This window comes from Chiroxiphia lanceolata, chromosome 1 (assembly GCF_009829145.1).
Source record: "Chiroxiphia lanceolata isolate bChiLan1 chromosome 1, bChiLan1.pri, whole genome shotgun sequence".
In the NCBI taxonomy this organism is placed as follows: Eukaryota; Metazoa; Chordata; class Aves; order Passeriformes; family Pipridae; genus Chiroxiphia; species Chiroxiphia lanceolata.
In genome coordinates this window covers 137,435,645-137,579,823 of record NC_045637.1, presented here as the reverse complement: position 1 = coordinate 137,579,823, position 144,179 = coordinate 137,435,645, and the positions used below count along the sequence as shown (strand labels likewise).

The 144,179-nt window shown below is 38.4% G+C and overlaps 1 protein-coding gene across 4 annotated transcripts; it reads left to right on the top strand.

Moving 5' to 3' along the window:
- Positions 1–32,463: 32,463 nt before the first annotated feature.
- PIP4K2A (phosphatidylinositol-5-phosphate 4-kinase type 2 alpha) lies at positions 32,464–137,666 on the top strand. Of its 4 annotated transcripts, XM_032696845.1 has the most exons (11): positions 32,667–32,775; positions 52,382–52,488; positions 85,625–85,722; positions 86,794–86,890; positions 103,551–103,703; positions 116,132–116,278; positions 118,909–118,947; positions 128,743–128,856; positions 132,301–132,544; positions 133,444–133,547; positions 135,324–137,654. In XM_032696845.1, the coding sequence occupies exons 2-11, from the start codon at positions 52,486–52,488 to the stop codon at positions 135,402–135,404; spliced, it is 1,080 nt and encodes a 359-aa protein (XP_032552736.1). In that variant the 5' UTR covers positions 32,667–32,775; positions 52,382–52,485; the 3' UTR covers positions 135,405–137,654. The 4 variants fall into 4 exon arrangements, with proteins under 4 accessions (XP_032552719.1, XP_032552728.1, XP_032552736.1 ...); XM_032696828.1 differs by lacking the exon at positions 52,382–52,488 and having other exon boundaries at positions 32,464–32,775; positions 135,324–137,666; XM_032696854.1 differs by lacking the exons at positions 32,667–32,775; positions 52,382–52,488 and adding an exon at positions 74,279–74,342 and having other exon boundaries at positions 135,324–137,666.
- The last annotated feature ends 6,513 nt before the right edge of the window (positions 137,667–144,179 follow it).

Genomic DNA, 144,179 nt, shown 5'->3' with positions numbered 1-144,179 from the left:
ACCAACAGACATACCGACATTTTGTAGAACAAGTATTACTTTATGTTTGGCAGACCTATAGATAGCTAGAACTTTTTTTTTTCATTTTCAGGAATACTGTGTCTGTTGTCTTACTTCACCATCATGAACAGTAAATCTGTGCGCAGTAAGTCATAATGAATCATGCTTATTAGCAATTAGTATCTGATAAAATTTCAAGATTACTGGAAAATTGAAACCACTGGTAAGGATTTATATATTCATATAAATTACATTTAATGTTATTCATAATATTCAGTTCTATCTTAGAATAATATGGAAACCCTATCACAATGATTAACTATATGTATTTCTGTTATTATTCTGACAGATTTATCAGAACAGCACATTTCAGATTTCTGTAAATTATAATAAGATATGACAGGCAGGCTAGATAAGAAAGGATAAACATCCTCATGAGGAAAAATTGGAATAGTTTTATATTGTACTTGTAAAATGGATCTCATTGTAAAGAAAGATGAGGAAAAAATTGTAACAATTTCAAGGCCATAGACAATTTTAACTACAGATTCTACTTATTTTCCAATTGGCAACCATTATATTAGCTATAGCATAGGGAGATCAAATGGAAATAGCAAACAGAAAGCTCTCTCACGTTGCAGACAACTGTAAGGGGTATTGCAAACAAAACCTAGTCATTTTTATTTGTCCCTTTCCTTGTGCTAACGAGACTCTCTTGCTTATAAAGGGTTTCACTTGGCTATTGAGCTTTCTGCCAGTTTAGAAATTGGCTAGTACTATATAGTTGTATTGTATGTTTTAGCACCTGTTGTTATGGTCATTACTCAGGGATAGTGACAATTGCCCTTTGGTCTTTTGTACATGTTGTTCTTTCCAGCCTTTCTATGGCTTATTGTTTTTCATGCTCTGAACCTGTCATCTTCCCAGCCTGAATAATTTTCTCGCTGTAGGACAGTTAGTGTCTCATCGGTCAAATGCTTCACTCTGGAAGTGATTTATTCAAAGCCGTGGGGTTTTACAAAACTATCCAGATCACTTTCCTGAATGACACAAATGATACCATTACTAAATATAATACAGAGGGATTTATTGCACTGTCTGCTTCATAATAAACTGCAAGTTCTGTGCATTGTATGGTATCAGATATCGGTGCTTTCAGGTCTCATTTATTTCAGTACCTGTGAGAATGCCGTGTGAGGCCAGGGGACAGAGGGAGCACTGAGTGATGGGCTGACATGCAGCTGGGAAACTGGGCTGCATCCAGGGAGCATATCTCCCTGGCGCAACCTCTGTGAGCAGAAGGCTCCATTAAGATGGGATGGGCTTGCGACAGCTTCATTCCTCCTCCATGATCTCATGTACCAAATCAAAGGATCTGTGTAAATGCTGAATATGTGTGTGTGTTGGATCCCCAGCTGCAAGAGAATGCCAGGCATGAGCCAACTGCGTGAGCCCTGCGAGCAGCGTGAGATACTTGGCAGGTCTGAAGTCTAAATTCAGTTATGCAGTGGATATGATTGCCACAGACTAACATCTTGTACATTCACTCACATCTTTTGGATAAAAAAGTTAGAAGGCTGTAACCACATTGTGCTTATTATGCCAGAAGCAACATCCACCAAGAAAGTGAACACCACCAGATATTTTCAAATTCTCTGCTAAGGAAGGAAAAAATATGGTAATAACATTCAAAAAAAAGAAAAGATAGACTGTTGTAACAAGTGATCTAAATCCAGATAATAATCCTTTACTATAAAAACAATGAGGGCTTAAATTTCATGTCAGAATGCTTTTATGAAGCTGGTCATAGCTGTCAAGTTCAATCTGTAATTAATATATTGTGCTGAATAATGATTATGTGGATGCATTTGGGGGTATTTTGGTTAGTTCAAGATGCAAATATTTTGACCAATGTAGACAGTATTATTTAAGATTTTGCCAGTGTTTATACTCAGAGAGCTATGCAGTTATTTATGGTGTAGCACCTTGTAGTCATTTGGTGGACAAGGCTTTCTATAATTTTGATGAACAGCATATCTTTTTCTTTTTTTTTTTTGAAACACTAAGTTTGTATTCCTCGTCCTTTACCTTATTTTGAACTTTGCAGTGAAGACTTTCTGGCAAAAAATGGTCAAAAATATAGGAAGTTAGCACTGCTCTATTCCTTTGAAAAGATAATCAAATCCACCTCTCAGTTCCAGTCATTGGTTTTGAGTTCTCTTGACTGTGTAGTTTGATACAAACTACAAGCATTTCTAACTTCCCATTACCAGAAACTCCAGTAAAAAGTGAATTTTTTAGTTGCGTTACTAATCTTCCTTTACTGAAGCTGTTTTTTGTCAGTCCACTTTGAAAATGAGGATTTTATTTTTCTGTGTTGATGTATCAGTCCTGAATTTATTTCTTCTCCTTTTCTATGGAATAACATAAACCAAATTTCAGGTTTTAGATGGCTGATTGTTAGTCCAAAATGAGCAGAGGCAGTACAAAAGAAGAAGTCATTATTTGTAGTTTTTATCCTAAAGACATGAAAAATATGGAGTTTTTGTCTGGTAAGTGCTTCCATTTTCTCTAACAACATTGTAGCCAGATAGTTGGAGATAACTTGCAGCTTGATTTCCAGCTTGATTGATATAATTCTTTAAAATCATAGCCTAAACACCCTCCAAAAGAATGGAAAGACTGTGAGGAACAATCAAAATTTATATCTTTCCAGGGAAATATAACCTATATGTGTATCACATATATCTATGGGTTATAACTGATTACGATGTTTGGCTGTTAGTTGAAAGAGCAGTAGGTGATAAGTGCTCAAGAACAAAACTTGTGAGTTTGGAGAGGATTATAAATTGTTTTGCCAATGATGGCAGGGACTGGACTCAGCAAAGCTGGAAGCTCTTTCCACTCCAGTGTGCCAAGTACTGATACACCCAACATTTGAAACTGAATACCTGATTATGATTTTTTTGTTGTTGTTCCTCTGGTTTTCTTACAATATTCTTTTAATAATTTCAGTGTATTTTGTAGAATTATTTCCTTTGTTATTGTACTATTTTACAACTTAAATACAAACTAGGGACTAGGGGCTCCATTTTAGTTCCCTGTGTGTAAAGGTACTCTATATCTTTTCAGACATCCCAGAGGATCTCAGACACCCTCTAGTAGCTACCAAATGTAGTGTATGGTTAGTTCTCTTTCTGTAGTGCCTAGACAGAAGCCATGGGGGGTATTAAAGAAGCTAGGACATCTCAAATAGCATCACTAGGTATCTATGTACAAGTCTGTGAATCAAACCTTTGTGACAGATTTTATTTTGCAAACTTACATATCTATAATAGCACAACATCCTACAGTCCTCTCCAATCATCAAAACACCTAAAGAACACTGGACTTAAATTAACTTAGATTAATTAAGATCCTTTGCAGTATTGTTATTGTTGTTTTCTAGACTCTTCACCAAGCATGTCCCATAGCATCTGTGGGAACTCATAGACTTTGAAAAACTGCTGCAATTATTTAATTGAAGGTAAGTAATTTCTGACATACCAGATTAGAAGATTAGGGAATATGCAGAATATATAGTCATTTTAAAGAAAGAGACTGACAAACACCATGACCCTTCTGGTTACGCATCATCTGGCAGCTTCTTCAAAAAATCACAATAATTGAACTCTGTGCGGAAGAACGTGGAAGGCTGGAAGGCATTTCTGCACCAGTTCAGAAGGACTGGTCACGGCGCATGATTTGCCATGCAGATCTGCCAGCACAAGCAGATCCCAGTGGCAGAATCTGACAAATGGGCAAGCAAATCCGCTGTGCTGTGGGGGGAGATAAGCAGTGCTGTGATGAGACATAGAAATGCAGTAACGTCAGAATTGTGGTCAGGCAATATCAGAACCACTGTATCTTGTGTATACTGAATTGGGGGGGGGCGGGGGGAGGGAGAATATGTATAACAGATGGTCTGAAAGCAGCAGTTTTGAATTAATCAGGATGCAAGATTATGAGGATCTAGATGACAAATTTAGTGTATAGATGCAGAAAAGCTAGATATGAGAAGTATTACTGTGGTGGGAGTAGCAACCCATGCACAGAGGCTTAGAATCCAGTTGAAAAGGACTATTGGAGGTCACCAAATACAACCCCTTGCTCAAAGCAGGATTGGCTTTCAAGTTGCACTTTGTAGTCCTGCTGAACTCTGAGTATCTTCAAGGATGGATTCTGGCCCTTTCTGGACAACCTGTTCCTGTCCTTAAGTACTCTCCAAAAGGAATTTCTTTCTCAATCCACTCAGAAATTCTTTCATTGCAACCTGTCTTTTCCTTGTGCAGCTCAGAGAAGAGTCTGGCTTCATCTTTTCTGTAAGCCTAGTCAAAGCAGAAACTGGATTCCCACTCAGTTATCTCTCCTCCAGACTGAACAAACTCAGACACCTCAGCTTCTATTATGTTGTGTTTCTGGTCCCTTAAACATCCTGGTGTCTGCCTGCAGGAGTTGGTCCAGTATGCCTGTGTCATTCTTGTACTTGAGTTGCCAAAATTGGACGTGGGTGTCGAATAGAAGCGACCACTCCCTTCTGTCAGCCAGGCTGTGCTGCTGCTAGTGCAGCCTGTGGTGGCATTAGCCCTGCTGCTGCACCGACACTCAGAGCCAGAAAACAGGGAATCTGCAGAGAGCTAGTCTTTGTAACTCTAGTTTCTGAGAACCATTAAAAAAACGCAGATCCCATTAGAGCCCTTTTATATCTACCATAATGCTGGATAACTCATTTAAACAGACAACTGAGAGTTCTCCTAGCATGGGTAAGTAGCCTAAATTGTATAAAGGAAACTGTAACTGCAGTGCTCACAGATAATATATGGCTATTCATCAATTATTTTTTTTGCTAACAAAATCCAAAATTGGTGAATTCACTGAGGCATATAATGCAAGGACATTGTTAAACCTGAATAATAAGAGAAAAGTTATACAAGTCCAATAGGAAAAGTGAATTTCATATACAGTGCATAAATACAAAGCTGTATGTATTATAAATTCAGTTTATCTGAAATCTAGTATATGAAAATTCAGTAAGTCCATCCATGACTAAAAAGAAACAAAAATAAATACTTCGTTTTTATAAAGTTCTCCATAAAATTGTATAACAGAAATTTATCAGTAAATATTATGACTGAAGTTTATTCTTGGTAACTTACAGGACACGCATGTAAAGTATGTGAGTAGCAGACTACAAGTAATGGTGTTTATTTTTACAGGATGCAGGCAAGAATCATATATTAGGTTTGTTTTCCATTTACAGTGCTCTCATGAAATTGTTGAACGTCTCTTGAAAGATGCTGAGGACCCTCAGTTTCCACTGTTGGACTTTGTCTTTAATTTCAATACATATTTTAAAGGAGTATGAGAGCTCTTAAGTTTCTTAGTATATTGTAATAAACGTGCCATAAAATATTATTCTTTTTCAATACAAAACAGATGGTACAGATCCATGATGTATACAGAGAACTTAATCTAAAGCAGCCTTGGTCTGTGTCTGTAGTCCTGTCATAATTTATTTTCTTTTGTAGGGTGATTCTATTGCAGATTGAAATCACAAGGCAGAAGTCAGAGGTATGTGGAAACCTTCATTTCCACTTTTTAAATTCTGACCAATAATACTTGCTCAAGTCTTTCTTGTTCCCTTTTAGCAAGGACCATAGAGGATGGCCCTTGGGCTTTGTATCAGACTAATTTTAGGCTCCATCATGATTTTCTCTTTAGTTTAGTATTTGCAATCTGCAATATCAGAGGTTGCTGTGCTGCTAGAGGATGACCTTCTGATACTATGAGGTGCACTAGTACTAAGTCTGGAAGTATATGGCTCTGATTTTTTTTCAGTTGTTTCAGTTCTGATTAATGCTAGCATGAAATCAGAATCAGATCAGCAGAATTATGGTGGATTTGAGTTCACTTATGTATTTATTTATATTTCAGTTACTCTACTTTTAATGCTAGATGATATACAGAGATAAAGAAAAACCCCACAAAATTTAATCTGATACATTAATAAAATAAAACTGCATTTGCAGGATTTAAATAAACCATCAGTAAAAGCTGTGTGATGGAATTTTAATCTTAACTAAACAGAGCTATAAAAACCAACAGTCCTTCTCAGCCCATTCCATGGTGGCAGGTGTCCCACTTCTCCCTACTTGCGTCCTTACTGTCAGTAATGCCACAGAGTTAAAGCAACAGAGACATAAATGTAAGTATTCAGGTGTAAAAACTGTGATAAAACTGCATATATTTTTTCATAGGTCTAAAATATGTCCTCTGGTTGGCATGACTCCTGTCTAATGGCAAAGAGCACTCTGCTATGTCCACATTATCAAGTAATTTGGTGCAGTAAAAGTAACAGTTAATGAAATGAACATCATGAGGCCTGTACATCTACATTATGTGCAGTTCGGGGGTGTTACTTTGGAGCAATTTTAAGTTGGTCCCCTGAAATACCACAATCATCGTCACCACACATGCAGTCTGAGACAATCTGAGACTGTGTTTAAGCTAGCACGTAATGTGCTGCAAGAAAAGCAGGCCTGCAGAGGGAAGTAGCTGGTGCTGAGGACCACATTCTCCATGTTTCAGAGGGGTGTTTCAAATTAGATCTCATCTGGTCTTATGCACTGAATCTCCATTAGTAGCTGCAGTGCCCTAGGAGAAAATCCCGAGGTACATTTGCTAGTTTAGTTTCACCTACAAGGAATCCAGTGTAGACTCTCTGAGACCCCTCTGCAGTGCGAATCAAGGAGTAAGTGGGACAGCCAGGAGATCTGCTCCAAACACACTCCTGTGTCAGAACTGACAAGATGCAATGTCGATGGACTCTGAAGCAGCAAGCACTGTTATGGGCTCACATGTCCCCTGTAGGGGCTGAAGTGCAATTGCTGGCCATATGGAGCACCACCATCAGGTTAGATGTCCCTGAAAGGAAGCCCAGTTAGTGTAAACACTGTTCTGTAGACTGCACCAACGTGCAGTAAATGAGGACAGTTGGGATTTGCATTGCCTCAAAACACAACACTAATATAGATGCAGTTGTAGCCTGGATTTTGTGGCAGAACATTCAGTTCTTCTTGGCATCTAGAATGGAGCTGAAACAGACCAAGCCTCTGCACTGGGACCTGGGAGATGAAGATGAGAAGGATTTCTGGACATGGGTTTGAAAATTAATCTGTGTGTAGATGTGACAATCCAGTGCCTTTACACAGCCCTAGGCATTTAATGAGATCGTACACCATCCAAATTTTCACTCTGTAGAGTAACACTGGTGGAGGAACTTCCTGGGCTTCTGAGCCAGTGGTCCCCCATCTCTGTTCTATCCCGGAATAACAAGGGCAGTGACCCCTGGAAGGGGGCCAGTGCTTCACTGCAGAGTTTTGGGATTGGATATGGAATTTTTTGGGTTATTTGGTTGGTTGCTTTTGTTGTTGTTGTTGTTTTTTGCTTTGGGGTTGTTTTTCTTTTACTAAACAGTTACCATTAGGTAAAGATTCCATTTCAAAGATCTTCAGCTGCTCGTAGGAGAAGGTCACAGGTGTTTAATGGCCTACAGCTGGCCTACAGTCTAAACATGTGGCTTTGAGTTTAAGAAGGGCTATTATAGTTGTTATTAGGAAGACAAAACTCTTTAATTACCAATTCTCTTTCTTAGATACCCTGAAAAAGTCTTATTATAAACAAAACTCCCTTTGGCTGTTTTTCAAGTATTCATCTATCATTCTTTACACATTATAGTTTGTTCCAACAAAATGTAACTGGCCCCAAAAACAATTATAAGCAAATAAGAGGAGTATTTGCCTTACAAACAAAATAAAAACTGTTTTATGTATCTAGACCAACTATTAAAATTTAATGCATTATACTTTTTAGCTGAGGAATGCCATATGTAAATTGCAATATGTTCATGTTCTTGGCCTTGTAAGAGACATCAGAACTATCCAGTAGAAAACTATGTATAATTACAGAAAGCAATAGAAAGAGACAACCATTGTAATGTCAGTAATGATTGGTAAGTTGTTCTTATTTTATGTAATTGAATTTTTTTGATTTCCAGATTATTTTTTTAAGATTTAATCTTCAAGTACTAGTAAAATCCTTCCTTGGATCATATTCCCAGTGATTCCACTGAAACCAATCAGACACACATATTCTTATTTAACTTTGAAAAATTCTGAAGGCTAGTTCGACACTGAATTAGCAGTCATTAAGAAGGATTTTAAAAATACATTGATTTTTGATCCATGCTGCTGTTTAGAAACTCTGTATTTTACAAACTTACACAGCAAAACTTAAAAATGTTTTTTAACAATATTGTAGTTTAAATAAGATTTTTTGAATGTTAATGCTACCTCTTGAAGCCTTTGGGTTTGTTTTATATGAGTCTACACACTTGCCCTAATGTTTACTATGTAATAATTCTGTTTTCTTCTGTAGCATGGATCTGCCCCATTAAACTAAAGTCATGAGACCTCATTCACTCTGTTAGAAATGCAGCAAATAATTTGTGTACAAGTATTAAGTGGAGACAGGAGAACACAGGGAAGTGCTAAAGCCAGAAACTAAAGTTGCTTCAAAATTGTAATCTTATAGCGACCTGATTTGCTCACATACAGTGCTTTATAAAATGTTTTTCACAGAGATCCTGGTGATTTTCCTGTGGAAATTAATGGCAACATATGTGTTGATTTACAGAATTTCAGTATTAGATCTAAGTACTAAGGTAATTATAACAAAGACATGTAGGCCTAAATTAAAACAAAGGAAATTCTAATCTGTTGATTGATACACTGTGGCAAGTGTTTAACCAGCTCTCTTATTAACGGCTGTCAGCTAATAAACACCACTTTAATTAGTTTAATCAAGTACCTTATTCAGAGTGGTGATAGCTGAAATTGTAAAGTGCTGTGCAAGGTGAGTATGCCAGAGCTCTCCTAGACACCCAGAGCAAGTGAGGTCTGGCCGAGAAAATCTCAGAAGTATAAGGTATATTGTTATTTATCTATTTCTTGCACCTCCCTCCCCACTCTCTCCGAGTTAAACATTACGCAACTTACTTTTGAACTTGTCCATTAACTTATTACTAGAAAAAGTATCCTACATCTATATATAGACTGGTCTTTTTGAAGAGGCAGCCATGTGCTTCATGTACTGCGAGTGCTAAGGAATGATCAGCTTTTGTACTGGCTACAATGGAAGCACAAAGCAGTGTGCAGTATGTAGGTAGGGCAGATGTTTGCAGGAGGGCTACAGGAGAGATGTGAGTGCATGTGCTGCACATGCTGGCCTAATGGTGCAGGAAGCAAGGAAGGAGGGTTAATCTGCACTTAAAACAATGTGACAGAGACAAAAGAGAACAATGGTTGGTATCACCAGCATAGGATGAATTTCAGAAGCTTTTATCTTTGATGAAATGTTGCTTTAATTGTTTCTCTTTGCAATGTGTCTCATTTCTGCTGGCCATTTGTGTGGAGAAGTAGCAATGTTCACTGCTTAATGCATTGGATGGAGATCTGGGATTTATCTGTCTCTGATTCCCTGTGTGACCTCCAGCTAATAGTTTCCTCTCCCTGTCTCAGTTTCCTTATCTGTAAAGTGGAGTTAATAATCCTTTCTATCTCCCAGTGTGTAGTGAAGTTAGACAATTCAATTAATAGTTGTAAAACTAATTTAGCTTCTGGGGCAGAAAGTGATAAAAAACTGTAAGAAATTATTCATAAATGTAGTAAGACATCACTGTCCAAATATGAGGAACAAATGTTCGGCTTCATATTTTTCTCAGCTTCTGCTAACTTACTTGCAAAACCATTTCTCTTTCTCTTTACTCAACATATTTTTCTTAATGTAAGTGAAATCTTTTCATATGGAATATTATATTAGCTAACTGCTAATATCAAACAAAATTAAAGGTGTAGGCCATATTCTCCCTCAGTAAAACACCACCAATTGTAAGTTTGAAATGGAGACCCACTGAGCTATTGGGTGGATTTGACTTAGTCTTTGTGGGTTTTGGGGTTTTTTTAACCAAATAAAATATTATCAGACCATGGACTGCAAACAGTGTTTCACACTGGTAGTAATTTAATATATTTTTATTTCCCATTGTAATAAACATACATCCTGAAGACTATCAGAGATATTAATGTAGTTGAAATATTTCAGTTTACTAGCTAGCAGTACAGGCTTCTGTAGAAGTAGACAAACATCCATTGTGTCTTTAAATTGTTGCTTCTTGACATGCAATTTTGTGTATGGGAGGAAGGCTAAAAGAGTGTACAGTATTCTGTTAGCTACATGGCTTTGGTATGCAGGTTCCAATAAAGAGTAATATGGGGTATACTTGTGGAAACAGACCTTGTTGAAATTATAAGGCTTTACAAAAAGATTTATTGAGATATTGCAGGGCTATGAGACATGGAAACATAGAATCATGGAATATGCTGAGTTAGAAAGGACCCATCAGGATCATCAAGTCCAACTCCTGGCCCTCCACAGGACACCCCAAAAATCACACAATGTGCCTGAGAGCATTGTCCAAACACTTCTTGAACTCAGACAGGCTTGGTGCTGTGACCACTTCCCTGAGGAGCCTGTTCCAGTGTCCAACCACCCTCTGCATGAAAAACTTTTTCCTGATACCCAACCTAAACCTCCCCTGACTCAGCTTCATGTCATTTCCTCGAGCCTGTCACTGGTCACAAGAGTGAAGAAATCAGTACCTGCTCCTCCTCTTCCCCTCTTGACGAAGTTGTAGACTGCAATGAGGTCTGCCCTCAGTCTCCTCTTCTCCAGGCTGAATAAACCAAGTGACCTCAGCCACTCCTCATGAGGCTTCCCCTCCAGACCCTTCACCATCCTCATGGCCCTCCTTTGGACACTCTCTAATAGCTTAATGTCATTTTTATATCGTGGAGCCTCAAACTGCAACATGCTAGAAAAAACCCTTCAAAAAGCTGGGAGAATAGAGTTGCAAAATTTGTGATCAAAACCATTATTGAAACTCACACACACACACACACACGCCCTGAAAATGTATCAGTTATTAGCTGTGATATTTTTTCCAGATTAATATATCATGCTGCTTCATGACATCAGCATAAACACCAGCTTTCCCTTTCTGTGTCTACGTTTCTCATAAATGGCCTATGCTGGCGGTACACGAGTAGTCTCCTGATGCAGATGAGGTTTGCTGGATCTGCTGAAGTTCCTTGATTTCAAGACTAATTTCTTATTAGCCCCCGCCTCAGCAAATGGTACTTTGTAGGAATACAGAGTTAGGTGTAGCCTCTCATCCGTGAAATACCAACTGAAGTGGCCAGGATGCAAAACTGCTGTGACCAGATCTAAGACTCAAGTGTGCCTCTCACTTCACAAGCCGAAGGATGGGCTTGGGGCAAGAGCCTTAAGTCCCCACCGAGGGACTTACATCACTCCTGAGCTTTGAGTGACTAGGGCAAAAGAGGAGAGATCACAGGGAGCGGCAGGAGAAAGTCAATCTTACTGTGTTAAGAGAAGGAAGCAGGGTAATATGCCCTCCTAGTATGGTGGTACAATGTTGATTTTGTCCATAGCAAACGGGTAAAGAGCATTTCAAATACCTAATTCATTGTGTTGTGCCCTATAGGTTGGCAGATGACTGTGAGGCAGGGCAGAGAGCAGCACATTTGTCAGGGTCAGCTGATACTTTCCATTATAGATTTTTGTCCCTCAGTTACTTGTAGCTTTGCACATCCCCAGCAGTTTGAGCTAAAAATGTCCATCTCACATAGAAAAAAATATTCAGGCAACCAATTTTTCCTTCTTGTAGAATTTGTAAATTCTTGTAAAATCATAGATCACTCATGCTCAGTAGAGAAATTTGCATTTTGAAACTAAAAAATGTGCAAATTCCACTTTTCCCAGGCTACTCGCATGTTTGACAGCTCCCAAAATTGCCAAAACTTCACAAGAGCATCTTTGCAACCTGGTGACACAGGGACAAAGCCCAACTTTCTTTATGATGAGCTACATTTTCAAAGAGGTGAGGCTGAACTTGAAGTTGATCCTATCCTTGTGAAATCCATTAACACCATGGAATTCTGGGCAAAGAAGTACTGAGAGCTGAGAGTGTTTTACTAGGGAACTTGTAGGATGACAGCAAGCTTGTCCTGTGATCACATGGTTTCCCAGGCATGTATCCCATCAGTCGACAAAGATAATGAGCCAAAAAAGCACAGTGGAATAGGAAAGTGTGAACCAAAAAAAACCAACAAAACAACTAAAAAGCAAGTGGGAGACTAGCAGTCTAAACCATAACAAATATGGTACAAATGTGCATGCAAATGTTTTTTCCTTTATTAAATTAATATTTCATGGCAAATCAGTATATTCAGAAAATCCCCACTCAACCCTATAAACAATATTCCAAGTCATGAGGACTTCTGAGTCTCTTCTCAGGTTATATCTGCTTAGTTGAGGCAACTACTGCATTTGTGAGAAAGACTTAGGTACAAGAAGAATGAGGGTGGCTACATAAAAGCAGCTGCATTCCAGTATAATCATGCAAATTGGGTTGGAGGTGATGCTCTAAAAGCTCTGTCTCTTTATAGACTATTCCACAGAATGACAATATGAACCCAAATACCAATTAAACTTTGAGTTTTCCAAAATACTGTGAGGTTTGGGGTTTTTTCCCCCCTCAAAAAAATACTCTAGATAACATTCTATTTGCCAGTCCAGACAGACACATGATCATCCACTGGAGCATAAAAATAAAGTGCATATTTTCAAAGTCATAAAATGGAAGCATTTGAAACAGAAGTAATTAAAAAAACAGCCAGTACACTTCCTTGAGGAAATTAATTTCTCTTGGTTGTAGCATCGACCCGTCCTTACTGTTCCCTGTAATAGGAAACAAATGCCAGATGCCCAATAGCGTTACTCTTTTTAGGTTGCCTTATCAGAAACAAATCTTTCCTCATGCGTTGGTTTGGTTTGGTTTTGTTAAGCAGGCTGATCTTTCTTCATAGCCAGAGCTGCCAGTTTCCAGTGGCTCTTTTGTAGCTGACATACAGGTAGGGCTTTGAGAGAGCTTCATCTCTAGCTTTACATGGCAACAGCAAAAGGTTTCTGTCAGACCAAGTCATCCTAACCTCCTTTCATATTCCACTGAGAGGAAACAGAAACTTTCCAGACGTGATCCACCTGTCCTGCTATAGGATGTGATCACTGGATCTTCAGTGCTTAGAAAGGAGTCCAGATGACTAGTTCAGATGAAGAAGCCTTCTGAGTAAAAAAAAAAAAAAAGTGCTTCTAGGCACAAAAGCAAAGCTTTTAGAGAAGGAAGGGAAGGGAAAAGAAGCTTGAGGGACCAAATGAAGAAATAACAGGTTTCTTTGACTTATTAAAAACAACTGCATTTCTTTCAAAGATTATAGTAGTGAGGGATATATTTAGATTCCAACACTTCCAAAGGAAAAAAGAAAATAGATATATCTGAATAAAAGTATTTAAGAGAATAGCTGTAATGTCTCGCAATGTTGATGTTAGCCATGCTATTAACAAGAGGAAGAATGAGTGACAGCAACTCATTGCAATGACATGCTTTAATTTTGCAGATCCCAATGTCCTTAAAATAATACTTGCAGAGTAAGTACTAGATGAACTCAGAACATTAACGGAAAATACAAATGAAATTATGTATTTCAGTAAGTGAAATATAAAGTATTATATGCTTTCCTGAGCATTTACTTTCTATATCTAATGAAAGGTACTAATGCAGAATAATTGACATAATTTTCTGAATATAGTAGGAAACTCTGAAATTACTTCAAAAATGCATGAAAGGAGAGCTTAAACAATTGGTTTGACAAGTCAAAGGAAAAAGGTAAACTTACTTTTTTGGTCTATTTCTTTAGTACAATTTCACAATAGTTACCTTTTGCATTTCAACCAATCTCTTGAAAATCACAATTCACAGCAATAATCTAATCTCAAGAAAGCACAATTTAATCTGAGCACAGAAAAACTATTGGGCTTTATTATAAACTATTAAAAAATGTCTGTGATGTGAAGAATAAGATACCCCATTCTGTAAGAAGTAAATGGCAAGCCCAGGTACACAAAGTCTACAATGATTTGATAAGAGTTTTCCTTTCTATTTTTTACTTTTGTGATATTCATTATTCAACAAAGATTTAAACAGACCACAAAAATATTTAGAATTATCAAAATTTCATAGCAATTCATGACATATATGTAAGTTGAAGATGTAGTTCAGATGCTTGGGTTTGATCTTAGCTGTCATCACTTGATTATTCAGGGTCATTAGTTAGTCAAATTACAGAAATGTCATTGAAGTCACCTTGTAAATGTCAAGCTGAATGTCAGCTGACAGCTGAAACAGTGACATTACTAAAATGCCTCATATGAGGGTACTTTTTGTCACAATAAAAATGTTTTCTGTCGACCGAGACAGCTGTGACTCAATGGTACCTAATTTTACATGTATAGAGGAACAGAAAGGATGATTTCTGCTTTCAAAGACTGCAGGGGAAACAGTTGCATGAATTTCAGTATGAAAATGTAATGTAGAGCCTCTTCAACATTTCAAGTTGTACACTCAAAAATAATTACTTCATATGTTACTTAATATTATGTTGGTGACTTCTGATGAAATGAGATCAATAGGTTTATATTCCAACTTCAATGTTTCTTTTTATTTATTAGTACAACCCCTCATTTGGGGATGAGGGGGTTAATTCCACTTTATTTATCTAATTGTCTACCCATGCTGAAACAAGCAGAGCAGCAGCACTTCACTTGAGTGTTAAGTGGTGGAGTTTTTGATTCTGCTGGCACACTGGAAGGCGTTTGGGCCATTGTGCAAATTACAGTATAATGCAATACCCTAGAAGAAATAATTATACCCAGCCGCTGTAAGCCAGGAATTGCACACAAAAAACTTGTGCCTTTTAATTTGGTCACGTATAATGTATGAAATGAAGTTCTTCCAAAGCTAATGGAACCAGAGGGAGCATTATGATTATGACTCTCTTAATATATTTTTCCATTTAAAAACTGGGGTCAAACCTGAACAGAACAAAAGGACGAAGTATGATTTGAGTGCTGGAGACCGGTGTGCAGGATAATATGAAGGGAAAAACACAGCATATGAATAACTCCTTGGTGCCATTGCATGTCTGAGTATCTGCTCTGTGAGCTGCCCTTTCAATAGTAATATACACATTATGGGTATGACAGGTAATACTGAATCATTCCCTGGTGAGTTTTTTTGCAAATCCTCAGAAAAGGTAAAGCATAATATTATTGTGTGTGTGATGGGGGTCTTTGTGGTTCTTTTTACCATTTCTTTAAAATAATATGAGAAAAAACTACTTTGCTTTGTTGTGGCTAAGGCAGATTCTGATTAGTTATGTACCAGTATGGTTCTCAGGTTTTTTGAGCATCTTTTCTTTTGACATGTTTGTATGCAGTGCTGCATCAGGCTCCTATATTGCAAAAAGTGGAGGATATGTTCTCATTAATTTAGTAATCTTGGATTGTACCTTGTTTAGCCATTAGCACTTTTTTAATTTAATAGCCATATTTAGAGAATGAGGTGTCCAAGTTTGGCCCTTTGCAAGGGAGGGATGCATGAAAGCCTCTGAAAGTGCAAAAAAGGAGCAATGTTTCAAAGATTACAAATGGGACACTGGAGGCAGTGTGCCATGCTGGCCTCTGAAACTAAAACTGCAGTATCATCGTGGCATGTGTGATATGTGTAAGATGCTGGTTGTCTCAAAAGGCTGAAATTTCCACACAGTAAGAACATTATAATGACATGTGATTCTCAAAATCAGTGAAATTACAATGAAATATTTCTATTCCTAAGACAAAAGAGGGGAAGGAACTGAACTCTGTCCTTCACAGGAGGGGCCATCTCAAGCAAATTTCAGGTTGTTCCATTTAATTCCCACAAATGCTGAGTAATTAATCCACACCTTTAATCACAGTAGAATCAAAGAGATCCAGAAATAGAGAAATACAGTGTTCCCAGAGAGACAGAGAATTTTCAGAAATTTGACTCTCTCTGCATATCCAGTGACAATCAGAAAACCTCCAAGTTGAATATATGTTTATTGAAAGGGAACTTACTCCTAAAGATGACATTTTAGAGGCACAGAGCTGATGAGATGACTCCTGGTTATGGTGGCCAAAAGACACCTCAGAGCATGCCTAAGGCTGTAATTTCCTCATAAATTAACCTGCCTCCTCGCCTCTCTCTTATGCTGGTGCTCATCTGATCCACAACGTACCAGTTCAAAGACTTAAACAAGCAGAAAAAATGTTGGCTTTGTGAACTGGATCTCCCCAGGTTGAGCTGTGCAGCAGTAGTAGCACAGGGGAGGGAAAGGGGGTGGGAGGGATAAAGAGCAAAGAGTTGCAAAATTGTGATGAAACTGCAGCCTAAGTGAAAGTTAAGACAAAAGATTGGTAGTGTCATATTTTATACTTACAATTACAGAATCAGAGAATGGCTGAGATTGGAAGGGACCACTGGAGGTCATTTGGTCCAAGTCCTCTGCTCAAGCAGGGCCACCTACAGCCAGTTGCCCAGGAACATGTCCAGAAGGCTTCTGTATATTTCCAAGGAGGCTTTTCTTCTGTAATTGTGTCAAGAATAATTTTTTTTATTTCCATATTAAGCTTTCTAGGAGTAAAATGAACGCATGTGAAGCTGACAGAAAAATGATATGTTGGCCCCCTGAAAGGAATGAATATGGCCATTACAAGAAATGCTTTGAATGTCTGCAGAAATTTTCAGATTTGGGACTCACAGAAGTTGGGGTTCCCCTCACATGGAAAAGTACTGACAATTGGGTAGACCAGTTTCAGTTAAGCAAAATTGTTCCCAAGGATCTAGATTTTAATCCAGACAATGATGCTCTGGAACTGCAAATCAGTCCTTCTCTAACACCAGCAACTATCCTTGTAGGTACAATTAGACCTGCTGGTTGGGCAGAAATCAAGCCCAAGGGGCTGATCTTGCAAAATTACATCCCTCCTAGTAGGCAGGGTTGGCATTGGCATCTGCAGATAGCAATGAAGTGAGCCTCCTCTACAGAGAAGGGGGAATGCATCAGAGAGGCTTTTTTTAAACTGTCTTTAAAGGTTGTGTGTTATCCAGAGAGACAGGCAAAATGGATTGTCTGATTCCAGACTGAAAAAAAAAAGTTGGCAGATTTTAACAAAGTGATGGCAGGCCAAGCCATAGATTATAGACTGTTTAAGACGATTGTATTGAACAGTTGTCCGTCATACCTGAAATACCTTGGCTGAAATTCAGAGATCTCAAATAATTAAGAATTTGAATCATGTAAATCATCTCATAAACTTGATGACTTTTTAGAAAATTACTAAAAGGGTTAATGATTAAAATGCATTAGTAAACCTAATTGCTGTGGATCAGGTCTGAAAGGCTTTTGACAATGATGTGAAAAAAGAAGCTTAAGTATTGAAAAGTCAACAGTGAAGGCTTTTTTGTACATGAAAAATAAAGTCCTTCACTAAGTAAAGAGGACAGGGGTAGAGCAGTGACTATGGCCAGACCATCCCATATGCCAGGATGAGGGACCTCCCAGTGAGCATAAAGCAGCACCTTTGGCAGGAGGCAAACATGGAGAGAGTGAGCACACAATACCCCATTAACCCATATTGTCACAGTGGTACAACTGGCAGAGACTTATGCCCTGTTTGCCAGAAGATACTGATTCATGTTCCTGACTGCCATTAACTTGTGTGGCCAATTTATTCTAACCTCTCAATGTCTGTTTTCCCCATCTGCTGTGAAACAATTAAGAAGTCAACTGTAATTTGTTCCATGTTTTAAAAAGCTAATATGATATCTAGATATCAAATAATACTAGTAACTTCCTTTGGAATACTTCATAAAACTTTTCCTAAGATAACAACAGGTTCTGTGTGTCTTGTCAGCTAAAATGTCAGGTTTGTCTCAGCAGAACAAGGCCCAGCAGGTAAAATGTGCATTCTGTAAAGGGCCCCAATGTTGGCAATTTCTCCCTATCAGGAAGCTAAGAATGTCCAAACCGGTTGGTTTTAGCCTTAGAAGTAAGAGGTGCGTGGTTTCATTTCATTTCAGACATTAAGACTGCCAGTGGCTTGCTCCCTCTTTTCCCTTGCAGCAGCTTCCCATGCTGTGGTCATCTGCTGGGCACTGAGGTCTAGCTGTGTCTGACTCCATTCAGTGCTGTCTTCCTTTTGCACTATGGCCTTTCCTTTAAACCATTCATTTTCGTTTCTAAGGCAAAAATGTTTTTTGTCAAGGTCAGTGTAAGTAAGTAAATCCCAAGGCATCCAGTGGATCTCATGCTTCTTTGGACAAAATTCTCCTCAAAGTAATTTTCCTGTGTGAAAATCAAAAGAACCAGTCCTCAGATGCTATTATTCACATTTTCTTCTCTCTTGGTACCAGTTTGAACTATTTTTCAGGAAGTTTTTTTTATCTGAATGTTTTTCAAGTGCACTCTGGTGATAAAAAAATAATCAGTGCCACTCTCCTACTACTCAGATCCCTCTTTTGTGTATATTTGGTGTGGTGACTCTTTACAGAAGTGCTTAAAATATTGTTACAGCACTTCACTAGCACCTATGGCACAGAGCTCACCTTTCTGAAAGGACTTCTGGTATGTGACTAGAACTCTTTATTGAGGTCCAACCCAGTTAGTTCACCAGGCAAAGTCAATGCATCATTTATGCTGCTGAACTTTTAGTGTCAGAGATAAGTGGGGGGAAAAAAAAGAAAAGGAATCTTCAAATTGGAGACTGAGTTCTGAGATTGATCATTACTTTTAAACTTGAGAAATTTCACCTGGAAATCATGGAAAATATGTCTGCATATTTATGGACAGTTTTCAGGATGAGATTTTTAAAACTAAAAATTTCCTATTCATGTGGAAATCTGTTATGAAACTCTCCAGGACAGTGGTGAAGCTTTTAGAAACTGGAGCTTTTAACTGGTTCAGCCATCAACCTTAGTCCCTTATGCTCATGTTATTTACATGGCTGCAAATTTTCACATGTATCCTATGTTCTCATCTTATATTTAATGTATCTATCCACTTTGTTATACTATCGCCTAAAATTGTTAAAGCATTGTTCTTGAAACAGTTGGAAATAATCTCAGGGCTGCAGTATAGAGAAATTACTTTCTCCTATAAATTTTATAGGAAGACCTTTTTGTCTTTTCAGTGTTTAATATTGCTATATTCATAGTTAGTACTTAGGTATTACTGCTATTATTACCTAACAAGTGGTGTGGTATTTGGAAGAATGTTAAGAATTTAGTATATAATTTCCTTGTGCACCAGATGGGATACCCTAACACTAGACAGCAAGTACTGTCAGGGAATGGTGCCTCAGGAATGGTGTCTGTGATACTCCTAAAACATAATGAAAGTGTAGCTTTCCAGGCATGGGATAGGGGGATGCATTTCCCTCTCCAGCTTATTAGGGCTACCCACAGCACAGACCACTCCTTTACCATACACTGTGCTCTCTGACATGTAAATATTATTTTCTTCATAGAAACTAAACTAAGATGTAAAAGACTACATATATTTTTAAGTAGTTCCTCATGCTAAAGATACTCTGACTTGGCTTTTTTCCTACTTTTCCTTACAGACTGTTGGAAGCAAGAATAATTCAGACTTCTTGAAATGCCTAGAGAAGTACATCTTTCTGCTTGAGAGATTTGCTTCAAGCTAATACTACTTTCTTCCAGTAAACATAATGAAGGACAGAGCCAAGAGGAACCTGGTAACTGATAGAAAACATCCCAGTAACAGATGAGAAACCAAATTAATAAAATACTGACATGATAAGTAATTCAAATTGTTTATTTTCTCTGAGCAAAAGGGGAAGAATGACTTGCTATCTGACAGAGTAGGTCACTTTGATGGCATACTTCATGACACCTGCTGTCCCAGCAGAAGCTATTTGATTTCATTTATAAGGGAGTGCTTGTTTCAAAAGAACAGTCTCATTCATGGTTTTTCTGCTACTCTTTTTTTTTTAATATCTAATGCCTAAAACTCCAAAGTAATTAAGAGTGTGCAGAAAAGAAAACACCCACTGCTTCCTCCCCCCCTCTTCTTTATATTACATACTTGTCTCTCCTCCATTTCCCTTTTTGTGAGATATTTCCTGCAACAGTCCTTCTTTCTGACTTGTGTACTTGTGTGTGTTTGTCTGCCTAGTTGTGCAAGCAGTAAATGACAAGGAATAATATTTTCTTGTAATTTTTTAATGGTGCCTTAGCGCTATTCTTTGGTAGTCCAATAATGATCCTGAAATATAGATTCTGCCTGACAATTAGTGCAAATAGCTGACCTGTTTGCCATGTGTAAGAGTGGCTGAAGTCTCTCCATTGCAATATTCAGCAAAAAAAAATAATAGAGAAAAGAACACAAAATATCAGGTTACATAGTTATATTTACTGGAGTTTTCTCTGCTTTGGAAGTAGAAGAAACCCCACAATCTGCCACAGATTTTCTTTCCTCCCCTTCTTTCCCAGCAGGATTTGAACAGAAACCATGTGGTCTGCAAACCATGAGCAGGAGGGAAATAATTTCTTGCCCCATCACAAATATGTACACATGTCTGATTTTTTTTTTTTTTATTTTCTGTGTGTAAATATTGGTTCTAAACTGACAAGTAGGATCTGCAACAGTGAGTGTAGTGTTGGTCCGGTGTCACTAATAGCCTGGCTCCTTACTGAGCACAGCCCTTAGGCCCTGGAGCCTTTCCCTTCCATGAGGGGGTAGTTTAAGATATTTCTTAAACTTGAGCTCAAAACAAACTATAGTTATTCAAGGAACTGAAAAACACACTGGAACACATGAATATTTCATTTGTAGACAGTCTCTGTTTATCTTTGCTTCAAAGCAAAACAAAACCTCTTGGCTTCCTTTTTGTCTTCTTCAACATTGGATGGGAACTCTGCCTTAATTTCTGAAGGACTGTGCAGTACCTAACATCAAAGAGCTGATATTTATATCAGTATTAAAACTCATGCAGTGCTGCACTTATTCTGCAGTTTGAAAGCTTCTTAGCTACCTTTTCTGCCTGCCTTGCAGAGGAAATGTGGCTGCAACTTCATCTGCAAGGGTAGAAACAGTGACAGCGTAAGAAAGCTGAGGGCCAAATTAGCTGTGGTTTGTGGTATGTCTTCTGCTTCCATGGGCTGCCACTCGAATCCTACCCATCTCACACACGTAAACTCATATGCTTTAGAGAGAGCTTTGGCCATGTATCAGTTGTCCACCTGTGATTTCAGTTCTTCCACCCACCCCCACAATGAATCTATCACCAAGTCTAGCTAAATCACAGATAAGATGCTATTCTGGTGCTAACCACTGTAGCTTCTTTGACGTTAAAGGACCTATACCTTTTTTTTTTTTTTTTGGTGAGAAAAGGAACTAGCTGGTGTTAAGATGTGTTCTGTGTTTAGAAAAGACATTCTTTTTTGCTTATAGTAATTCTATAGCCTGACTTCCTCTGTGTTATGTCAATTGTCAATCCACTCTGCTGGATTGCTGGATTTTGCTCTCATGCAAAATAAATACAAACTGGCTTCTTGAACATTAAAAAAAAAAAAGGTAAGAAAAATAGTTAAAACCAACAGAGAGTATACTAATGTCCAATTTTAAGCTATTATAAATCACATGAGTAGATTGTGTCATTTTAAAATAAAACATGACATATTAGTTGACCATGTTTTTACCGCCACCAAAAAATGGGGCAAATCTACTTTCATTTACTTCTCAAAACAATATTTGCAATGTAAATTGTGCTGGTCCTAGCCCTGGCCACATCTGCCTTCCCAAGTCCTTTACTACATATTGAATAATTTTTGTTAGTGATTTAACACAATGAATTTGGAGCAAACAAACTGCTCCAGCCTAGAATGGCTCTTTTTTCACCATAGGACCACTGGCTTTCTCCAAAGCTAAATTCCTGGAAATTATCATGCTTCCCCAGTGAAAGTGAGAGAACCTAAAACTTGTTAGCTCTGATAACAAACCTTGGACATGTGCTGCTGCAGACTGCTATGAAGTTTCAATGACACTGTATAATGATCAAAGCTTTGTCTGCACACAGGTCACATTGTTTGAACAACACTGATAATCCCTACTAATTAATCTCATAGCAAGACTCTGGTTACTGACACCAAGCCACACACATGCAGACTGAACAGTATCTTATCATCCCCATGATCGCCAGAAAGTGCCACCTCCACTGCTAAAGCTTACCAAGGAAGAAACCTTGGGCAAAGAGGCTACTCCTCAGCTCTAGAATAGCTGCAATTATTTTGTTTAGCCTACTTTTTAAAACCAGAATAGGCAAAGCACTACGAGGGTAGAAGACATCATATATGTAAAAAGATGCTCTTATGGTGCAGCAGCTTCTCCTAAGAACCTTTTCTAGTAAAATTGTTTAGTGCAAACAGCTGCAGACACCTCTGCACCTGGATAACTATTCAAATTAAAAAGTTACACTACTCATCTAATGACAAAACATTAGCAAAAAAAGAAATGTGTAGCTCAGGCCTCATGCACAGGTATGTTCAGATGTTCAAGAGGGGAGAGTTTTAGTGAACTGAACAAAACTGTTACCACAGCCTCACATAAAGCACTGGTGGCCTTGTGGGTTGCAGCTACTTAATCCTATCAAAGATGAGCTCAAGCACAGGTTTGCAGCACATGACAATACACTCAAAAACCTTCCTCTTTATTCAGGTCTAAGGCATTTTATGCAGTTCCTTGGAGATGTCACTAGAATCTTTTGGTCACGTGCTTAAGCAGCTCTTACACCAATCTTCCCTCTGCTCTCCTGAGAAATCACTTTCATTTTCTCTGAAATCCTTTGAGTTTTATGTAGTAATTACAAAGTAGTTAGATGGACAAGTTTTTCTTCATATCATTTGCTTTCTCTGCTTTCTTATTCTGGTGTTTACCAAGCTGACTGTTTGCATTTATTATATATAAAATAATATTTTAATTATCTACTGGCATCAGGAAAGCTTTTTAGTAGTTAAAAGCAATTTAAAGAATTTACTACATCTAATTTTCATTTTCTTACAGCATATTTCTTGGAAAAGATGTATGTGTCATGCAAATCAAAAGAATTTTAGACAAGATTGTTAGCTAGGTTAACAATTTCTCTAGCAGAACCACATCACAATTTACTGAAACCTAAATATTGCAAGTTTTTTACATTAGAATATAAAATTTCCATAAAAGAGAGACCTGATAGATTCTAACCCTCTGATAGTACGTCAGGGTCCCATTGTAATTTTTTAAATTGATTTAAATAATAATATATTACAAAGAAGCCATAAACAAAAAAGAATGGAAACTCACATCCATCTTTGAGAAGGACAATAAGGAGAATTTGAGGCAGTACAGGCCACTCAGCTGAACTGCACTCCCTGGGAATGTTACGGACTGAATCTCCTACAAGCATTTTGAAGTGCAGGAAAGATAAGAAGGTGATTGGGAACAGCCAGCACAAGAATTATCAAGTGTAAATTATACCTGAACAACCTGATTGCCTTCTGTGATGAGATGACTTGCTCTGGGATGAAGGGAGGAGCACTGGATGTTGTGTACTTTGATTTTAGCAAGGCCTTTGATATGGTCTCCCATTATCTCCTCACAGCTAAATTAGTGGGGGTATGGACTCTGTAAGTGGGTGATAACACGGGTAGAAAATCAGCTGGATCGCTGTGCTGGAAGAGTTGTAATCAACAATATGAAGCAGAACTGGTGACTGGCTGTACAAGTGGCATGCCTCAAGGATTCATAGTGGGGATAACACTGTTTAATACCTTTATTCATGACCTGGGTGGTGGGAGGAGTGCGCTCTCAGCAAGTTTGTGGTCAGTATGACATTGGAGGGAGTACTTGCAGTTCAAAGAATCTTTACAGACTGGAGAATGATCTGACAGAAACTCATGAAGTTCAAATGCAAATGGGATCAGAATAAATTATATTAACCACAGTGTAGCCACTGCATTTATTCCCTTTTCTCTATTCGGCACTTACGAGGCTGTATCTGGAGTGATGTGTCAAGTTTGGGGGTACCCACAACAAGAAAAGCATTGACATACTGGAGCAAGTGCAGTGGACAGCCACCAGGATGGTTAAGGGGCTGCATGACGTGCTGTGCAGGAATGGACGAGACATCTGGGTGTGTTTAGCAGTGAGAAATGAAGGCAAAAGAAAGGTCTTACTGCTGCTTCCAAATAGCTAATGGGAGAGGAGCACAGAGAAGGTAGAATCAGGTTCTTTTCAGAGGAGCCCAGTGACAGGACAAGCAGCAGACACAAGTTGGACCATTTGGAATTTCAATTAGATTTATTGAAAAATGTTTCCTCTGTGCAGGTGGCCAGATACTGGAAAGGTTGCAGGATTTCCTTCTTTGGAGATTTCAGAACTGGAATGGATGAAGTCTGGATCAAACTGACCTGTGATGAAATGGTGACTATGTGATTTCTTTAAATGTAGGTAGGGCTTTTGTTTAGATACTGCTGGATACATGTAAGACCTGATTTTCACAAGGTTTGCTAGAGCTTTAATATTCAGTTATTGTCAGTGCTCAGGGTCTTGGTATCTGATGTTTTCTGTCCAAAATGAAGGCATTGAAAATAAAAGGATGTTTTTGTTAACCAAGCTTTGAAAACTTTGTATCTTACTTTTTCCTGACTTTCAAGAGATTTCCCAGGGCTAACCTAGTTGGCATCAGTGTAGCTTTTTAATGTCTCCAGCAGAATAATACTAGAAAGCCCTAAAGCAACACCAAAAAAGTGCACAAGCATAACCTGCTCTCAAAACAAAATCTGCAGTTACAGGGGCACCTGTCTAAATTAGAACACATGGGAATGACTGTAGTTCTCTAACAGCTCTTCAGCTATTGCAGTTCCTGTGATTAACCACAGTAAGCACAAAATGCTAAAATGTCATATGCAGAGGAAGCTGTATTTCTGGGCTACAAATTGAAAAGTCTTCTGAAATTTTGCAAATGATAAAAATAACAGCTAGAGGAAAATGGAACCTACAGTGAGGTTTTTTTTTTACAAAATAATATAAACTCTGCACCAAGTATTTTTTATTAAAAGATGTGCAATTAAAGAATTAAATATTACGTCTTATTTCTTAATCTGTTATTACGTTGCATGTCCTTTTATGTTTTAAAGGTTATTGAAAGCAGATAAAGGAAGCTTAAAATCTTTTCAATAAGATAAAGAGCATATTGGGGGGAAAAAAAAGCTTTTATACAGGCATGAGTGCAATCAATAGATTGAACACTTTTCAAGTTGAAGAGTAAAAAAGTCACATATACAGAATGTCCTTATTAAGCTTACATTTGATGCCATTTGTAAAATATCATTATTTTAACAGTAAAATCTATTAGCTTTGAGGTATTTTCTGGGAAGAAAAAATATTTATATATTATTTTATATACTGCTCTCTAACCCCCCAGCTGGAGTACCAGCATACAGGAACAGTTCTGCAACTTCCTAGCTGACTACACCTGATAAAACAGGAGTTGGATCAACAGAGAGACACTAGAAAATCCCAGTTACAGTAGAAAGCTGCACACAAACAACTCAGAAGGTTGAGCTGTAGGCCCTGTGAACCCATAAAGGGTTAAAAGCCTTCTCTACAGAAAAAGGAAGAGGTTAGCCCTTAAAGACTATATAAACTGCAAAACCTGGCAGTTGTGGCTTGTTAAACTGCTGGGAGGTGGAACTGGCAGCTGTGCTGCTGAAGCGGGGAAGTCATAAAAGGGAAGCAGAGGGCCCCAGAGGGATAGGGACAGTTGAGCTTTTGCGTTTCTTTGCCTGTGGAGAACTGTCTTTGTTTGAACTAAAATGGACACCGCTCCTGCTGGATGCTGATCGGAGGGAGACTTTTAGTTGGCTTGTTTATGGAGAGCTGAGCAAGGTGAAAATAAGATATCCTGGCTTCCACTGTTTTTAGGATTGTGATTACAGGAGCTGCACCTGCCTGCACTAATTTCCCAAGCCTAGACTGAAATGGGATGCCTATTTTTTCACCTTTAAAAAAACCAACCAAACAAAAAAAGAAAGCATCACTTATATTAGATGCCTGATCTCAAATTGGGGCTGATAGTCTCTTTGAGGGCTTTGGTTTTGTATTGTGTTTCCTGTTGAGGAACAAAAATAAACTGGTAGTGCTTAAAATGAAATGTCAGAATCCTTTCTGCTTAGGAAATTATTACATTTATCTTCCTAAATTAATTTTAACTTTTTTGAATTTGTATTTTAAATTGTTCCATAGACTGTTTGGAATCTTCTGTAATAATGTGAAATTCTATGAATCCTGTAGCTCTTGATGGCACATCTGAAAAGGGCAGGCGATGCTTTCTGCCTGTAAACATATGTAGCCAGTAATCATTCCTACATACAGATTGTATTTGTTCTTCTGAATACAGAGCAATTAAGGAGTCTGCATTTTAAATAGTTAGTAGATATTGGTTTTCTATTTCTCCTTTTCTGTTTTGCAAATGAAGGAAAGTATTTGTCTTCGAAATATTTAATCTGGTCTTTAGGTATTTCAAAAAAAATGGTAATGGTTAATAATTTGACATCCTTGTAGGTGTTGTGCTTTTGTAGAATATTAACTCACTTCAGACATTATTTATTTTCATCATGTCTTTAAGCCACGTTCTTTAAAAAAAGAGGCAGCATTTTAGAACTACAGGGTAGATTTAAAGTAACCCAGCTTGGCTTGAAGTGACATGTGCCCAGACCAATTTATGGAGTAATGGAACAATTTATGAGTCTGCCTTAGCTGAAATTAGTTTCTATGGCAGTTGGCCCAGGGAAACTCTGTGAGCCTTCTGTTCTTTGCAGCTGCAAAATATAATTGTAAAGGGAAATATCACCTTCCAGTAGCTAGGCAAAGCTTCACTTACAAACTTTGTCATATCCCTTTCCTTCAAATTGGAGACCCTAAATCACCAGAAGAATTGCTCTGGGCGACTAATGAGAGAAAAAGCAAGTTATTCACATATTTTTCATAGTGGAATAAAGTAACAAATTAGTGTTATGTATAAACAACAATGCTAAACAAAACTTTGTGGCAAGCATCCAAAAGAGTAAATAGATTTTAGAAGCGAGCTTGCTAAGTCATGGTTAATCCCAGGCTTTTCTTAAAAGTCAAGGTGAGAGCTCACATTCTTTTTAAAATTATTCTAACTGTTGATGACATCAGTCAGGGACAGCCATTTATTAGCACAGTCTTGCTAGATCATTTTTGATTCTTTTCTGTCCCTTGTTCACCAGATTCCAGCTGAGAGCATCCTGCATCAGAAGTGGGACAAAGCAGAAATTTTATTACCAATGGCAGAAAAAAATGGAGCAGACTAGGCAACACAAAATAAATAGTTTTCCCCAAGCCTACCTTGGTCTCGTGAATTCTAGTCTAAGGCTCAACCTTTGGTTGGGTTTATTGATACAGCTGTGTGGTAGGTTGACTTTGCCTGGATGCCAGGTGCCCATCAAGTTACGCTATCACTCCCATCCTCAACTGGACGGGGAGAAAAATATGGTGAAAGGCTTGTGGGTCAAGATAAGGACAGGGAGAGATCATTCCCCAGTTACTGTCATGGGCAAAACAGACTTAACTTGGAGAAATTAATTTAATTTATTGCCAATCAAATCAGAGTAGGATAATGGGATACAAGAACAAGTCTAAAAACACCTTCCCCTCACCTCTGCCTTCTTCCCAGGCTCAACTTCTCTCGCAATTTTATCTACCTCCTTCCCTCCAGTGGTGCAGGGAGATGGGGAATGGAGGTTTGTGGTCAGTTCATCACACGCTGTCTCTGCTGCTCCTTTCTCCTTCTTCAGGTGGATGTCTCCTCACACTCCTCACCTGCTCCACTGTGGGGTCCCTCCTATGGGAGACAGTTCTCCACAAACTTCTCTATTGTAAGTCCTTTCCATAGGCTGCAGTTCTTCACAAACTGCTTCAGCATGGGACACTTCCACAGGGTGCAAGTCTTTCAGGAACAGACTGCTCCAGTGTGGGTCGCCCACACGGTCACAAGTCCTACCAGAAAACATGCTCCAGCGTGGGCTTCTCTTTTCACAGGTTCTGCCAGAAACCTGCTCTAGTGTGGGCTTCCCATGGGGTCACAATTTCCTTTGGGCATCCAGCTGCTCTGATGTGGGGTCCTCCACAGGCTGCAGGTGGATCTCCACTCCACCATGGACCTCCACAGGCTGCAGCAGGACAGCTGCCTCACCATGCTGCACCATGGGCTGCGGGGGAATCTCTCCTCCAGTGCCTGGAGCATCTCCTCCCCCTCCTCCACTGACCTGGGTGTCAGCAGAGTTGTTCCTCTCACATATTCTCACTCCTCTCTTTCAGCTGCTGTTTTTGCAGAATTTTTTTTCCTTCTCGAACACGTTATCCCAGAGGTGCTACCACCATCACTGACGGGCTCAGCCTTGGCCAGCAGTAGGTTCATCTTGGAGCTGCCAGACATTTGCTCTATTGGACATGGGGGAAGCTTTTGTCATCTTCTCACAGAAGCCACCACTGTAGCCCCCAACCACTCTCGACCCCCCACCCCCAAGTCCCAAAATCTTGCCATCCAAATCCAATAGAGACTAGGGTTATGGTCAGGGTTAAAAAAAAGAGCCTAGAGCTGCAGTGAGAGTGGGGTTAGAAGGGAGGTGGGCTGCAAGGAGAACTTGGCTGGGAGAATGTTTTGGTTTGAGTGGCTGTAGCATACACCTATGTTTACATCAGAATTAGAGTTAGGGCTGGGAGAAAGAGAGAGCCTAGCATTCCAGAAGGAAGTGAGTTAGAGAGGGGTTTTGAAGGGGAAGTCTAGCTTCAAGGAGAGCTTGGCCAGGCTGCCTGGTCTGAGGCTCAGCCTACTGCTATGGCTGGACTTACAGCTGGGGTTATTTTTCACAACACAAGAGAGTCTAGTGCTGCTGTTAGAACAGGCCTAGGACACATGGGGTGCAGGAAAAACTTTGTTGCAAGAACTTTTTGTTGTGAACGATGCTCAGCAGTCCTTGTTTGAGGCTCACCATACAGCTAGTGTGAGGGTTAGAGCTGGTGCTGGGAGTCAACGAGAGCCTAGAGCTCGAGGTGGAGGGAGGCTTGAGAGCAGCTGCTAGCGAAAAGTCTGGGCCACAGGGATAGTTTGGCTGCAAAAAGTTGTAGGTGGAGGCACTGGCTGAGGGGCCTGGTCCAAGACTCAACATGACTTCCAGGTGTAGGGTGAGGTTTGAAGTTATGTTTGACAGAAGGAAAGAGAGAACAGCTGCAGCTGGCTTGGGGCTAGAAACTGACTGTCTCAGGGAAGTGTAGGCTGCCAGAACTTGGCAGCAAGAACTTCCTGGTGTGGGTACTGGCTGGAAGCCACGTCCGAAGCCCGGCATATGGTTTGTTTGAGGCTTAAGGTTAGAGTTGAGTGACACAGAGGACCTGGAGGTGCAGCTGGAATGGAGCTAGAATGGAACTTTGAAAACACAGGGTGTGAGGCAGAGAAAATGTGGCAGGGACAATATTTTATTTAGGGCACTGGCTGGGGGTCCTGGTCTAAGGATCTGTTTTAGTGTTAAGGTGGGCATTCAGACAGAGAGAGCCTAGAGCTGCAGATGGAGTGAGGTATAAAAGGGAACATGCCAAAGGAAAGGATAGACTGTGAGAGAACGTGGCTGTGAGAACGTTTTAATGTGGGCAATGACTGGAAACCCTGTGTTATGACAGCAAAAGATTAGGTTTGCTCTCATGGTCAGGGAGACAGAGGCCTGGAGCTCCAGTGGAGGGGGGTTAAACGGGGTTCGAAAGGGAATTCTAGTCTGCAAGAACTGGACTGGGAAAATTTTACTGTGGGCACTGGTTGGAGGGCCTGGTCCCGGTCTCAGCCTCTGTTTTGTTTTATTTTAAGGGGTAGGGTTACAATTGAGAGAAAGAGACTTCCCAAGAGAAATGTAGGCTGCAAGGGTAATCAAGTTTTGTCTCTTCAAGTGACCCCTGTGTCCAGCTGCATCTATATCATGGGTTCAGTAGAAAACCTGCATCCACAGTGGTTCCTAGAGGAAAGACAGGTACAGGCAACTGTCCTGTTCTTTGTTCTTAAAATTGGAGAGGACAAATCTTTGCCTTGGGCTTTGTCATGAAGATAGCGCAGACCCTTGTTGTTTTTTTAATTGTGCTGTAAATGTAATGGTCAACATCTGTTCCTCTGATAAAACAACCTTCCTTAGTGAGAACTCATATCTGAGGGGAAGAGCTCTTTAGAATCTAGGCTGTGATGACAAGAAAGTCTTCTAGAAAAAAGAAGCTTTCCTCAGCCTTCCCTATAACAAACCTATGAAAATGTGCGTTATTTATTACTCATTTATAAACCAAAATGCTTCACTATATGCATTTACTCTGGAAAGAAGATGAAAGACATGTATGTGACAGATGTTAGCCATGTTGTGTTGATGTGTGCAGCATTGTACAATGCTCAGATGTCATGTTCTAAGCGCAGTGTAAGGAATAAAGGGGCACTGAACTCCTCTGAAAGTCTGACTTCAAATCTATATTTAGGCATCTAAGTGACCTGCTTTTATTCAAAAGTGCTGACTGCAGCTGCTTCCATTGACTGCAGCAGAAATATAAGGGATGTTTTTGTTGTTGAATATATTTTCAAGAACAAAAATTACAGTTTAGTCTCTCTGTAACTCCTATGGAACTCTACTCAAAAAAAAAAAAAAAAAGGACAGAAACTGAAATATAACATCTCTGTTTTCTGTCTTCTCCTACTATCCATAAGACGCAGGAAAGGGACCATATAATAAATCCCGGTAACTATTTCTATGCAGGAGGGAGATTAAACACTGCTGTTTTGGATTCCAGCATGATAGATGCTTTTGGTGTTGATCACAATAGCAAAAGAGAAGCGAAGAGGTCAACAAGTTTTTAAATTTATGAGCAGCTGTGTTAAGTCTGTGTTGGGACCCCAGACTCATGTACTGACCTTGGTTGCCCTGAACAACCACACCTGGGAACACCTTTTGCCCAGGATCTCCATTTCAGCTCATGTAGGGCACAATTTAGGTCTTTGAGCTATGTTGTAGGTATATCCACCTCATGCACTATATCCTGGACATACCTTGGGCCTATCTTGTAAGTAGCTTGCCTGCACCTCTGTTTCTGGCCCGGGATAGACCCTGCGCCTACATCGTGCCTTCCTGGATGAACCCAAATCATCACCTCAGCTTCTCGGGGACTGCTGGTGTGTGCTGTTGCCAGCACCCTGACACTGAGTGCAGGCCCTGTGGGGTTGTGCCTTGTCACTGAGGGCACTGCCTGCACTGGGATGACCTTCAGCGGTGTGTTTGAGACTTACCTTAACTCCTTGAGGATTACCTTCACTCCATGAGGGTTTGTCCACCCTCACAGAGCAGCCCTGCTCTTGCATCTTCCTAAGGATCTCGTCACCTTGCTAAGTGTCAGCTGATGCACAAAGCAAGATGTACAGCAGGCAGGTCAGTTTGTATTATTCAGGAGCTGATGGCTGACCTACTGTGAATGCACGGGGGGTGTGTGCTCTGCGTTGCCTGTGTGTACTGACCCCAAACAGTGAGGGCAGATGTCATAGGGGTTCCTCATTATACAGTGGAGAAAGTGTACGTTGTGTTCGATGTTTCTCAGCTGGGCAGAAGTGCCTTTGCAGGATGTCACTGACCACATCCTCTGTGAGGCAGTCAAGAAACATAGTCTGCTGGGGGTATAACAGGACAGCGAGACCACAGGGGTGCAATGCCCCCGCAGCAGACCCAGCCCCCCGTGTGTGCTGCTCATCGGCTGAGGGAACCGCCGTGCCCGGGGAGCGGAGCTGGGGCAGCTGGCAAAGCCCTGCCGCAGAGATCCCTCTCACTCCCACAGATCCCTTCACAGAGGGGGCAACTGAAAACCACAGTAACTATGACACAAACTGCACAAAGTTACGGTGTGTGCGGTTAGCTGGTAAAGACCAGGGCGATGGTCGGCTTTGCTTCCTAGAAGGCTGGAGATGAGTAAGAGGGCGGGGAACGGCGGACGAGAACCACCTCCTTCCGCGGGCTGCGCTGGGACTCGTCCCCAGCGCCCCCAAACCCGCATTCAGCGCCGCCGCTCCCTCCCTCCTCTCTCCCCTCCCGCCGCCCCCGGACGCAGGCGCAGGCGCGGCCCGCGGGCACATGCGCAGTGGTGCGGCGGGGCCGGCGCTCCGCGGCTCCCGCGGGGGCGGGGCGGGGCGCGCGCGCGGTGCGTGGCGGGCGGGCGGGCGGCGGCCGCTCCCCGCGGGGGGGGCGGGGCGGGGCCGCCGCGCCGAGCGGGGCCATTTCAGCCGCCCAGGCCGGGATGCGCCCGGCGTCCCGCGGCTGCCCGCCCGCTGCCCCACTGCCCGCGGGACTGCGGCGCTGACTGTCCCTGTCTCCCGCTCCTGCCCGCCCGCTCCTGCTCGCCCGCCGCTCTGCCCCCACCACCCTCCGCGTCTGCCGCCGGCAGCGCCATGGCGGCCCCCAGCAGCATCGTGCCCGTCATGGCGAGTAAAACCAAGACCAAGAAAAAGCACTTCGTGGCGCAAAAAGTGAAGTTGTTCCGGGCTAGCGACCCGCTGCTCAGCGTCCTCATGTGGGGGGTCAACCACTCGGTAAGCGCCCGCGGCTCGACCAGCGCCGACTGCCCGCCCCGCCAGGGCATCGTTCCCCGGGGGCTGCGGGGGCTCGGGCGGCACCGGGGGAGATACGTGCCGCCTGGAGCCCCCCGCCGCTGCCGCCGCCCGCCCCGGCGGGGTCAGGACCGAGCTGCCGGGAGCGGCTGCGGTGCCCTGCCCTGCCCGGGCGGGGTGATGCGCGCCCGGCTGCCCGAGAGCGCGGGGCCGTGCCCGGTGCCCCCGGTACCCGGGGTCCGCTCCTTCGACCCGCGGGGCCACTCGGAGGCAGCGGGCGAGTGGTGCCCGTGAGGGGACGAGGCTGCGAGCGGAGCCCGAGCCGCCCCGCTCCTGGCGCCGACCGCGCGCGGGCGTCGCATGGATGTGCTGCGGTCGGGAAAAATCCTGGTTATCAGCGGGAACTGGCCGAGTTCGTCCCGTGTCCGTGCAGTTCGCCTCGGCGGGTGTCCGCTACCGGTGTGCGCGGGGGAGGGGAGGAGGAAGGGTTTGGTGTGGTAAGGCGGCAGAACTGCACCATTCGCGAAGTGCTCCATCACCCTGCGGGGACGGGCGGCCCGGGCTCCGAGAGAGCCCCCGGCCGGGCGCTGGTCTGCGTTAAAATTAGGAGCCCTGGTAAAGATGTCACATGGTTTGGGCATTATGAGGCTAAAGTCGCAGCTTTACATCTTTAAATAGCCACCGTGGCAAGTTAAAAGTGTAGAACCTAAAGATCGCCAAAAATCGGGTGTCAGGGCAGTCGAGCCAAAAGCGTTATTCCCCTCTCTTGGCGGAGCGAAGCGTGTGCGCCCCAGTGTCCGCTTTGCATGGATTACTGGTGCTGCTGTGTAACGAGCCTGTAAGAATGTCAATGTGCAATTTGAGATTAGACTACAAATTTTGTTACAGCCACATGAAACCGGCAGAGCAGCCAGTAGTATTAATTCTCTATTCCTTTTGTTTCGTACACGTCCATATCCAATGAAGTTTTTATACTTTGTGTACATTTCAGTAGTTTTTGCCCAAAGCCTGGAGTCTCTGCATCAAGACTGAGCGCTATTAGAGCTGCGTTTAAATAACCCAGTGCCTGAAGTGATGATCTAGGGCAAATGCTTTGGCTCTGTGTACCTCTGCTGAGGTTCAGTAGCCTGCTTAAGGTAGCCCTGTGGGTCGGTAGGAAATGATGACAAAGGATTTCCAGTTTTCTGTAGATCAGTTGTAAGCAGTGACATCCTATATCATGGACTGATAAGAAAGTAGTTATTTGTCTACAAAGCAGAAATATCTCTAATTATAGAAGTGCACGATATGGTATTTGCCAGAATTGGGCTTGAATACACAGATTTCTTTTGCTCCTTCTTTAGTGGCTAGCATTATTCGTAGAAGAATTCCCAAAGAGACCTCTTTAATAAAAGAAAGCAACCTGGTAATTACAGGGTGAGAGACTTGTACTGAATGGCAGCATGTGCAGGCTGTCGGCTGTCTCTCCCTGAGGAGAGAGGGAGAAGATCGCTGATGAAGACGGAGATCTTCCTGTTGCAACAGCTCATTGCTGTGTGTGTTCATACTGGAAATACCACTACTTTTAGAGGAAAGACCTCTTCAGTATGAATAATACCAAAGTAAACAGTGACAAACACAACACCATAGTGATAATCACCATCCTGTGATCAATGTGCTGTGGCGTACATAGCTCTTCCCAGTAGAAAATGTAATAAAGTGTATTGATTCATGCATGTGAAAATTCAAAATTACGAACAAAAAATCCTTTCCTTGGAGGACTCAAAGAGCAACCTCAGCAACAGAGCAGGCTTAGAGAAATGTGGCTTCGTGTTCACATAAAGGTGATGATTTTAGGTGTGAATATCTGTTGTGATAACTAATAACAGCAAAGACTAGTTCTGCAGATAGTATTCCATTTCTTTACCCTGCTGCAAGGTATAGGCATGAATAATGCTTTGGGGCCCTGCAGAAGCAAAATCTCTCTGAATGAGAGAGCATGGGGAAAAAAACAAGTTAGTTTGATGTGTCCAAATTTAAACATCTCCCCTTGGCCAAGAGTGCAGCATTGAAGTGTTGCAGGCTCCTCTGTTAGATGCTTTTCCTGTCATTTCGTAATGCTTGATGTGGCACTGTCCAGCAAATGAAAATATGTGTGCAGCATGGTTGAACTCTTTTATCACAAAGAATTTCTTGAGGGATAAACTACATGTGTGAATTAATTAAGAACAGGAATTAAGGTTTCTTAGCAGAATAAACAAATCCATAAGCAAAAGCTAGACTAGTAGCTGAGCAGAGATCATAGTTCATAGTAATTAAACTGAGAACATAGTAATCATCTGAAAAATTATATTTAAGACTACTTGCAGTGCATACCAATTAATGAGACAGTAGAAGTCTCTGAGTCTTACTAACTGTCTTGGGGAATAAGTATATATTGAAATGGTAAAGCTGAGATTAAGTTCCCATGTTTCTGACATTGCTGTGTATATTGGAAGGAAGCACTTGAAACAGATAAAAAGGAAAAAGCAGATTTTTCTGCAGGTTTGTTAAGTTTTTAATCTTAGGGCTGTACTTTGAGTTTTTGAGATAGTGGAGTATCTTCAGAGTTTGTAATTGTGCGAGGAAGCTAAGGAAGAAGTTATAAAAACTGTACTCTTAACTCCTGTCCTAGGAGGAAACGTGACTCTCTAAAGGGAAAAGTTGAGTATTGGTGTCACAAAGCTAAGGGCTTACAGAAGGGATGTGAATTCTTAATGAGGAAAAAAAATCTGCAGAGGTGTGTCTGTTACCCAGGGTTCTTATAAATTACCCTCCCCATTCAAGAAACTGTAAGCAACTTGCTTTGGTGATCTCAGTTGTTTACGTGGAAGTAGAGAGAAACCTAATGCAAAGTCCTGCTTGGTAATGCAGTAAAATTCAGTAATAACTTCGAATGGCATATGAGAGGAAAACATGTGAACATTACCCAAATGTCTTATGAAGTAAGAAAAAATGTGTTCACATTCAGAGCTGTAAATTCATTTCTCGGTATTCTGACATATGCTGTGGAATGAAACTTGCTGCTAAGTGAAAGGGAAAGCGACTGTGTCCCATTTTGTAGATCTGATTATAATACTGATGACTTGTAGCAGCAAAGACTAATTGTCAGTGCTTGGATCTTGCAGGCATCTGCATCATTAACGGTTGATTTTATCTTGGTCTTTTACCCTGGGTCAGAGATAATCTGGCTGTGCTACTGAAATAAATACTTACTAAAACTGTGGTTAGTATGACTTAAAGCTATATATTTAACTAGTTAGCATAATTGCAATATTTTATTTAAACTGATGTTCTTGTTTTTACTTCTATATTCTCACTGTTGCCAGATTTCCAGTAACTGTGAGAAGAAGGAGAGGGAAGGTAGGTAACATGTAACTTGTTGCCTAGTGCTTTTGGAAGTAATTCTTCCATCTTTGCTTCCTGTGAAAAAATGAAACCTGCAGATTCTGTGTTTTCTGCATCCTATGATGATCGTCCCAGGCACAACGATGGTGAACCTGCTCTTGCTGGAGTTCGTTACCTGTTTTTGTTAGGAGCTTGTTAGGAAAGCTGAGAATCTGTAGGCTTAGGTTCTTCACAACATCACCCTCAAAGATGGAAGAAAACTAATACAGGTGGATTTTTTTGGTATCTAATTTTGAGGCAAAGAACAGACTGCTGGAGACCTTGCCTACTGTGTCAACCATTAAATTAAACATATTTAGGAGAAGAGGATGAATGCCTAATGAAGTTATTGAGCATACTGTACAAGTTAAGAAAAACCCACAACCAAAAACAAACAGCCCCCCCCAGCCCCTGGAATCTGTAATCGCCATCTGTTTCTTGGATGATTACAAGCTTATCTAAAAATTTAACAGTGCCTGACTTCTCAATGGCACTGACTGCCTAATAAGCAAGTGGAACAAGAATACATGGATAAACCTCCACCCCCAACATTCTGTAGAGTACATCAGAGCGTAGATTCTGTGGGTGAAGAATTCAACACTTAATAAACTCTATGACCTTCTTCAACTGCTCACTGTGAGCCTGATGCTACTGTTGCACTCTGGGTTGTAATCTCGCTTGATCTTTTTTACAGAAATGGAACAACATTGTGACAGAGTAATAAAAGGAGAGCTGCGGGACTCCTGTCTACCAGAGTACCTCCTGGATTCCTTCACCTTTAGAGTTAGAAGTTGGGAGGGGAAAACAAAAAGGCATGACAAGTAAATGCATCTTTCCCCCTCAGATGCACTAGGATATGTTTGATTAAGAAAGCTTCTGTATCTCCACAAAAAGCTATAAAATGTTTGTGTTACGGTCAGTTTTTGGTTTGGGTATTTTCTTAGCTAGCATCCTTGTCTTTCCTGTAACAAACTTTTATCCAGACAAATGAGATTAGCTCAGTTGGTCAGAGCCTGCTGCTAATAACACCAAGGTTGTGGGTTTGATCCCTGTATGAGCCAGGCTATTCACTTGAGAGTTGGACTTGATGATCCTTGTGGGTCCTTTCCAACTCAGAATATTCTGTGAAATACACAAATAGCTCACTTATTCATGCCTGTCCTGATGTTTTAATGTGTTGCTGGAGAGTGGAACCTCTTACTTGTGGCATAAATCACATTTCTTAGTCCTGACTTACCTAGCCTCTCCTGTAAGAACTTCCTGTCCTGAAACACCGTATGTGTAGGAAGATGACACTGAGAAGTTATTGACTAGTTCCTTAGAAAGATGCAGCCTAAATAATTAAAAACTGTGCTATGCCCTCTGGAATAAAAACTACATATTTACTTGGTTTCCTGGAAAGAAGGGGTTGGGTCAATTGACAAAAACAAACACACAACACTTACTGTTAGCAGTATGTCTTCATAAGTTACAGGAGTTGATAACTTCTGGGTCTGTATTTTTAATATACTTTTAAGTGATGATGAGACAGGTGACACCCAGAGGATATGGAACCATAATGTTGACTTGTGGCACTGGCTGTCATCACAACTGGTTGATAGGAAACTATCTTGAGATGGGGTGGGCTTGTGTTGTCAGCTACTATTTGTATTTAATGTAGAACATCACTGCTGCAACTGTGCTCTAAGTGGCTTTTCAAAACTGAGGCAAAGTAAAACTGAAGTTACTGATCTTAGAGTTTACTCAAGATTTTAAACAGTGAGCTTGGAGAAAAAACTTTATGAATTGTTTAATGGAGGTGATGTTAAGACTGGATGGGAAAAGGCTCTTTCTAAGAAGCAGGAAGAAACAATGTATTAAGCATTGATTACATCAGAGCAGATAATAAAGCAATTAAAACTATTTTAAAATAAAGTCATCTGGGCACTGAGCCCAGATGTTTGTATATAGAAGGAAGTAGAACAGGAAGAGCTATTTATTGAAAACTTAGTTCTTTTTTGGGTGTCAAGTGCTGTCTACTGCAGAAATTAATTTGATACTGCTTTTGCAGTTGTGTTGATGGACTAGTAAAAATACAAATTGTAAATATTTATTATGGTTAGGTTAAGGCTAGTAAACATACCTGCATGAAATACAAATGGAAGTGATATTTCACGTCCTTCTCTGAACTATTGAAAGGGACATATACAATAGGTTCTGTTAGGTATGAAAGGGGAAGAGCTATGAAAGAGCTTTTACAGCAGTTTCAAAACTGCTTTCTGTCACTTCTTCCACTCTGAAAGGTGCTGCAAAGGCTAGGGTGGGTTTTTTGCCTATAGGTTTTTGAAACTGTATTTCATTAACCACAGCAGAGAGGGCTGGACCATGTTCAGTGAAACAAATAAGCACCACAAATTTGTTTTGCTGGCTCAACTTAGTTGTCTTATTTGAGTATCCTGCACCAGATGCCTTAAGGAGTCTCTAGGGGATTATTTTTGAATTTTTTGCTCATTAAAGCAGACACTTGCATTATGCTCATTGGCCCAGTAGGTGTTTATTTTCCTCCTGTAGTTTCAGGGTGGCAAACTTTGTTTAGTATAACTGACTCACCCCATTATGTAGTTCCTGCTGTATAGTCCCGTTCTCTGCTCTTCCTTGAAAACACCTTGTGTTGTAGGGATTGGTAGGTTACCTGTATGTTGGGTGACCTCCTGACAACTTCAGAGCAAGGTGAAACCACCCATTATTTACAGTTCTTCAGTGTGATCTCGCTAGAGCTAAGCACTCAGAGTTGTAGTGATGTTGGCTTATGGATATACTGACTTGTTAAGAGCTTAGTCATCTTGGCTGTTGACTCTCATGTTTTAAAGGCTTGAAAGAAGTTCACATTTATTCTCATACTCCAGTATGAATTCACTGTTTTATGTTTACTTCCAAGGTATATTTGTGTGTTTTTCCACTTCTCATATGTATACTTACTATATAAATGTCTAACAAAAAGTCCTGATTTCTCTTCTCATTTTCGCTATTGGTAGAGCATGTGTTTGCATTTAGCAAAATAGTTGAAGCAGTGTGAGTAGTTGCTGCCTCGGCTATGGGATGGAAATGACAAACCTTGATAGTTTTCATGGTCTGCATCCTAGTACATGGTGAAATGAGTTAGCTTTTAATTGTTGAGATGGTGACTTCTTGCATGTGGTTTGCTATGTGATCATCTGTCTTATGATCTTCCTGTAGAGCCTGGGCTGTTCTATAATAAGTTAATTAGTTTTGTGTTGAGAGATAGCTTAATAAGGGTGTTGTGAAAATTGTTTGAAGTAGCTGAATGCTGTAGTGATGGATCTCAAACTGAAAAGAAAACATTAGCTTTATCTTCAAAGAGTGGAGCTGAATAGTTTGCAGTAGAAATACTTAATGGCCGTACACCTTTTAGAGTACTTATTTTTCATCAAGCTTGGTGAACAGCTACCTTGTGTACTGAGACAAGGTAATTAGTCTAATCCAGCTCTTTTGTGTGCATTGTAAGTTCCCAAGGCAACCATTAATATTCTTAACACAGTATGTGCATGATTCTTCTAGATTGTAAGACAAAACTGAAAAAATCACATTCCCTTATGTGCCTTATTAGCCTGTGGAGCTCCTTGGTGAGGGCGCAACTTATAGAACCACATTGCAGCTGCTTGAGTTAACTGGTTTAGTCTTTCATTTTTCCTCATCTCCTTCCTGATGTCTTAGTCATATGCTGTCTCACAACTCTGCTATACCTGTGTTTGCATTTTATCAATCAACACTCTGCCATTCCAGTCTTCCCGGTTAACAAGTTCAGCCATATCAGTAATTTTCTTATCAGTAGTTACCCAGCTCCACAGTAATAATCCAGCAAAAATAAGACATTTTGAGGAGTTTTTTAGATGGACCATAACTCACTGAAGTTCATGGTCCAGCTATGCAGAGCTGGGCCAGCAGAAGGAATGTGGAGTTGATGTGAAAACAGAAGAGATGGGGGAAGTAACTTCTTTTTAAGGAAGCACCAGTTTAAGCTAGCATAGGGTTAGACAAACCACAGCCTCCATAGTACTGAGCCCTGCTAAAGCTAGTGCTGCTGGACTTGTTTCCATTCTCTCTAGTACTGATGTGATCCTGTGGCAAGTTCATTTGGGGAGATATGCTAAAGGAAAAACTAATGCAGAAAAGTGAATAGAGTAGGGGGTTTATACCACAAAAGGCCTTATTCACAGATGTCAGTCCCAGCTTAAGAGGAGCTGCAACACTGCAGGGAGCGTGGAGGGAAGAGTTGGATATATGTGTACTTTAAGGTGAGGTTTTATAGTACTGTAGGATAGTTGGAGGGACACATATAGCTCTAGTGTGCTCTTTGACTGGCCAGTGATCTCCTATCTACAGCCCAATTTCATGTGTGGTAACCTTGAGTTAAACTGTTGTCCATAGTAAAAAAGCCCGCTTGAGTAGAGAGCTCTCATTGTGGATTCTGCACTTTGAACAGGGAAGCCTTTCTCAATTATTTTAACCTCTTCAATTTGTTGTGTATTTTGAAAGAGACAGAACTGTCTGTACTGTACCCATTGGTTTCTGGTCATCTCTTCAGTCTTGGTTTTTAGAACATGCTGAATCATCTAACTCCGTAATTTGTGTATCCAGAGACTCAGTGTCTTCAAAAAAGTTGTAGTGGCTTCTAGGGGCTGAAGTTTTTGAGGTTGCTTTTAGAGGTAAATACCAACTTTTGGAAGACCTTCTAAACAATAACAATTCTTGAGAATCCTACCTTAAATATTCTCTTGCAGGCTATCCAGAATGTCGCTGTAGCAGTTACTGACTTTTGTTTGTTTTTTTGCTGGAGGAAGAAAGGAAAATACCAAACTTGGTTAGCCTAAGGCCAGTTAAAGAAAGCAGCTTATTAATAGTTTTACTATACTGATTTGAAATCGAGCAATATCTGATTAGCTTGTGGTGACAACCCTCAGTGATTCTGTTATTAAGCTACCAGTTGTGTTATAATGTCCTTCATCTATGGCATGCCCTGTTGCAAAGTATACTTAAGGCTGTTTTGCAGAGTTGAGTTATGCATTGATCATGTTGCCCATGTTTTGTCGGCCTTTGTTAAGATCATGTGAGTACCAAAAGCTTTTTTAGTACAGCAGGTTCTGATGTTACCATGTTGCTGTCTGTGTTTTTTCTTTGTTCAGTGTACTTGTTTTCTCTCTCAGCCATGTCTGTAGTTAGTGTTTATTGGTGTTATGGTGTGGTGTGACCCTCATCGTGGGTTGGACTCTGGGTGATCAGAGCAAAACTTTGCAGAGGAGCTCAGAGAGAAATACTCTTCTAAGTATGTGATTGTTTGGCCCTTTACAGCATGCAAATCTCATGCATTATGATTTCCTAGAGTTGAGGAAAGGTCAGAAGATTGACATAAAAAAAGCAAGGTTCCTAATCTCTGGGCTTCCCACTTCTGTCTTTCTGACTTGTATTTTGAGCTGAATCTAGAGCTCGTTTTAGGAGACCAAATCGCAAAATACCAAAAGTTGAGAAAGCAGTTGAGTTGAGGAATGGTATATCTATTTTTGCTTCTGGAAGAGGAAGGACTTATCAACACATGCTGTTTCAGCTGGCTATTCAAAAGAGCTGGTTGTCTCTCTGGGAAAGATAGCAGTCTCAGATGAGCTAACTTTACTGGAAAGCCCATACCCAACCTCCTCCTCAGTCACTGCAAGCTTGCAGTTAGAGGACTCGGAAATGATTCACTCAGACTGAAATGCAGTGTCAGATGCTCGGTGAGGTGCTGCAGCCCAGCACCACCCTCCTGTGCAGTGGCTTGGGGTTGATGCAAACAAGGAGTCTCCCTGCTGTCCTCAGTGTTTCCCCCCCCTCTGTTAGCAGAGGAGAACTGAAAAGAAATTTTCTGGTAATTATTCTTTTAGGTTTTAAGCAGAGCTGTCAGATTAGTGAGTTTCCAGTCTGACTCATGATTCACTTTGCAGTCTGTGTATGTTAACCAGCATTCTCCTATGCTTACACAGTGGACAGGACCAAAAAAAAAAAGCTTTCTGGATATTCCCTAGGGTCACAGAAGACAGGTGGTAAAAGTAATTTAGAGAAAAAAACCCTTGGTGCTTGACAACAAATCCACGTACCTGCTTGCAGGCAAAAAGCACTGCAACCACTGATTTTTGGAACCTCTTGCCCATTCTGTTCCTGATATAGCAGTTTCTCCAGATGTTATTTTGGGCTTCAGCTGATTCAACAATGCTGCTTTCTCTTTCCTACCTACAGCTGCAGGCAGTTGTGGCTGGTTATTTCATTTGAGTGAGCAATGTCCTTTGGGCTGTGTTGGCTCAGGGATGTTAATAGGGTTCAGATGTCTGGGCTCACAAAATCCTGCACTCCTTGTCCCTCCTCCATTTGGTCTGTTGCAGTACATCAAAGCAAAACAGTATTGAAATATTGAGCATCTTGAATCTTGGTAGTGCACTATGCCTTTTTCTTGGTGGGAGTGGGATGGATTTCTTTTCCTTCTCCACAACATCTTCCACCTTTGTTTTTTTTTTTTTTTTCCCATTGTACAGCAATTTTCTGTGATTGGTATTGGTGTTTTAGTTCACCTTTCAAGCTAATCACTCTTCAGACATTATTTTTGTCTGAATCTTTCAGAGAAGGCTTATTGCAAGTTTCTCCTTGGAAGGTGTTATTTGATAGGATATTTTTAATATTCCTGTCTTGTTGAGGAAATCTCCCAGACTTTCATATTTAGGTCAAGTTTTTCATTTTCCTGTGAGTGACTTCCTAAGGTTCCTGGCTGAACATGACTTGCTTCACAATTAAAGGCTGAATACCTAAGAAGTTGCTGGAAGAGCCTGAAAGTAGTGGTTCTTCCTGCATGATGTATTGGTCACCTGAAAGATGACGATTCATTGGGGTATAAAGGATGATGACTCTTACAACAGGCTTGTTCTTGCTAATTAATCTGAGGTCTTGTTCATGCCATTATAAATGCCCTCTAAAACGTAGAGACTCCTTGAAAAGCCATGTTTCTAACTGTTTTACAGTAATATGTATGTGATGACTGGTAGTTTGGAGGCTGTCTTTGTATTGCTGAAGTTGCTAAGCTATGCTTGTGTTATTTGGTGTGTAAAAATGCTTGTTTGTCCATGTGTCTTAAGAATTATTAGAGTCGTGAAAATATTCCTCTTGTTTGACTTTGTCACAAGATACCATACTGTTCTTCTGGTAGCACAATGCTGAAAAGTTCAGAAATTAAAAACAGGCAGATGAGGGATATAGAAATACGTCTGGCTGGCAGACTGTAATTTAGTCACTGAAGTAGCTGTTGCTCTGTGCATGTGATTATCTCAATAGCAAGGCTAAAATTCACTTCAAAACTGCATTCACAGCTTAAGGGATCCTTTGTTTCTTGTTTACAAGAAATTGATTTAAACCATCACATTTTAACATGTGTTACTTTGTGTAGTTGAGTTGGCTGAGGTGTCAGCTGAAACCTGGACACAAGGACATAGACATCTTTGTACTCAGGTGATGGAAAGTAACACCTGAAGTAACTACTTGCTTTTATTTGTAGTGCCATGGGACCCCTTTTGAACTGAAGACATCATCCAGGAGATCTGTGTCATATATAAACACATAACTGAGATTTTAGGATTGCTTGTTCTTCATTCACACTTGGACTCTGACCAATAGTGGCCTTTTGATAAGCAAAACTGAAAGGAACCCAGCTAATCTATGTCTCCTGATAGACTCTTGAAATACATATAGTTTGTTCCTCAAAAAAAAAAAAAAAAAAGAGTTTGAAATGCTCTGTGAACATTGGACTTGCTGGTCAAAGGTTTTGAAAAGTGTTAACTTGGGACACAGTCATCTCTTACATGGGAAGCACTGTATTTAAAAAAAAATAAAAACCCTAGGCCATTCATTAAAGGAAGGACATAGATTTGGTTGTGTGGAGTTCTCAAGATGACCTTATATAGCTGCTCATGAAGACAAGTATTTTTACTGCAAAGGTTTACCCCGTTTTCTTCATCTGCTACTGAAAATGGACTCAAGTAGTGGTGCAAGCTGTTATGGATCATTTGGATGATGAAGTTTAATAATATGGCTTCAAGTAGGTGGAAGAAGCAACAGAACCGAGATAGTAAAGCATGATCCTTGAGCTGCATTTTCTGTACTACTTACTATTGCTCCCCTAGCTGACAAGTTTGAGCTCAGAATTGGTTTGTCAGGTTCATACTAGCTATGTTTTGTGCCATTTTCCCCTTTTTTGATGGACTAAAGAATTGAACCCTGTAAGTTTTTGCCAGAAGTTTCTCTGTAACCTCCTCTGCCAGGCAGCTCTGCTGAGGGATGCAGATACTCAGCTTTCTGGGTGGAGTATATCTGCAGCTTTGCTCCATGTTTCTCATGCACCCTGCTTTTCCATATCAGATTGCAATATGGGCTAGTAGTAGTTGTCTAGGTAGTCACGTTTTTCCCTTTCTTCATGTGCCTGATATGTCAAATACTTTAAGTGTAATTCTGCAGGCTGTAGCCATATAGGGTGCTTAGTTTATGGAAGTGATCTCTCAGTTGTTGAAATTTCTTTAGTCCGGGAATGCTAAACCTTGTTACAGCATAGTTGTTGATGTAGATATGCCATACAGCAATCTCTCTACAATTTGTGCTAGACTTCTTAACCACTCTTTGAAAAACATGCATGTGTCTGACAAAACTAATTGGAGTTAGTTTTATTTAAGTTTTCAGATGTGTCTAATGTCTTAGAACTTCAGGTAGAGTGAACAAAAGGGGTCAGACAAACCAGGAGTGAAAATGCTCAGCTTTTAGACTCCTTGAAAATAAAGTAAACAGTGTGCCGTGAGTCACAGCACTGCCACTGCATAACTGAGGGGACCTTGCAGTTTTTTAATTTTATTATTTTTTTTTTTTTTTTTTAGAAATTAACTACTCAGAAGATTGGCATTGTTGAATTTTACTGTATATTTCAGGACAGAACAGCTGATTTCCTGCCTAATTAACCTATTACTTTATGAAGTGTTTCCTAAAGCCTTGAGATCCTGTGCATTTACATATATTTGCATAAGTAATGCACAGAGGAAAGTGCTCTGGAGAATCTGACTGGGGCTTCTGGTGGAGTTGGCAGTATTGACTGCTGCACTAGGAACCTGTTTCACAGCTCCCCCAGTGAGCAGACAGCTTTGCAGCTACCTTGGAGGGGCGTGTTAAATGGAACAGTGATCGAAGCGCAGTCAAACAAATCCAGCCTGCAGCTCTGCTCCAAGGCTGGTCCTGCTGGCACAGGACACTGAAATACTCTCTTAAAAGCATACAAGGTGACTGATCAGAGAGGTGCTTATGCTGTGGATGTCTAAAGTTTTTGAAAGATAATTGCCACCAAAAATTGGAATGAAACAAAAAATAATGCAAGATTACTTAAAAGCTGAGGTAAGCTAACCACCATGGAAACTCCACAACATTGTTAATCATCGTCAACTATCCAGACCATGACTGCAAAATTGTTGCATGACTACTGGAAATATAAAATATTTCCTGTGTGAATATAAGTATCTTTTATACAAGTGACACTTTCCTTGTCACTTAGCTCCAACAGTATGAAACCTAGGACATATGATCCTGTTAATTTTTCCATGGTGATTTACTAATGAACTATTTAAATTATTTATTACCTCTTTTTTTTCTTTTTTTTTTTTTTTTTCCCTTCCAAGGTGTACTTAAGGTCAGGAAGCATGAAATAACTATCCCAACACCAGTAATGCTGCAGTGTAACAGCTTCACTCCTTAAGATTTCCAGAGATGTAAAGGTGACATTGCACCTTCATCACTCCATCTGGAAGGGGAAGAGTGTTTCACAGGACAGAGGGGAATTTTGTTTGGGGGTTTACGTATTTTTAGACAGCTGTATTTTTCTGATTTCTGGCCAAGTTGTTGTTAAATAAAGGCATAGCTTCATCACGAGTGTGGGCCTGCCTAAAACCTGTCCTTCCCATGGCTGAGCCTGGCTGCCAGCAATGTGTGTGTATATCTGGTCAGCCAGGTCAGCTGCTCATCCTGCTGAAAACTAGCTCTGTCTGGAAGCAGGCAGGGAGGGGCAGAAAGGACAGTAGTGGGATGTGAGTTGCTCTTTAAAATAATAAGCAAAATGACTTCTTGTGGCCTTTTTGAGCACTGCTGTGAACAGCAGGCAAGAGAGCACACTGGTACTTGGGCTGTGTGATGCCGTGCTGCAGAGGTAAGGCTGTCTTGGTCTGTGCCAGCTGTGAGCCAGATCCTTTTCTGGACTGTGTTGGTTTCCCTGCATGGAGGGTAGTGATTTTGAAACTTGGAAAGTGTTAATGGTCATCCTTGAGGGGAGGAGCAGTAGAAGAAAAAGTGAAATCTCTTCATTGGCTGCTGCTTTGAGTTTCTGCTCCTTTAGGTTTTACCAGCAGCCTTATCCTAATGAGCCACTTTATTCTTGAGCTTGTCCTCTAGGAACAGGCACCACGTCTCTTAACACTTAATCAATATTATGCTTTCTATGTCGTGAAAAGAACCAGTAAAATCTGATGACTCTGATATTGCCAGTTTAAATATCAGGCTCTTAGGGGAAATGTTTTTAGATGTATTTGCAGCAAACGCTAGGGAACTAAAATGTAAAGGAAATGAAAGTGTGATCTCTGTGGGATTTTTGTAAAAATCACTATGGAATACAGATAGTCCATATCCATGGTGACTTTTGGGGATCTTGAAAGTGCTATTGTTTGTCCCAATGGGAGATACTGGCACCAATTTTAGTCTATTGCTGAACCTAAAAATTAATGTGTTGGACTTAATCCATCTTAGTATTCAGTCTTTAATGTTGTGGGTTTTGCCGTAAGTGATAAGGAAACCTGAGCAAACTATTCCCCTGCGTCTTTGTCAAGAAATGGGAAAATTTTTCTACTTCTTTCATTTAGTTCTCTGATGAGGCTCCTTCCTGGCATTATGTGAGACTATGAAAAGTCTTCTTTACAGAAAAGAAATTATATCCTTTTTTCCATGCCTAGAGTCTCTTCACTTCTATTTTTGAATGCGTATCAAACCTCTGTGGCTGTGTCCCTTTCCAGTCTAGGGTTGTGTCTTAGTAAATCTTTCCCCTGAGGGACAATTTATGCTTACTCTGAATAACAATTTGCTGGATAGGTAATGCTATATTAGCTTGCTTGCATCTACATATCATTAGGGAATCTGACTCTATGCTTCTAGTAGGAGTCTTGGAAGGGATAACTTGTGGTTCATTTTTAGATGTTACTTCACTTTCAGCAGCAGTTGTTGTTGGTCTTGGTCCTGTTCTTTCCCCTTTTTTTTGTTTGTTTTTGGGGGTTTTTTCCACTCTTTGCAGTATTGTACCTTTGACCAGGCTGTTTAACTTCCCATTCAGCAGGAAAAGTATCTTTCCAGGGAGGAAGAGATTTTTAGGAAATTAAGTACTTAGTTTCTGGTGGGATCTGACAAGTACCCGAACCAGTGTGAAAGGGACAGGCAGAGCTGCCTGGCAGGGTGCAGGGGTAGCTGGTCTGTGAGTCTGTCCCCTTGTGATGAGAGCAAGCTGTTGCCTTCAGTGTCAGGCTTGCATCTCTTCAGTCTCATTCCCTTCACTCATGTTGGGTACACTGCTCACTCTCACAACAGTGCTACTCTATAGCTGACTTGAGCAAGCAGGTATAATATTTTCATGGGCAACAAATACAAAAACTCTATTTCAAATTACATACATTTGTGTAGCCATGGAGCACTGCAGTGTGTTTTGTATGGTACATCTGGTAGTTAACTGACTTCTTAAAAAAGACCTTCAGCCTCTACTGCCGGTCCAACACATGGTTTTAATTTGTCTTTGTTCAGAGACTGATATCTCTTCTCTCTGCCACATCAATAAGAAACATGCTTCAAATTCAAGTGGTTTCTCTCCTGAGTGACCTGTTTATATTTTCTTTGCAGTCTTTCTATTAGACTGTGTCCCATCAGTATGAATTGCAGCAGATCAGCAGTGCTACCTGTAGCTTAAGATACAGGGATAAATAACTGATCAAGCCCTTCTCAGCTGTGTCTGTGGCTTTAGTGAAAGGAGGCCAAATTCCTACTGCTTATTTTATGCTGGCTCTAGTGTTTGTCTGATCATCCAGTAAATCAATTCAGCTTGCTAAAAGACCAGAGACTAATCTGGCAAAAAGTCTATGTTTTGGGCTTTTGTTTTGTTCTCATTTTTGCTGGGTTCATAGTCTGAATTGACTCACTTTCTGATTGAAGGGGTTGGTAGAAAGGGGAAAAAGAGGCAAGACTATTCCCACTTGCCAAGTGGCAAATCATGTCATTCACCTTGTCTGGGAAGCAAAAGGTGACCAGCCTGAGCTGGTCTTGCTCCTGGCTACTGGCTGGGTAGGTCACCAGCTGAGCTCAACAAAAGGCATGTTGAATACCAGAGGGGTCAGAGGCTGGATCTGGCTGACAAGCTGGCTCACTCTACCATGGAGCTGCAGTCGGAGAAGGCGATGAGCAAAGTTAACGCTGTAGTGCTGCACTGTATTGTACAGTAGCCTCCCGAGTTTGAAGGAGTTATTCTGACAATGAGTATTTTCACTTTCTTATGGTGTTAGGCTTCCATACATCAAACCTGATACTTGGCAGTACTTAGGTGCTGATGTGCTTTCAAGGGAAGCTTCTAGTCTGAGTTGTGATATGCCCACTTTGTGCAAATATTCCAGTTCTTCCTTTTCTTTAATGATGGCAGATCTTGGTGTGGGCTTGGGGAAGTCAGAGCTGAGTTGACTCCACATAGGACATGAGCATCAAATACTTCCAGAGTATTCTGGATCTGCTACCAAACGAGTATTGTGCTTTGTGGGGTGTTTTCTGCTTCCCTTTCTATCATTGTTTCTTCAAGAGTTTTTAGTCATTAGTATCTATCTTGGTTTTTGTTTCTTTCTTTTCATAACCTGGATGGTCTCTGATACCTTACATAAATAAAATACTATCACATGAAGGTCTCCGGAGAGGATTGTGGCTGCATGCATCTGCAGATGTTCTTGGGAGATGTTACACTCCCCACGTTTCTCTGTATGTGGCCAAACTAACTTATCTCACGTTCATGTTGTATCGTAAAGACTTTTAGTTATTGTGATTAGTTGTAATGCTTCCTCCTTTCAGCATTTTCTGCCCAGTGCTATTGTAAGAGCAATGTATTAGTACATGCCATGACTAACGAACAGTGGTCTTGAACAGAACTTTTGGACAATAATTTTGGTGCTTGGCTCTAACATACTTGTGGATAGCGCCAGTAAATTCTTGACAACTTTCATTTTTATCTCAGTAAATGTAATGCAAATTTTAGATGCTAGTTATAGTGTGTTCATATTAGATGTCACTAGTGACTTTCCTATTGCTCATTTGCAAAAAGCATGTTTGCAGTTTAGGTGGCATTAAGCATGGCTGACTGTGCATGTCTGTAACATGCAGGTGTATTGGTGCTGGGGTAGACAGCTACTTTTTATTTGTGCAACAAATAAAATTGTAAATACTATACCAAGAGTGGAGAATTCCATATTCAAGTAAATCCTTGTAATTTCAGGGGACTTAAAACACAATCAGTGGTCTTGGCAGATGGCCAAGGGCACAGGCGGCTTTTGGAATTCTTCCAGCTGCTAATGGAGTGTGGATTCTGATTAAATTCAGCTGTGGCCACTGAGTCTTGGTCGGCTTGTTTCTGTATGTGTTAATGTGTGCTTTTCTAACAATATTTAATTTAAAAGTCTGTTTTAATACTCAAAGGCAGCTTTACAGTATCCTCACAATGTGGATCTCTCCTATATGTTAAGCACACTAAAGATTGAAACACCAGCAGGCCACTGCGTTACACTTTCTAGGGCTCTCCTATGAAAACTAGCTGTTGTAAAAACTTTGAAATATTTGTGCTGGCAGCCTTGCAGCTTCCAAAGAAACACTGCTGCATTAGTTATGTGAAGTCTGTTCTATTGTTGACATAATTAACTGGTTACAAAAAATAAAATCTAGTATAGCTGAACTGTGGTGTGGTCGATGGGGCCCTTGACAAGACTTCAGGCTGGTACTTTGGATGCAAGCCCACTGGATCGATTGCTCATCCACTTTACTACTGCTGAAATTGTTGTGAGGAAGTGGAATGAGAGGGCCATCCCTTATACTTCAGATTTATCAGTGAAGGGAGGAACGTATTAAAGCAAGGTGGCACGATGAGGTTATTCTTTTAATTTAATTTGGAAGAAATCCGGAATTTCCTAAACTTCAGACCCCAAAGAATAAATATATAAGAATTGCTAGGCTAATGTCAAAGGCAAGTCTAGTTCTGCTAGAGCACTCTTGTTAAAAGGTTGCAAATGCTTTTTACATTGATACCACAAATAGTTTGGGAGAAGGGGAAAGTAGATTACTGTAGCATTTATGTGAGTGCTGGTATGATTGTAGGGAGTAGGTGGCTATATATTGGATTATTTCAGCTCTCTACATAGAAGTACATTAGGATTTTTTTCTTTTTTTTTTTTTTTTGCATTACGAGTTTGTCAGGTCAAGGAGTCAATCTAATTGAATTCAGCAATAAAATCTGAGGTAATACTTTTCATGGAAAATATCATAGACAGTTAATGCAAGAACATAACTGCGTAAGTGTCTACAAAAATGAATGGCTGTGCCTCAGTAAACTTCTTTTAAAGAATTGCTGATGAAAAACCTTCAAATGAGGCTGTATCTCTAAGAGGAATAGAAGTCACCCATCTGAACAATTTGAGAAGCTCTTTGGGTTCTTGTTTAGTTAAGTTTTGTTCTCAATTATTAATGTCATTTTTACAGTACAGTGATGTAACTGCAGTGATGCCATATAGATGGTTTGTGTTTTTTAAATACCTTTTCATACCTTTAGTTTTGTTAAATTCTGCAATATTTGCAGTGTTGTAGGGCACTATTACATACAATATGTTATTGGAGTCTATGAACTTTAAATAATTATTTTTTATTTATTAAAAAAAAGATGGATTTGATGCATTGCTGCATTTCTCTCTCCAGTCTTACTTCTGTTTCTTGTGCTGGTTAGCTTGCAAATTGTTGGAAATGAATAGACACCAGTCTGTTTGCGTAGCAAGTCTTCGAAGTTCCTGCTAAACTTCTCAAGAGTTTCTGATGATACTCCAGCAATATTTACAGCATTGTATCTTTAAGCAAGACTGAAGACATGAACCAAGACTCTAAAGTGAGGAGAGGCTCTTGTGTGCAGAACAGTACCTTGACTCTTAAAAAAATGGGAATGGTTATTGTGCAGAGGAGCTAGAAAAATTAAATTATTTTGAGACTAAGACTAAATGTAAGGGGGGTGAAACTAGAGAGCTATGTTCTGCCCTTCACTGAAAAATGTGAAGTTAAGTGACTTGTTAGTTACTGTGGTGTGGTGAACGTTAGATGCACCTCTTTTGGTGTATTCTACTTCTACTCTGAAGTAATATTGAACATTTGGAAGTGAAGTGTGAATGTCAGTTGGATGCTAAATATGCCAAGTACTAAAATCTTAGGTTAAACACTGAGGTTTTGGGAAAGACTACAGAAATAAAAAATCAATTTTTTTTTTTTTTTTTAATATTTCTGAACCTCCATTTTGTCTTGTGGGTAGATCAAGGTCCTGCCTTTATACTCTTGAACTTCAAGGCCACCTGTTTTGTAATGCATTAGCCTCATTCTGAGCACCATTATTCTAGAAACTGAGAAAACTGATTCTATAACTAATGTAAATTTAATGTTGTGATGTAAATTATAGCTATTCATATCTCTTTTGTATAAGAAGTGATGCACAGTCTGCAGTCTGTGGGTGGGAAAATGAACAATTTGTAGTTCTTGTAGACTTTAACTGTTGTTGTGCAGCACAAGTTTTGTTTTATAATTTGAATGCAATGTTATAGTTACATATGAATTACTTATGTGGAAACTGGATTTATTCCAGTGCTGATATAGTGAAATGAGGGAATGAGTTGGGGAACAAATAAAGTTCAGCTACCACTCTATGTAGTTTAAACAAAACAAAAAACAATCTGGCAGAGATTTAGGAGAGCCATAATTTTATCAAATCCTTGTTTGTGTGTCTGGATTTTTTTGTGTTGTCGTTCCTGCCCCTGCTTTTCTTTTTTTTTAGGGTATTGAAACCTAACTTGAGTCAATGGAAGTGTCTGCTCGTGTAACACATACTGTGGTGTGGACTAGCTACACACTTATCACCACACAGCATGGCTCAAAGAAATGGTAGGTGAGAACAGACTATTTTGCATTCTTTAAAGGAAGATTTAAGCCATTCTAGTCTTTTTTTGTATCAAATACATATTTTAAAGTGTATCTTGTTCAAAAGATGCTATAAAAATAGGAGGGGAAAAAAAGCTGCTTAAAAAGGAAGTAACCAGACAACTCTTAAGACTAAATCTCTCAAGGTAACCTAGAGCATAGTGAGGAGATGGAGATCAATTGTGAAACAGAGTGCCAGTGTGTGCCATCTAGCAGAATTACAAGAGAGCAGAAGAACCTGGGTAGTATGAAGGAGACAACTGGAAGCAAGACAACTGCCTTCAAAGGAAACAAAAAAAAAAGAGCAGAAGAAATGTTCAAATGTGTTAAAATCATGAGTCTAGTAGTCTAAATGTACAAACACAGTGAAAAGTTTGTGGTTAACAAAATTCATCAAAACTGATAATGCTTTCTTCCTACAGATCAGAATAGTTTCACACTGCCTACAGGAATTGCTGATGATCAGGGTGTAAATGGAGCACATACAATAGATACAACTTTTGCAGGGAAATTAAATTGTCTTTGTTCATTGGGGAGGAAACTGAAGTGTTTCCGTTTCTGAACTTTTCTTTGTGGGGGATTCCTTAGCTGATGGGTCTGACACAGTAGAGGCAGGAGAAGTTTGTGGCTGTAGCTGATAATGTGATCAGTAGCAAAGTACGAGGCCAGGGTAGTATTCACTCTGGTTCTAAAAAACTCAAAATAGCAGAATTGCTGATGGCATGTACATTCTTGTATAACTCTACTGTGGTGCCAGGAGTATAGAGAATGACAGGTATGATGCCAGAATTTAGGTAAGGGAGATTGTAGCACTTGCAAGTGCTGGAAACAACCCAGTTAGAAGTGTTACTTCTTATGGTCCCTGCCTGGGAAAAGTCAGTGTGACTTTTGTAAGAAAACCTGTCTTGCAAGCTTGTGAAGACTTTCAAGGGTCAATAACCATGTTTATAAGACTGATTCAGGTTTATCTAATTTCCGGGTGAATCTTGAGAGGGTCCCTCACTACCTTTAAAGGAAGTTAGTAAGCCATAGCATAAGATGACATAGAACATCCAAGTATTAAAGGAAATCAATTAATGACTACTTACTTACTTCTCTATAATATGTGATGTGCAGTTAAAGGCTTTTTGTTCAGTGTACTCTTATTTATGTAAAAGTTTTTTTTAATTATTTAGAATATTTTAATTTAAAAAAGGCTTTCAAGTGACAGCATGAAGTTTAAATGCCTTGAATTCATTATGTTCATGGTGGACTTGTAGTTTCTGGATAGTTTATGATCAGATTCTCTTGCCCTCTTATCATAAAGCAGATCTTATGTGCTTTGTAAAACTAAAATTTAAATTGCTTAGACTGAGCTTACAAGAAAAGATGACTTGAAAAACTAGTAATTGATATTGCTGGAAGTTAGACATACTTCTTGATATAAAACCTCTTAAATCTCATTGATATGACCATATGCAGTCTCAGTTATAAATAAATTTCCATGTATTGTCAGCAGTCTGTCACTCTAGTTGCTGTGCCTGAGAAAGAATGAAAATGTACTTAAGTTTTTTCCTTTATGTGGTAACTTTTCCCTATTTTTTATGTTTCTTGAATTTCATGTGAAATTCAAGCAAGTTGCCTACACACTGCGGCACTGTAGTCTGAACATATTCTGTCATCTTTGGTTTGCCCTGTAATTTTGCTTTTTGGGGTCTGTTTCTGTGAGCAAGCATTCCGTGTCAGAAGTTGTACTGATGAGTCTACAAATGGAAACTGAGACAATGCTTTTACTTTTCATTAGTCAACTTGAATCATCTAAATGTACAAAAGGAAAATTTGACTTCTGTCTTCCTTGGCTACCTGTCAGTGAAGGGAATTGTTCCTGGCACATCAGGGCCACCAAAGGCATCAGTCGAATCTGTGAGCTGCTCAGCATCAGGCTTCATGGATGTGGACGGCATTGGTTCTGTTCCTTGACCAAGTGGCATCACAATGTGTTATTGAAATGTGCAAAACTGTTACATGTAGTGGTCCTGAAAAAATACTGTCTGCATTGTTAGACTTCTAATCTGTAGTTTGATTTGGGGATATTTAGGGTATGGTTTAGGGTTGTAAGAGGTTCTTCCCTTGCTCTTGCCCCTTGATGCATACTCTAAAGCAGTTAATTTATGGTTGTACGACACCTTTGCCTCACACAGGTTTGCTGTGATATGTTGTTAGCTGAACATGTTCCTGCTCTCTGTAAATTGCTTTAAGGATTCAAAGTATATTAAAGGACTTGGGCTACAGTTCAGACTCCAGTAGTTTACTAATATGCTGATGTATCTTGTTAGGTCCAGTAACATGAAGTGTTTATAATCACTTATGTATACGCTTCTACACATACAAGACTTAGTTTTATTCTCCATTTGCTTCTACCTATCTCTTGCATTTATGCAGGGAGAAAGAACAAGAAGGTAGAATCTTCTTTAAGGATAGATATCCAGTCTCAAATTTTAGCAACACCTTCAGGAGGTGCTAAACTCTTGAAAATCTGTAAGGTTACCAACATTTTCTGGTTAGGGAATCCTATCTTTGCAAAGTTGGTCCAATCATTAACTATCATTCTTGAAAACTCTGTTGAACTCCTGTGTTGGACTTAATTCTGCTGCTTAGAAGGAAAAACGTTTTAGTGTAGATTTATTTATCATAATCGAAAAAAGGTGAAAGGGAGTAACTTGTTTATATAGTCTTATCTGATGACTTCTCTAGAAGGAACACAAGCTTAATTTTATTTAATAGTGCTGGATTGGGTAGAATACGCTCAGCGGATGGTGGCTAAAGGGCATGGGAGAAGATATTGCAAGACTGATTCCCCAGCCTGATTTTATGTCTACAAATACTTTCACTTGAGAGTTGAATTAGTATTTCCCCTTAATATTTTGCAGCCTAAATACAGCAGTAACAGCTGTCAGTGCCTCCCCCCCAAAAATTAAGAATACATCTGCCTTGTCTAGAGGGAAAATCAAACTATGAAGCATCAAAAATAAAAGAAAATGTAAGAGCTCTGTAATGCCTTGAAACTTTCTTAAAATGCATAAAGGCAGATGTAAGAGGCAGGTAAGCTGAGATGCTGATCTAAGAAGATCCTCTCCTCTCCAAGAGTGGGATTTGCCCTCCATGCCACTGACTTCAACAGAGTGTGCCCGTCCAGTTTTCCAGATGGATGAAGTGTTCAGATGGCTGCTTTCAGTTTTTGGAGAGTGCATTAAATGCATGTATGAAATGTCTAGGTACCAGTGTTCATAGTGTAGGGACTTGAACCATATGCCATGAGAAAATACATCACAAGGTCTCACCTCTTCCATCCTACTTCTGGCTGCACCAGCAGCTGCCCAGCAGATTGCTTTGGCTGCTGAATTTAACGGAGACCAACAACAAACCACCCATTGCTGCCTTTCTCCTGCCCTTCATTTCTTCCTCCCCCCACTTACAGAAAAACAACTGTCCCCAACAACTATATTTCTGAAGGGTGATGTGAAGTAATCTGAGTGATTTCACATGAAGGGGGGGTGGGGAAGAGGGATGTGATGTGACACTTTTCCTCTTCCATCCATCCTTTTCTCTGAAACTACAAAGCAGTAAGCAGTAGTACCTACTTGTGTTGTTTTGAGGGTCAGAATTAATCCTGCTGTATCCAGCTAATTATTGAATGCATGAGGCAAGTGTGGCTGGAAGCACAGGCTTTTTCCTAGTGGAAAGACGGAGTTGCAAAAGACAAAAGAGGCTGTTTGAAAATAAGCGGACCGGTTTTTAAATAAGCGTTTATTTAAAACCTGGAAGAAAATTGTTCCTCCCTTTAAATTTACTTCATGTCCCTAATACCTACAGAGCAGCATCAGCTGGTGAGTTCCATCCAAAAAATGTGAAAGACCAAATATCAACAGGGCAACCACTGCCGGTTCCCACGTACGTGAAAGTAAGACCTGGGGAAAAAATGAGAACTCATTCAGAGATTGTTTTTAGCTTCAAACTTTTGTGGGTTATATATATGGGCTTCTTTCTGCAAGTGTGTGGACTCGACCTTTTAACTTTGGTCTTACATAAAAACAGATGCCAACAGTGGTCATAGAAACTGAAACTTTACAATAAGGCTTTTTATAAATTAGCAGAAGGTACTAAATTCACACCAGTGTTACTGCACCCTAAAATTCAGTAGTAACAGATTTTTCTATGTTATTAGAGCAAGTAAGGATTTTGGAATAGTGGAAACAATTTTGTTTTCTTGGAGGGGGGTGAAGCTTTATTTTGCTTTTTCAAGACAGTAACCCTTTTATCCTCTTGCAGCTATACCATTTTAGATACCTATCAAGAGAAGATTGTACAAAACAGATGGTAGGGGTAAGTGCTTACAGTAAAACAACAGGAAAATAAACGGCAGCAAGCAATGGTTGTTGGTTTGTCCAGGATTTGCTATGGGTTTGTTTTGGCAGGTCTGTATTCACTTGATTGCCAGCACTGCCCGGGTCTTTCTAACAACAGTTGCCATCAGCTTTAATGTGTAGCAGTAAAGTCTGAGCTTTTAATATTAACAAAATCTTCTTGAACATGTAAATAATCTCAACTTCATTTTTGAATAGGAAAATGAAGAGTGTGCTAAGAACATCAAGATGGCTTTTTTTCTCTAATGAATTTTTACTCCCATTTAACATGTATTGACCATTACTGGACATAAATACAGTAAGAACTGAAATGACAGAAAAATAGTGATTCTTATGAGAAGGTGTACTATGGCTTCCCTATGGAATAAGCCGTGGTTTGACTGAAGCACAGTAGAAAGCATTGTTATAGAATCAGATATCTAAGGCTTTATCTAGTTTCCAGTTAAATCAATAAGACTAACTGATCCTAATGGAGTTCTGATTCTCACTCTGTCCATTTGCTGATGGCTTTGGGAACACAAGGGACTTGATTTTTCTCCTAACTCAATGTAAAAATTATTTCTGGTACTCCCCTGTTGTCCCAGATCTGACTCTGCTGCCAAACGGACTATTAGCAGCTTTATCTGGACCCAGAGTTTGGCCTGCAAAAGCAAAATGTGCCTTGGATGTGTGTTTGCTTTATCTGAAGCAGAGATGTGAAGGTACATCCCTGTTTCACATTCCCCCCATGGCTACCACTGGCCTTGGGAAGGTGGGTGCTCTATCCAGCCTCTTTAAATCTGGTACTCATCACATCTCCCCACCTAGGCACAGGAATTTGTCCTAGTACTTCAGGAAGTGAAATGTATGGTTAAGGATAAAAATAGCAAAAATAGACATTTTTGCCTAGGGTTTCAAAGGCAATGATTTTTGGAGAAGACAAACGTCTCTTTAAAAGGAGATGCCAATGAAGGCATCACCTAATGCCTTTATGCTAATAAGTTACTCAAGCAACCAGTCATCTCTTACACAATATGGTTGAAAACCCATTTTAAAATATTTTTGTGTGTTTTCTAAGTGTTTAATTGACTTAATAGGCAACACTGTCACAATCTTTTTCTGAAGTTGAAAGTTAGTGCCAGTAGCTACAGTAGTTGAAATTTTAAGTATTGTAAGGTATTATTTTCTCAGATTTTAAAGATCAGAATATTAAACTGGAAATAAAAGCTCATTTGCAGCGAATATCTTGATTCAGCCTTTAGACTGTTAAAATTAGCTTTGCCTGGCAGAGGCCTATTTGTAGGTGTTGAGAGGTTGGGGTTTGTTTGTTTGTTTGTTTGTTTAATTTAAGCTTATTTAGCTCAGTAATTTAAAACTACAAGAGTATTCCTTTCTTATTCCACATGTGAATAAAACTGAGGTATGAGAGAATGAAATATGCTATCTCCAAAATCTTGAAAGATAGTGATTAAAAGTAACCACGTTCAGTAGCAAAGCACAGATAACTTAAAAATGTAGCTTTGCTAAAGCCATTAGTCAGGACTGTTTGAGGAGTTATCTTTAGCCAGTTTCCATTTTTAAACTGTTTTTCAGTAAGCTATACAAATTCCGAATTAAAAAGCTGCTTTTTGGTAACAACGGTCAACCGTTATTTTCTAATCTATTGAAAAGTCAGGGAAATCTTTGGTTTCGTTGTGTTCTACAAGTTTACATGTGTGCTTGCATGTACCCTATTACATAGCAAAACACAAAAAAAGTAAAATTAATACAGCGGAAAGTATATTTAGTCAATGGTAAATGAAAATGATAGAGCTCAAGCATTAAGATTAATATGTTTTATATAAATCAAGGGATTTTTGACATAGTTGATGCATCCCTTCAGGTTGTACCCATTCTGTTTTACACAACAGTAGTCTTCTGTTCTGAAATATACTCTTCCTCTGACCTCCTCCTGCTTTATTACTGAACAGGCTTCAAGATTACAAGTGATTAGGTGTGATATCACAAATATGGTTTTCAGCTTGAGATAGTGCATATATACTATTGAGGATTTAGATGCAGAGGCAAAGGAGGAAAACCAAGATGTGTTGTGTTTTGTGTCTCCTTTCTGTAGGAAAACTAGACCACAGAAAAGCTTGAAGATATCTTAGAAACTTAATCCTTTAAGCGTATGTAGGCCATATATAAGGACAAGGAGAAAGGGAAGCTGCACCTCATTCTAGAAAATAACCTTTTTTTTTCTTGCTAAAAAGCAAGGACTTAACAGTATTTAATACTTCTGCAGAACCAAAAATACTCATATTACTATGTAAGTATGTAAATATGGTTTATGAGCATAGCTAATTATTCATGGTTGATGAACATAGCTAATTCTTATTCGTTTGTCATCACCATGACTGACAAATGAGAAGAAAAAAGTAATCCAAAATTCTCTTAACAAAACCATCAGACATTGTTCTGTACAACACTGTGAAAGTTTTGTTTTTCATTTCCTCATATTAATAAAGTATTTTATTAAAAAATCTGAAAGACGACAGAGCTGGTTTATCAAACAACCTGCTCAAGACTTGCTGCCTCTGTAGAAAGACAATTCACATTTTTGCAATGGTTATTCAGTACAGGTGTTTGGTCTGCAGGTAGTGCAGGACTTCTACTAACCACTGCAGGTCAGGTCTATGTGCTGCTGCACAAGCCAGAGTTTAGCCACTTAAATCTAGGGGAAGTAACGGGTGCAAACTGGTTTGTGGTGGTGGTGTTTAATATATTCAATTCCCATCAGCTGTGCATTTTAATCCACATGCATTAGAACCTAAAAACCAGAAGTTTTAAGTTGTTTTGTGAGTGCTCATAGACCAGGTGTTTCTGAATAGAAATTTTACATCTTAACATTAGTGTCATAGTCTGTTTTATTTTCTTAGCTGAGTTTTACTGTAAAATTCTTGTCCATGCAGGGTAGTTGTTATGATAGCATCTGACTCAAGGTTTGGAATGGGGGATGGGGTTGTTTCCTGTAAGTAGAGAAGGGTCAGACTGTACCATGGTTCTATTTAGGATTATAATCACTTTACACTGCAATTTTCCATTTTGGACTGGAGGATTACTGTTCTGTATGGTTACCTTTAAAGCATTTCAGTCTTATTTTGTTACTGACTGTTCATAATGCATGCTTTTGAGGTATTAAAAGGAATTTGATCTTCACATTTTTCTTACAATTTTGATTAAAATAATACTGCAGGACTTTTAAATGGATCATAAATAACAACTGTAACAACTTTATCATGCCTCTCTTTTTAAATGCTTTTTGTAAATGATGACTATTTAGAAAAACACTCTTCTGTGACAGGTAAATTAGAAGAAATCTAGCTTACAGACCAGCACTTAAATATTTTAACATGTAAATTAGTCTAGATCCTATAGTTATCTCTGTAGTAATGGAGAAAGAGCAGAAACCAGACCAGCCTGGTGGTGTTTATGTAGCCTCAGAGCACTGTGTGTGACAGTTAATGACACCATGTTCCTCCCGAGATGGGAATGGCTGGTACAGATCCTGCGACAATGAAAAAACGTCTTTGTGTGAGTAGGCAATTGAAGATTTCATGAAAGAATTCAAACTGACAATAATTTCCATTGAACTTTCATTCTAAACCCTAAATATTGAGGCCCCAGAGAAAACAATAGTGAGCCAGTTGTAGCATAACCTTTACTCAATAAGTTACTTGTTTTTTAGAATACAGTGCTTTGTTTACAAGTTTCTTTGAAAACTTAAAAACATAGGGAATATGAAATTCAGAGCTAAATAGCTCGTGGAAATGGAATAGAACATCAGTTACTGCTTACTCAGAGAATGAATGCTGTCCTTTTGGACTGTGTGTTTCTGAAGTAAATAGCAAATAACACAGGTTCCTACAGCAGGAATTGGTGCAGCTGTGACTGTGTGTGGGATTTCAGACTTTCCTTAATCAAATAGTCTTTACTCGTATGATATACCCCAATGAGCAGGTCAGTTTGCAATCCTAGTAATGGCCTGAATTTATGCTCTCTATCCTAACCATCTCTTATAATAATAATAAAGAATAAAAAGAATGCTAGTAATTGTTTTGATACCTGGTTGTGTGAATTAGGTGAACAATAAGGGGGTTTTTTTGGTCGTTTTATAAGCATCTCTGAGATAAAGATTGCTTAGCAGGAAACACCTGAGAAAAATTTTCTACATAGCTCTCTTGGTGCTAGAAACAGCACTCAATTCCCATTTTTACTGTTTCTTCAGGGGTTAAAAATGTTTGTTAACCAAGTTGTATATCTCAGTAATGATGTTATCTGCCCTGCTTTCTCCTTCCTTATGAAGCTTTATCATTATAATAGTTTTTGTATGAAGTTGAGGGGAAAAATGAGTATGTTAATTTGTTTGTCTGAACATTTTCTGCCAGAAAATAATGCATGTTGAGAAAAATTATGTAAATGACAAAGGATATTGTTACCCTTACCAGCAGTAGATGTTTTAGGACTGAATTTTCTTTCCCAAGAAAGACCTCACTCATTAGTTGTAGTTTGTGTTGTAGCAGGATTAGGAGGTGCTCCATTGCTTGAGAGCTGAATACTTGTACCTACGTCTCAGTAATCCTTTGTATTAATCCTTCTTTATATTCTCTGATACATTTGAGATAACATGGTGTTTTAATTCATTGCAGGTAGACCTCAGGAGCTTCAAGCTTCTGGGTTTCTTGTTGCCCATTTCTGCTCTTCCATACATTTGTATCACAGTCTGTAAAAGTTGGGTTTTTTATATGATACAATAACCAGTAAAAAGTTTTTCAGTCATCTAGTTGCACAGAGTAAGTGGAGCCTCCAAAGACAAAATGTGGAATGCTGGAGCATGTTGATACTGCTATAAGCTGCTAGTGAGCTGTAGACTTTAAAAGAAAAACAGGCAAGGCTCCTTAAAATGGTAATTTCTGCATTTTTTCAGTAGAAGTGTTTGAAAAATGTGATGGTTTGATAAAGCACCAGAACAAACAAAATACAAATACAAAATCTGGTTTTATGGGTTGAAGGAGTACTGAAAATAACAAATTCAGTAGTATCAAGGAAAAAATCTTACACAAGCACTGTTATCTTCCTGAGAAATATCAAGTCATTCCCGTTGTGGTGGTGTGCTCTTTTAAATTACGTGCATCCTTGTCAGAGCAGCATCTACAGCTGATCTGATAACAAGAGGTTAGCAATTAAATGGATCCTTTGATTTCTACCGTGCTGTCAGCTGATGATAGTTGGCATGAAACAGAACATGGATTCTTGTGGTATTGTGTGATCTCTACAGCTCAGGATTGTGCAGAGGGGAAGAAAAATACTCCTTTTCATTCTGGCGTCGTGCAGTATGTGATCAGAGCAGCATAGTCTGCTTCTGTTAGCCTACGCTCATCTCTGATGCTTTAAAAAAAATCACTGCATCTCTCAGGTAATTTCTGAATGTTGTCATTGTCCTTGTCAGGATTCACTTCCTTGCTGTAGCAGGACTAGCTACAAGAGAGTGGCAAGGCAGGTGGCAGTGGTCCTGATTGTTCCAAAACACTCCCAACAGCTTGTAGTGCTTGGTGGTGTGGGAGTTAATCTCCTAAAACTGCCCTTATCCAGCAGCCTCGAAGGAGCTGCACAAGCCACCGCATTTTCCTTGTCATCAATACTGTAGGAGGAACAGCAATCTTATTTGTAGTCAGCTTAGAGGTTTGGGAAATGGTGCTTTCTCCCCTAGAATAACAAAAGATCGGTCAGACTGGTAGCCCATAGGCACAGTAACTGCTGCTGTGTGATGTTGTGCTCCCTGGTAACTCAGCCAGAGATGGGATGGGACTGAGCTCTGAAAAGCCTAGGATACCAAACCACAGTAGTGATGGTGCTTCAGGAATGAATAAAGGGATTTCCTCCATGTGGAAGAAATTATTCATGTAATGAACAGTCAGCTTCTTACATTTAATGTGCGTAGTTTCCTCATCAACAGTTACTCAGTAAGAGAGGACAGAAAACAAGGCTGTAGTATTTTGTTATATTGCCTACTCTAAATTTCATAAACTGCACTTCAATATGAATCTGTTAAAATCTGTAAAATACAGTTTTTCTAGATCTTCAGTTTATTATTTATCAGGCACCTAAAAGTTTGAAAGTGTATATTGAGTGAAATATAGTCAAACTCTACAGTCTTGCACTACATCTCCTCTAGTCCTAATCTGTAGTCAAGGACACGGGGAGAATATTTTGTGGGGTGATTTTACTATTCATATTTTTAGATATATCTTCATTACTTTGAAATCTTTGGGATAATTAGTAAAGCTTGGCACTTGTTCCTTTTTAAGAAGTCCTTAAACCTTTAATTCAGTCATAGTACATGTTTTGCTGCAGCACCCTGTAGTTCTCAAAATGCACAGTAGGGATGCGTGAAAGTCAGGAGTTGGCAGAGCATGTGCCAATATGTTCCAGTAGGTTTGCACAAATGTTATCTTCTCTATCAATTCTGGGGAAAAAATGCTGATCTCGAATTCATGCTAGCTTTGTCGCTGATCTCCAAGAAATTTAATGCAATTTGTATACATGAGAAACTCCTATTGAAAAGACAAAACAAGGCTGAATTGAGAATAAAATGACTTGTTAGAAAAGTCTGCTCCAAGGTTCTTGCATCTGTTTGCAGTGATAATATTTATCACGAGAACAAAACTGTTGTGTAGTTTCAAGTTCTTGAGTTGGAGGGAGTATTATTGTTTTTTTTTTTTTTAATGTACTAAAATAATGAAATAATAATAGTTGAAGGCAGGCTCAACCCTTCTATTTTTGTCCTCGTTCTTTTTGCTTTGAGATTAAGCCATCAGTGGAAGGTAGCATCCAGCTCAAAGACTTCTCCTCACTTGGTTAAGAGATTTCTAATACCCTTACGAACACTGACGGTATTCTGACTGACAGTAGTGTGAGTACTTGGACTACCCTGTTGCTACTGCTAGTAGTGTAAGTGCAAGAGCAATACTTAGGTCTGTGCTTCCTAAAAGTGCAATCTTTATAGCTGCTGGAGTGGGTTTTGTAGCCCAGGTGAGGCCTCTAAGTGGGCAGGGTTTCACTGCTGTGTGGGTGGGGCCTATTAAATAGATACCTGTGTGAGCTCCTATTGCTTCTGTCTAGACCTAAGTAAAATTTTGGGTCTGATAAGGTACTTGCATGTATGTTCCCAGCTTTGCAGCTTGCTTCCCACTTGCTGCTGGAGGAAACTTGAAAAACTTGCCTTGTGTTTCCATATCTTGTTGAGGATTGATTTGGATTGATTTATAAGATCTGAGCCAGCTGAGGGGCTTTTAATGCATTTTATGTTTTCAAGTTGGGGGTGGGTACTTTTAAACTAATTTTTAAGCTTTCAGAAAGATTAGTGCTATAATTAAATACAGGATTTCTCATAAGAATCCCTGATTTCATGATATTTTCAGGGAAATACAGGTAGCTTACTACTCAAGACTGTGCAGTTTCACACTGTTTGGTGTTAATGCTGCCTTTAAACAGACAGTGAGACATAACTTTAACAATATGTGATTTTTCTAGTACTAATCATGTATTATGGGTGTATGTAGGTAGTACAGTGGCAGTTACTTCATGAGTTAATATCAACCAATAAATGTGGTGGTTCATAAAGATTTTTATTTTACGTCTTTCAAATAACTAGAAATTATTTGAAGAGGTAAAGTAAAAAATTTAATAAACTATAGACTCCATGTACAACGCTAAATACCCCTGTTTAAGCAAGTTATAGAGGGATTTGCTGCAAACATTTGTTTTTGTTGGTGGTTTGTCTTGGGTTTTGTGTTTGTTTTTTTTAATATTGAGGAAAAGCATCATTGCATTTCTTGGTTAACTGAAGATATTCCACAATAATCAGATACTAGAACCTACTGCTAGCATAGCAATGCAGAATAATTTGAGAAAAATTAGTTTTATTAATTCAGTCTTTGAAAGCTATAGCTAGATCTCATCAAATTTCTGGAGCTTCAGAAAATTATATGGCATGTGTTATGTCATTTGCTTATTTACAATTGTAGTCCAACAATTTAGACTGTCACAGTCATGTCCCATTGGTCTCCTGAAAAAGTCCCCCTCAGTCTGAGGCAAGACACAGTTGCTTAGATCCAGTTGATAATTTGGCATGAATGAATGAATGGAAAGCCTTGAAATGGACAGAAGGACTCTTGTGGGGTCGTGCTGTGGACTGCTCAGGAGGAAATACTGCTTGCCATCATGCCATGTATCATCCCATCCCTCTCTCTAGTGCTGGCTTTGGCACTGATATGTTACAGTGGTGAGCCATTTCAGCCAGTTAACCTACTGAAAGGAGAAGGAGGAATCACAGTCACTGTTCCTGTGGCTCAGCAAGAGCAGAACACCTGCAGGAGACTGGCTGGGGGTGAGTGGGGAACGAGGGGAGAAGCACAGAGGGGGGATGCACTAGGATTGTCTTGGGCTCTTTGCAACTCTCCACCAAAAATTGCGTTGATATTAGGTACAACAAATGATTTGTATGGAAAGTGGTTTTCAGGGAAAAAGGGAATATCACTTGGGGGACCTTTTGTCCTTTCTTCTTACTGAGGCTTTACAATTTTTGTTGTTCAGCTTATAGAAAAGCAGTTAAATTTAATTCAGAAAGCAGCTGACTTAGCTGTTCCTTGCAATAATAAGATTTAGGTCAGAAAAGATTGGAACAAGAATAACACTGTTGAATTTGCAGTGCTTTACTTACAATGTAGGATTGCCGTTTTACTCATATTATTGCTCAGTCTTTTGTTTCCCTTCCAAATCACTGTGTATGAAAGGCCAGGTAACCTTCTGTTGGTTTGTTTATTTAGAAACATGCACGACTACAAAGATAGTTGGGCAGATGATTTGTTCAAAACAACTTGTAATTCTAAAAATAGCTAGTTTAGGTTGAGCGTCATGCTGATACCTTGGGGGTTGCCTGGATTTTTTTTTGCTTTCTTCCTTCCTACCATCGAGTTTCACTCTCCTTCATTTATTTTCTTTCTACAGCTTTTGGCTTTTCTTCCCATTGACCTGTCAGTGTCAGTGGGTATTTCCATTAATCTTCTGTAGTTCAGATTCTGCAACCTAGCCCTCAGTTTCTTGGCTACATGGGAAGACAAACACTGAGCATCTGATTCACCTTTTTATTTCAGTGTGTTTATGAGGGAGCTCCACAGACATGATTGCAGATACTTTTTATCCACCAGCTTTGGGATAAAAAGTCATACAGGAGCTTATAACATGATGACTGTGCATCCTGTCTGGTGTCAGGGAACACCAGTCTGCTACATTTTGGCCAAGACACTCATGGCTGTAATTATGTCAAACTCAGAAACACTAAGGGTCTCTTCAACACTGCTTACCTGTCTGAACGCCTAAGACTCCAGTCAAAGGCACCTTTACTTTGAAGATCTTGTCTTTAAAGAATCTGTCCTACCTTGCAGGTTCCATGCAGTATTAGTTTGTCTTGAAACTGAATATTGACATCAGCGTTAATTCTGTTATGCAAACAACAGAGGCTTTTTTTTCCCTCTTCTAGATGAAAGAATTGTTTTGTTCTTTCTGTTTTAAAGGCCTTGGCTTGTTTTATCATGAATCCAGTGTCTTGGTGTGGCATTTCATAGAAAGGGAAGGCTACCCACAAAAAGCCTGCTGTTAAACTAGTTTAATCTGTTCTGCTTTCCTTAGTTACTGATGATTCAGCAGAAAACCGAGAGATTGTTTTGGAAGAGACCCTGACGTGCATTTAAAAAAGGTACCAGTACCATCGAGATGAGTCCCCATTCTTGACTGCCAAAAAGCATTTGCAAGGAATCTTTTTCGTGATTGTAAACTCTTACACATTTTTTATAATAATTGCTTGCTCATCTTGATTATGTCCACAACCATGGATTTTTATGTCAAACCCAGTCAAAGGCTTCCTGCAGAACACAGTTTGAGAGGGAGGGGGAGAAGGAAATCAAGATGTTTGGACTTAAATGCTGCTTTGCCGAAAGGCAGAGATCTTTACTGGAGCTGTAACACTGGGAGGCAAGTGACTGTGCATTGTGAACAGAGCATCCTCCTGTGATTGCCCTGGTCCTCTCAAAGAGCAAATCCAACCTGTAATCAGTTAATTATTTACATTGCACATAGAAACTATATTTACTGTATTTTATCAGTTGCATTCTTCCTTTTCTGATAAGGTAGATTACTGCTTCTGGAGCTTGAATGTGTTTTGATTTTTCCAGAAAAAGAAAACAGTGGATATTTTTAGCACAAGGCTGCTTTGCAGGTTGTTCATCACCATGTTGCTAAATGGCTCCTCACCAAAGCGACAGCAGGTTTTTGCCTCTGTGCTCTTAAGATATATGTGTTGCTTTTTTTAAAGAGTTGATCTAAGGCCTATCAAATCCTTCCTAAAGGTATAGTTAAATACCTTCAGTTCATTAACCATTTCGCAGTGCTCCAGCTACAAATATTTTCATTCAGGCAGTGACAGATAAGAAAAGCACAACTTCTCCTTGAATGGCAGCACTCACTCTTCGTTTTCAGTAACTCAGATCTCTTAACTAATGAACAAAAAAATCTCACTAAATCAAAATTGATGTGATTATAGGTTAAACAATACATCCAGGATTTTATATTTAAAGTCTTTAGAAGGCTTTCTAAAATTACAGCAAAAGTAGGGGCAAATTGCTGCACGAAATAGAAAGATTTTGCATGAAAATTACACATGGTAATAATTATACACTAATCAAAGAATTAGACTCACTCCACGTGAGGTGGAAAGTCTTCTGGCATGGTTAAGACTTCAGGAAAGAGTAAGTAGTTTTTGGCAGTATAAATATGTTTACTAGTTGCTTTTTCCAGTCTAGGATTCTTTTGCTAATTACTTTATTTTTTTGCCTTTTCCCTACCTGTCCTATTATTAAAAAACAGTTAACAATTCATGGCTAGTTGTACAATACTGTTTTAAGACTTCAGGAAAAATAATACACTTATTTAAAAAGAGAACAGATCTCAAGCTAGTTACAATGTAAATGACTAATAATTCAGATGTAGACTTGAAACCAGGAAAATATTTTTTGTCAATAGCACTGCATATTTCATGTTCAAAGGTGTTGACAAGACACATGCTTATGTATAAAAATCACATCAAATGAAGATTAAGAAACCAAAACTAAGGCTTTTTACTTTTTCATCTTCTTCCTTCCTTCTCTTCCCCCTCCTCAACCTGCAGTGAGAATTACTATTAGTTCAAAGTGCTTGCACAGGTCTAGTCTTTGCAAAAAGAGCAGCTGCTCACAGGCCTTTTGCTTGTTCTGGTTTGAGTTTTTTCTCCTGGCACCTTTGCATGTCCGCTTTGCTGTTTGCTCATGTGACTATCTGTATTTATATTCTCTGCAAGGTAAAATGTATTTTGCATAAGAGTCAACAATCTTTATCCTTGGTCTCCAAAAATTGTTCATACTACATAATAGTTCCCAGTAAGTAGGTGCTTTGCAAATATTTGAATAGCAGAGTAGCAAAGGAATGATAAGTGAAATCCTCTGTGCTTCTACAGTAGCAGATGTCTAGAGCTGAATTTGTCACACTCAACTCCACTTGGAATTGAAGCACCCCTTTCTCTGCTCTAGGGGCATAATATCTTATGGCTTGTTTTAAACACTTCACCATGACAATATCATTCTGGACTCAGTTTATTGTTGGCTAGATCTCCACCATGATAAGTGCCCTGAGCCTTATGCCTCATCTCATGTTATTTCCATGGTCAGTTGAATTTTGCTCAATTAATGGTTGCAGAAATTACTTACAGCTTTAATTATTGCATTGAATCTTAAGGCAACCTACAGTTAAATCCTTCAATAATGTAATTTCTGCCTGGGGAAGACCAAAGTTTGTTAAAGGAGGATAGAGGAAGGAAAGTGAAGCAAATGAGAAATTTGTAGGTGTTTTCTGTATTTCCTGTAAATCAGGAGTATTAAAGGCTGATTTTGGAGCGGATAAAGAAGACAGGAGGTTAAGAGGATGCTAACTTAACTTGGTGTGAACACTTCAGGCACTTCATGGTCACGGTATAGCTGTCAACTAGTAACAACCTCTGGCAGGTTGGATCTTGGATTTAATTTACACTTGTGAATGGAAAATGTTTAATAGTAACTGAAAAAGCAACCAGTCTGACCGGTAAGTAGATGCTAGTGAAGTGCCTCGCTGTTGTTTTGGGTGTGGGGTGTTTGTTTCTTTTTTAGTAAAAGCACCCAAGTAAACCACTTTGGAAGTGCCTCCACCTCAGCTAGTGAATGCCAGATTTGCTTATGGTTTTACTGCTTGCCCGGAGGCGTTAATGTAAGCAGGGCACTTAAGTGTACTGTTAAAAAGCACTTTGTGGCCAAATTCAGCCTGCTACTCAGATGCCTTCTTTCCTTATGTTACTAATGTAATCTGTAAGTCTTAGTAAAGTAAAAAGCAAGTTACATAATTTTTTTTCTTTGTTGAAACAATCTACTTAATGTTTTAAATATTATTTTCCTCTTTATTGCACCAAATGCCTCCAACATACTTTTAAGGTGTTAACAACAAAGTGCATGCTTTAAGGATAAATTAAACTTGTGTTTTTCCCAAGGTTCTATAAAACAACAAAGCCAGTAATTTGTGAGCTCAGTTTTCCTTTAAGCACCCTCCTTTCAAAGAGTCTGCTACAAAAAATACTAAAATGATCAATTGTATAAAGATGGGATAGATGCCGTTAAGGAGCCACATAAGCATTTCAATAATTTTACTGCAAATACATTTCTTCTCTCTGAGTGGAGCCTTAAGTCCTCCTTGTGGGCTGGACTTTTTACTTTCTTCGGGGCACTCATTAAAACAGAACTGAAATGTTTGGTATGCTGAGATGGTCTCAGGAGCTGAAAGAGGGTTATTGCAGTGATACTAGTTCAGAAAATATTGTTCCTTTTTTTCAAAAACAAAGAAAACTTAAAGCTGATGACAGTTTGTGGGTTAGAGGTTCTGAAAGGGAAATTGGACAACAGTTATTTTCATATCACTCTCCAGCATTTACTCTATCAGGAGATTCTTTAAATAGCAAAATTCGTACTTTCTAAAGTTCAGGTTGTTCCTGTTTTATGTCACTGACCTTTAATTACTTTCTGGGGCTGTAAGAGCCATATATTTTATAGAAAAAACATGTCTTGCACAGTACCAGTAGTCAACAGTAAATTCATCATTTAATGCTAGCTTATTTATATCTGTTGTGGATTTTTATTTTGACTGTAACTTAAGAGAGATCTCAATGACAATTAATGCTACTTCAGTTTGAAAAATGACTTAAATAAATCTCTGCTGGTAAGGTTTTTCTCCATGTTCAAACCTCAGTCAGAAACATCGTCGAGCTAGTTCTTGGAAGCACAGACTTTCCAAAATTGAACACAGTTCAGTGGGAGCTGTTTAACTTGGATGTTCCTGAAATCCAGGCGAGGAGTACTCTAAAGTAGGCACCCAAAAATACATGGAAGGCTGGGTGCAGAAGACCCAGGTGCACAAGCAGAGTTGATAGACAAGAGCTGTTCTGTGTTTTCAATTTGCTTGTGGAACTACTCCTTCCAAAACAGCTTGTACCAATGTCTCTGGCTCTCGTGAGATGAAATAAGCTACAATGGCAGAAGTGTAACTTTTTGCTGGCGTAAATTAGACTCATTTTGTGGTTTTCTGGTGATACTATCAAGTGCAGAGCCAGCTCTAACTACATTACAACCTGAATAAAACTACTAATTTTCAGATGGTAAACGAAAGTAAAATAATATGAGAATACAGTATTCTTTATATACAATTTTCATGTGTACTAAAACTTCAAAAGAAGTAACTCAAATGCCATCCTGGCTGGCACCAGTCCTTAATTCCACCTTACTGTCAAGGAAATTTGGCTGCTTTCCTTGTGGGATTCATCAGAACTAGTCATGCTCTCTTTAACATGTTTTATTTCATTAAGGAATCACTGAGAAACAAAACCTCTGCTTCTACAGAGAGGGATAAATTATCTCAATTCTTTGTCAATACCTATGTATGGGTCCCTCTAGAGCCTATTTGCACAGCAGGTGATGCTCAGGGGCCCTTGTGTTGGAGCAAATGGAGGACATTTCCTCTTAGGCAGAGGAACAAATATGGAACAAAAATATTTATTCTCGCTTCTAGGTCTTTCAGTCCTGTGTCTGGTAAGCGCAATCAGTGCTACAGTTAGAGAGATCACAGTATGACAGCATCTGTTTATCCATCATTCAGTATTTTAAGAGATTAGTACAAGGCTATTCTTAGCACTGGCAGATAGATGGTATGTTATTTTAGAATGTGTATTTATTTAGTGTTTTCTTTGATGGTATCTGTGTTAGTATTTGAGGTCACTTGAACCAGCCAGGGCTGTATGAGTCATCTTTATCCCATTAAGTTTACACACTGTGGTCCAAAACATTTCTTTTTTACTTCTTTTTTTTTTCTTTTTTTTTTTTTCCGTGGATTATGACCCTAGAAAAACAACACATTCTTGTATTCTGCCAAGTGCAGCTCTCCTCAAAATTGGCTTTAGTTGATCTGTCTTGCCTTCTGGACTTATCTACTACTAGGCAGTAGAAGTGGGAGGGAGGCAGTACAGAAAGCCTGAAAACAAGAAGACGTCCTTGCAGTGCTGGCAGCCTTCCTGTGTTTGAAGCCTGCAAAGATGTCTTCAGCATAAGGAAAGCAGAGATGAGAATTGGAAGGATAATCTTCCTAGCTGAAAAGTTCAGCAGAGCTTTTGGTTGCACTGCCGCTTGAATTCGAATTTCAGATTTGTGATATATTTGTGATATAAAGTTTGTTGGCTGATAAAGAGTTTATTGATGGTCATACATAACTGCAACTGTAAACCTAGACAGAGATAGTGTTCTTCACTATTTGTTTGTTGCTTCAAACTTTGAAGTTCTGCAAACCTAGACTTAAGTTTTTCTTTTTATGCTTTGGGTCACTGCGGTAAATGTATTTTTTTCTTATAGCTGGGTGTCCAAGATAGGATACTTCTGGTTTGTATTTGATAAATATATAAAATTTGTTATGAGTTTTCTTTTGTATTGAGGCAGTAAATTTATCTGGTAAAGATGTGTAAATGTTGAAAACCTGTCATTACAGACTTGAATTAAAGAAGGAAAATATTTTAAGACAAAAAGAAATCTAATGCTTTTCTTTTAAATAATGTGTACTTTTTCAGTTTTGTTGATGCTTAGGCGTGGCAGTTCTTAGCCAAGTGTTAAAGATTATTCCATTTTCTTGATGACTGCTTAGCAACTGTAGATATCCTTGCTGTGAAAAAATACAATTCTATTTGCTTGGGAATTAGAGAAATCTCATCCATTCAGGTTCCAAAAGGTAGCATGAGATAAAAACCACGTCAAACAAGGCTCTCCTTAAGGGAGCTACAGAGCTGAGGCAGAAGACTGTAGTGAATTTTGAACAGAAGTTTAAATTTAAATGAAGCTTAAATTGATAAGCAACTGATTTTTGTTAATATGTATCTCATTTTAATTCTGTTTTGCATTTAATGAAGTCAGTACTGTCTTGAAGTAGGAAGGTCCACTGTATGCCCATCTCTGAAGATTCTTGACAGTGGGCTGGCAGGCAAGGGTTTGTTTTTTAACAGAGATCCTTTTTTAAATTTTCTTTGTCAAGCTCCATCTGATAAACTGAGAAGCAATGCACTAAACCAGCATTCTTTTTCCTAAGTTAAATAAAGCAACCTTAAATATCCTGGATACACAAAGTGGAAAATAAGTTAATCAAACCAAGTTACATATACTTGATATTGTAATATTTTTTTTAAACGAAGGAAATATTATCTGAAGACTATAATCAGTTCAACTCACAAACATGCCTTCAAATTTCTAAAGTAGATCTCATCTTCCATAACTTTTTCTAATTAGGGGGCCAGAAAAGGAAAACAAGTATTTTTTGCTTTTTTGACTCCTGGTTGGTTTCTCAACTCTGAATGACCTATCTGTTCAACTCTGTTAGCTGAAATGAAGAAAATATTCTGCCTGCACCTGAAAAACAAATTGGTTACCCAAAGCTGGTTTTGCAGTTCCGTAAACTCTGAGATTTTTTAAGTACTTAAATGTTGGCAGCAAAAAGAAATGTCAAAATCGGTTTGTGTGCAGGAAGTTCGGTCATTAGTGCTGATTACTGTTATTTCTCATTTTGTGATGTGTTTTACAAGCATTGAAGTTAAAACGTCATTTAAATTTCAAAATTACTTTTTTGGACGAATTTTTATTCACTTTGTAATAATCACATCTAAGACTGCAGGCAGCACTCCCCATTTGAGGGGCTTTAGCTCATAGTCCAAACACTTAAGGCAGTCCAAACACTAAAGGAATTGCAGAAGGTAGCATTTCTCTGCTGCCTTCACTCCCCTGCATCCTTGCAGCAAGCAGGTTTGGCAAGTCATCCAAATGAGCAAAAATCCTTTTATGGCAGGTTTAGTTTGGGGTTTAGCTCTGGTTTGTCACACAACCAACCACACACCCATGTGGGTCAGGAGAGGAAAAATTTTGGTGCCAAAGCAGGTAAAAATGGGGAAGATAGAAGTGTTGCTTCTGGGGGTGATGGTGACAAAACTGTCTTGTTTGAAGCTTGGACCTCTCTGTTTTTCTGAAAGCACCTGTGGCTCATTGAACCTGTTTTCCTCTTAAGTCCTTTCTTGTAGCTAGATAGAGGTGTATCTCTAGATTTCCTGGAAAATACCCCACTATTAACTGTGCATTTTCAGTCAAATTTGTACAAAATCATAAATGCTTTTATAAATAATGGGGGGGGGGATATTAAGTACAAGAAAAAAACCCCTGAGCTTACGAGCTTGAAGTAGATACTTTTAAATCCATCCTGGGTTTTGTGTGCTTCCTGATGGATTAAAAGCGACAAGCACAATCCTTAACTTGTGCATGTGAACTTCCCTCTGATTCCTGGTGGCTTGGAGGGCCACCACCTCACACCTGACCCTGAAGCTACTCCACCTTTCTGCCGCTGTAGGAATTAACTAATAGTAGAAATCAGTGGCTGTCTTGTCATTAGTGCAGTTTACTGTTACTTCTCATCTTATGATGTATTTTACAAAGTATGGCAGCTTGTGGTCTCGGTTTCCTGGAGAAAAATTGCAGTAGCTTTTACTGTGAGTTCCTCTTTCAGAAAAAAAATAAATTTAAATATGCTTTTCAGTTCTTCATATTCAAATGAAAACTAAGGGCAGTATTTCCTTTGTAACACTGTTTTTCAGAAAATATTTCTTAGGAACACTGAAAATGGAAAAATGAGTATATGTGCGCAGAGGAACGTGGAGGGCATGAGGGTGCACATTCCAGATCGCCTGTGCTGGTGCGGTGATGCAAAGCAGCTGTGAGTTGAGTTAACCAGCCCTTGTACTGTGCAGGCAGTCTGCTCCTGCCTCTGGTCCCAAAAATATTGCTTGGCTTGATACCACGTGACTTCAGCTCTTCAAAAATGCAATGTAACTATGCTCACTGTGGGTGCATTATTCAGAACTCCTAATTTTTTAGATAGATTTTTTTTTTAATTTCCATTGGAGAATTTCCTGTGTTCAGATTAGCATTAATGGTTGAAAATGTGTGTTGGTACCTCAGGGGTTTTTTTAATTAAATTATTTATGTGTATATGTAAAATATGTATGTATGTATATGAAATTCTTGCCTAAGGGATAAATTAAATCTATTAAATGTTTTTAATTCGGATTTTCAAGTATGGAAGTAATAAAAAAGCTAGATTTCCTTTCTCATACTGTTTGTCAGCAGTACATAACCTGAGTTAAATGTCAGTGATGAGAGAGAGTTTCTGTGGGCTGGTTCTGCTCTCTGAGTCTTGGAAATGTGATTCCTGAGTCCAGGGGAGGAAATGAGTGACAGCTGATCAAATACTGGCACCAGCTACCTCATCATGGAAAATGCTTTTTGACTGGATTTTGGAGCAGTGTTACCATGTGTAGTGTAGTAGAAACTGCTACAGAAAACTTCTTATCATTACACTTTGGTTTTGTCTTTATCTTTACAGTAAAGGCAGTGTTTTGCTGTCACTGTGCTTACTGAATGACGAGGTTTGATCTCCTTTCAGAGGCACTGTGACACCAGTGCATGTTCAGATTAACAGCACTAAAACCACTGGAGTTGCTTTTTATTTTTGGGCTATAAGAAATAAAAATAGAAAGCGGATTTATGTCATCTTGCCTATTGAATGTGTCCTATTGTCCCCCTAAGCTCATGAAATCCTCTGGTAGCAAAGTTCTGACCTGTAAACTGAGGAAAAAGGTCGTGCAATTACATTATGTTGCTTTTAACAAATTATATTTTATTTGGTATCAAGGGATAAAAAAAGATGTTTACCTTGAGTTGTATAATCATCTCAACTCCCAATTTAATTGGACTAGGAGGGTGATGGGACTTGGGAGCTGGTGAGCCCCTGGCGGCTCCACTGCACCCATCCCTTACTCCTCTCTTCTTCTGCTGGGTTGGGTAGGCTCTCTATGGGCATAAAATACTGTGCAGTAATTTAAATACTTCACCTGCAGCAAAATGAACATTGCAGTTGTTATATCTGGGCAGTTAATATCTCATAAGTAATGATAATAAATTCATGAAATTTTTATATAGCGTTACTACCAAAATAAATTAGGGTTCTGTGAGGAGAGAGGATATCCAGAGCGGAAGCAAAACCTGGCTTGTTATAACCACACCAGGATACTGTTCTTTCCCAAACACTGAACAACTGGCACATAAACTCATTGCTTCAGTAGCCAGTAGCTGCAGAGTATATACCTGAATTAATGTCTGTGAGAAGAGATGATTAATGCGTGTTTAGAAACTGTACATATAGGAACAAGTGAGGATTCCTGACTCGGTGACCAGGAGGTGGACAGGAAAGTGCTAAAATAATGCGTAAACAAACTCAAATGTCTGTTCTGAGCTTGCTACCCAGCTCGGACTCTTTTTGATTTCCTTGAGACTTAAGGCCTTTCATGTCCCCTCCCAGGAGCTGTCACACTGTCCTGACCAGTAACAGCTTCTGCTTTTGCTCTGACAGCATTTTCATAAACCGAGCCCATACATGCAACAAAAACTGTCTGGATGGCATCCTGATAAAACATGGAAGGCTGGTAACCCTCGCAGTTGACTAGAGACCTGTTAGCCTGACCTCAGTCATTACACTACTTTGAAGTAAAAAATTGTATGGTAAGTGCAAGAGGAATATGGTGAAACCAAGATGCATCAGGGAGGTGAATGGAGGGATTTCTCTAAACTGAAGAAATGCAATTCTTACCCATTTGGACCTCTAGTGCTGCATGTGCTGCACAGAAAGTTATTAGTTCTCCTAGATGATATAGGTTGAGGAAAAAAAAAAGGTTTTAGCTGCAGGCTTACACTTGCTGTCAGAGCAAGTTCTGTCCCTTGTGCTCTCCAATTACCCTGTTGGTCCATGTTATTGAGAATTGCTGCACTGCTTTATGGAATGGGCAAATGCATGTAGTATGACCTTTGTGTACTTGCTTCTGGTGTCACTGTTGGTCAGTTAATTAACTTTTAAAATTAGATTTATATAATGCAAATGGCATTGCAGCTGTTTCAGAAAATTTGCCTCACAGCTTCAGCCTTCACCTTATGCATAGTCAGAAATTACTAGAAGGAATCATGTTTTAATGTCATCTTTTCACAAGTCAACAGTTTCCTAAATAATAACATACTTGTGAGATTGAAATGCATAACAGCACATTAAAGCCTGTTCACAAGTTGGTCTTCTTTCTTCTTTAGTGCTACTACTAGTAATACTAGTAATAATGTGAAATTAATTACCTTTATTATACCAGTGTAAAAATAGCCAAAAATTGGGCTTTTCTATATTTGTTATTACATCTGACAAATAATAAAGCACATTTGATACCTTAAATTGTTGCTTTATGACATTTGTTCTGCAGCCATCCTAGCTTGTTGTCCTTAGCCAGGATACTCTTAAAACCTTTCTCTTTATTAAGCAGCCAAGTGTTATATGTGAAATGGTTCCTTCAGTTTCTTTTCCCATTATACTTTGCCTTTCTTTGAAGAGAATTTTTTTCTGTGGATTTTCATCTTTCTGTTATAGTATTCAGGTAATACTACAGCATCTCCGTATTTGTTCAACTGCTTACTGGAATTTTATGTTTAACTGCATGGATTAATCTTTCCTGTTCAGAAATGTTACACTTGAAAAATATGATCTTAAAAGCTGTTATTTAATAGACTTGTTAATGTTTATTTTCTGGGTGGTTGGTGAGTTGGGTTTTTATCCAAATTTGAGTAACATGATTCACAGACTGTAAGTGAATTTTAATTCATTTTGTTCTTCCTTGTTGAACTCTTCTTACAGAATCCATAATAGATAATTTAGAAAATCAGCAGAACATTTATCTGTGAGTCCTGTATTACTTTGTATATAGAATTAAACTCATTTTCATTAAACCTTTCCCTGAGAGAAATACCTGGTGTGTTCCAGCATCTTTCTCTCTTTAGTCCTTCTCTTGTGAAGCTTTCAGAGCAAAGCCCAGTGAACTGAAAGTTTATCTATTGCCAGATAAGGGTTTTGTTCTTTAATTAGAAAAATCTAGTCCAGATGGTTATTGGGCCTTGTGACAAGTGTGTGTATTTTAAGTCAGTATTTGAAACAATAATTGAAGATGCCTGTTGCTGTGAAAGATTGTGTCAAAGTCTATCAACTTCCCAGCGCAAATTGAAGTTTTAAGAAGGTATTTCTGCTCAAAAAATTAAATGTTCTTTTATCAGTTTTGTGGCAAGCCCAGTAGCTAATAGCTTGCAAATTGTTGTCTGAGCTTGTGTGTCATGTCTTGTTTTCTTCTTAACCATTGCATTAGCAAACAAAGATGAGCTCATGTGTATTGCATGCATCACAACTCTTCCAAATCTGAAGGATTTCCCTTGCTTTAAAATTTCCTTTTGAACTGCGACTGCACTTTATTTTTCTGTGCCATTTGGTACAAAAAGCGTTTAACTTGTCAAAAATCTCCACTACAAATAAGTCACATTTCTATTCTATTTTTCATTTCATTAATGTTCAGTAATATATTTGTACTTACTATGATGTTTGACCTAGCTTTTTAGGAGAACAAGGGATTATCATGGCAGACATTATATCTGAGCTGCTTAATTTATTTTTGGCCTTTGATTATTTGGCACATTATGAAGTGTTAATTTTTGCACTCATTGAAAGGTGTAAGCAGATTCACAGGAAGTTTAACCAGATCTGTAGAAATGTGACTTTACACTTGTCTCTGACGGTATACAGCAGCTGTTCTGGGTATTCTAGACTGTGCAAATGTCCGAGAGACTTGAAAGACTTAAAAACTTGCATCCAAACATTTGTGAAGGGAATATGATTTTGGTGCTTTTATTATAGGTTCTTTAAACCCTGTCACTCTAAACTGTCTGAACAGGACTGATAACCAGTGTATAAAACCCTTTGCTTGGGTTTTGGACCCTGATATTCCAAATTTAAAAAAAACCCTGAATGCTCTTTGAAAACCACTTTTTTTCCTCTGTTTTGGGACTGTAGTTGGTATGTCACAATATCCTGTTCAGAGCTTTCTTGAGTGTGTCACAATATCCTGTTTTCCATGTGGGTGCATGTACTACAGATCTTCCTTGCACAAACATATCCTCTTACTGTGGAAAACAGCAGCTAAGAAGTCTCACAAAAGTATCTGGGGTTTGCTGTGAAATTTTTTATTTTTATTTGGGTTTTTTAATTCCAAGGCAGACCATAAGACTTCAGAAAAGTCTTGCTCCGTTTTTGATAAAAATTAAAAGCTGTAATTGATGTGTTCATTTCTCAAAATTTCTAAATCTATGAAGTGTATTCAATACTTGTACAGAGTATTTCAGGTGTTCTGTGGTTAGGACTTTGGGAAAAGTATACATTTATGCAGTTTAAAATACATTTGGTTTGGTTGGGCCTACTTTTCTAGTTTTAGATTATTGAATTTCATTGAAAGCCAAAAATCTGATGACAGGCATCACCTGAACTGTAAAAACACAAAGCTGCTCTGGTAATTACTGGTAGATATTTTGGGACATAAAACTTCCAATGCCTATTACTCTGGCAGCTAGGTGGGCTTTTAAGTTGGTTTGATTTTTTTCTCTTCATACATCTTAAATTGAAATGATCCTAAAAACTCCGAGAAAGTTAAATGCTTTGCCCTCTTTTTTTCTTAGTCATATAATTGTTTTAATTTCAAGAGTTGATTTTGAATAGGTAACTGGAAATTACTTGTATAGAAATCTCCTATGCCTTTTAAATTCCTAGCACATTGTGGAGTTAATAAAAAAATAGTCTGGGTAGATATTTTTTACCTTGGGGGTGGGGGGAAGGATGGGGAAAGAGATGAATATTTGTGTGATTGAAATGATGAAAACCTCATTTGAAACAAATTAAGGAGTATTTTGCTGAGCTGATTTATTTCTCTACAGCAGAATTGAGCTTAACCTTTTATTTCTCTTGCAAGGATAGCTTTGAGTGTAATTTAAACTGTCAAATGGCATTTATCAAATGATAGTTTTGCCCTGTAACAGGCAAATGTCTTCCACAAAATTGATTAGCTGCTGACCTCATCCACCCTTTTCAGACCCTTCAAGGTAGATTTCAAAGAGTTGTAAAATAATCACTTCACTTTCGGTTTATACTTCAACACAAGGCGTTTACTGTCCTGGTAGCAGGACTGCAGTGTGTTCCACATCTGGGAAGGAGAGGATGTAAATGCCTGCCTATAGCTCTGCCTGTCACCACTCGGGCAGTTGTACTTTAACCTAAACCCCTACTCCTTGCAAAGTAGGAACAGCTTTGGAAATGGCTTTTCACAGGACAATGGAATGAATTAGATTAAGAAACTTTACCTTCTAAGTGATTGTGTTTTAGTAATGAAGAAAACACTCTGTTTGGTAAGACCTGCAGGGTGCTCAGTTATCAAGAAGGTGCCAGAAGAATGAAGGATAACAGTCTCCTAAATGTGACATTTTATACCCTAAACAGTTTTCGTCTGTTGCGTTCTTATTCTGCAGCCTTGTTTTGTAAGAGCAATCCATTAGAAGCCCATAGGCTTGCTTTTGTAAGCATTAACCTCACAGTAAATGAATTAACTGTGCCTTTGAGAAAGTTTGTAGCCTGCTCAAAATGGTGAGTGTGTGTCTGAATGAAAAGTATTGTTTAATATTTTTTCTCTTCAGATTTCTGTGCAAGTTTCTTTGCCAAAGAAGAAACTGTGATGCAGAAAGTAAAACCATGAACATAAAAATCTCAGAACTGCTGGTGGTGTTAAAAGTTCAATTCTATTTTTAGACCTCAATAATTTCTTTCTTCCGAAATCTCTACCATTCCTACTTGTTCCAAGATCTGTGTTTAAAAATACACAGATACACAAATTTGTTAAAAATGCACTTGACTTTCTCTCAGAGTAACAAAGCCAGTTGTAGCTTGTTTGTCTCAGCAGATCAGACTGCTGTGAGTTGACTTTCAGTACAGAAGGAGCTGGAGATAAACAGAGCTGAAAAGAAAGTAGCACTTGCACAACTTCACCTACATCCAGCATTGGGAGCAGCAGGGATTTTCCTGTGCCTGAAACTGCCAAGAGCCATAGCTACAATTGAGATGTTTTATCAAGCTGTTTGGTGTGAAAACACCTCATCCCTCCATGGTTTCAGCGAATCTGGCTGGCTGATGTGTTAAATTAAAAGGAAACAGTATCTATGCTGTATACTAAAGCTGTACTATGAAATGCAAGGAACCCTGTACAGAATGAAGGCTTTAAATAGGAAGGGAATTTCAAAAGGAACAACTAGGCATTGCTAAGTGTGATTTGTGATGTCCTTGGGATGAAATTTTGGACATCGTACATGGCTTCTTTGATTTTTATTTTATAGTTGGTTGGTTGGTTGGTTGGGGGTTTTTTAATGAATAATACCAGCTGTAATGTGTTACACAGGTTTCTTGCTGTAGCATTGTAGCAATAGGCATCAGCTCATATCTGTTGGAGAACAGGATCATTGTCCTGACTCCTAACTAAACATGCAATATATGCTGTAAATTGCCTTTATTATATGCTGCTTAAATATCTCATTGTCTGCTTTGCATACAAGCAATTTATTGCTGCTTATGTTCTGACAGAATGAAAACTAATGCTTAATTAAGCATTGCCCTAGTAATGTGGTGTTTAGGGTGAATGTATCTGAATTAAATAAGGGCCATTAATAATGCCTAACAATTTATGATATATTCATTGCTTGATTTCAAATCATATGAATTAGAGAAGCTTATTTGAAATGTCACCAATATGAAAATGGCTTTGTGGGAACACCTCTCTGTGTGCTAATTTCGGAATCATTACCAGCTGAGTCTTACTATTTATTCAATGTCCAGTAGGCTTTTATTATTCCCTTATTTGCAGTTTAATTACAACCTCTGTTTTCCTGACAGTGTGAATTCAATCCTAAACCTGCAGGAGCAAAATGAGTTGCAATCAGTCGTTTTTTGCCTGAAAGCCTCCTTTTGCTTCAGCCCCCTCCCACCTACAATGATCAAGCCACCACTCTGGGCAGATCTCTACTGCCACCATTTTTTCTACCATATGTTTGAAGAGGTGATACCAGTCTTAAGGCTTTTAAAATTCTTCTACCTTAAAGCTTGCAAGTTGTTGTTTCCATCTCGCATAACCACCTGGGTTTATACTAATATCACAAAAGATAATTTGAATTAACTACTTAAAGAGAGGTTTCTGAGTCACTTACTAATATCTTGTGTGCATGAGTTTACAAACGTTATTAATACACGAGGTATTTGTACATAATATGTGTGGTTACCGTGCAACTGAAATCTTAGTCGTTCATATTTAAAACAACATTCTCTAAGACTATTATATGAGATTTAAATTCTTCAAAGATGCAGCAAGCATTGTCTGTTTCAAATAGCAAGACAAACTTTAGCAAAATTTTTCATTGGCAACAATAATTCAAGGCAGTTAAAGGACATAGGTTGCACGACTAGAGGAACTTTTCTTCTCATTATGATGCACATGCATTTATTATGGAAATGCTATGCATTTGGATTCTCATATAATGGTTAAATGAATGTTTGATCCTGAGCCCTCAGCAACAAGTCTGTCCTCTGTCCAGTGAGCTCTTTTTGCTTCATTTACTCTCCGCCATTATCTTGCAGGAAATTGTTTCTTGCTTATGATTTTATTACATTCAAAAGCACTCCTTAGAGGAAAATGGGTATTTCTTATGTAATTATTACAGCTATTGTAACACAGTTTCTGTTGTAATTGGATGAACTTTCATCCTCACAGACCCATCTCATTTGCTATTGCTAAGGGAGCTTAGCTGTATTTAATGGGTAACACGAAGAGATGCACATAGTATTTGTCAAAGGTATCGCATGAATCTTAATGTGTTTTCTGTTGTGCTTGACTTTCAAACACAGACAAAAAGAAGCAAAATTTGCATCTGAGATAAGTTGGGGGGCTCAAAATGTTTTCCTTACGTTTCATATTTAGTGTCTTTCAGATGTGACTGTTACTTCACACAGTGATGGCAGAGAATTGATCCCTCTGACCTTTCCCTTTTCTTTTAGCTTTTCAAGAACTGTTTGTGGGGGAGTTTTGGATATTGTTTCTTCTCCCTCCCTCTCCCCCCAATGTGGTTCCAGTTTCCACCAAGATCTAATGACACGGGTATTCCTTTCTGTCCGGTGTGCATTTTCCAGTCTGGCCTCATCAAATCTGTCCGAGAAATGTACTATTGCACAAAGAACCAGACCTTATACTGAAAGGTTTAAATTAATTAATGGCCTGTGCTGCTGGGACATGCCATTACTCGGCTGGTGTGCTATGCCAAAGGTCATTTCTACTGTGTGTTCATCACCTGCTTTTTTATTTTCCTATTCTGCTAGAGAGGAATTCCCTAAAATATTAGAGAAATTACTTTTGCATATCTCAGAGTTGGATGAATCTCAAAAAATCAGAACAAACCCTCACAAAACCAAACAAAACCACAAACAAACAAAAAGCCCCCAAAAATCAGAAACCAACACCCCTGGGAAAAAAAAAAACAAACCAAACAAACCCCAAACATTCTGTTAGTCTCCCTGTTAGTCTCTCTCTGCATTTTTCTCCCTAATTGGGGAATGGGGGAGTGTGCATTCAGATCTTATTGGAACTTCTTAGGAGAAGTATTTTGGAATTTTTGCTTAAAATAGATGAATCTCAAAAGTGTGCACATACAAACACATTTGGCTTTGTTATTTCGCTGTGCAGATGATGCTTGTAAGGCCTACAGGTACAAGTAAAACTCTGCCATTGTAGCACAAATTTAAGTATTCACAGCATGAAAGCAAATCTATAGATGTATGTAGAGAAAATTTACATCAGCAAATTAAGACAGCAAATGTACATGAAAATTTGATCAATGCAGTTTTGATAATCTAACATGCAAATTTGCAAGCAAACTTTCTGTTGTTGTAGATAGTTGAAGATGTTTGAATTCAGCATTTTTGACAATATTCAGCAGAAGGTATTCTTGGGATCACTTTTGTCTGGAATGTATATGCATGTAGATTTCTGCTGGCTTTCATTCCAGTGTGGAATTTGTTGTATGATCTGGCAATCTAAAAGAGAAGGTAATTCTGTATAAGCAAATCTAAAGTTTCATATCTCTGCGTAATATAGCTACATGTCCCTACTTTTATTTGTACAGCAGCTACACTAGTTCTGCAGACTCGTGAACCACTCTGTGGTTTCAGGGTGAGATTGATGTACAGTAGTATCAACTTCAGTAAAGAGCATGTATGTTGGATGTAGTGATTTTCGATCAGTGTTTTGTTATGTTATGTTGTATTTAATGAGGTGTCATCGTGATTTATTAGGTTTGTACAGCTGTATTTTCAAAAATTTACTGGTGTTTCTTCTTTCTCTCCCTTTGGAAGGAGAAAAGAACATTCTCCCTACAACTCCAGGGAGCAGAGCACACTCAGCTCATTCCAGATATCTATTTCCTTTCTCCATTCTGCTATATAGCTGCCAGGCCTCCATCTAGAGCTTTTTAGGGATTTCCTAAGAAGCATTTTTTAAAGTAAATTCAACAGATTTCATCAGTTTTCATGTAGACTGCAAAGATCTGAATAATAAAAATGAGATATGACAGGGAACATGACTGGGACTTTAAAATATTGAAAAGTAACAAGGGCACCTGACCTGCCTGTGTTGGTTTCTTTCCTCTGCTTAAGAGCTAAAATGCTCCTCACTGTTTTCTTACTTTGTTTAACTTCAGTTCTGCAAAAGGTCATAGTTGCAGGGAGTGCATTTTTTTCCTCCTGTCTTTATAACCTATGGCTGCTTCAGTGAAGGTTTCTCCAAAAGCCTCTCTGGAAGAAAATAGCATTTAAAGGCAACTAACAACTTCCTAGTTGGAAAACAGTGGTGGATAAGCAGTGCTGAGAGCCCAGAGTCCCAGTGTGCATTAGTATTCATATAGAGTGGGATTTCCCTCTAACCCCTGTAGAAAACTGCTGAAGCAGAATGTGCTTTGCATGAGCAAAAACATTTGACTGGGTAAATCGAGATGCATGACCAGGGTGTATAGTACTGTAAGAACATAGGTAAAATGTATGTTATGGGTATTTGGTGACTGTTGTTCTAATGAGTATCTCATTCCTGATTTGGAAGCACCACTGCAAGTTAACAATTCTCTTTTATTTATCATGATTTAGTTAAATTTTACTAAAGTAAGGGTAGATTAATACATGCAGTAATAAAAACATGCCTACAAACTGGGTCGTGGTAAAGTTGTAAACATTTTATCACAGAGATGTGGTTAGAAGTGGATTTCAAATATATGTGAAAAATCCTAATCTGAAGAATACTGGCAATATTAATATGAAAGCTAGAAAGAGTAGATGGTCCACATAAATATAAGAAAATAAGGAAAACATTAGGACTTCCATGCCCATCTATTTCTAAGCAAAAATTCAGCCATTTAAATACTTTGTCCAACTTGAACAATCAAAAAAATGTCTGAATACTGTGACAAAAAAACTCATCTGAGTTCTGCACTACTGTGAGAAATAAAGCTTGTGCTTGTTGAGCCCAAAGTGAATGCATTCACATGTATGAAAAATTTCATTTTATTTTCTATAAATAGTTCAAGACACAGTCATGTAAGACTACTGTGTAAGCTACAAGGGTAAATAGTAATTGGAAATACAGAACTTGAATTATCTTTGGAAAGCATCGTGCAACTGAAGAAACAAGAACAGTATTTTAGGATAGAAGACCATTTTGCTGGCATCCTTGTTGACCTTCCGTAAAAAGTACACTCCAAGCGTGCTTTGAAGCCCTTTTTTTTTTTTTCTGAAACAAGTACAAATATGGAATGGTCTTTCTTCTCTTTCAAAGTGTCAGTCTTGAGATTGCATTTAATCTGGAAAGAATAAAACTGCTTTTGCGTTCTTCTGTTACTTACATTCACTCTCAGGACAGACAGACAAGAAATAGTTGACTGAATAACATTTTCATAGTTAAGACATATGCAGCATCTTTGGAGAGACATCAGCAAATAAATATATTGTGTTTTCTCTAGATCAATGAACTGAGCCATGTTCAAATCCCTGTTATGTTGATGCCAGATGATTTCAAAGCGTACTCAAAGATAAAGGTGGACAATCACCTTTTCAACAAGTAAGTACAAGTAACAATTTTGTGTGGAAGTGGATAGTGGCAGTGATATTTTTATGAAGTACTATGAACTCTGTTATTTTTTCAGTGCATGGGACTGAAGTTTTGATGATTAAGTTAATCCTGCGATAAACATAACCATCTGTGCTGTTCTAAAAAGCAACAGCAAAGGATGCTGGGTAGAATTTTTCCTCCATATGGTTTATTATTGCCTTATGAGTATCTTGGATATTGAAGGTGATCCTTTCTTGGTGTGATTATTTATGGCTGATAGAAGTTTTTATTTGGATATTTTTAAAAATGTAAATTCATGCAGATGCACTTTTTATTAAAATATTTGAATAAGAATGAGAATCTAAAGCATATATCAAATGTGAATAGTGTTCAGCTTTTTATATTCCATAACAGAAAGCCATACCAATCATATAGAAGCTTCAAAAGTATTAAGGTCATTTCATATAATATCTATGTCTTTTAAAAATAAATCCACCATAAGCAGTATGTACAGACATACAAAACTATTAATGCTTGTTTATGTATAACCTGAATGTTATTCAAGAATATATTTGGAAAATAGAAGAATTCTGCTTTTGTATAAGTCTAAAATTAACACTAGGATATTAACATTAGTTATGTATTGAATGAGTTAAATTTTCTCGAAGCTTTGGCACTGTCAATACGTTTTGGTGTCACAGATGGTATAGTAATTATTGTGTAATCCAATCTAAGATTTCACCCTTGAAGTAAGTTTAGGGCAATGGGAAAGCATTCTTTTCTGCTTTTGAGTCCATGTTTCAAAGTTGTCAAAATATGGTTTGTGTTTATTTCATCCTTATGTTGTAGCTCCTTAGCTAATAGCTAAGTTAATAAATGTGTATACGTTTATTAAACATTGTGAAGATGAAGAAAATAACACAACAAGACCCAATCTCTTGGAAAAAAGAAAGCATTAGAAGAGAGATTGTAAATCTCCTTTTACTCTGCTTTCTATGAACAGAATTGAGACAGAATTCTTTAGAGATACTTGTTATATATGCACATGAATTAAGTTGATTTGGTTTTATATTCTTTCAGAGAAAACATGCCAAGTCATTTCAAATTTAAAGAATATTGTCCAATGGTTTTCCGTAATCTGAGAGAGAGGTTTGGAATTGATGATCAAGACTTTCAGGTAAGTTCACTCTGAAAACACTTAAACTGGTGGTACAGAGATTTTAAAGTTCAGTGATGATGCAGTTGTGAACAAGCAGGCCAGTGTGCTGAAATAAGATTTTGGGTTTTTTGTGTAAGTTGGAGGAAAACTAAGAGAAGAAGAAGACTTTCTTTCTACATATTCCCCCACCTGCAGCCAGAACACTTCTGTTTTATCTCTTGACCTGCCCTAGCTGTCTTCTGATTCCTATCCTTCTGCCATCTTTGGTCTTCCATGTTTCCCATTAGAGTACCTCCCAGTCATAAACCATGTTATTGAATCTGCAGGGTAATACTTCTTTCAGTAGAGAGAAAAAATAATGTCTGGACACTACTGACAAGATATGCTATATTCAGCTGAGTAACTTAGATAACAGTTACTTCAGTGGTCTGTCTGTGTGAGATGTGGTTTCTGAAATGACCATAGCCTTTTTTTTTTTTTTTCCCTTCACACTCTTTTGGTTAGAAAAGAGTGACCTGTGGCCTGCCAGCTTCATCCTGCTTCATCATGTCTCATTTTCCTGTTGTTAAGAGGATCTGGAAACAAATCGCTTGTGTAAAGCAGATACAACAAACCAAGAAATTGCTCCAGATTTGGCAGAACTGCTCCATGCAGTCAAAGCTTCTCTCTGTCTCTCCAAAAGAAAGTCCTTGAACTCTGCTGCAGTCTGATTTCCACTTCTCGCTGACAGTTCCCTTTGCCATTAGCAGTTCCTAATGCACAGTGTTGGGTCACAGGGATAATTCCTTCTGCAGTCACACTGCAAGATGTCCTGTCCTAACGAATACACGCTGTGCAACCCAGCACCTCTTCCTCTCATGTTGTTTTTTAAACTATTTTGATGTGAGCTGCAGTTGTATTTATAACTCGTCACTATGATACATTGCGAGAATATTTAATAAATGGTTTTAAGTAGCTAAACAAATGGTACAAAATGCATTTGTACAATAACACTCCTATTCTTGCTAATAGAGCAAACTGAATACTGCAGCTGAAATCTACATCTGAGTCCTTTGATGATCCTCTACCAATTTTCCCCTTTTCACTATCAAACACTGTGTTAGAAACGTATAGGTGGGTTAAAACGCACTTGAAGGAGTGCAGATGGAAATTAGTTTATGAATCTCAGGATACAGCCACTGTAACCTTGGTAGGACATTTTGCCAGTCAGTGGAGAAGAGGGTTGGGTTGGTTTATTTTGGTACAACTGTTGTGGTTATATTGCATGATTTTTCATTATCCTGTTTACTTTAAGAGGAAGTACACTGAGACACAGACCAACAGTTAAAACAGTTGTATCCAGTTGCATTCCTAGTTCAGTTTTGCTGATGGACCAAGGAGGATCCTATCGTTTGGGAAGTTATTTGATCCCTTTATAGGAAGATTTCCTTTTTCTTGACAAAGGAAAAGGATGAGTGTCAAAGAAGGACATGTGATTGCTCCTAAATTTAAAATTGTTGTGTCAGCTCATGCTTGCTATTTTTCAGAAGGTGGGTTTTTGGCATTACTAGACAATTAAAGTTAAATTTCATTAAATAGATATTGGAAAACTTAAGATGCTGTCGTTAGTTAAAACTGGCAAACTTGTCATAATCAAAAATGTTGCATTCCACAGAACAGTGAAATGATTCCATCTGCACTGCTGTTCTGCAACAAAAATTCCTGTTCTAACTATGTTATACTGCTGTTTGGATTTACTAATGATAACAATGATAAAACAGCATTAAGGAACTGTCATTGGACAAACTGTCCACATTTTCAGATTAAAGCCAAAAATACATCTTTGTAGGTACACGTTTTGGGTTTTTTGACAATGCAATCAAAGAACAATCCAACATAAGAAAATATAATGACATCCTGGTTTTGATACAACAAAATTATTTATTAGTTAAAAAACAAATCTCAATGCTATTTAGTATTTAAAGTATATTTAGTGAAAAACAGAAGACAGTTAATATTAATTTTAACCCAAGGGAAGACAGTGTCTGCCTATTTTTTTTTCCTCAGCCCAAGCAGTTTATCACTCTGAATTCTTATTCAACTGGAGTAGTCTGATTAAAAAGAAAAAATCTTATGAACTCAAAGTATTAATGCATTTTGAACACACTTTCAAAATTAAATTATTCTTATAAAAATACAGATAAAAAACATTCATGTCACCCCATGTGTAAGATAAGGATAATCCCTATTAAAAGTAGAAGTTGCTTTCATTTTAATGTTACAGTCTCTGTGATTTAAGAAGGAAATCTCATTTTACAAAGGGAGATCCATGGAATATACTTTTTTTCAGATAATCTTTATCTTCAAGGAAGTTATTCCAATTAATATTGGTTAAAATGATTGTCTTATACTCAGAACAAAACATTAATTTGAAAAATTCTTTGCAGTGTTGAACTAAGGGAAAGCTTATGGAAGAAAAATCAAGTAACTTTCTCTGGACAATTTTTCTTATATAACGATTTTCAGGAAGGGAGTCCTAATCAATTGTGAACAATGTCATTCCCATTATTGAGCAAGAAAGGATTGGTTTAGATAAATAAACCCAATTACTTTGTTCATTAGTCAGACGCATCAGTTTAAATCACGAAGAACATTCATTTTAAATGTTCTCGTTTTCAGAATGTTCTATAGATATCCTTGATGAGTTGTTCCAGAGGGCAAATAGTCTTTCCTTATGAGTAAGCATGAAAAAAAACATAACCTGTCTCATGGAAAAAATTGGTAGTGTATGCTCTACTCATTGGGCTATGCTAATTTTAATGCTTTACATTATGTTTATCAATTTGTACAGTAATTTTTTGGACTGCTTAACACATAGACTTAGTTCATATATGGAATGGTTAATATATGGAACTTCCTCCAAGTAGTGTGACTTCAGAGTCAGAGGAATTCCTTAAGTTGTATATGGCTCATGCCTTACAGGAAACCATTTCTAGTAATGGCAATTACAATTTCTGGAATGGACTCCCTTCCTTCACATGATGAAAACCAACTCCTTTTTTTGAGACGTTTCTGGTAATCTGTCCTGCATCTGCTGTCTTTCATAGCTAGTTGGGCATCTCCAAGAGGCATTTAGTATTAAGCTAGAATTAAAGTTTTGTGGAGATACATGTGTGTTGCTAATACCAAGTGGAGGGCTTTTTGTGATTCATTCCTTATTATGGAGAGCAGTGTGGAAAATATAGTATGAAGTTAGTGAAGCCTTGAGTTTTATTCAAAGGTTGCCTATAGAAACTTGTTATGACAATTAAGTCTTCAATGTAGGTTAAGAAACTTTGTTCTTACATAAAAAAAATTTCTAAAATATTTATTACACCAAATTAAAAACTGGTCTGACTGTTTTTGCTTTGAAGGGGGAACACAAGAGGTGATCAGTCAGTATGAACCAAAATTTCATTTGAATGATGGAAAAACTTTAAAACCATTTTAACCACTTACAAAGACTATAAATTATCAAAGGGAAAGAAACTATTGTTTTATTTTGTGCTGTTGGATGTTACAAGTACATATGGATCTCAGATTGAAGATGATTTTTTTGAAGTGTCAAAATAATTCCACAAGCCAGAGCATTAAGTAATGACAGATTTTACCTTCATAGGGTAAATTAGGTATTTTTTGTTAGTGTTTTCTTATTTAATTGAGAAAGAATCCTTCTAACCTTGACAGAAAAATACCTTAGAGCATTAACTATTTCTAGTAAAAAAGAAAAAATGGATTAGAAAACAGATGTTGTAAAGTAAGTCCCTCACTAGAGCACTAAAATAATTTTTAATTTCTTTGCACCCCCTCACCTTTAGACATTGGTTCTGTAAGGGTTATTCTACAAAAATCTGGATTTTTTTTACAAAATAAATGGGGTAGCTGTTGACCCTTCGGTGTTTGTTATCAACTTGGTTGACATAGTTTATCTTAGAAAAGCCAAGAGTACAGTTCTGGCAGAAGAATTATAGGATTAGCTTCTGTAAACTGCAAAATTATGAGAGATTAACAGGCAAGCAGCTAGCCTGACGCCCCCCAACAATCTGTAGAAAAATAGGATCTACTACTGTTACAAATGCTTCTACTGCTGTTGCTCTGGAAAGGGAAACTTATTTTACTATGCTCCAATACATCTGTTCTTGCTTAAAGTTATTGCTGAATCCTACATCTGGATTCTGCTAGGCAAAAGAGGGAGACTGGGTTCTTGCCCAATAAAGTACAATTGCTCATACCAGAGGGCACCAAAGTCTCAGTGTACCTAATGAACCTTCTTCTGGGGATGGGGCAGAGCACAACCCATTTCCCTTGAAGTTTTAGTACTTGGTGTAATAGTGACAGGCTCAGATCTGACTTTTCCTGTCTGCAGGAGAAATTGGTAGAGATTTTCTGTACAGGACAAAGAATTTATAAAGAACTTTTAGCAGATGGTCTGTAAGTTCTTTTTAATTTAGATCTGATTAATATTTCTCTAAGCATTTTTCCATGTAAAAGATCAACATCTAAAATTGAGAAGAATTGAGAATTTGATTTTGATTTGATTTGAGTCTCAATTGATAATTGCGAATTCCTGCTTTTAAGCAATTTTCCCTAATAACAAACCATGTGAACTTGGTATTTTTCACTTCTTCTCATAAGAGTGTCAGTGAGACTTTTTGATATCTCTCAAGCTTTCTATGCAAAAGGATTTGTAGTCCAGACTCTTAATATGACATCAGGAAAACAATGCAAATTCTAGATTAATTTTTCAGATGTCAGCCTTTAATATAATTTTAAGTGTCTAAACCTCAGATCATCAAAATTCTTATTAATCTTTAAATATTTCTGCTCATTTTGCATAACTTAACCAGTCCTAAAACATCATCTTAAGAGCTTAAAAACTGTTTTGCAATCTTAAGATCATATGTTTCTTCAGACAAACAAATATTAATCAGACCTCTCTGCTTCTGCACAGAAATTCATGCTTCCATTTATTGGCGCTTGTTTTGTTAAAGAACAAACCACTTCTGGCATCCAACTACAGACAACGAGGTCAGCAACAAATACATCAGTAACAACTATGTTAGGAGTTGGATCTTATTCCTAAGACATGACCTCTTCAATTAATTTAATAAAATGCATTAAAAGTCCTGGAAGCAAGAACTGTCATGAACAGAAAATGCCTATGCTGGTCATTTTAGCATAGTAAGTCTGTCAGTGCATGAAAAATTCTTGGGCTCATCTGTTAGGTGAGATTCCTGTAGCAGAGTATACAGTATGTGGGTCCCAACTGGGCACTGACACCAAGATGTTCAGAACTGCTGACGTCTTGTTTGACATGGGAATAGGCAGTAGCAGCCCAAAGGTTTTGAACCAGCTACAGTATCAAAAACTTTGGGTTTTGTGGTCTTTCCAGCATGTAAAAAATGAAGTCTGCAATCTGTATCTTACATTCTAGGACTATGTTCTAGGATTTAAGTATGAGCCGAAATAGAATTTCGTGATGGTAGAACTTAACTTTAGTGAGTATGACAGCAGAAACCCTAACTTCTGGTCTCTCTTAGTTTTCCCTAGAGAAAACATTTGATTTCTCTTGCTTTTGACCGTTCCTTGCCTAAACTAAGTATCATTCACAACTGGGCATTCAAACTAGAAAACAGTAATTTAGTGTGTGCTGGCAACATCAAAAAAACGAGCTGGTAGGTGCTCCCTGAGTTCTTGTGGAGATAGCTATTGAAAGGGAGGCATCCAGCCAGGCTTTGCGGGGCTGAAGGGAAAAGGCTCCCAGAAAAAGAGCTCTAACTCTTTCCAAAGCAAGTGCATGCCTTAAGCTGACAGCTCCAAATCTAGATCTACAGTCTCAAAAGAATAATTTGATTTAGGAAAGAATCTCATGTTTTATTCATTAAACTCTCATTCAGCGAAGTCAAGGAACCCATAACCTTTCTCCTGCAAGGATAGCTCAGAGCAAAAAAGAAAAAGTTGGTGTTTCTCCTTTCTCTGTCAAAGTCTTTCTCCTCAGTAATCACTCCCTGAATGCAATTTGCTTATAAATGTTTATAGGTGTTCAGAATGTATGTGTATCCACATCTTAACAAGGTCGTAGTAATGACTCACTGTTTCAGATGAGTGCACCACAGGACCAGTGGTGTCCTGTTTTCATCTTTTGGAGGTCCCATGACATTCACCATAGGTCCTTTGGGAGCCGTGCTCGTGAGCTGACAAGAAATCATTGTGCAGTATTTCCATACATCTGTCAAAGGCAGAAGGGGGATTGTATCCCTGAATGTGCTTGTAGTGTGTGTTACTGGTTAGGTATCCTTTGCTCCCTGCCAAACTTCTTAAACGCTTTTCAGTGTCAAAGATCAGTGCTTCCTGATCAGTGTTTCCAGATAAGAACCTGCTTAACAGCAAGAGTGCACATTGCCAGCATACAAAATAAATCCAAAAGTCTTCTCTACCCATCCCTGCATGACAAACCCAGACACCTCTGGGTTTGGCGCTTCTGTTGTTACATTAAAACACTAGTGTTTTGCCTTTCTTCCCTCTAGAAGTCACTGACAAAACACTGTCCTGAACACCATCCGAGAAGTGTGTTGCTTGTTTCAAATTACAGCGAAGAACCTTGGAGCATCTATGATGCTGTTTCTCTGATATGCTTCTTAATCAATAATCCAGGTCTAATTCATCCATATCTGTGATTCCTGAGGTCTTGTAAAAAGAAAAAAAAAGGATGAGGGGAGTTGTCTTGTTGGGAAGCTCTGCATGGGCCAGAGAGCACCATTGTAACTGCTGCCACAGAACAGCGAGACCGTGTGTACGGCATTCTCTTAACAGCAGTGAACAACTGCCAGGCTTTCCCACTGGCCTATGATTTCAGTCATCACAGAGCATCATCTGTGCACTTGTTTTTGCCTATTTGTTCATGCAAAGCTTGCCCAGAGGCACTCTTAAATAGCCTGGGATGTGATCTGATTTGTCTTTAGGGTGCGTTGAGCTTGCGAAGCTTGTTTTAGTGTTCCACAACTTTCGGATGAGATCACAGTACCAGAAACTGTTGTTTGCCTTTGTCCAGACATCGTGAAATGGGAAAGGTTTAAATCAATGAGAAGCTGTTAAGCCAGTCAGTTTGAAAGATTACTGTTCTTCTAAAGCTCTCCATGCTTTACCACCAGAATTTTCCTATTGCCCTTTTTCTCTTTTTTAGGAAAAGCTCTGACTCAATGACAGTTTTTATTAGGCTCCCTTTTTAGATTAGTTACACAAAGTATTTGTATTACATCCAACACATAGTTCGTGTGTTCAAAGTTTTTAAAATACGATCTTGTCTGCTAAAGTAGCAGTTAGAAAACAATGACATTTACGTTAGTCGTGCAAGAGATTAGAATGAGCTAATTAAATTGACCTTTAAATCTCTCCACCCTCTTGGAGACTGGGGCTAATCCTTGGCCTCCCACTGTGGAGATAAAAATTCGTGCTGTGAACATTTTAAGCAAAGTGGGCAGCGGAGGAAGAGCCTCACCAGCAGTTTGTCTTTGAAGAGGGGGGCAATACTTTGCCAGTTATAAATATAGCTTGCAATTATGGTGTGAGTGGGGGGACAAGTTCTTCCTGTACTTTAGTGGCTTTGCTCCATGTGTTTTCCTCACAAAAATGGTTTCAGTTGGAAAAAATAGCTCCGAACAGCTTAACTTACTCTTAGAAACAATCATAATCTCTCTGGAAATTAGTTTAGTTTTTTGATATCTGGTATTGGTAAAACTAGCATTATGAGTAATATCTTTACTGTTACTTAATTACAAGAGGCTGCTATTTTTATTGACCAATGTGCAAGGTAAAAATAGACTTCCAAAGGATAAAGTGTTAGGTGGCGTTTAGCTGGCTTCTAAGGACTCTTAAGAATGCCTCTTACAAAGTATTTGCCTTGATATTTTGTGTCTTGGATTTTAATATGCTAATTATTGCAGAGCTTTGTAATTAAAAAAATTAAAATTATATAAATAATAGATGATTACATTACAACAATCAAAATTTAATTGTCAATGAGCAGTTGACATTTCATGTAAGTGAAAGATTGCAGAAAATGCAAAATCCATCCAAATGTCGAAGTGGGATAAAGACAAGGATTTTGTACAAAACCCACTTTGATCACCTGGCATTCTGAGCCCATCCAAATGAGATACCTTTTAATACAGCCAGCTGAATACTTACATGGATGAAAAGGAGCACAGAACTACAGAGGTGAAGGCTGTGTTCAGGGAGGTAGTAGCTCTGAGAAGGAACAAGAGGTCAAAAAGGACAAGAATTTAGCAGTAGTGTGACCTTCAGACTAGAAGGAGTAACTGCACCCTTGGGTGGATAGATTGAAAGGTATAAAAATAAGATCAGACAGATCTCTAACTTCTTTTTGACATCTGTTTATTTTACACCTGAAGCTGATACTCTATATAGTTTTGATGCTAGTCTTCTTTAAAAAAGGATGTTGAAATTTGGATATAGAAAAAATAGTGTCAAAGGAATTTAAGGACAGAGAATGTCATGTGGTTGGGAGTGACAGAGTTTGACCTGCTGCACTTGAAAAAATTAGAGTTGAGAAGTAAGCAGTATGTGAGTATCTTTGCAGAAAAAGAATACTAGGTACTTCAGAAATGACTGGAAAAGAAAATAATTCAAATTCGAAATTAGACCCACCTTTTCAGCAACACAAATTCTTAAATACTAGAAAAACTATAGTGGTGAATTTTGGTCTTTTGAATTTGGAAAAACTAAAGACTGTCTTTGCAGAATTTGTACCTTAACCAAAAACAGATACTGGAGTTCAGTTTAGGAAGTACTGTGTGAAATGAAATTTCTACTGATGGGTAGCATTTACGTTGGATTCTAGTTTACGAAATTTTGTCAAAGGCTCCAGAAGAAGCTCCTGTGAACTTCGAAGAATTGTGGATCAGGTCCTAAGAGCACCTGTGGAAAAAACCTTTTTCCTTATGTAATATGTATTTACTGTAGGAAATAAAACTGTGCAGATTGCTGAGAGTTTGGGAAAAAGAGTTGCTGAGTGTAGAGACTGGGTCTATAGTGAAATTAAACAACCTTTCAGGTAATTTGCTAAAGCATATGCTGTTCTTGGGTGAAATTATGACATGTAATTTAGGTGCGCTGATTAACTTTTTTAATCAACAACTCTTTGGGAGGTTAAATACAAGTAAGCGGTGTAGCTTTTAGTCACTTATATTTAAAGCTATACTTCTATTATTTTATCAGAAATTAATTCCATGGTATGGGACAAATTCTTTGTGGTTTGTAGCCTCTCAACACTGAAGACCAGATGAATATTTCTAGTTACCTGCTAGTTAGTGAGAGGTGATATTTTTTATATTAATTTGTGTAAAAACAGTGAGGCTTGTCAGAGGGAAACTATTTGAGAAAGAGAGGGATATATGTAAAAGAGATATTTATCTAGCAGAGGTATCTGTGAGCTTGGCATATGAAATGTGTCTTCAGTTGTATAAGTAATTACACAAGTAATTTAGCGTAGTCTTTAAGTGACCTCATGAAAGTATTCACACTTTAAAAGTACAAAACCTTTTCTTTCTCCTGAGACCAAAAAACCAGCAGGCACAAGATTAAAACTTCACAAATGAGAAGTGAATGGGGAATTGGCAGAACATACACACTTGGAGCAAGAGACTTGCAGTGAGTTGCTAAGTGAAGTTGTTAAGTGGAACAGGGTATGCGTGGCTGACAGATGTTTTAATTGTGCCAGAGGACGAAGGCACACCGTGGCCGAGTCGAAGGCTGAGCAAATCTGAAGAGGACGGGGCACTCTGACCCTCATTTCTTTGAATTTTGAGCTCTCTAACGCTATCACATAAGCAGATGATTTTTATTAACTTAATAAGACTAATGCCTCTAATGTTGTACAGCTACCTACATGCTCTGCTGGACAATATGGAAGTGCTATGTTGCAGCAGTAAGTGATAGTAATGGGGTTGGTAGATCATGAAACTTGTATCTCTTGGAGGGTAAGAGTCAGGCATTTATTTGTCTCTATCTGAAGGTTATCCTCTCAGTTCTGGCTTTGTGGCTCATAGGTCTGTGTGAAGTGAGGAGTGGCTCATTTCCCATCTGTTCAGTTTCCACTTAGTCTTCCCCTAATTAAAAAGCAGAGCCAGAGGGAATTCAATCTGGTATTTGCCATGATGTATCTGTTTCTCCTTTCCCCCTCCCTTAACCCCATTTATATTTTCCTTTTGGAAAAGGGAGATGCTTGAGTTTCATTCTATATTTCCTTCCTACTCCACTATAGACTACTCTCCTAAGAAGGAGGTATTGTTACTGGGGACGGCAATGGGTCTCCCTTAGCTGAGTGCTGGACACAAGGACGCAGAGGAAAAGCCCTACACTGCTCTGTTTAGGCAGGTTCAATCAGCTTTGCTTCCAAGGAATTTGTGCATGGACGTTTACAGTATAACTGATCTTACTTTTTGTACAAATCATCACTGAAATTTATCTGTGTGTTCTGGCAAAAGTTGTCTGTATCACAAGAGTGTTTTACCATGTATTGCCTCACGAAACTGCATTCAACAGTAAGAGAAAGGTTACACAGTGTGTCCAATAGCACTCTGAACAACAGGGCAGTACAATTCAAGTAAATGCAGTTTTTTAGTCTGTCTTGTAGTAACACCAGAACTACTACCCATCAAACTGCATAACTTTCTTACTATTGTCAGCATTAAGATAAAGTTGATCGACTTAAAAACTTGCGCTAGATAGCCCCAGAATAAGTTAAACTTTTTTACTTATCTAGATAAATCTAAAGTCTAACTTAAAAGTGAAATTGGATGTTAACTGTGGTGTTACTGATATTTTTGTCTGGTATTTCTTAATAGTTATAGGTGGCTGTGCTTCAAAGTGGCTTAAGTGTCTTCTTGACCATTTTGTGTCTTAACTTACAAGATAAACATTTTCCAGTGAAGAATCTCTTTAATTCTAATATATGTACTATTAACTTACTAACTTGGCTCCACAAGATGCAAAATGCTTTGATTTTTCTCTGAACAGTCTAAGAGGTAAGTTAGCTTCACCTACATCAATATGGAAGGATATTAGTGGTTTTAAATGGCCATATTGTTACCTCTTTGAAGCCTGTAAAATCTTCCAGTTTGATCGTTTCAGTGAAGCTGTTTCTTGATCTTACTTGTTAATGATGATTTACCAGTGCAGGCCAATTCTTGTCATTCCTCTACTTAAAGAGTCATTGTTGTCATCACCAGGCAACAGCAGATGTATTATACTGAAGACTGATTTCTATCTGTAAACAAATCTAACTAGTATAGTTGAGAGGTAGGATATTTTGCATGGTACCTGGAAGCTTTACTTTAGAAGGAATTTTAACTTTTCTCTATTCACAGAAGTGACAGTTAACCATTACAAATAAAACTGTCCACATACAAAAGTCAGCCATGCATTTATCAGCACAAGAAACTGGCAATTACCAGTAATCTGCACAATATGATGCAATTAGATTTTTCTTTTCTGCTTTTTAAACCATACTAATTTAACAAACATAGGCAAGTCTCAAAAGAAAACACAGAAAATAGTAATATTAAGTGTCTTCCATGTTCCACATGCTTTCAAAGTTCAAAGTAACTACATTTTGTATCTTAAAAGCGCATTATATTGAGAGAGTTATCACAAGAGTGGAGATTTAGTAAAAATAGTGTCAAAGAGGTTGTTTAATAAGAGGCTGTTTTTTATTTAAACATGTTTAATGTTTAAACATCTGATCTTAATTTATTACTAGAGTCAGAATATTGTAGAGAGGGCACTTGGGTTACCTGTGCTTGTATGGAAAGATGCTGCTTAGCATAAAGTTGGTTGGTTTATTCTAACAAATTAATATGCATGTGGTAAAATGATAGCTGTGTGCTTTCTTAATTAATCTTGATATGGATAACTAATAATAAAATAGCCATCTACTAAAAAATAAATGCATCACCATTTATAACCCATTAAAGCATTAAGAAAAAGTAAAGTGCAGCTAAATAATTATCTACAGATGTATTATATTCTCTTGTTGGCAACATCTTTGGTATGATAGCTGTATTTGCAAATTAACTTGTCATTATAGTTAGCAATCAGGCAGAATTAATTTCCATTAGGAAAAAAGCTACTGCTGGAAACAACAAGAATCTGTAAAAAGTCAGTGACTTTTCTAGGTTTTTTTCTAGATGATTTAAAATATTACTTTATTAATTTCTATTTGAATCTGACTAGTTTTTGTATTTTTTTCCCGTCTAACCTGAATTGTAATGAAAGAACCGTGATAAACATACTAGTAGTTCATTCATTCTCATAGTGTAACAGCTGTCTACATGTTTTTTAAATACCCACAGGGATGGCGACTGAACCACTTTCCTGGGCAGCCTGTTCTAATGCTCCACAACCCTTTTGGTGAAGAAATATTTCCTAATACTTAATCTATACCTCCCCTGGTGCAACTTGAAGCCATTTCCTCTTATCCTCTTGCTTGTTACTTGGAAGTAGACACTGACCTCCACTTCACTACAACCTTTTTTCATGTAGTTGTAGAGAGCAATAAGGTCTCCCCTCAGCCTCCTTTTCTCCAGGCTGAACAGCTCCATCTCCCTCAGCTGCTCCTCATCAGATTTGTGCTCCAGACCCTTCACCAGCTTTTCTGCCCTTCTCTGAACACGCTCCAGCACCTCAATGTCCTTCTTGTAGTGAGGGGCCCAAAACTCAACACAGGATTCGAGGTGCAGCCTCAGCAGTGCAGAGTACAGAGGGACAATCACTGTCCTGGTCCTGCTAGCCCCACTGTTGCTGATACAGGCCAGGATGCCACTGGCCTTCTTGGCCCCTGGGCACTGCTGGCTCATGTTCAACTGCTGTTGACCAGCACCCCCAGGTGCTTTTCTGCTGGGCAGCTTTCCAGCCACTCTTCCCCCAGCCTGTAGCCCTGCAGGACAGGGCACTTGGCCTTGTTGAACCTCCTACTACTGGCCTCTTCCCATTGATCCAGCCTGTCCAGATCCCTCTGCAGAGCCTTCCTGCCCTCTTAGTAGATCAAACATTCCCATTGGTCTTGGTGTGTCTGCACACTGACTGAGAGTGCCCTTGATTCCCTCATCCCTGTCATTGATATAGATATTAAACAGTGCTGGCCCCAGCACTGATCCCTGGGGAGCACCCCCGGTGACCAGGTGCCAGCTGGATGTAACTCCATTCACCAACACTCTCTGGGCCCAGACACATGGAGAGTTTTCTACCCATTGAACAGAACACACCCGACCAAGCCATGTTTCTCCAGAAGCTGCTGTGAGAAACAATGTGAAAGGCTTTACTGAAGTCCAGGTAGACACATGCACAGCCCATCCTTGATACACTAAGCAGGTCACCTTGTCACAGAAGGAGATCAGGTTGGTCAAGCAGGACCTGCCTTTCACAAACCCAAGCTGGCTGGGCCTGATCCCCTGGTTGTCCTACACGTGCTGCTTAGGATGATCTGCTCTATAACCTTCCCTGGCACCGAGGTCAGGCTGACAGGCCTGTGGTTCCCTGGATCTTCCTTTCAACCTTTCTTGTGGACGGGCATCATGTTCTTTAACCTCCAGTTGACTGGGTCCTCCTTTATACCAGGTTCTCCCAGGTCTGAATTCCACTCATATCTGAAAATCTCTTGATGAAGGATGTTAAAATAAACCTTAAGAGTATTTGAAATTTTGAGTTCAAGTCCTCTTTCACATTTTCCTTTTCCTCCTCCTTCAGAGGTTCGGTGGCAGACTAGCAAGCACACTCTTTTGCAGCTTTTTATAGGAAAACAACTTAGGTCTCCTGCCAGGTTAATTGCTTTCAAGGTTTATACCATATGGGTTACAGTTTGAATACTAGGGTTCTATGGAAAAAAATACATTCAGAAAACTGTGGCTACTGCTTTATTGCAATAGTTAACCTCAGAATAATGCACCCTTTTCTGCTGGGAACAGTAACAAGTAATTACTCAGTAGCCTTTATTATTACTAACTGAATTATAGCCTAATAACTTAGCAGTCGTTTAATTCACCACATACATTAATGGTTACCCATGTGTTTGCTTTTTTCATAATTAAAAATAATTCTTATGTTAGATCATATTTTTGATTTGTGATGAAGGCAACTGAATTTGCACTTTTTTTTGGTTTTGAGCTTTTGTTATCAGTTCTTCATCTTGAACTACTAAATACAGGCCTGGAAACAAAACCAAGGTCTGAGTGTAGAACAGAAAGAGTTTCTACAGAGTATGGCTTCTAACAACAACTCTATTCATGCTTCAATTTGAAAATTAATGGAGTACTGGTATCAAGTATAGCATTAAGAAAATTTAATTATTTTTATAATACTTGGTCCCTTGAATAGACTTCAGTGGTGGAGTGGTGGGAAATTAATTTGAATACAAAAAATCTGAAAACAGCTAAGGAAAACTGCCATGATACTTAAATTCTCTTCTCTACTATCTTCAATAATGTGTGAAGTGATGGTGTATCAGGACTCAGTCTGTTTAAATTGTCTGTCCAAAAGCCAGTGCAGAGAAGGAACTGCAATGTCTGCAATGGTTGTCCCTAAAGCTCTGTTCTGGTTAGTCTAGAAAAAATTGTTGATTTATAAAGCACCCATGCCCTTTCTCTTGCTAGTGAATAGAGAGGATAATGGAGAAAGGTGTCACTTTTTATCATAGACATTAGTAATTATTCTAGTTCATTATACAAGCCTAGAAGTATAGATGAAGATGATTTATTTCTCTTACATGTAATTAAGGTTTTCATTCTAATAAGCCCTTGTAGAACTGTGTGCTTTTAGGTGATTTAGTGTTATTCCTACTACTCCTGAGTATTTCACTTGAACTAAGTAACCTGGTGGGAAAATGGTTTTATTTCATATAAAATTGATTTTGGAAAGCACCCCACAATTGGGATAAATTTAGCTGTGCTGAGGGCCAGTTGAAGTCAATGAATCTCCAAAATATGGAGACATAATTGTATGTGTTCAAATGCCATCTTAAATTGGGACTGTAGGTGCCTTCATCTCTTGGTTGAGGTTACTAATTTATAGTAATTACTGACCTTCTATCACAGGGGTTAATCTGTATGTCCAGCTCCTGCTTAAGTCCATAGAGCTTGTGAACAGGTTTAACAATGGTTAAAACTTCCAAATAAGACATAGGTTCTACAAAAAGAAAGTTTTGTGGGTTTGGTACCTGATTGTGGTAGATGGAGCATATTGGTAATTACTACCTGAAAGCATCATCATTCTTCCAGTGTAAATCTGTTTTGTGACTTAGTTCAGGGTGCCTTATTAAACCACACAAACATCTCATTCTATAGCTTTTGGAGCTGAACCTTTGCTGTTCAGGAACCTGCAACGTTTACATTTATATATAAAATTTTATTAAAACTTCTTGTGAAAATAAAAAGGCTTTTCACCTAACAGGGAGAACGTTATGCTGTGTGACTGTGAAAAGGGAGGGGGTGTATTTCAATTTATGAAGAGCTATTTGTGCAGTGTGGTACAATGAGGGACAATAGCAGGAGCTGGGGTATTCTGCTACCAAGTAGGGATATACCAGATGGTTACTGCAAGTTTGTTTCATAAACATAGAAGTGTTCCAGCAGTCTGTAATTAACTTGTTTAACCTTTTCAGTGTATGTCCATATTTATGGAAGTACACAAGGGGTGTAAGAACATCCTTGTTTTCTCATGGCTATGTTGCTGCTGTTACTACTTATTAAAACAAAAAAAAAAAATAATTGTGTAATTCAAGTATATAACAATTGACATAAGTTTTTACTGGTAAAGAAAGATGTTTCCAGCCAAAAGCAAGTTGTTATACTTTGTTTAGTTTTGTTGTTTTTATAAATATAAAAAAATCTACTCTGAATACTTCTTATTCTCTGAAAAAAAGCAGAGGGCTTCTCTTGCTACTGTTGAAGCACAGGTAATCTCAAAATTCAGTCTAAAAATGGTCCCTGACCTCTAGCAGTTTCTCTTCTAACTGCTATACAATCATTGACTAATCTTCCCTTCTTGAGACTGTGTGGAGGTAGCTCTATTTTACAAAAGGAGGTACTGTACAGTATTATTATTTGCTTAACTCTGGATATGAAATCATTGGAATAGCTCTGGTACTAGAACTCAGAAATTTACCTGTGATATTGTTTATGTACCAGATGACACTGTCTCAAGAGCACATCCTCCTAGTTTTAAAGTGATACTGTAACTATGGATGACTCCTCTATTTATAATTATTGTGGTGTATGGATGACTCCTCTATTTATAATTATTGTGGTGAAACACAGTTTTCTTTTTGGATTTTTCATTACTGTATGCTTTCTTCCCAAAAGCTGATATTGTATACATAACAAAGTGCAATAAATTCTCATCGAATGTTGAGGATGAGTTTTGAACCACTGATGGGCAATACCTTCCCCCCAGACATGCTTTTGTTCTTGGAATATTTTTGAAGTGTTTTCTCAAACAAAACTGTGAATAAGTGTTTTGCAGAATTCAGTTTGGTGCAGATGTATTGGAAAAGATTTTAAAATAAATGTAGATTGTTTATATTTGTTCTAATTAAAAGTTACACACTTTTGCCTGACTTGATGCTTTTTTTGTTTTAAATAATTGACAGAATTCATTGACAAGAAGTTCACCCCTTGCCAATGATTCCCAAGCACGCAGTGGTGCCCGCTTTCATACATCTTACGACAAAAGATATATCATCAAAACTATAACAAGTGAAGATGTTGCAGAAATGCACAACATACTGAAGAAATACCATCAGGTAATACATGAACTCTATCAGCGTGTGGGATCTCTTCTTATATATTATAATGCTAATCTTTTTTGTAGTCTTAAAAGTTTTAAATGAATAATTATGGGAAAAGAGTCACTTCAGACTTTTTCTCTTTTGCATTTATTGTATGTCTGCAATTCACAAGGCTGCACTTCTCTAAATATCTGTGCTAGCTTTATGTACAAAGTTATGTCTACATGATGCAGAGATACTAACTTGGAGGCCATAAGCTCCTTTGCCGTACTAGGAAGGTGGTTTTTCTTTTGGCTAGTGGAGTTCCAGGCTTGAAGCTACTTAATTCTGGACTTGCTTGGAGAGAGATGTCTGTGTACGTGTGTATGAATGGTGCAGGTGGCCTCTTTCTGATCTGATCACTGAATGTTCTGTGTGTCACTTAACAACAGATTTCAAAGAATTAAAGTTATATGAGAAATGAAAAATTGAATATCATTAATGTAAAATTCCTACTAATAAAAATATTGGTTTTCACAGTGTGAATTTTCATACACAACAGTAAAGTCAAAAGCGAACAGTGGAGGTCCCTCAAATCAACCTTGATAGCTGCCATAGTGTGCCAGTGTATAATTTGTGTGGATGGCATAGGGGGGAGCAGAACTTGGGAAATATGAGAACCCTTAATAAAATCAGTGCTAGCTTTCTTAGCCCTAGATCTGTTTGAATAAGTTCTAAAGCTGCAGAAGTCAGAAAAGCCTCTAAAAATCGCCTAAAATATGCTACCCAATAGGAGGGTGGGTTTGTCCTTCTTTCCATATTCCTTCTCTCTTCCCTAAGTTGGAATTTCAGGTAAAGACTTCAGGACATTAGGGGTTGGGCTTTTTTGTTGTTGATTAGGTGGTTTGTTTTTTGTTTTATAATGTTCTTGTTTGTTGCAGTTCTTTTAGTACTGCTACTTTTGTAAAACCGGTTTTAATTCTGAGGTGAGAGGGAGACGAGCATTCTTTCAGGGTGCTTGGGATTGAAGGTGTTGCCAGCCATCTTTATGCGTCTCAAAGGGAGATCTCTGAATGCCCTTCAAGTCCAGAGTAGCTTGGGAAACCTTCAGGAAGTTAGATATGAGCTCTTTTTCTCTCTCTGCTTGTTGTCCTTCTGTTTAAATAACATGTAGGACCACCATGTGTTTGTTTTAATGTGAATAAATATCACTGTCACAAATACTTCTGAGAAATCTGTTAATCACAGTTTTGCCAAAGAGAAATTTTAAACCATTACCTAATTGTAATTTGGGGGTTATTTTTTATGACTTTTCAAAGTTACAATTTTAGCTTTGCTCTGAAAGGGTTTGATCTGTGAGGCAGGCAGCAGAATTAAAGTTTTAGTCCGTTTCATATTTGGCATTAGAAGCTAGTAATAACGATCCAGATTTTGAGACTTAATCCAGCTGAAAAGTCATTTTGCTTTTCAAAACAGTAATCTTCTTTCAAGAGTGTGAATGAAGACAGTGCTAAGATGAATGAACTTAATAATTTGGAATCTTTTTTCATTAATGCTTTCCAACGTCAGGGTTCATAATAGGCTAGGTTACAAGGAATAATGATCTGAAAGTTATCGCTACCAGGCATCTAATTTCACTTTATTCTAGAAAAACATTAATATAAAAAAACTCTCATTGGTGCCTCTAAAAGATTCATAAACATACAATTTGTATTTCTTTTTGTCTCAGAACTTGAAAGCACTTTACAAAACTATAAATGCAGAAGCACTCAAGTACAGAGACAGTTTAATAATTGGACTTTTCAATGAAATTAACTAATTTCAGTATCTTTAGCAATGTACTGAATAAAATCTAAATTAAATCCCACTAGCTCTGATGACGGCTGATACAATGTCCTCTGCTTTGCTGCTGAAAGGTGAATGCTTGGGATCAGTATGTACAGCAGTTTGTCCTGCCGTTTCTCTAGATGTTTTTCAGACAAGTGAAGCTTGTCTTCGCCTGCTTTTCAAAGTCTAGAGAACCCAATGCTCTGGTGGAAAGGTATTAATAATTCCCTTGACCAGGTCATCCCACACAGACTAACCTTAGATTACCTTTCTAGTCGGAAACGGTGCAATGCCAGATACCATCCACTGGCACTTGAGCTCATTAATGGTCCCTACTGTGGTTTTGCTTCGGGCCAGCTTGCTGTCTCCTGAATAATTCTGGGCAAGGATAAAGGTGTCAATTTAGATGAGTTAATATTACGAGTTGAAATATGGGCATCCTTTTTTAGAGGAGAGCTTAATAACTTATGTGTGAGTTGTTCCATTCCAACTAGAACTGAGGCCAGAAGACAATCCAAGACCTGTCTAATTCACTTGTGTGGATGTAACTTTATGGTTCTGTAAGGTGGCATAGTTGCAGTAGTACAAGACATTTCACATGTTGTACTGGTACTCCTATAGAAGTCTTTGTCAATAAAACAAGTTCTCTTGAGTTCACATTTGTTTTGGCAGACTCTCTTCTACTAGTAGAGGAAATGTCAAGTTCCCTCTACTGAATTACATACCTTACTGTCCAGTATCTTTTTTAATTGTTAATAATTACACACTAAATTACCAAATACGGGAATTTTAGGGACAAGTGTGCTTGTTAGCTTTTCTCCAATTTCAGTTCACTGTTTGCCAGCAGGACTCACCAGATATGTGAGAATTCCTGGCCAAGCTGTGCTTGATAGCCCAGATGTGATTGGGACTAGTTTGGGACTTGTAGTGGCATACCCTTGCATCATACCCTCTGCCAGTCTGCTCTGAGAACAGAGCTGAATTTGAAAAGGTTCAGCCTTCCAAGAAAGGGAGTGTGCAGACATGTTCAGACCCGATTACATAGTACAGGGCTCATCCTGGGAAGAATAACCTTTCTCAGGTGCTTGAAGGCTAGGGAGGTGACTCATGTGAATTTTAGAAGACTGTTTCTCCCTCGTTAGAGATCAAGTAGCCCCAAAGGAACTGAAGTTAGATCATCTGCCCATTAGGAACAGTGTTTTGTAAACTTTCAGTACCTTGCACCCTCTTTCACCTGCCCAAGGAGGCAGTAATTATCTTCCATTACTAATGACATGAATATGAGTGAAATTCATACCATTTATGACAGAGCATCTCTTCCAGGTTTTGTTTTTTCATCTCTACAAATTCATTCCAGGTTTCTTCCCCAGGTTGAAACTCTGAATGAGTTTCATTTAAACCATAATATTTACTCAACTGTTTCCTTATTAAGACTAACAGCTCCAAACTGATAAAATCATTCTGGACCTTGGAAGTACCTCTATCCTTGCTTAGGGACCAAACAAGCCTTATCAAGTGTTTTCCAAGACTGTTTGAACTGCTTAACAATAAACACCAGAGGACACCTATCTTGAAACAGAGAATACTGGGACAAGTCATAAGTGTGAGAGACTGAATATGACCTTCATTTACCAAAACAGTTTTCATCTCCTTACACCTTTTTTAACTGCAAAAGTACCAATGAGGCATCTGGAGCTTGTGTGGTCAGCAGAGAAATGTAACATGACAGCTTTTCCCATGAACCTCCAAAATCTAATTCCAAGTACCAGTGATTTTTTGGGAAGTCCCCGAAGGGTTAGAAAGAGAGATGTAGACTGGCACTGGAAAGTCAGAATAAAGGTAATTTTATCAGTAACTGGAGATCATGGAGACGTATAGTTCACAAACCCATCCAGTTCTTCTAGTCCTTTCTCTCTCCATCTGTCAGAAGGTGCAATAACCTGTCTGTTCTTTGGAGCTGTGAGGAACCGAGGTTATAGTTACACAGTCTGTATACTCAGGTGTTTACAGAAGGAGCAGGAATAGTTCATAGCCTGTAAACACTTGTAAGCTTAAAAATTCCAAATCTAGACTGGTATTCTTAAATTATCGAAGATAATCTGATAAAAGATCAAATTCCAAGCCTAGGGCTACATGCTAGTAATGTGTAAATAACTAAAAGTGCACTGGGCTTGAAGGCATATCAGGAGAAGTTACTATAGCATCATCATGTAAGTATGTATATCGATTGTGAATTAAAACTGTTGAATTGTAAATAATAGTCCTGACAATTGTAAATTATACTTGCAATGCAAAATTATGAGTTGCATTCATTCATTTACCCTATCTGATGTGATGCCTTGTTTTTTAGTGGCAGTCAGGCCCACAACCTCAGACAGATGGTGAACACTTCAGTCTAAACACTGATGCTTTCTGTCAACTCATCAGATGAGTCTGACACTTTTAGTACTGAGTAGAAACACTAGAGATTATTATTTTCTTTCCCAAAGTTAAAAGAAGAAAAAAAAGAAAAAAAAAAACACCAGGCAAACGGGAAATAATGCCTTTCTCCGTATCTAAAGTTACAAAGCATCTAGTTTTTTATGACTAGACTATGAAGTCCATCATGCATGGGTCAGCCTTCTATCTGCATTTGAAAGACAAATGGCCTAGAGTGTGAACCAGCTAGATTTCAAAGTGTTATGATAAATACAAATATATATATATATATATATATATATATATATATATATATAACATGTTCGATTCTTCTGTGAATCTCTATGCTAGCCAGTTTCTATATACAGTAATATTTTCTGATACATAGTGTGAAATACTGCTTTTAGTCACATTTTAATGATAATTTGCAGTACGTTTGTATTATTGGTGTGTTATCAGTTATTAGTCTTACTATTCTTAGGTATTACTCAGCTGAACATCATTTACTTATGAAATGCAGCAGAACTATTGATATACTCAAATGGGTCAGACTTTCATATATTAGAAAAGCTGTTGCTGTGGCTCACAGATGTAGTTGGACCATTTAAAACTGTGAAAGTTAATCAAGCAATTTTATGTTAAATACTTAAATAGTATGTGAGAGCAAAATCAAATATTCATTGGAAATACCTCCAAATCTAGTGCAGTTTTGTTTTAAACCTAGGCTCCTGACTCCAAGAGCATGGACCAGAAAAAGGGAATTAAACTTACTGCTCCCTTTGTCATTGTTAAGGGAGAGTTCAGCAAAGTCATCTATGATAAGTGCATTGCCAGGATTTCACCCTCTGTTTAAAAATGGGTAATAGCCCGCTACCTCCTAAAGGAAAACTTTTTGTTCCAGCATATATTCAAGCTATGTTTATATATTTCTTTTGGGTATGTTGTCCTTTGCAAAAAGTTTAATTTATATAAAATACAGAATGTACTATTGTAGATATTACTATATATGTAGATGTTTTCTAAACTACAAATATGATTTTCAAGGGCAGAAATCAATGACAGTTAAGTAAAATTCTGAAGGCAGCTGTTATGGTATCTGAAATGTCAGAATCAAGACACGCTGCCCTTTCCAGTGACTTATAAACTTGTTTCAAATCTTAAATTGGTATAAAAGTGGATCCCTATGCTCTTTGAGAACAGATGATGGGCAGGATAAAAATTTTTAAAAATAAATGAAAGCAATTTGAGTGTCTCAGATAAACCAACACCTTTTCAACACCTTTTTTTTCTTTTTTCATTAAATTGGACTTCAAAAGGAATTTATTATTCCTCAGTGCTGACACTCAACTAACCAGTAAAGAAAAGAAATTGAGAAGCCATCTCAAAGCAGAGGAACAAGAGGAACAAAGGGGGAGCCTGGATGCCAGGTACCCACTAAAGCCACTCTCTTACTCCCCTCTGCAACTGGACAGAGGAGAGGAAATACAACTAAGGGTTCATGAGTTGAGATAAGGATTGGGAGAGATCACTCAGTGATTACCGTCACAGGCTCGAAGTGGGGATATTAATTAAATTAACAGAATCAGAGCAGGAGAATGAGAAGTAAAATCTTAAAAACACCTTCCCTCCACCCCTCCCTCCTTCCAGGTTCTACCTCCTCCCTAACAGTGGTTCAGGGAGATGTGGAATGGGGGTTACGGCCAGTTCAGCACAGGTTGTTTCTGCTGCTGCTCAGAGAGAGGAGTCCTTCCTCTGCTCCCATGAGGTCCCTCCCATGGGAGACAGTTCTCCACAAACTTCTCCAATGTGAGTCCATCCCACAGGCAGCAGTTCTCCATGAACTGCTGCAACATGGGTCACTCCTCTATAGAGTACAGTCCTTCAGGCACAGGCTGCTCCAGCGTGGGTCCCCACAGAGCCACAAGTCCTGCCAGTAAAGCCTGCTCCAGCATGGGCTCCTCTCTCCATGGGGCTGCAGGACCCTGCCAGGACACTGCTCCATCTTGGGCCTCCCACAGGGTCACATCCTCCTTCAGGCATCCACCTGCTCCAGTGTGGGTCTCTGCACCCCCATGGTGCTTCATGGGCTGAAGGGGCACAGTTGCCTCGCCATGGGCTGCACCAGGGGCTGCAGGGGAACCTCAGCTCCAGTACCTGGAACACCTCTTCCCCCTCCTTCTCCACTGACTTGGTGTCTGCAGAGTTGTTCACATGTTCTCATTCTGCCCTTCTCTGGCTGCAGTTTTCATCTGTCCAATAACTTTTTTTTTCCTTCTTCATTATGTTATCACAGAGGTGTTACTGTCATTCCTGACTGGCTTGGCCTTGGCCAGTGGTGGGTCCATCCTGGAGGTGGCTGGCATTGGCTCTGCTGGACATGGGGGAAGCTTCTGGCAGCTTCTCACAGAAGCCACCCCTATAGCCCCCCCACTACCAAAGGCTGACCACACAAACCCAATACAAGCGTACAAACCTTCCAGTATAAAGCTACTTGTGAGTGCAGGTACCTTTTAGGTTTTCTATAGGCAGTTGTCCCTGTTGACTGCACAGTTCTCTTCCCTACACAGGTAATTGTATGCAGGACTGACACCTATTGCACTGCCTGTTTGTCTCCCTGGCAACCAGCAGAAATAGTGAATAATGGTAAAGGAGAGAGACTGCACATTTACCGGAGGCAGCAAAGGGTGGAGTGATGGAGATGGTAAGAAAGGAAAGAATAGAATGAGCAAAAAAGGGGAATTAACAGCATAAAAGAGAAAACAAAAGCAGAAAAATATATGACCTTAGCTGCTGGGGAGGAAAAAAGATATGAAAGAAACAGGAAAGCAAATGAAAGGGGGGAAAATTTAGGCAATAAGGTAAAAAGGGGGGAAATTGCACCAAGAACAGGGTTAAGGGCTATACAGGAATCAAGAAATAGCATAAGGATGTTGTGTGGAAGGTAGGAGAAAAATTAAAATCATAAGTAGATAGAAAAACATTACTGCAGGCTAAAACCAATTTAGTCACAGAATTGGTGACAACATAGGCTGGAGAATATCCCAGAAAAGAAAGTGGGGACTGGGTGCCTAGGAATTTGCACTGAGATGTGCTGGCGCCAAGCTGGTAGGTTGCTAAAGCAGAGCTACATTTACATTTGTGTCATCCTCTCCCTCCCTGTCATTACTTGCACAGGTTATCAGCAGCTTCCGTCCTCCCAACCCCCGCATCCGTATGTATCACAAAAAGAAGGGAAAGGGTGGTAGGTACAAAGGCAAAGCAAGGCAGTATAATGTAATACTGTTTGAACAAAACTGGGCATGAAGAAGGATGTATGCCATGTAGTGGTGACCCTGACGTTCTGTATGTCCTAATGTAGTTGAAAAAAGCCTTTCAGCCAGTTCCTTGTGAGAATCAAGAGGCAGCACAGAACCCAGCCTCTGCCCTGTGCTAAGGTAACTGACCTGTAAAGCAGTTTTGATCTGAAAAAAATAGGAGAAGCAGAAAAAGTAGAGATGAGAATATATGCATTCTCATCCAAACAGTCTGCATTTCACCTGCATCCAATGGGCCAACTCTTTCTATAGGAGAGGTAACTCTGAAAATTGGAAACTCATTAGTGTGGTGGTTAAATGGAATTGCATAAGGCTGATATACAAAGGGACCACACAGACTGGAACTGTAACCTAAAAACATATCAAAAGTCTTCACTGGGAGATGTGAAATTTCATAGGTAAATATCTAGCAGAATGAACTTGGCCATACTGACTCTGTTGAGGCCTGGGTTTCACCAGCAGATCAGCAGATGTTTTCTGTGTATTTACTGTATTTTCTGTATGTAAACTATTGCTGCTGTGCACAGCACTTTTCAGAAGAGGTCAGTCCACACAGTGACTTGATTGTAGCAATACCAAGAATAATGTTCCTGGTAGCAAATCTGTAGCCTAGATAATCACATGTGGTGGTAATACTGAGATTACACTGCACTTAGAAGTAAAAGTCACACTGGCCCAAGTCTGAAACAACATGAAGTGTAAGGCCCTGTGTGAATCACAGGGCTTGTATATGAAAACCTGTATGTTTATTGCATAGTTCTTTAAATGAAATTACTTTCTTACATGGCTTACTAGAAGAAAGTTTTATATGACTTGAAAATCTTTAACTTTATGTTGTGTGCTGTAGAAAATTGTGAAAATAATATATAAAGGGGTAACAGAGAATGAGCATGGTATGTATTTCTAAATTAATATTTGCAAAACAGGACTAGCTGTGAGAAATAGGAATGTTGAGTTTTCACATAGATATAATTCAGGATTTAGTTTTCACTGATGTCAAGTCATTCCACAGACTGTCTCCAAGTGATGGAGGAGAAATAGCAGAAACAGAAAGTTTACCCTGTGTTTTTCCAAAAAGAGCCAAAAGTACTGTAACTTCCTTGCTGGTGAATGTTGTGCTATCTTTTAGTCATCCTGACACCTTACTAGCATTGCCATGGGGAAGTAGGAAGCTAATGAGACAGAAGAAATTCTGTTCTTATTAAGGAATCTCAAAACTGTATTTATACAAAATTTAATGAGAATATAGGAAGAATTTCTTACCAATTTTCAGCTTTAAGCATGAGTTTCCAGAGAGTTCAGAAAATTACTTATTTGAAACCTGTGCTGCACAGCTGATAAAATGTTGATATGCTGATGTTACTTTACCTTGTTAATGGTAATACTTAGTGTCCTTATGCTGTGCACAAAAGTTAAAATTGTCTGAAATAACAATGAAATGATAGGGTGTTTATTACAATGCTAGTTTTAGAAAGGATGGATTTTTTTACTGCATATAAGGAGTTGTAAATGTATTAGCTAAGTAGTACAGTTTTATTTAGGAAATCTGCTGGTAGAATTGTTTTAATGTTCTTCTTAGAAAAAGTTAACATACAGGAGTGAAGGTCTTTTCTTTCACTGAAATTTAGCAGTCCTGTTAAGAATGTAATGGCTTATTTTCTAGGCTCACTTTTTTTCCAGCTGTGAGTGGGAAACTTCAGGAAATCATTCCTAAAAAGCACCTTGAGGTGACTAAATTGCTACTTCCTTTATATCAAGATGGACAAATTGAAAATCTGCCAACCACAGTCACGAGTGCAAGTCCTGCTGGACTCCCACCCAAACAGATGACACGTTTTGCCTCCTCTGTGATGCAGATATGGGGGATTGATAGTTTCAAAGGTAGGAAGTTCTAGACCAATCTTGTAGATGCTGAAAGCAAGTGGCATTCCTCCCTCTTTCCTTTGCCTCCCTATCAGTATGAGAAATGCTGTCCTAAGGAAACACTGAAATAATTTTAGAGGCTTCTCTTTAGATTGCAATGGCACAAGTGTCCACAGTCAGCAGCAAATGGGAAACAACTGTGCGGTACCTGGTGTGCTTTGAGAAGGGTCTCTTAGAAGCCTGCAAGAATGTGGCCACATCCCTTTTTATCAAGGGAAGAGAAAGAAGAGCTCCTAATGTTCTGTGTTGCATGCTGGTAACACTGCCCTTTCAGAAGGGTTCGTTTGCACAATATTGAAATGAAACAACAGCATCAGCAAATGGCAAACCCTAACTTACAAATAGGACTTAAGCAACTCTCATTAATGGCCTTTTTGTCCTTGTTACATAGTACAGGGCAGTTTGGGAGGGGGTTGTATACTGCTAACAGAAGAATTTGTTTTATGGTATTATGGTGGGTATGTAGCTCATGTTATGTTAATGATGTTGCCATTTTACAGATTTTACACTCAGGATCAGAAAGGTTAAAATCGGAGAGATAGCAGTAGCTAGGGTTGAAAAGAGAGTTTAAGTGTCAAGACTCTGGCACTCACAGCTGAGAGGAAGGGCAGGGGGTTATTAGTCAAGGTGCCTAGCTGGCATTCCTTCACGTGGCACAAACTCTCTGTATGATTTCAGATAAAGACTCTGCATCTCATATCCCCATCTGGAAAATTGTTATTTAAATAATAGTTATTTATTTTAAGTATTTAAAGTCTGTAGTTAAAAGCCATAAGATTAGGAATGGCTGAACCCATTAAAGAATTGAGTAACCTGAAATTCTGTGACACTAAACTCTTGTTGGAACCTAGATTAATTTTTATCATCCTTGCAGAATGTAATCATTGTAGAGAAGTCTCTCAGTAAATGATTTTATAGGAACAACCCTCTACACTTTCTATAAAGCTTTAGAAAAGTATTTACATTTAGGATATATGCCAAGTACTTGGTGTTTATAACAAAATAATCATTGTAGTTTGACTAATAGATATTAGTACTTTAAACAGATTTTCTGTAAGCTCAGCATTAATAGTTCTCATTTCACTTTATGATTGGATCTCTAAGAGAAATGACTAATGGTCAAAATGAGTTGTGTATCCTGTAATGTGTTATAACTGCTTTGTGATGTTAGTAATAGCCCTGTGATTGAAAATCCTCCAATTTGAGAACTCCAGCTTAAAAATTCTGTATCTGTTAAACAGAAGTTTTCTCTTTGTGCACTGCTCACAACTGACATTGCTTTTGTGGCCTTTTACTGACAAACTTTTCATTTGCATTTTGGGGTGAACAGTCATATTTCCTTCCTAGGATTCTGATTTGTATTCACTGAGCCTCTGCAGGACCTTCACATGTTTTGCCCATTCCTTGGCAGTTTGAGCTTAAAAACGCTTCGTGGTGAAGTGTCACAACTGCATCATGACTACATGTTCTCTGCTTCAGGGCTTGAACCTCCACTAGAGCTCTGGGGCAGGCAGAAAGGAGCATCCCAAACTATTCCAGCAAGATTCAACGGGGCTCATGTGTCAAGAGCTGTCAGTCAAAATTGGGTTCAATTCACAGTCAACAATTTCTGTCTTTGTTGTTCATTCCTTTTGTTTCTTGGTGGACAGGATTGTTTTCAGAACTCTTAAATCCTTCTGTTTTTATTTTACCAATTAGAAAGGAAAGTCTGCCTGTGATATGTGCAGAATCCAATAGAAAGTTAGTGAGAGAAATTCTTTAAAGTTAGCAGAGGAACCCAAAATTGCAAAATCTCCAGGATTCCAAGAGCTTTGTTATGTCATTTTTTACCAAATACATTTGTTAAAAAATTCAAATGGCTTATTCAGTTAACTTGTTCTAAATTCTTCTAAAGTCTGTATTTCTAATAACCAGGTCACTTTGGCACAAAAGAAAGAGCAGCTTCAGTATTCAATGAATATTTAGAAGCTGTTCTGCTTTAAAAGCTGACTTTTGGGTAGATTTGATGTTTCCTATTTGGAGCTTGAACGTTTAAATTTTCTCCAAATTCCTCAGTTTGAGACTTGGTATTAACAGAAAGAGAAAAGCTGGTGAGTCCTTTTCTGGTGGTTTGCATCATTGTGGTTTAACTTTTCCTTGATTCCACAAAAAAAAAGTTGATATGTTTGAGTAGGGTTTTAGGATTAATACAGTATGGGCATTTTTATTCTGGGAATAAAAATTCATTCTTCAATACTTCCCATCCTCAGTGTGTCTCTGCTTTTTCTGCTTCCTCCAGTGGTCTTTCCAATAGAACAATTAGTTTTAAGGCAAGTGGTTGGAAAAAAAAAAAACAGGTTGCAGGTGCAGGTGGCAAATTTTTTTAAGGTTAATAGCCCATTTGTAGTGGAATATGGTGATCTTAAGGAAATATAATGATTCATAAATAAAAAAATACAGGGAACTTGCACTTCACTGCTCAGCTCTATTGACCCTGAAAGGCTACTGCCACACAGGAACTAGCAGAAAGTCAGTGATGATAAATAATACCCCTTGCTGTGACAACACCATAAATGTTCATTATAATAAACGAATGCTGAGAATGGAGGAACATACAAATTAAATATAATCTGAGACAACAGAGTACAGATTACAGCAGTGTGGTATTCAACATCAATACCAAAATGTTATCTGCTTAGATGTGCTTTTTGGACCAAAAAAGTTGAAAAGTCTGTCAAATGTAGTCTGCCCTTCCTGTGAGAAGGCAAGAGTTATAAGTTAAGCAGTTCAAGATTTTAATTTTTAAACACTGACCTAAAAGCAGGATAACCTCCGGATGAAGGGGTTTGTTGTGACATGATTTTTTTTGAAAGTTTGTCTCCACACAAATATGTATATTCAGCAAATAAATTTGTTATTTCTAGGAATTTTATACCTAAAGTGATATAAGTACATATTTATGTGTGTCAACTGTCATTTCTGGTTTTTCTTTTTTTTCTGCAGTTTATTGTGGAGTGTCATGGGAATACACTTCTTCCCCAGTTTTTGGGCATGTACCGGCTTACTGTTGATGGAGTTGAAGTATATATGGTTGTTACAAGAAATGTCTTCAGCCATCGTTTATCTGTTTATAGAAAATATGATTTAAAGGTGAGAAATAATTGCTGTTGAAATGACTGATAAAGTAGATGAAAATCTTGACTATAAATGTTAGGTTATTCTGATGCTTGAATATTGCTCAGAATTTTAATTATATTAAAATTGTGTTGTGTAAGAGTCAGCATTAAGTGGTTTAATTCTACACCTAGGTTTAGCAAAACTGAATGATGGTTTTATAGAAATTGTACAAATTTATTTGTTTTGTCCATTTTTAAATGCAGCAATTTAACCAGGTATGTTTGTTGAATGTTACTAATGGTTAAAGGTAAAACACTTCACACTAGTAATAATAATTCTGCTTCTTGTAGGTTTTTTTCAACATTATGGAAAGACAGCCACAGTTGATTCTGCAGAGGGCTTTTATAAAACAACTAAATATCATCATTTAAACCAATAAATGCTACTGACAAAGTACACCATGATTACAAAAGCTTCACAATTCATTCAATATGTTAAAAATAATTCAAGTGTAAAGGAGAAGGTTCTTATAAAAAACAAAATATCTGTTGCATTTATCATAAGATCTGGTTTGGGTTTTTTTCCAGAAGCTTTCTCTGCTCATTGTCATTTTGCCAATAGTTAATATACAGGGCTTACAATGAATGCCCAAAATGTAGTTTCTCTTTCTACCCAAGGGATTGTATTTTAATTTCCTCTCTAAAGTATCCCCTTAGAAACCTATTTCTTTCTAATACACTTAATTTCTTTGTGCTGAACCGCTAAGTGCATCTGCAAGCTTGTTTTAAAATGTTCATTTATCTTTCTGTATTAAGAGAATTGTCCTGTGATGTACTGCACTGTCCCTTCCTACTGTCAAGTCTCTACCTAGCAATTCATTAGGTAGTTGACTGAACTTGATTTATAAGAACTGATTTCTGAATTGTCAGCAATTTATTTTTTGATATTTAGTATTATTGGCAGTAGTTGTTACCAGGGAAAGTTTGGGGGTTTTTATTTGAGAGAACCGTATGTGTTCTAGAGCATCATAATGTCCAAATATATTTAAAATGAAACAGTACTTATATACAGTACATTCTTAACATTGGTGTCAACAGGTCATGCTGTTGTTTACCTCTGTGAATGCTTCTGTGCTGTATTCAGTTTTTCCAGCTGTAAGCATTGCTTTAACTTCTCATACAATTCAAATTTAACATCAATATCATATTATTCTTTGAAACAAATTCCTTCACTGAGCAGATTTATAGTGACAGTGCATATATTATAAATCACTTTTTATTTATATTGTTTGCTACAGCATCTGCAGTTGTAGATTCAGAGTCCTTTTTCATACATTAGTATTTTTGATAGCAGCTCAGAAGTCACTTATAGCACAATTCTCTACCTGTGTAGGTACTAAGAAAAAAAGACCACAGATCAGCATAGGATTTCAAAGGCATTTTCCTGGCCACAGAGGCATTTTGTTAAAATGACTTCAGTGTCATTTTTTTGCCAAATTTGATATTTGGCATTCTCCCTAGTTTTTACTATTGTGAATCTTTTTTTTTTTTTCCCTTCAGTTTAGTTGTCAGCTGATCTTTTTTCCGGCCTACTAGTCTGTTGGAGCACAGAATACAGTATAAAAGACGTCTCACCAGTTAACTAAAATGTCAGGCATTTGCCAGGCTTTATTATCAGTTAACAATATAAAGCTGGGCCATACATATAACTAAGAGATACTGTCCCATATATCTTTTCTCTCTATCCTTCATATGTTTTTTAAGTTTCTTTCTTAAAAAAAAGAAAAACATGGATGTGGTTGGGAATCCTCATGTTCTTTAAACTAGTAGGACTCCACTCCAGCACTTCTTTACACGATGCACGCCTTCCAACAAACAGCAGAGCTAATTTACCCAGCTTTCAATATCCAGTTGTCATGTTTGTAGCTACTATTTCTTGCAGTGCTATTATGTGGTAAACAAATGCTGGGTACTTAAAAGTATGGTCCTGCTTCAAGAAATTTTTAAGGAAATATATATGGTCATTTTTTTTTCATCTCCAACTTATTCAGGAAGCACCATATTGCCTACTGGTTTTAAGATAAAAAACAGATTAAAAAACAAATCCAAAATGTCTTTGGCAACCACTTTAAATCTTGCGAATCCACAGTTGGTCTCATCTCTTCTTTTTACTCCGTGTTGCTGTGAGGTGCATTGTTCTTTTTTGTACTTTATGATCTCTTAAATATTTTTTATGTTTATATTGTGTGGCATCCTTTTCAAATGTGTATTTTATATGTCGAAACAGTTAAGTAGAATAGGCTATTCCATAACCATATGGTTTAATTGGCACAAAAAGATGGGAAGTCTGCCGAGCAAACTGAACTTCCAGGATCATAGACTCAAAATGAGGATGAGATGAGGAAGAAGCTCCAGGAATCAGGAGGATAATAGATGTAGAGCATTTGAGGATTTAATCCATCTTTCTTCTCTCATGATACATCTTCTTCAAGTGATTGCAGCAGTTCAGAGGTCCTGGGCATTCTACCTACTGTATCACCTTTCTTTAAAACAGCTCTCAAGTTCAGAAGGATACAGTTCATCCACTTTTTGACCTGTTATCGTAACATTTTCAAATTAGTTTCTGACATATGCACATTTTTAGATCCATTTTTTCTGTTTCAGGGCTCTACTGTGGCTCGAGAAGCCAGTGACAAAGAAAAGGTATGGTGCATTTCTGTTTCTTTTTCAATTACCTAAGCTGCTAGCTAGTCTCAGAACAAACATAACCAGTGCTGTTTCTGCCCCTTTTCTTTTTTTCTGCTATATTCTTCCCTCTTGAGTTCTACCTTATCCCTCCTTTATCTTTCCTCTATTTTCTGCAGACCTTTGAATAGTGGTTTGCAATGGTGTTGAAATTTCAGAGGTAAGTGAGCCAATCCTCTACCTCCTCCTTTTCCTTTTTTCTCTTCTCTTAGTTTCTTCAGGGCCTGCCCTGTGGTAGGAAAACATCAGGACTTTGTTCTCTTCCCTCCTGCTTCTTCATCTTCTTTCTCTTGTTCTTTTAATATTGATATTTATGGAAATCCCATGTCAGTTAATGGAATGTTGTGACGTGGCACCACGTCTAAAGTGAATGCAAAGATGAACCAAACTTTGAATTGTGAGAACCTCTGGATATGTAAAGCCCATAGAAAGGAGCGAGTGACTGACAGATGTACATGTAGCCATACTGAGAGACAGTCTCCCTCAAATTCTGGGCTGAAGCTTTCCTCTAAAAGCAAATTGATCACTTTATTTTTCTGCACCTTCAACTTCAGTTCATTTGAGACATTTAATATCCTCAAAATCCATTTTTCTTTGAGGTTTTACTGAAATAACCTGATGGTTCTTTAGGAGAGGCTTGTCTAAAGATTCTACAGATAATTGAAAGTGGAACATAGTCTCCATCATCTCAGACTTCTTAGATTTCAAATTTGGGTGAAGGCTAATGACCCTGAGATTAGCCCAGTTGGTTAGAGCACAGTGCTAATAATGCCAAGGTTGTGGGTTTGATCCCCATAGGGGCCATTCACTTATGAGTTGGATTTGATGATCCTTGTGGATCCTTTCCAACTCAGAGTATTCTGTGATTCTGTGAACCTATGACCCTTGTTTTCTTAATTTTTCCAAGCACATTCCTTCTGAATTAGCATGAGATCATTCAACAGTTCACTTAAGAAACTTTATTTTATATTGTCCCCAAATTCCATTCAGATCTTTTTTTTTCCTAAGCATTAGTTGTATCATACCTGCCTCTCTGAGCCTTCTAGAGATCACACAACTGCACTAAGGAGAAAAGGACATGGCAGTAGCTGTCAGCCCTACAGCTCTGGCTGCATGAAAAACTCTGTGCAGAGTTTTTCCATTTTGTCCCAAGGCATGACCAAACACTTAAAATTCTTTTTCCAGCATTAGGCAACTACCATGTCCCAAATGCCAGCTGCAGTTAGGATTGTCAGCATAAGCTCTCTTTTTGCTGTACAGGGCCCTCAAGAACATGTCCTGAATAGTCTCCTTTCTTTTCTTGTCGTCTGTTTTTGTTCTTGTTTAGTAGTGCAACTCTAGTGTTTTTAAAACGGAGGGATTAACCCTTCATTGTCTTACAAACAGTAATTTACGTCACTGAAAACCTCTGCTGGTAGTGCTGAAATAGTCTGACAGAGATGAGGAGGGCAGATTATTTGGATGGGACTACTTCAGGTTGCAACATTAATGCTTGGAATAATAATAATGTAAAATTGAACAGTATTTTGCATATTCAGCTGTACAGGAGCTGATACTATACAGATATTTAGTGCAGTAGTTTTGAGCAGTTTTAGGAATATACCTGATAATAATAAATAGATTAATAATAGTACACACATAGTGCAGTTAATACATCAAGTGAGGACCTCAAAGAAACAGTGGCTTTATTTTGTTCCCATGGAAGTTCATGGCAAAATTACTATTGAACTTGCTTATAGCTAAGTTGAAACTAAATTGTGTAGTTTTGTATAACTGTAAACAACAATTATTCTCTAAATTTAATGTGAAATCATAACTTTGGTAAGGCAAATAAAAATTCCTATCAACTTCACATCTAGGACCTCCTCTTTGATTCTGAGTACTTCTCTAAAAGAAATAATTCTTATCTTGCTATTTATTTTGTGGAACTGCACAAAGCTTATTGATGTTGCAAGCAGACGGTCTGAGGCTTTCAGAACAGCTTTCTGCTCCTCCAACAACAGTGCAATGCAGCAGGGAAGCCACAAGCTCACACTCAGAACAAATGTTTAAGAAAGGGAATTATTGGATAGACTTCTAAGTTCATTGAGGGAACAACATTTTACACTTTAAGAAATACTTCTAGAGATTTAAGCAAGGGAAAAATATTATTTTCCTTATTACTTGGCTTTTGTTAAGTTTTGGAGTCTGCTGTTTGATTTGAAAGGGTGAGAAGAATACACTGCACCTGTGGATTGCAGATGTTCAGGACATTCATTGTTACTATGATCTGAATCTGTAATAGGCATGAGAACATTTACTCCCCTAAGCTACTCAGATGTTTCCAAGGCAGTTTTTAAGGTTAAATAAAAAAGATGTTGTATATTTATACAAATAGACAAGCAAAGTTTTGTTTTGAAACTCTGAGCAGTTCTAAAGGGCTGCTGTCATGAGATATATCTCTACATATGTGTCACTGATTCCAGGTCCTTGAGGATTGTGTTGACCTAAGTATGTAAATGGTCCATAACTGGCAAGTTATACCATGTTTTATCACTTCAATTTTCACTTAAGTAGATGTCATTGTTTCGAACTTTTTGTTTGTTGTCATCTCTGGGAATCTCAAATCAGTCTTAAAGATGTTAAAACAGATGGAAAATTTTGGCTTGAAAAGGAAGGGGGGAAAAAAAAAGACATTTTAGCAAATTCTCTGAAGAGATTTTGGCATCTATCTTAGAAGAAATTGTCCTGAATGATTAAACAAAACCAGACAATCTGAGAACTGTAGCTGGTGTAGTAATTTATTAGCAAATTTTTAGCCAGAGGCAAGTTAAATCATCAATGTATTAATATTATTCTGAAATGACATTAATATAATTTCAATTAATGGTAGCATTATTTAATTACTTATTTTTGAAGGTGTCTATCGCTATTCACATCTTAGAAACAGTAATAAAACAGGAAGCTTTTGGTGCTAAAATGTATGGCTAAGATTTCCAGCAATGCTCTAGGTTTTAAGCAGGCTTTTAAGTAATTCATATTGAATTTCAAATGCCAATGTTGAAGTAATCAAATGATTTCCAGAATATCAAGAATAATATGTTTACTTCTATTAAAGCTGGAGAAGTCAGAAAACAGAAGAGCAAGTCTTTCAGTCACATTCCGATACAGACTGTAAATTTTAGATAAATTACTTTTTAAAGGCAAATTTGGCAAAAATTATGATGCTCTTGAATCTTTTTCCTATCAAACAGCAAGTTGTTATTTACTGAGTTTATAAAGAAGAAACAATTACGCAGAAAGACTTAGTGGACTGTAATATAAGAAATTGGGGGGGAAAGTATGTTTCTACTTTAGTTTGGTAGTGTAAAATAGGTACTAGTATTCGAACATTTTTTTAAATCGGTTTTTAGGAAGAAAAGTTGTCTGGATTGACTTTTAAGAATGGTATTTTTCCATCCTGTTTTCAGTTTACCTCCTGTTTGACCATCTTCAGCTGTTTAATATCCTAATATACTGATGAGAAGCTCTGAAGCTGTCATTTCAGTATTTCATGATAGTCAGTGCAGAGACAAGCTCCATCCCTTGGATTTCACCTTAACACACAATTCCTTTCATTTGTGTTATAAATGATATTTTTAATAATAAAGAAGGCATTGCTTTCTTGGCAACATGTATCATAACATGCACTTACAGTTGTCTTGAATTTTAAATGAATGGTACGTTTCAACAGTTGTCAAATTCTGACAGCTGCTCCTTTTTATTTTTTAGGCTTTAGTTCTCTTTTTATTTTCATTATTTTAATAGTGGGCATTTTCTATTCATTCCTTGGACAATTTTGCCCCCTTAAGTGAAATGAGGATAATGCAGAACTCCCCTGGTGGTCTGCCTGCTCACAATTATGCCATACTTGCAGTAGGACGTTAAATTAGCAGTAACAGCTGAGTCTGCTTGTACTGATAAAAGAACTTAAACATGTTGCTTGTGAGTGAGCAGCTCAGAAGGAAATTTTAAGAAGAAAAATAAAACCTAACTGAACTGATGCCCACCACATTTCATCTTTCTTGAGCAATTTCAGAGATTATTACATGTTTTAAAATTAATCTCAAAGTGGTTGCATTGCCACCTCTGTGGTATGGGTTGTTTCATAAATCAGCAGAAATGCAGAAAAATTGTAGTAAATACAATTGAACAAAGGATTTTATATTCGAGTTTCTCTTTGGAAAAAGATTGCCATAGTTGACAGTTATGTTATATCTTAGTTAAATTGTGTGCAAAATACATAGCTGTGATAATTAGATTGGAAGATGCCACTAGGTGTTAGCTTTGTGTTTTATTTTATATATTACAACATAGAGCAATTAACTGATTTCTGAGAGCAAAGTATAACCTAAGGAAGAAGGGGTTTCATATAGGAGCATCGCAACAAGATCAGTCAGTCTTGACTCAGGTTTGGTTTTTTGGTGGGTTTTTGTTTATTTGTTTTTTGATGTCATTATGTAAAACTTTATTCAAGGTGGATCATTCAAAAGTCTGAGCTATTATTCCCTGCTATTTTAAAATTGCTGATTTCAGAACAGCATGGCTTTACTTATTTCTTTTAGTGATTTCAGTCTGCTTCGTGTACCAGTCTTACCCAACAGACCTGTGAAGTGTCTTAGATTTCCTTGTGAAATGAATCTCAAGGTTGCAAAGTACAGGGATTGTAACTTTCAAAACATCACACTGCCAAGATACAAATAGACATTCAGAGTTCCGATTCCTATTACAGCGTTTAGCCTTCACATGACATCAACCCCATTATTATTTTTCCAAACAAATCACTAGTTTGCCTTTGGTTTTCAGGGGTTTTTTTGTTTAAAAGTCTGTTTTCCATATGCTGAAAAAATAAAAGGGGAATTTTGTGTTGCATTTTCTATGTTGCATGTTCATTTTGCAGCAGGAAGACATTAACACTAGGAATAATTCTGGGTGCGTTTCCCTGAGCATTGAAAAGACAGTTTCTATTTTGGTGCTTTCTTGAATACCTAACCCATCTACAGCATCCAGCACAAGTTTTTTGTCCTACAAAAATGCTTAATTACACAGTTACACGGCTAAAATCATTCCAGTGTTCCCCCTCAAACCGCATTTTGGGGTTACAGCTCTATTTCCATTGCCTTTTACAGACCTGTGATGTCACTGTGGAGCTGCAGACCCATGTTTGTTTAGAAACCCTGGTCTAGGGCAAGGCAAATTGTACAACAAAAGTTTGGTCACAGAAATACTGGAGAGAAGAAGCTGCAGTGTTCAGCCTTCTAAAGGAAGTTATTCTTCCGTGTTGTAGACATAATGACTCCAGACTTTTTGATTCAACTCAAAACTACGTGTTCCAAATTACTGCAAACTATATTTAATATTATCTCCTTTCCCCCCCCCCCCAAATACTGCCTTCCATGTATGCTGGTGAACCCACTATTAAAAGGAAAATAAAGATGTATGTGGGCATTTGCTGTGAAAGAAGCCCAGGGTGTGGACCTTTACTCTTGGCAGATGTTTTATATCATTTTCAAGAGTTATAAATTGTAAGCCAAATTTTTCCATGATTAGCTGTGTGAATAATATGACTTGTGTCTAGTTCCAAACAAAAAATAAGTCTGCTATGCCACATTTCTCCTACAACCTAATCTTTGCCTTTGTTAGGTGAGAAATTCTGCTAGGTTGTAAAGACAATTAGTCTTTTTCCTTTTTCAGTTCAAAACTTACACTGAAACTTATGTAACCTATAGCTGTTTTAGTAAACTGCTTCCAAAATGTCAGGATTAGTGTTAGCTATGACCATTATTTTTGATGTCATGATGCACAAAAAATTCTTTTGGGGAAAAATAATTGCTAATATTCATTACAACACATTAGGCTAGGATGCTGAATTGAGATGTGTTAAGAAATATACAAAAACTATTTCCATGTTGATATAGAAATAAAATTTCACCTGGTACCTACATTCCAAGGGGGTTTTTTTAAGCAAAACAATATCAGTTGGCTCTTACAGTATAATTTTACGTTTTGGATAAGGTTTTACACAGTCTGTCATCTTAGTTAGTTACTAAGAAATCTCTATTGATTTTCGGCCTTTTGAAAGGCAGTGAAATCTTCCTGCCATTAAAATCCTCTGTGACCATGGCAAACTTTGGAATGCAAACCTGAAGTGTGCAAATAACATGTTTTTTTTTTATAAATAAATATTTCATATCTGTAAAACCTGTTGTGCCTTTCTTGCATCTTTAAGTAGGGGATTAAAAACAATGGAGGTGGTTCAGAAAGAAAATCTATTATTAATTTAGTGGAAGTAGTTAAATGTTCATCTCCTGTGCAGCTCTTAAAATATTTAGTTCTTTAATGACAGTAATATGTTCATTATAATGAATTACATTCTAGGAGAATCTTTTTTCAACAAGGATTTTGCTTCATTAGAATATTTGAGACTTCATAAAAAATTAACCATATCAATTATTTCATTAAAGCAAAGTCTCAGTTTTTTCATTCAGATAGTGTTTTAAACTGCCACAATATGATTCTATTTGTGTTTATTTATTTCAGTGCATAAGAAGAAAATGAACATAGTAGGAGTTTTCAACATGAACACATATATTATTAATTTTGCGTAACTACAAGAGCCCCTCCTAGTTGCATATTTCATAGGTCTTAATTCTTAAATTCACAAATCAATTTTAAGACAGGAATTTTGGTTAAAGTACTACTGGAATCACTCTTAGTGTTGGTTGTTATTAGTAATATCTAGGACATAGTAATATATGCAACAGTATCCTAGAACTATTCAGCTTTAAATAAATAGGGAGAATAATATTGCCTAGCACACACAGAAAAAAAATCTTTGTCTAATAACACCTAGAAAGAGGGAAGAGTATAGGCAGGGAGGCATCATGCAAATAATGTGGTGGGGGCAACCACTGGCACATAGCTTTTTAGCTTCAGTTTCTTAGATGGGACCCACTGCTTTTGCTTTTCCGTTTTTCTTCACATGCTTCAGAACTGGCTTTTAACTTACGTGGTTCTACACTTGCCCAATCTTCACAGCTATGGGCATTTGGGTGAAGAAAAATGACCTCAGATAAATATCCTCATGGGGATTATCAAGGACTGGGGAGCCTGCACACAGGCAGTGAAGAATCTGGCTTTTTGGGAGAGCTGACTCACTGCCCTGAACGTCCTTGGGAGTACCCCTTGGGTCTTGTGATGGCAGGCAGGAAATGCAGCAGTGTCAGCTTTGCTAGCTCACTTTTATTAAAAATAGATCAGGGACAAGGTTAAAGTGGAGTATGACACCCACACAACGGGCTTACCAGCTCTACCATCTTCCAAAAAGACATTACTTGTAATTTAAGTTTATTTTTATCAGCGACAGGACTGTGTTCAGTAGCAGAGCCGGTTCCCCCTCACGCTGCCCGCCGGTCTGACTGGCTGATGCTGTGCTCTGCGGGAAGTCTGGCAGAGCCTAGAGACGAACATGCATCTCAGCATCTTAACCACAAGCACATCCTTCCTCTCTGCTGATCCCCCAGCTTTAAACAGCATTAGTAGGGGGTTTTTTTCAGTGTTAATGGGTTTGTTTCGCTTTAACCTCTGCCTATTTTAATAAATAACTTGGATATACTAGGTGGAAAAATAATCTGGGGATTTTTTTTTTTGTGTGACTTTGGGCTAGAAATGAAGGGAACTTGGTTTCCTGCATTCTTTTCATTATTGTTTCATCTTAAATTAATTCATCCAAATCTCCTCTCCATTCTTAAGCATCCCACGCACTGGATTCCATCGTCCGGTGTTGGCAACATCCTTGGATCCACAGTCCCGCCTCTGCAGAATTAACTCTTGTCCATGGGACAGTATGCTCGATTGTGTTTGATAATCTCTACAGCTGTTAGCCTGGAATGCTTATCTGATGTTTCCCCTACTCGTTTGCATCCTAAACCACTTACTGAGTGGAGTAAGGAGGCCAGAAAGAAAATCGATGCATGCTGTGCAGTCATATTGCAGTAAACAATTCATTGTGAGCTTCAAAAAGTGTCCAACACCATTTTTAAGTAAATCAGGCAAGCACTCCAGGATGACTCCTCCACACAACTGGAGTGTGGGATGGGTAAATGGTTATAGCTCCATCTCGGCTGCTTGGGTGGTTTTTTTCCTTTTATTATAAATTTAAATAGAGGATCTCTGTTAAAGGGTATTTTAATATATCAGAATGTTCTAGATGCAACACAGTAATAATTCAGAGCAGCCAGACTAGAATCTTATTTTTTCCAGAGTTCATAGATGTCAGGATGCAGTTTAATTATGGATTCATAACTGTTAAAATGTTACTAATTGCTTAAGTGGTTTTGAGCAGTTATTGGAAGAAAAGGATCGCTTTTCTAAACAAAAGCAGCATTGTGGGTTCTCAAGCAATTCACAAATTCCAGCTCAAAAAAATAAATTTGGACAGTTGGGAAACTGAGTATTTTTGCCACCTCAGTGCACAGCCCAACAGCAAAAAGAACTTTTGGCCATTGTGAAGATCTTAAAAGGGCATTTCGGAGTCCACTGTGGTGCTCACATTTTAATGCTGTGCTTTCCAATATGTACATTTTGGAGCAGAGAAAAGAACTTCTCAGATTCTTTTCCTTACTGTGTCATAGGAAGAAAATAAACTTTATGAGAAACACCATCTCCAGTGAGATTATAAGCAATGTCTGACTAGTTAAACCTAGAGAGGACATTCCAGTAGGCTGATGTTAGCTGCCTTTTATTCCTAGCAGAAGGACTTTGGGATTAAGGGGAAATTATTTTATTCAGAGTATTCATTAGTTCATGGCCATTGATAATTGCAGCACTCATTGTTCTGCAACATTTTCTTTGTAAAGAAAATCTGTTCCCTAGTATTGATTAAAGGTTGGGGGAAGGAAGAAAGGTTGTTCATTGCTCTTAATGGGCTTATTTTTTAAAGTCTTTTGATTGCAGGAGCTACTGTTACTTCCAGTTTGCTTGACCAAATACCCTGAAGGAACTGCTCTTTTGTTTGTTGGCTTGCTGTTTTTTTTGAGTAAACTTCAAGTTGCTGCCCTTTAAAAACAGAGCTCATTTGTGGTGTCTTAGTACTGAATCCAGAGGTTACTCTATCTTTCTTTCCTTAACACTGTTGCAAATCACTTCATGAGAGAGTTGAAGATAATCGACTAATGCTCCAACATCAAGAATAAGAGGCAGTACTCTTCTCTGGCATTTGCCAATTCTAAGCAGAATTTTGTAATTCATGTTCATTTGATGCTTTTCTATATGTATGAGGCGCTTGTAAACATTCACAGTAGCTTTGTAAAATGCAATCCAGTTTGACTTCCTCTAAGATCTGATGCAAGCCCTTTGTTATAAGGTATGGATTGTGTTTTGACTTCATTTATTGTCAGTCACTTTGACAAACCACATCTTGGAAGAAGCTCATGCAAATCATGTTCAATGCAAATCAAGTATTGAGGTAGAGATTTTGTCCTGTCTCCATTTGCTGCATGCCCAGTAAACATATGCATTCTAGGCCATTTCAGGAGGGATAAATTAAGGAAAGAGCTCCACGGGTACAGTTGTGGAGAGCTGCACGTCATGGAGAAGAGGCAGCTCGGTGGTGCCCTTTTGGGCATAGGGGATCTCCAGAGGTGCTGCTGCCAGCAGCAGGGCTGCCTTGGGCTAACAGCTTCACCACACTCCTCTTTGCAACCCCACTCTTACAGGAGTTTTGGTTTATTTTAGGCCAAAGAGCTGCCGACATTCAAAGACAATGATTTTATTAACGATGGCCAAAAGATTCATATTGATGAGAATGACAAAAAGATGTTCCTTGAGAAACTCAAAAAGGATGTTGAGGTAAGAATGTGCCTGTTCACTTCAATATAATTAAAATGTGTGGCAAATTACAGATATCCCGGGAAATCATACCTGTAAGTCATTGATGAAAACTCTTGTTTATAAGACTGTAAGCATAACTGTTTTAAATGAAACACAATTTAAACTTTCAGGAGTTGATCACTGCTTTTGCTGATGTCATAAATGCCTTGCTGCCATAGCTGATTGCCATACATTGTTCCTGCCTTGATGATGTGATGTTAAAATGATGGTACTACTTAGTGCTTAAGCACTTTACAAGCCTAGTACTTCCAAATGCTCCCGAGAGAGGTGAGTGTTGTTAGTTGTATTTTACAGGTGGAGGTGCACCAGAGCTGAGGCCATACACAGACTGTTGTCCACAACAGAGGAGGGGCACTCACAGCCATGCATGTCCTATTTCATATTAGAAATCCAGTTTTAAATCATTCTTGGTATCACAGCAGAGTGCTTCAGTAATTTGTGTACAGCAATTGGATTCATTATCATAATGTAGTCATTTATCTTTCATACAAATTTGTAATTGGCTGAATATAGTAAATACTTAATAGAAAAGTGTTACTGTATGAATTTAATGTAATATAACTGATTTAGTTCAGCTAATAAAAGAAAATAAACATCAGACTAACTCATTCACTCAAGTTGCCTTTAGTTTGCATAGTTGAAAATATTTTGTGTATTTTTTTACTAAACACAGTATTTTGCAGCTTTATACTCAAAGCCTAAAATTTGTTTTCAAGGGAAAGGCACAGACTTGGAAGAGACTTGATAGTAAAATGCGTCTGTGAGTTAATAAGACTTTCAGCTATTTCTGTCAGAAGGGCTCTATGAATTGACTTGTCTAGTTCTTCAGATCTGTATCTCATTAGCTGCACAAAACAAAATACTGTTACTTCAGAATCTACCCAATAATTTGCTTTTGAGTAAGTCTAACTTTCCATCATAGTAACTGAGAAATTTATGGTGGTGATGATGATGAAAACATAAATCTTTTGTGAAATATCAATGTGTCTTTAATTTGTATTTAAAATATTGTGCTGGAAAACTGCTCTATGGATGTTACAGCTCCAGAGATAAGTTTATTTGGGTTAAAATTTTTGCCCTTTTAACATGAACTGCTGTTGCTGTCTAATGCTTTTACAGTGAGTAGATTGCAGATATCTTAAGAGTGTGCAAGGAATGTGGAAGATACTTTCCTACCCCAGGAACTGAATTGTGCGTGATCTTCTACACCATTTACTAGATTGGGAATATAATGACAGTTTCCAGATCATGTATTTAAAATTTATACAGAGAATTGTTTAATATCCATGTAAACCGCCAGTGGGAAGTGGCTCCTGATTTTAACAATGGCAAGCTGTTCTTTAACCTTGTTTTTCTTTTATTGGTTCTTTTGCCCTGGTTAAATATACACACTGATATACACACTTTGTACCCGATGTGTAAACACTCACATTTCACTACAATGAAAAGAAATACACAACACTTAGAATATGATTATCTTATCACATAGTATTTATAGTTACATATATTATGGAATAGTATTCTGAGCTATATTACTTTATATCTGTTCTTGTTTGTCATTAAGTTTTGTTTCTATATTTCTCTGTATATTGCTTCTCTATTTCTCTCATAATCAAGTCATAATGTTCCCTTCCGGTGTTCAAACACAAATACCTATTGCTGCTGTTTGGATACAAATACCTATTGCTCTGTTTTCCCACCTCCTGTGTGGTGTCTCATGTGTCCTAAGAAAAGGCATGTATTTTTTCCCTTTTAAATCAGATTATCTTTTCCTTACGCTGATCTCCCTAAGTCTTTTTGCTGTTTAGCAGTAGCACACTTTTTTACAAGAGCCATTCTCTTCTAATTTGCAGTTCACTCTTTTTTTCCCTGAGTCTGTTCCCTTTTGTGCTGTTCTGTGTGAGTATTGGTAGAATTTTTTCCTCTATTTACCAAGTGCTTAATGATATACCTGGAGTTCTTCCACACCATTGCCTCCAGTCTCATCTGTTCATGTTGCATATTGTTGTACGTCATCTCTTCAGACTTAGATCCCTTCTAGTCTTGTGAAGAGTCTTTTGCTTTATTATATTGAAATCATTAAAAAGCAATTTCTTCTTAAAACCTCAATCTCACAATGTTTCTGCTAGTACTAGAATTAGAGTCACTTTGTTATCTCTGGTTCGTCTCTTCTTCTCAGAATCAGGATTTTGACAAACTGTAGTTTCTCATTACCTAGTAATTTATACTCATCTCTTTCATCACCATCACTATCGCTGTTCCAAAGTCTGGCTTAAATCCTTTCTTCCCTGATCTGCTCTAACTTCCTTTTCATAATCATTTAGAGTTTCTAAAAACTGAAATAGTTTTTATTTTCAGCCACTTTCTCTGTATACCATAAGCATGGACTCCACAAGTTTATACAGCATCATTTCATGTCTTTGTGGTGTAAAACTTCATGGCTTTCCACTGCAAGAATATTTGAACACTTTTTCATGATTCTTTAATGAGACTTAAAAGGAAGTAAGGGGTCAGATTCAGCACCAGATCAAAGCACACTGTACGCCTGATAGCACAGAGGCTGGTCTGGAAATTGAGTGCTGTGTGCGGTTTTGGGCACCACAATATAAGAAAGGTAAAAGGCCATTAGGGAGCATCCAAGGGGCTACAAAGATGGTGAGGGTCTAGAGAGGAAGCCATACCAGGAACAATTGAGGTCACTTGGTCTGTTCAGCCTGGAGGAGACTGAGGGGAGACCTCATTGCAGTCACAACTTCCTTGTGATAGGAAGTGGAGGGGCACTTGTCTGTGGTGACCAGACAAGTCACCTTGATCTCTTGTCTGTGGTGACCAGTGACAGAACTTAAGGGAATGACCTGAAGTTGTGTCAGGGGATGTTTGTTTTGGATATTATGTCCAAGTATCCCAGAGGGTGGTTGGGCACTGGAACAGGCTTCCCAGGGAAGTGGTCACAGTATTAAGCCTGACAGAGTTCAAGAAGCATTTGAACAACGCTCTTGGACACGTGGTGTGACTCTTGGGGTGGTCCTGTGCAGGGCCAGGAACTGGTCTTGATGGTCCTTGTGGGTCACTTCCAGCCCAGTGTATTCAATGATTCTAACTGAAACACAAGACAGGAGTGACTGTCATCGGCTTGCAAGCACACTGGTCTTCACTACACAAAAAACTTTTCCTTGAGGATTTTGGGAGAGTGGGCTACCATATAAGTTTCAACTTCTCTGCATGCTGTTACTAAGTCTTAATCAAGTATCTCTTTGCTGGCTTTATCCCTTAATCCTCTCTTTTGCTCTCTCTTAGAAGTGCCTGTTTTCTTAACTGATGACACCTTTGTGTACCTTCTGTCTGTAAGTGGAGCTTATGTTTTTCAGTGATACTGATAGATTGCTTATTATCACTTCCTAGTTCCTTGCTCAGTTAAAACTCATGGACTACAGCTTGCTGGTTGGAATTCATGATGTTGAAAGAGCTGAACAGGAAGAAGTAGAGTGTGAAGAGAATGATGGAGAAGAGGAAGGTGAAAGTGATGGGACTCACCCTATTGGAACCCCTCCAGACAGTCCAGGAAACACGCTGAACAGCTCACTGCCTTTGGCTCCAGGGGAATTTGATCCAGCTATTGATGTTTATGGAATAAAATCCCATGAAAGTAAGCAGAAATAAATGTTTGTGTGTTAAGATGGTTTGATTCTTGCATCAGAATCCTAAAGTCTTTACAACCATGTAAAGGCAAATATAAACTGCAAAATAGAAGTTCGCTTTGCAGAAAAGGAAATTTGCTCTTTGGTGCAGCAGAAAGCAGAAGATCTTATAATGCTTAGATATTCAGTTTCAGCAATTCTTCACCAGTTAGTTCATGGGTTTTTCATCCCTTTCAGGAAATCTAGTATCTATAATTGTTCCTTTTCTGGCAGATAAGATATCACTGTTAAATACAGTCTAGAAAGAATGAGAAAAGCAGTATTCCAAGTTATATTTCACTTCTTTGATTGCTTTTTGAAAATTTGTACACTCATACCCAATTTCTGTGTTCCAGCTAAGAAAGTTGTCATAAGGAGTGCGTAAGAAGCCTGAAACTGGGTTTGATATTAGTGTGTGAAACTAAATAAAACTAGTTACCTGTGGCTGTTCAAGACAGGAAAGTTATCTACTTGTTTGTTTTTTTCATAAGCTTTGAATAAATACAAGGGTTTATTCATAAAGAAAATATGATCATATTTGTTGACCCAGAAGCATTACCTTTCAGATAAAACTTTATAGTTTTTACACAAAGGAAGATGAAATCCATATTACTTTAACTGAGCAATAATTCCTATTTCTGTATGCTGGTGTTTTATTTTACTCATTTAGAGAGTTTTGCATTATATATGAATGCAGTTAAACTCTCAGTTAAGGACAGCTTGAGCCTGTGGTCTTCACAGATCTTGATTCTGACTGACATTGACCTGTCTTAGATTGAGTCTTATAAAGTCTCCTATGTTAGAGGGAGGACTCGTTATTAAGATGTTTCCAAAGTCATTGTTACGACCCTGTGTTTGCCATTTGCAGATGCACCTAGGAAGGAAGTTTACTTTATGGCCATTATTGACATTCTTACTCATTATGATGCAAAAAAGAAAGCTGCCCATGCTGCAAAAACGGTAAAGCATGGGGTAAGTATCTGGTTGTCTTTTTCCTCTTACTCCATTTATATTCATGCATTTTTGTTGCTTAGTGTCCTGATATAGGACAATTCAGTAGATCTAGGGAAAGGGCAAATAGATCAGAACTTTTTGCTAGTTTAATGTGCAATTAAAAAGTACAAAGTAACTGCTACAGCTTACATACTGAGAGTGGAACTCCTTTTTCAGCCATGTGCATAGCTTTCTTACTCATAAAGAGCTCTAGTGAGATGCCTTTTTAGGACTTTGTCCTAAATTTGTGAGATGCAAACAAAGCTGTTCACCACATTATGAAAACTGTCATAAATCTTATTTCAGGTGCAGGACCTTAGTGATGGTTTCATTATTTAGGACAGCCTATTGAAAGTTAGTTCTTCAGCGTATAATGTGGCTCACTCTACAAGACTTCTTCAGGGAAAAAAAAAGTACAATTTGCAAAATTCAACATAAAATGTACATATTAAGTACTCAGAGACTGTTCAGTGAAGACTTCTGTTTGACTGCCTTGAATTTATTTATTTTGACTGAAATTTCTGCTTAGCAGCAGACACCAAAGAACCATGGTGAAACAGCCCAGTTTTCTAAATTAATGATTTATATCTACCATTATCACTCCTGTGGTGATTTCAGGTTCAAATTTCATGAACTTTTTAAAAAGAGCATATTCATTCATGAGGCTAAAATCCCTTCTCTGTCCAAGTATCTAAAGGGTCAGGGCATGTGAGGAGTTTTAAGCAAAGGGCTCAGGGCTTTTTATTTACAGTAGAGAATGATGTGACCTGCACAAGCCTGTAGAAGGTATTTTTTTCCTCTCTAAAACAATGCTCTCATTACTCTCTCTGCTCTCGGGGCAACTGAAAGTTGACGCAGACCATATGCAGCCATTATCTGGCAATTATTACTTAACCTTGAATGTAGCAGACTTCAAAAACTCACACTTCTGGCTTAAATAAGGGATAGAAATAGATTGTGAATAACAACTATGATTATTAAAGCTGATTGTGATTAGAACCTACTGCAAAACATTACTTTCATACAACCATTTTGTTTGTTTTGCTTTCTCCACCCTTAGCCACGTGATGCTGAAGTTCATTCATTAATTGCATGCATGCAATTTACCCCTTTTGGTAAACAGGAAAAATATGAATAAAAATGTGGCTAAGGCTCTGTAAACCCCAAATAAAAATATAGATTAAATCATTACTTCATTGAAGTAGCAATTGTACAGCTTATTCAATTAGTCCAGGTTTAAAAGCATATATGTTGAAAAAATGTTAGTAACTGTTACCATATATTTCAAACCAGGTTATTTAATATTCAGATAACAATATATGTTACACAAATGTTGACATGCCAGATCTGAGTGTGGTAATTCAGTCTTCTCTATATGAAGGCACTGCTGCTCCAGAGACCAGAACCTGTTGGTGAATCATTGGATAGCATGGTTAATTGTGCAGTAAAAATTCATATAGGAGACTGAAGTACAATGAAAGTAAAGAGAAGTATGGAAAGTAAAAAGAGTATGTTTCAGAAATGGAGGGCAGGTGTTACAGTGGTGAGAACCAAAGTATCACTGTATTGGTGTGAACCCTAAAAAGGCATCAGTAAGATTCTGCTTGAGGAGCATTACAATTTGTATTTCTGGTATTCTGTATTGTCTGGTTCTGAGACTACACGTGAAATTTACTGTAACACCCTCGGTGACAAAACATTAAATAAAACACTGGTTCTTCCTTCTTTCCTCTCCCCTCCCGATTCTCTGTATAGGCTGGTGCAGAAATTTCAACTGTTAATCCTGAACAGTATTCAAAGCGATTCTTGGACTTTATTGCCAACATCTTGACGTAACCTATCATGTTACATAGGACAGACACAAGACCTGGGGACAGCAGCAGTGGCTACAAGTGTAGGGAAAAAAAGGAACTCAGAGAAGCGCTCATCTTGCAGAAAGCAACCCCTTTGTTTACATCTGCTGGCAAAGATGACTGAAGTGGGGTGGAGTACTCGCTTTAACAGCTGCCTGATATTCCCAGCATAGTTCTAGCTATTTCTGACTCTTTTGTGTGTGCAAAAAAAAAATATAAAATAATTTCAATAAATAGAACAGCTTCCTCAGAGTGCACTGTGACAGATACTCTGATGCTACCAGCTGAAACGGAATAAAAATGAGCAAAGAGGTGTGGGGTGGGGGTGGGGAAGAGTAAATGCATGTTAAATCTACAATATTGATATCAAGTTGTAAACTGTGGATCAGTTTATATTTTGAACTAAAAAGATACATGACAGTATTCTTCATGATGATGATGATGATGATAATGACAATAATAATGATCTTACTGCGAATGTTACACTTATACCCTGCACACTGGCACTCCTTAAAAAAGCAGCTGCAATAGCCCTTGGTGCCAGAGGCTTTTCCCATTTGGTTCCTAGCAGTTGTGGTTTTTCCTTTTTTTATCTTCCTCTCCTGTTTTTGTCTTCTTTTCAGCACATTGCATCAGGAAGTTCAGCCTCTCAGAAGTCTGAGAGTTGGCATCTCTTATCTTACAAAGAGCTGATGTAATTCATGCTGTGTACATTTTTGCTATAGTAAACTTATGTTAAGGGAAAACTTTGCTTATTTCACTTTGTTACCTGAAGTTTTCATTTGTTTTATATTCTTGCAATATAGAAACTAATAATAATGTTACAAGTGTAAAAAAAAGCTTGTCTGAAGGAGCGCATAGTTTTGGGCAATAGTAGCTCCATCTTTCACCCCTCCTGAAAGATGTGCACACTGATAGAAATTCCATTCACTTGTAATTTACTGGGAATTTGAAGTTTAAATGCTTATGTTGTACTATTGAAACAGCGGTATTTTATTATAGATTATCCCTCAAAAAAATGAACCCTGAATTTTACTGTTTACATTATTAGGAAAGCAGGGATATTTCTGAATTTCAGAGCCGTGTACAATATATGACTTTTGAGTTTACATGTAAAGTTATTTTGCAGTACAAATGAAGTAATCTTTGTCATCTTCCAAGAGGTAATGTGCAGTAGTGTACTAAAGTGAATGTCTCGCTCTCACCTTCGTGATAGACTCTTTTACAATAAAATAAGAAAGGATATTTCAGAGGGATTTTTCCCAGGATTGTCTTTCAGCATCAAAATTACCTGTCCTACCATTTACTCAAGTTTGATTGTATAGTACATTGCCTGAAACTGTGCTGATCATGTTTAACTTGTTTAAAATTTTTAAACAACATTGTATTCTTTCTCCTCTTGTATTTTTCCCTGAAAGACTCCATGCTTGAAAGAGACAAATTTACATATGCTTAAAAGTTTATCTACTTATACACTGTGCTAAAGCTGTGCCTTTAAAATTTCTTTATTGAAACTGTTAGATTTTGTAGGCAATGTAAGAGAAGTCAAACCTCCCCGTCGTTGTTTATAAGTGGGATCAGGAGTGCCAGCATGCCTTCTCCATAACTAATGTCAGTGCTGTTCAGCCTGCAACTGTGCGTAACTTACGTAGTGGTTTACTTCAGAGGAGCCTATACAATAGCAACCCATTACACTCTCTTCAGCGGCCAAAGGCAATACTATCCCTGTTGCTGTGTACTAATTTTTTTCTCCTTTCCCCAACCTTTCCCACAGGATTTTTTGTTATGTTTGACTTAGTGATGTCTGCAGCACTGTAATGTATGTGTATACTTTTGTATTGTATGTATTTAAATAAGTTGGTACTGTGGCTTGCCTTTTTTTTTTTGTCCTCTCCCTATACACCCTGGTTGTCTATGTTCTCTCCCAGGTTTCATTTTCTGAAGCATGCTGTGGCTTCTGAAGGTATGAGGCCACAGGGAGACCCTCAAGTGAAAATAAGGTACACACACTTGGAGTACATCCTTAATTGCGGCCAACAAGTGTACATTTTTAAACCATTTTACACATTTACAATGAAGCATTCTTTTTGTCTGTGTAGCATTTTTGTCATTCGTTCTTGTTGATAAACTGTTTATTTGGACAGGGCAAGGAAGACTCATTATTGTGTATGTTAGTGCTTAGATTACACTCCAAACATGAGCAAGGCTTTATAAAATAAAGCACTTTGATGACTCACTAGGTAAATCCTTCGTTCTTGTGTTTCACCTGTGGTTTTGATCGCTTACAGATGGATTTTGGATGTTAAATGCCTGTATTGCAAAGGGAAAAAATAAGACAAAACTTAAAAAAACCTGGAGTAACTTTGCTAACTGTCATCTTATGCTAAACCAGTTTATTTAAAAAGTACTTGGGAATAAGCCCAAACTTTCATGGGAAGGAGGGAGGGCCTTCTAGAATTTCAAGGCTTTGACTGTCAGGGCTTTCAGAGCATGATACAGACCACGCTCCACATTATGGGTAAATGGCAGAAAAGTGTCTTTTTGTCTTTATTCTGACTTGACTTTTAATTCTTTTAATACATTTGTCACTTTTCAGTTTATTGCACAGGTGTAGCAAGACAATATTTTCAGCAGTATTTTTACCTGTACAATACACGACTGACTTAAGGTAGATATACCCCAAAGGCAAGGTGGCTGAGGAGAGCTATTCTGTTGAAAGTAGGTGAAGTGATAGAGAGGGGAGAGATTCAGCTTCTTAATTACTCACTTACTGATGTCTCTAGTATTAATCTAAGGTTGCACTTCACACAGCTGCTCCATCTGCTTAGGGTTTAGTGTGAACGTGGTGCTCAAGGAATGCTGCTCAAGTTACGTGGACCATTAGCCACGGTGGGCAGCAAGCAGCTGCAGGACCTTGTCTTTAGCAGAAGTGTCTCTATGGCAATGTATAAAAAAAGAATATCTTTTCTGATGAGGTATTTTCTCTCCATCTCACCTGAAGAAAACCTGAAGGCAGTGATTCCAGATAGGAGATCCAACTGGCTTGTTAATGCAAGGACCGTGACAAAAGAAATATTTAAATTAAAAATTCTTGGAAACAGTAATTTTTTATGTCAACTAGATAACCTAAATGTATCATCTGAATTTCCAGCTCGCTCCCTTGTGCCTGCTTCTTTTCTAAAGTAATACTAGTTAGCAAGTGCCTGCATGGAGTGGAACCATTGCATTCTGATGGCCTCATACCCTGCCTTTATCCAATGTCTGCTCTATATGTGCTGTCCATTTGGTTTCTTTCAAACTCATATATTTAATGGGGAAAAAAATATAAAAGCAGAGAGCAGTTAACTTAAAGGAGAAACATGACTTCCCTGTGCTATCCCTTCCCATGCCTCACTAGCTCTATCATTAGAAAGATTTTCTTCTAAAATCTTACCTGACTACATTACTACACTTTAAGCCTATTAATATTTGTTCTATCCACAGTGGACCCTGAGAACAGTTTTTTCTCTTCCTCTTTTCTCTTAATGTGATCCTGCCTCTATGTACCGAACAGTGTAAATATTAGCTTTTGCACATATTAAATTGAATATTCCCTTTTCTTATTTAACAAAATGATCAGAATGGTTTGAGTGAGGCAGAATGGCCTATTCCATTTTTTGCAATGCCTAATTTTAAAAAAAAAAGTTAAAATGGTGCTTCTTGAATTTCTGTTTTGAGAATTTTCTAGCCATCCATTTACCATTTAATAAAAAAAATTGTCATAATTGCTGTTTGAAGAGAATGCAGTTTCAAAATGAGCACAGCTACTGCTTGGCTGTAGTTGTTGCTGTAACTGTAATAAAATCTTCTTTTCTCTTTTCCCAAAGTAAACAATATCATGATCTTAGCTTTTCTAATGATATTCCCTTTTTGTGGTTTCTAGTCTCATCTCTGTTAGTGATCCAACATAATTATTTGGTCGTAAGAAGATACAAAAAACACATCTTTGCAAGGTGGCATAAATTCATTTTTACTCAAGTGCTCTGAATGTTTCTAAGCATTTTAGTTATTACTCAATATGCTTTGAATTTATAAAAAGCTCCTTGTTCCAACACAATCTGATTCATTCATAGTGACTCATGTAGCAATGTGCATCCTATTGGACTAAGTGGCGTTTGTAAAAACCTTGTGTTTTAAGAGGTTTGGCACTTCCATACAAGCCTGGAAAGTAATTCAACTCATTACATTTCTAGTATTTCATATTATCTCTGTGTAGTGGTCTGTGCTGTGGCCCAAGGTCAAAGCACTCCACTTTCTTTTCCGTTTTATGTATTTTTAAGTGGATGCATAAAGCCATTTTGTTACAAGAATATCTTGATCACTCTTAATGTCTAGAGTGCATTTGTCCACGCCAAGGCAGATAGAAGGTCTAGCTGCAGTTGCTGGGCTGACAACAATTCTAGTTTGCCTTCCACCACCTGAGGACCACATGCAGGGTCATGTTTGAGTCTGGTTAAGAGAAAGTCCCATGTTCCCAAGACATGCCTGCTTATCCCAGCAGCTTGGATTCAAGTGATGCATAAGAATCCTTTCTGCCGAGTAGGTCTGATTAATTAGTGCCTACTTTAACCAGACCCATAATGCTAAATTGAACTTTACACACTGGGTCAGGGCCCTATCTTCCTTCACACTGTGGAATTGCATAAGAAAACAAAATATTTTCTGCCTTGAAGAGCTTTACTCTTTTCTCTTAGTTCAGTAGTAAGTCTTAGATAGAAATTTATTTGTACATCAGCTGCACCAAAGACTCTGTATTTAGGTGTTAAAATATCAAATTGTACTGTGCAGTGATGATCATCTCTTTATAGCGTACAGTGGAAAGAATCTGCTTTTAGTTAAGCACAGTGATATGCATGTTGGCCTGCTTAGTACTGCTCTGGTGCTTCAGTCAGCAAAGGTCTGTGTGGAAGGAAGAATTACAGTATGTGATCTGTTTACACTGTAAAGCGCTCTGGAGCAGCAGTTTGCAAGTTGTGTTTCACATGCCACAAGCTGCAGCATCTCTGTGCTGCTTTTTCACCCCAGGATGCAGGAGAGTAGGATGGCACTGGGTCGGTTGGAAGGAGGAAAGCTGAGTATGCGTTTGTAGCCTTGAAACTGGAGCCAGCAGTACAATGGTGCTTTTGGAGGTCCTGGTCTGGAGGGAGAAAAACATACTTTGTGTACAACCTAGTGGTACTTCAGGAATTGTGGTGTTTGAAACTGCACCTTGGATTTAATAATGTCCTTAAAAAATCTCGTATCACTCCTCGTGGCACTTCCTCTGTCAGCCACTGGCCTGAACTGCAGTGCAGCTCCTTGCTGAGCTTCCTGCCTACCCTGACTGTTTGGATCTCAGACAACCAAAGTGTGGCACAGGGCTGAGGAGGCTCCTGGGGCTCCTGTCAAATGCAGCTCCCAGAGCAAGAGAAAGTGGATGAAAATAGATAGTCTTGCCTTGATATCTAGTCTAAACATTTTCTCATGCATTGTGTAGTCTGCTGATCTTCCACACCAGTCTCCACATCAGACACACTCCTCAAAACCACGCTTTAGGAAAATGCACATGTGGGTTATTTTCTGCATTTGTATCCCTCTGTTCCTGCCACCTTCACTGACAGATGGACATATCTTGTTTGCCACCAAATTGCAGGACAAAGTGGATAAAGCCACCCAGTTAAGTCCTCTGGTGAAGATTGAGTGGGGATGGACACAGAACACAGACACTGCTTCTCCACCCAAATTTGGCAGCTAGGGGCAAGCACAAAGCAGTCAGAAGACTGTTCCAACACAGTTACACAACTGCCTGCCTGCACAAACCCCTCCACAAACGATGGCATCTGACAGACACCTAATAAGCCGTGGAGTAGTGTCCCACCACTGCTCCAAGTTCTTTCCAGGAGCATGAGTGTTGAGCATTTATCTTCCTTGATAGCTTAATCAGACAGGACTAATCTGATAAGAGAACTGATTAATTTGCTTCTAGGGAGAAAAGATCACAGATTGCAGTAACAAGGGTTTAGGGTAGGGGGAGGGCATAAACCCAAAAGCTTACCTTTTCTTAAGCAGCAGAGACAGTACTGAGGCCAGTAGGGGGAATAAACCTGAGAACGAGAAACAAAATAGAAAGAAGCTACAGAGAACATACTCTCTGAGTTTGGCATTATCTGCAGCTGCTCTAGGGTCAGGGAGGACAGTCCTGTATGGATTTTTCTTGCAGAGCAGAGAAAAATCTCAGACCATAAAGATTATGATGCAGAAGGAAAGGCATAAATTATTATATTGACAACACCATAAAAGCATTTTACAATAGTCCCCTCCTCACCTGAAATAATGGGAAAGGTGCTGTGGTGTAAGATTAGAAGTAGAGCAAATCAGAGAGAACTGATCAGCCTAGAGAGCAGAATGATAGCACCCCTTAGAAAAACCCAGCATCTTTAAAAGCAATGCAGTAAAAGCTTCAAGGAAATACCCAGGCAAAACATAATTAAACTGCTGAACTCGTGTCTTACAGTAGTATGTTAATACAGGAAAGACTGAGTAGGAGGATGGCCACATGGAACATTTTTATGATCAAAATAAGCTCTTTCTGTGACCCAAACCAGTCTGTGGAAACACTGTTTATTTGGATGGGATTTTCTTCTGATAGAAACATTTCCTCATGCATTATGTAGCCTGTATCTCCCACCTTTTTAACTCAGTTTCTTCATCACAGTCCTCACAAACCTTTTGGCTTCATTCAGAGTACCACGTTGTCTGGCAGACAGACAGATGGTTTTCACAGGTACTTTTGGGCAAGGAGGAGGGAGGGCTGATAATAAAGAACAGGCTTTTCGGATGAGAAGATGGATGTGAAAAGACTGTAATTCTCTTAAGGGCCACTATGAAGCAGCCTCTTCCTTCTCAAGCATTTGGGGTAGGCTTGAACCCTCAGTCCAGCCTTTAGGTTATCAAACAGGACTAACTTGCCTTCTTGGGGAAGGTGCATCATCTGTCTCACCAATTCATTAGGTGCAACTGGTGCTGCAGTGGAAGAGCAAATCACGGCTAATATCCTAGAAGTCACCCAGTCTGATGTATATATTGCAATTGCAAGCTCATGCTTTAAACGAATGGCTATTCTGAAATATAAATGTTTTAAACACAAAATTCTTTCCCAAAATGGGTTTCTGTACTTCAAAAACTCCAGAGAAGAGCTGCTGTCCCATACATTCCTGTGCTGGTGAATAGGGCTCATTATCCAGATCTGCGCTGAAGGCACAGTGCCCTGCATCACACTGAGCAACTTTTACTACATTTACTAGCAAGGTTATTACTAAAACAGGATTTGTTGGATTGCTGACAAACATGGCTTCAGAGAAGGAGGGAAGGAAATTACAGAGCTGTTGTTAATAGTCAAATTCTATTACATATTAAACTAAAAAATAAGCTTTTTCAAAAAGGGGAGAAACGAAGCAGGTTTCACCCTAGTAAGGAGGAGAATACACCCCTAATTCAGAGCAAGGGGGTGGGAAGTATTACGCAGTGAACCATGGCCAATGACAGATGCCCAGAAGATGAAGGCTGAAGATGATCTTCAAACAGCCAAGCTTTATGCTATTAAATGCATTATAAATCAAAACTATCCATTTAAGTTAATCCGTGCTTTACAGGCACGGACAATGTAAAGAATGCAGCTGGGACATAACAGGATCACAGGAACACAAGTCAGGGAGTAAATGAGTTTCACAAGCTGTGAGTAAAACAGAAACCCTGCTGAAGCCCTGCTCAGAGAGAATTGTGCTCACTGAACCTCATGGGCACCAGGGCAGGTGTAGCTCTTTAAGGCAGCCACAGCCCACATAAATACAAGGGACTGTGTCTGGGAGAAAGGAGTGGTTGGAAAGAAAGCCAATATACTTAAACTGTTGTGATTTCCAAACGTACATTCGTTAGTTACATGGGGCAACTAAAGAAGAGAGTTTGCAAAAGGGATTTACAGGACTTGCCAGCTCCTAGAAAACGTAATTTCACAGCCAGCCATAACTGGAGGGCTGCATTTCCCAGCTTATCCTGAAAATAAAAGGTGGAAAAGTTCAGATAGTTCACAGAAACCAGCCAGGGATCACAGAAAAACATATTTCCAGACATTTTCTGCATTTCTTGACTAATGTTTGCATTTAGGTCTTTCATATGATACAGATATTGCCATGAAGTCTCAGCTAGGAAATTGGTTTTAGATTTTAACAGGTGAACTATTTCTAATTCTAATTGCTGCTTTTTTGCTAAACAAAGTGGTTTTAAACAGACCTCTTTTGTAGCTTAATATTGTTTTTAAGCAAGCTGCTCACAATAAGTGCTTTAGTCTGTTCTTGTTTATTCCACAAATCAAAATTTTACCTTCCAAACTAACTCACAGCCCAGAGGGCACTGCTCTGGTTTTTGGTCACTGTAGAAGAAAATGGTCTCACCTGCTTCCCTTGTATTGCCCTCTGTATAGTTATAATCAGGTTTGGCTTCAGCTATGACTTAACTCTAGCAAAGATTTACAGTGGTAAAAAATAAGCTGTACTATTTCTGAAGTTCACTCTGTCAAGCATATGTCATTCCTTCAAACCATTATTCACTTTGGAACTTATTCAACACATCATTCAAAGAAATTCAGAGGCATTTGAAATATCTTCTAACTTACAAATAATTCGAGTTAGAAATTACAACTTGATCTAAAGCCCAGGAAACACTCCATCTAAATTCAATAGTT

Coding starts and splice junctions, on each gene's coding strand:
- PIP4K2A (XM_032696828.1), top strand. CDS start 32,635: ATGGCGGCCCCCAGCAGCATCGTGCCCGTCATGGCGAGTAAAACCAAG. Junction 85,723..86,793: donor GACAATCACCTTTTCAACAA/GTAAGTACAAGT, acceptor ATATTCTTTCAG/AGAAAACATGCCAAGTCATT. Junction 128,857..132,300: donor AACTCAAAAAGGATGTTGAG/GTAAGAATGTGC, acceptor ATCACTTCCTAG/TTCCTTGCTCAGTTAAAACT.